Source organism: Heloderma suspectum, chromosome 7 (assembly GCF_057233095.1).
Source record: "Heloderma suspectum isolate Gila_16-S chromosome 7, 16-S_ref, whole genome shotgun sequence".
Taxonomy (NCBI): domain Eukaryota; kingdom Metazoa; phylum Chordata; class Lepidosauria; order Squamata; family Helodermatidae; genus Heloderma; species Heloderma suspectum.
In genome coordinates, this window is record NC_139464.1 from 55,544,857 (window position 1) to 55,689,035 (window position 144,179).

Genomic DNA, 144,179 nt, shown 5'->3' on the forward strand with positions numbered 1-144,179 from the left:
GAATGAGTCATTTGGCTTAAGAACTGCGGCTGCACTGAGGTTTGAGTGTTATTTGTTAGATCTTGCTGAAGGCTATAAAATTTGTTCGAGAAAACGCAATGTCTGTTTGCAATTTGTGTATTATTTCAAATTGTTTTACCCTTTTAGAATTCTGTTGTTCATGCTATAGTAGACAGTCTGAACTTTCTCAGGTTGCTTGAAGGGGTTATCTCCCTCCTGTTCCACAAGGAGAACAGATGGGTTGTCCTTTACCATTTGCAGTGTCCACCTGCACTTGATTAGACAGCAGCAGTTCTACATACCACACCACCAGAATACCATGATGACATAGCGGCTTCAGGCAACAGCGTGACTAGGAATTTTCCCCCAAGTCCTTGTATCATAGAGGATCTGGCAGCCAGTTACCTTCTGACACTGTTTATAGCATATATTGGTCGATCCAGTCCCTTACTGAATCTGCTGTGGGAATTAAAGCAAGCAGCTTCAAGTCAGAAAGGTAAGTGCTCTCGCATGCTTTAGCACTAACAACTAAGCGGCTGAACAAAGCAGTAATAAGAACATGTCAGAACTTTGCCAATTTGCAAACTGAACACGGTTGCTTTTGTGCATTTGCCTTCACAGTTTGTTTTAAAATGCTTCACATGTTTTGTGGGATATTGTTGCACTTCTTTGCAGAACATGTTGGCTTCTAGGAAAAGGGTCATTCAATATAAATGGCCAAGCCTTGGTGAGGAAAACAAGCTCCAACAAATTTATATTTCTACTCATCCAACCACTGATTAGTACACGAGTGGATATTAAATGGATGAATTATATTGGCATTACAAATTCGTTAGGTGATAAAATTCGACCCCATTATAATGACAATATTATAATGCTTTAATGAAGGCTACTGAAAGTATATTGTGTGGCATTTTTGTGTGGCAATATGCTATTTAACTCCCCTCTTCTATGGAACTTTACTAATGTCTTCATAATGACACAAAAAGGACACAAAGATTTCTTGCTTGCTTACTGCTAGTGTAAGAGAACTTTTCTATCTGGAGGAAGCTGCCAAATGACATTGTATTGCTTGCATATACAGATTTCTGCAAGAATATTTTCAAGAATTTGTGTCAGTGCCCTTAAAATACAATGTAAGTTCACTGAAGATCCAGTGAGAAATTGTATTCATAATCACACATGTCAGAGATATGTACAGGACTCATGAGCAATTGGCACCCCAATTTTAAAAAGAAAAATGTGCAAGATTACACATGGATACTATTTAAATTTCAGTAGAGCAAAGGTTAGATAAAATGTTATGCTATTCATATATTATGCCACCTAGACTAACTGAATATTCAGACAATGAACAATTGTAATATTATATATATATATATATATATATATATATATTACACCTTTTGCTTGAACAAATGCCTATTAATTTGTACACACCTTTTGTCCTTATATGTCTTTTATTATATTTTTCAGGTAAGTCTGATATGTTTCTAACTCTTTTTTAACACTGGAAAAAGACACTGCAGGCACCTATTTTCAAACATTTATATACTGATATTTTTCACATCAACCTCAAAGGAAGAGTTACAATGCTTTCCATAGTTTAGCTGAGTGAAACCAGTCCACTTCTTTTCAGAAATACAATCTGTCCCCAGAGGTATACCAAACACAGCACAAATGTCTTAGAAATCTTTACAAGGCCAAAGTGTGCCAGTCCAAATAAGGCCTTGTGTTTTTGTTTTTAAATTTTCTATGGATTTAAGGAAACAGAAAATACTTGTTTGTCTGGTTAGAAAAAGCTTATAAACTAACTCTGCACAATTAATATTAACCTATAAATGCTGCAGCTCAACATTATTATTTGCAATTGGTACAGTGTGTCCTCATGCAAACACATTTAGGATGTAGTTCAGTTCCACTAAAATCAATGGAACTACAATTGCACCCCAAAAACCAAATATCTCATTTGTTTGTTCCACACTTTCCCCATTTTGTCCTGTCAGAAGACTTGAAAGATAGCAAATGGCCTCTAGTTTGCAAGCATTCAGTGGACAAATAAATATGTTTCACAAATTTATGCCAAGACCCAGCAGATGTACCTAGGACTCAGTGACCACAATAGTTTTAACCACATTTGCAATCTCTTTGCATTAAACTATAATTTTATCCAAACCGGTCTTCATGCATACATTTTACATTAAAAGAAATTGGTACAGCTAACAAAAGGTGAATTCACATGATATGGTGCTAGAAATTTTATGATTTCTCTGTAATGGGGAGATCACAATGTCTCAGGCTAAACACTACGGGGGGGAGGGAGAGAAAGAGTTTGTGGTGCACAGGTACGTTTTTGACATTTTTCACTTGTAGGACATTAAGGGTGCAATGCTATGCATGTTTAGACAGAAAAAGACCTACAATTCCCAGCATGCCCCATACAGCCATGCTGGCTGGGGAATGCTGGGAGTTAAAGGACTTTTTTTTCCTATCTAAACATGCAAACGATTGTGCCCTAAAATAATCAGTGCTTCTTTCTTTGGGATATGTGGGGTTGCTACATACAAATCCTATTCTCCCCTTCCATTATGGTGTAGATAAGAATATATCTAGGGTGCAGAAATCAAGAGGCATAAGGATTAGTTTCCATGGATGCAGCTTCCATGGCAACTTATCCTTTCTGCCTCTGCCAGGGTATCCCTCCTGAAACAAACTCTTGTCAATAAAGAACACCACATACAGAGTTATGGGAGCCAGTATGGGTTCTATGGGCACTAAAGTTGACAGGTTAGCATGTAAAGTTTTCACAACTGGTTCTACCTTGGTTCTATGCAGATATATTAAGGCCTGAAATAATGGTAAATCATTTGCCAAAAGCTATTTAGTGGAGGGGTAGGCAACACATGGTCTAAGGGATGCATGTGGCCACCACTGCCCTTACTGCAGCTCCTCCCCCACCAAAATTTATGGTGGTAGCAAAAAAATTGCTGATTTACCACCTGAAATTGATGGCAAACAATTACAATTGACAATTTTAGCTTGAAGTTTGGCCACTGTGGCATTCCATAGCAGTTTGCCACTGAAAATCGGTGGGAAATAAGTGACTTTTTCTTTTTGCTGCTGTCAGCACACCCCCATATCAGTGGCAGGAGGGTGGCCCACAGGGTGTTTGGGGTGAGGGGGGAATGGCTCCCAGATCTCCTGAAGTTGCTCAACGCAGAATTAATACAATGAGTTATAGCTTTAGTATGGAGCGGAATATATTCAACATATTTCTAATGCTCTTATTGTAACAAATGAGGAGGTATATGAAAGTAATTTACATTTACACATTCCCATTTCATCCAATATGATAAGAAGACAAGCATATATTGTTATGCTGATTTGCAGTTCTGTGAAAGTGAACTCCTGAGTCGCATGAGGGCAGAAATTCGCATCAATACCGGGCTTTCTCTATCTGGTATCATTGGATTAGATTGAGCTCCACTACACAGTTGTTTCTATCTCATTATATTCCATTCCTTACCTTTTCACAGGGTGGCTACTTTTCCACAAAAAGCCATTACATGCACTGGGGGCATCATGAAATTTCCTCCCTGGTTCCTGTCCCTTTCCCTCCCCTCTCAGATTACTGGTGGTTTGGTTGTGATTGGCATGAAATGCAGGTGGACAGCAGCCTCCACCGAACTGCCCGAACCCCACCTCCGTAGGCATTGGTTTCCTGGCAAACTACTGGCATGCTGGCAATTCTGTGTTGTGGAGTAAGTAGCCAATGTTGGGAGCAAAAAGTCAGTGCATTGCATTTAGTCACAGCATGGCAGCCAGCCGGCAGGTCACTACACCAACACACCCACTACCCTGATGTCACTGTCATCATCATCATGACCACGCCTCCAATAAACCAAAACAACTGCCCACAGATGGACACACACAGCAATTTCTTCACTCTATGGGAGAAAAACTCGGGGAGGTCATGATGCTCCTGTTGTATGTGCTGAAAAATACTGCATTTTTTCTGTTTGGGGATAACATGGGATAGGCAAGGGGAAATGGTGGGAAAATTACTGGGGAATTATGACATCATGTAATGGACCTGCAAACTTCTGTGAGTGGCAAATCATGAATGTGCGATAAATTGTAGGTGTAGTCCAAATTCTATCCCTTAAAAATGTTACTATCAAATAGAGAAATAAACATGTGACAAAGAAAGTCACTATTAAACTTATTCTTTCCAATTCATTTTACTGAATTTACTGCAATCTGTCCATCTATTTGCTTATATTTTCTGATTACTGAAATTAATTATGGATTGGATCCAGGATCTGGATCCTGGATGAAAGGGCTCCAATCACAGAAGGTGTCTCTGCTGATTTGGGGGGATTCCTTATTGGGATCCCTCCCCTACTTGACAGCTTGCCCCGTTCGGCGGGGTCTCTCAACTCTATGTGTTTCAGAGGGCTGGCTGGAGGGGCTGCCATGGGCAGGATCTGGATCCAACTCTATAAACACAACATAAAAACCTGGCTTGTCTATTTCATCTCTCTCCCTTTTGTATAACACTTTTTGCTGATTTACAGATGCAAGTGTGAACTCCTAGAGATGGATTCCAACACTGTAGATGCTTGCTAAAATAGATATGTGTACATTCATAATACATTATGGTTATGTGAAAGTGGAATCTGTGTAGAACATTTTACTATAACAGTTGGCATACAATACATGGTTGTATCTCAACCTTTCACCAAGGATAACATACATGAGGTTATCCCAAATACATGAGGTATGTTATCCCATACCTATCCCATGGACAGGTATGTTAGCGTGATAAAGAGTGACTGGCTCAAGGTAGCCCATTCACTTCACATCAGAGTGGGAATTGAACCCAGGTGCTTTCAATCCAAGCCCAACACTCTATCGACTTGCTAATGGTGCACTAAGTTTTGCTATACTTTAATATCTTCAGTTCATTTGCTATATTGCAATTTCAAACATATACTGTATGATAGTTGTATAAAGCAAGAATATTACAGTCTAGATTATGTTCTTGTCAGCATTTATTCAAACCCACTGTTATGTCTCATCAGGGCATTATAGTTATGTTCAACAGCATTACCTACTATAATGTCATTGAAGAAAATTATATATACCTGATGTAACAGTTATATATCTGTGACATAAGAAACTACAAGTCTAAGCACAATGAAATACTATTGTAAATAAATAATCTTATGCATATAAAATACGAACTTCTGTTTTCATTCTTCAGATATTCTTCCTTGTAATGACCACTAAGGTAACTGTGTGCATTTTATCTCCCTCAACAGAAACAGCCCACACTGCAAAGATGCATCTGAATTTTCTTCCTTTCTTCCTTTTCCTGATCAGTGGCATCTTCTGTCAATACGATTATGATGGATATCCTTCAGAGGATTATGCTTATCCTTACGCAATGCTTATGCCATCAACAGCAGTCTGTGCACCAGAATGTAATTGCCCTGTAACCTATCCATCAGCTATGTATTGTGACAATCTTAAACTGAAGAGTCTCCCAATTATTCCTTCTGGAATTAAATATCTATATCTTCGCAATAATATGCTTGAAGGGATAGATGAAAAGGCTTTTGATAATGTAACAGACCTGGAGTGGCTGATTCTAGATAATAACCATCTGGAAAATTCAAAAATTAAGGGCAAAATCTTTGCCAAATTAAAGAATTTGAAAAAACTGCATATAAATTACAACAACTTAACAGAAGTTGTTGGGCCACTTCCTAATACTCTGGATGACCTGCAGCTCACTAATAACAAGATTACGAAAATCAACCCCAATACACTTGAAGGACTAGTAAATCTGACTGTAATTCACCTACAGCACAACCAACTGTCTGGAGATACACTTTCTGGGGTTTTTAAAGGCTTACATTCACTTTTGTACCTTGACTTGAGCTTCAATAAACTTTCTAAACTTCCTTCGGGATTGCCCCCTAATTTACTGATGCTGTATTTTGACAATAATCAGATTACCAGCATTCCTAATGAGTATTTCCAGGGTTTTAAAGCACTGCAGTATTTACGTCTATCTCACAATAAGTTGACAGATTCTGGAATACCAGGGAATACTTTCAATATTTCTACCCTTGTTGAGCTGGATCTCTCCTATAATCAGCTGAAGAGCATCCCAACAGTAAACGAGCATCTTGAAAACTACTACCTCCAAGTCAACCAGATTAACAGTGAGTAATGCTTACCATTTTTAAAGTTAAAAGGGGAATATCAACAAGACAATGAGACTACCACAGTAGCTAAAGGACAAGTGCATCCTTATGTTAAATCTATAGATTTTTCTTCTTCTTCACTGCTTAATAATCCAACAGGGAATACTATTTGAATAACAGGCTACAGCCCATGACATTATTGACAGGGTGCTTTCATAAATTCCTTAACTCCCCACACAGATGACTATAGTTCCATAGGAGCCAACAGAGCAATTCTGGAAATGAAAAGACTGGTTCTTGCTTAATGAAGATACTTTGGCTAACACATCTCCTTGTGTGAAATGAAGTCAAATATTTTAACATTCAAACACATCTACATATGCATGGCATACTAACAAAATAAATGTCAACATGATTTTAAATAATACAGGCACACGACTAACAATGTACAAGGGTACAACAATGTTCAAGGGCAATAAATTAAGGGCAATAAAATCTGAATTTCCCTTCATAGAAATGCTATTCATAGATGAACAAATGTCATACTAGGCCAGTGAGTGCCCCTATTAATAAGCAGGGATTTCTTCCTTTAATAAAAATATATACATCAATATAAGCACATAGTCCTCCCAAATTTCTGGAAATTCAGCCCTCCTGCATCCCACTCATACTAGGGGTGTACAAACCCCACTTACCAGTCCACTCCGGGGTCCGCTGGGGGCAGAAGGTGATCCATCGCTCCCCCCAGAATCCTCCCCAGCCGGTTCCGCTCTGCGGAGAGTCTGTGGAGCCGCCAGCTGGGGCCGCCCACAGCCGGACTTCCGTCCGCTGCCGGGCTATGGCCGCAAATGGCATCCGGCGCAGGGGACGCCATTTACGTCCCTGCCCTTTGCCGTGATTGGCTACGTAAATATTTACGTAGCCAATCACGGCAAAGGGCAGGGACGCAAATGGCGTCCGCTATGCCAGATGCCATTTGCGTCCACAGCCCAGCAGCGGACGGCTGAGGAACAAAGAGGACGGACCCAGACTGGCCGGTGCCAGGTAGGGTCCGTCCCGACCTTAGTTCGCAGGGTGGCAGGGGGGAGCAGTCCGTTCCACCACGGACTCCAGGGGGCCAGATTCTAAAGAATACGGCCTCATCGACATCCTTTGCAGATTTCTCCACCATCCCTACCTCATACACACTTCTCAAATATAACTCTTCAGCCTTGTACTGCCACACCAGAGTCCACACCTCTCAGAAGTGCACACTGCTCTGAAGATCTCTCCAACTTAAAAAAAAATACTTTAGCTCAACTGGTCTTCCCAAACAGGAGTTTGTGTTTTGTGTTTTGTTTTTTCCCATTTGCCTAGCTCAGCAATTTGCCCTTAAAAGAACCATGGAAAGTTTTGCCAAGCAGGTCCAGTCCAATATATTTTGCTGCCTCAGGCAAAGGACAAGATAGTAGCCCCCACACTCCAATTCCATGTGCATAAACTGACCAGACTGACACATTGGCAATAGGACAGCTTCTTCCACTATTCTGAAGGAAAGCAGGCTAACTTAAGAAGTGCAGGATGGGCCACATGGCACATATGGTGTCCTCTCACCATCTTGCTGTCACTTCCCACCACCACAGCATCCACTGGCTGAGGCAACTATCTCACTCCGCATAATGGTAGGGCCATCCCAGTTCATAAGCATGCCCCTTGCTTGGCAAAGTACAGCTAAGAGTGCTAGAGGAGAACATAGGTGCCAGCATGAGCCTGAAGGTGACACCTCGGAAAACACCAGACATGATAATAAAAACAGGCTTTTCCTCTTCCTGGAGAAAGTTCTGACTGTCCCAAAGAATACTGGATGGTGGGTAATAATGGATGCATGAGATGGGGAAAGCAGAAGTCTGTTGACTGGGGGGAGGGGCAACTGGTGACCCTCCAGATGTTTTGGCCTATAACTCCCATCAGCCCTAGCCAGCATAGCCAGTAGAGAGGAATCATGGGAGTTGTAGTCCCAAACATCTGGAGGGCCACAAGTTGTCCACACATGCTGTACATCCTCCTTTCACTTCATAACATGATGTGCCATCCCTTGTGGGAAGCAATGCTTTCAAACCACTGAGAGATTCTGGCTCAGAACTGGAGACCATTGGATTACATAGATTCTAGCCCTTTCAATCTTAGTTGTTCTTGTTGTTGTTGAAGACTTCTTCAACACAGTTTATTTATGATTTTATAAAGTATCGTGTGAAAACTGTCAACTCATCTGTTGTTGTTCAGTCATTATTTATTTATTTATTTATTCATTCATTTCATTTCTATACCGCCCAATAGCCGAAGCTCTCTGGGCAGTTCACAAAAATTAAAACCAAACAACACACAATAAAACAATTTAAATATATAGAACATTAAAACCACAATATAACAATACAACCACAATAAAATCTAGCAGCAGTTGTTGTTGTTGTTGTTGTTCAGTCGTTCAGTCGTGTCCGACTCTTCGTGACCCCATGGACCATAGCACGCCAGGCCTTCCTGTCCTGCGATCTCTCCCGGAGCGTGCTCAAGTTCATATTCATTGCATCCGTGATGCTATCTAGCCATCTCATCCTCTGCTGTCCCCTTCTCCTTTTGCCTTCAGTCTTTCCCAGCATCAGGGTCTTTTCCAGGGAGTTTTCTCTTCGCATTAGGTGGCCAAAATATTGGAGCTTCAGCTTCATTATCTGTCCTTCCAATGAGCAGTCAGGGTTGATTTCCTTTAGGATGGACTGATTTGACCTCCTTGCAGTCCAGGGGACTCGTAAGAGTCTTCTCCAGCACCACAGTTCGAAAGCATCAATTCTTTGGCGCTCAGCCTTCCTTATAGTCCAGCTCTCACAGCCATACATTACTACTGGGAAAACCATAGCTTTGATTAGACGGACCTTTGTCAGCAAGGTGATGTCTCTGCTTCTTACTATGCTGTCTAGGTTTGCCATAGCTTTCCTCCCAAGGAGCAAGCGTCTTTTAATTTCATGGCTACAGTCACCGTCTGCGGTGATCTTGGAGCCCAAGAAAGTAAAATCTGTCACTGCTTCCATTTCTTCCCCTTCTATATGCCAGGAAGTGATAGGGCCAGATGACATGATCTTAGTTTTTTTAATGTTGAGTTTCAAACCAGCTTTTGCACTCTCCTCTTTCACCCTCAACAAGAGGCTCTTGAGATCCTCTTCGCTTTCTGCCATTAGGGTGGTATCGTCTGCATATCGGAGGTTGTTGATAATTCTCCCGGCAATCTTAATTCCGACCTCTGATTCTTCCAACCCGGCATTTCTCATGATGTACTCTGCATATAAGTTAAATAAGCAGGGTGACAATATGCAGCCTTGTCGTACTCCTTTCCCAATTTTGAACCAATCGCTTGTTCCATCTCTGGTTCTTACTGTTGCTTCTTGACCCTCGTACAGGTTTCTCAGGAGACAGGTAAGGTGGTCTGGTACTCCCATCACTTTAAGAATTTGCCACAGTTTGTTGTGATCCACACAATCAAAGGCTTTAGCGTAGTCAATGAAGCAGAAATAGACGTTTTTCTGGAATTCTCTTGCTTTCTCCATGATGCAGCGAATGTTGGCGATTTGATCTCTAGTTCCTCTGCCTCTTCGAAACCCAGCTTGTACTTCCGGTAGTTCTCGGTTCGCATACTGCTGAAGCCTAGCTTGTAGGATTTTGAGCATCACCTTGCTGGCATGTGAAATGAGCGCAATTGTGCGGTAGTTTGAACACTCTTTGGCGTTGCCCTTCTTTGGAATTGGAATGTAAACTGACCTTTTCCAGTCTTGTGGCCACTGTTGAGTGTTCCAGATTTGTTGGCATATTGAATGCAGCACTTTAACAGCATCACCTTTTAGGATTTTAAATAGCTCGGCTGGAATACTGTCATCTCCGCTAGCTTTGTTGTTACTAATGCTTCCTAAGGCCCACTTGACTTCACTCTCTAGGATGTCCAGCTCAAGTTCAGTGACCGCACTATCATGGCTATCAGGGACATTCAGATCTTTCCTGTATAGTTCTTCTGTGTATTCTTTCCACCTCTTCTTAATCTCATCTGCTTCTGTTAGGTCCCTGCCTTCTTTGTCCTTTATCATGCCCGTCTTTGCACAAAACGTTCCCTTGAGATCTCCAATTTTCTTGAAGAGATCTCTAGTCTTTCCCATTCTGTTGTTTTCCTCGATTTCTTTGCATTGTTCATTTAAGAAGGCCTTCTTGTCTCTCCTTGCTATTCTCTGGAACTCTGCATTCAGTTGGGTATATCTTCCCCTTTCTCCTTTGCTTTTCGCTTCCCTTCTTTCGTGAGCTACTTGTAAAGCCTCATCAGACAGCCACTTGGCTTTCTTGCATTTCTTTTTCTTTGGGATGGATTTCGTTGCTGCCTCCTGAACAATGTTACGGACCTCCGTCCATAGTTCCTCAGGCACTCTGTCTATCAGGTCTAATCCCTGAAATCTATTCCTCACCTCCACTGTATATTCATCAGGGATATGATTGAGGTCATACCTGAACGGTTTAGCGGTTTTCCCTACGTTCTTCAATTTAAGCCGAAATTTTGCAAGAAGAAGCTCATGATCTGAGCCACAGTCAGCTCCAGGTCTTGTTTTTACTGACTGTATGGAGCTTCTCCATCTTTGGCTGCAAAGGACATAATCAATCTGATTTCGATATTGACCATCTGGTGACGTCCATGTGTAGAATCGCCTCTTGTGCTGTTGGAAAAGAGTGTTTGCTATGATCAGCATGTTCTCTTGGCAAAACTCTATTAGCTTTTGTCCTGCTTCATTTTGTACACCAAGGCCATGCCTGCCTGTTATCCCGGTGATTTCTTGACTTCCTACTTTAGCATTCCAATCCCCTATGATGAAGAGGACATCTTTTTTTGGTGTTAGTTCTAGAAGGTGTTGTAGGTCTTCATAGAACCGATCAACCTCAGCTTCTTCGGCCTCAGTGGTTGGGGCATAGACTTGAATTACTGTGATGTTGAATGGTTTGCCTTGGATTCGTACTGAGATCATTCTATCATTTTTAAGATTGTACCCCAGTACTGCTTTTCCCACCCTTTTGTTGACTATGAGTGCTACTCCATTTCTTCTAAGGGATTCTTGCCCACAATAGTAGATATGATGGTCACCTGAATTAAATTCGCCCATGCCTGTCCATTTTAGTTCGCTGATTCCCAAGATGTCAATGTTCAATCTTGCCATCTCATGTTTGACCACCTCCAGCTTACCTTGATTCATTGATCTGACACTCCAGGTTCCTAAACAATATTGTTCTTTACAGCATCGGATTTTCTTTTCACCGCCAGACACATCCACAGCTGAGTGTCCTTTCGGCTTTGGCCCAGCCGCTTCACTCTTTCTGGCGCTACTTGGAAATACCCTCTGCTCTTCCCCAGTAGCATATTGGACACCTTCCGACCTGAGGGGCTCATCTTCCGGCGTCATCTCTTTTAGCCTTGTGATACGTTCCATGGGGTTTTCTTGGCAAGAATACTGGAGTGGGTTGCCATTTCCTTCTCCAGTGGACCACATTTTGTCAGAACTCTCTGCCATGACCTGTCCGTCTTGGGTGGCCCTGCACGGCATAGCTTATGGCTTCACTGAGTTACGCAAGCCCCTTCGCCACAACAAGGCAGTGATCCATGAAGGGGCTAGCAGCAGTACAGGAGTTTAAAATACAGATTTTTAAAACAGCAAAGCTAAAAGTTTAGAAAGCTAAAATGCTAAAATGCCTGGGAAAATAAAAAGGTCTTCACCTGGCGCTGAAAGGAATACAATGTAGGTGCCAGGCGAACCTCACTAGGGAGCTCATTCCAGAGCCAGGGTGCCACAGCAGAAAAAGCCCTCCTCCTAGTAGCCACCTGCCTCACTTCCTTTGGCAGGGGCTCACGGAGAAGGGCCGCTGACCATGGTCTTAAGGTCCGGGCAGGCACATATGGGAGGAGGTGATCCTTCAGATAACCTGGCCCCAAGCCGTTAAGGGCTTTAAATGTTAATACCAGCACTTTGAATCAGGCCCGGAAATGGACTGGCAGCCGGTGCAGCTGAAAAAGTACTGGCGTAATATGAGCTCGCAGGCTAGTCCCTGTTAACAATCTTGCTGCCCTATTTTGGACCAGCTGAAGTTTCCGGACCGTTTTCAAAGGCAGCCCCATGTATAACGCATTGCAGTAATCCAGACGAGAAGTTATCAGAGCATGGATAACTGTAGCAAGGCTATCTCTGTCCAGATAAGGGCATAGTTGGTATACCAGCCTAAGCTGATAAAAAGTGCTCCATGCCACTGAGTTCACCTGTGCCTCAAGTGACAGTTCTGAGTTCTGGATCCAAGAGCACCCCCAAACTATGAACGTGATCCTTTAGGGGGAGTGCAACCCCCTCCAGAACAGGTTGAATATCACCTAGCTGGGCAGACAAACCACCCACTAACAGTACCTCCGTCTTGTCTGGATTGAGTCTCAGTTTATTGGCCCTCATCCAGTCCATTACTGTGCCCAGGCCCTGATTCAGAACAGCCACTGCCTCACCTGGGTTTGATGAAAAGGAGAGGTAGAGCTGGGTGTCATCTGCATATTGATGGCACCTCAGCCCACACCTCCGGATAACCTCCCCCAGCGGTTTCATGTAGATGTTAAACAGCACAGCGGATAAAATAGAGCCCTGTGGAACCCCATGGCACAATTGCCATGGCACAGAGCAATAATCCCCCAGCACCACCTTCTGGAATCGGTCATCCAAGTAGGAGCAGAACCACTGTAATGCAGTGCCCCCACTCCCAACCCAGACAACCTATCCAGAAGGATACCATGGTTGATGGTATCGAAAGCTGCTGAGAGGTCCAGAAGAATCAACAGGGTCGCACTCCCCCTGTCCCTCTCCTGGCAGAGGTCATCCCACAGGGCGACCAAGGCAGTTTCCGTTCCAAAACAAGGCCTGAAGCCCAATTGAAATGGATCTAGATAATCCGTTTCATTCAACAGTGCCTGGAGCTGTCCTACAACCACCCGCTCAAGCACCTTGCCCAGGAAGGGGCTGTTGGCCACTGGCCTATAATTATTAACATCCTCTGGGTCCAGGTTAGGCTTTTTCAGGACTGGTCTAATTACCACCTCTTTTAAAGTGGCAGACACCACTCCCTCTATCAAGGAGGAATTTACAACCTCCTGGACCCTCCTGGATCCTCCATTAAGTTGTGTCCGACTCTTCGTGACCCCATGGACCATAGCATACCAGGCCTTCCTGTCTCCTGGGGTGTGCTCAAGTTCATATTCATTGCATTGGTGATGCTATCTAGCCATCTCATCCTCTGCCGTCCCCTTCTCCTTTTGCCTTCAATCTTTCCCAGCAGCAGGGTCTTTTCCAGAGAGTTTTCTCTTCGCATTAGGTGGCCAAAATATTTGAGCTTCAGCTTCAGTATCTGTCTTTCCAATGAGCAGTCAGGGTTGATTTCCTTTAGGATGGACTGATTTGACCTCCTTGCAGTCCAGGGGACTCGTAAGAGTCTTCTCCAGCACCACAGTTCGAAAGCATCAATTCTTCGGCGCTCAGCCTTCCTTATAGTCCAGCTCTCACAGCCATACATTACTACTGGGAAAACCATAGCTTTGATTATGCGGACCTTTGTCGGCAAGGTGATGTATCTGCTTCTTACTATGCTGTCTAGGTGTGCCATAGCTTTCCTCCCAAGGAGCAAGCATCTTTTAAATTCATGGCTACAGTCACCATCTGCGGTGATCTTAGAATCATAGAATAGAAGGGTTGGAAGGGGCCTACAAGGCCATCGAGTCCAACCCCCTGCTCAATGCAGGAATCCAAGTCAGAGCATCCCTGACAGATGGCTGTCCAGCCTCAACTTGAAGGCCTCCAGTGTGGGAGAGCACACCACCTCCCCAGGTAATTGGTTCCATTGTCGTATTGCTCTAACAGTCAGGAAGTTTTTCCTGATGTTCAGCCGGAATCTGGCTTCCTGTCACTTGAGCCCATTATTTCATGTCCTGCACTCTGGGATGATCAAGAAGAGATCCTGGCCTTCTTCTCTGTGACAACCATTCAAGTACCTGAAGAGTGCTATCATATCTCCCCTCAGTCTTCTCTTCTCAAGGCTAAACATGCCCAGTTCTTGCAGTCTCTCTTCATAGGGCTTTGTTTCCAGTCCCCTGATCATCTTTGTTGCCCTCCTCTGAACCCTCCCCAGTTTGTCTGCATCCTTCTTAAAGTGTGGTGCCCAGAACTGGACACAGTACTCCAGATGAGGCCTAACCAGTGCTGAGTAGAGGGGAACTAGTACTTCCTGGGATTTGGAAGCTATGCTTCTATTAATGCAGCCCAAAATAGCATTGGCCTTTGTTGCAGCCACATCACATTGTTGGCTCATATTCAGCTTGTGATTGACAACAATTCCAAGATCCTTCTCGCTTGTCGTGTTGTTGAGCCACGTATGTAACTGTGCATTTGGTTTCTTTTTGCTAGGTGCAGAACTTGGCATTTATCCCTATTAAATGTCATTCTGTTGTTTTCTGCCCAGTGCTCCAGTCTATCCAGATCACTTTGAATTTTGTTTCTGTCTTCCAAAGTATTAGCTATCCCACCCAATTTTGTGTCATCTGCAAATTTGATCAGCATTCCCTGCACCTCCTCCAAGTCATTAATAAAAATGTTGAAGAGCACTGGGCCCAGGACTGAGCCCTACAGTACCCCACTCATTACCTCTCCCCAGTTTGAGAAGGTCCCATTGATAAGCACTCTTTGAGTCCGATTCCAATTCTGTAGCCAACTGTGGATCCACCAGATCATTGTTTCATCTAGCCCACCTTGAGCTAGTTTGGGCATCAGGATATCATGGGGCACTTTGTTGAAAGCTTTGCTGACGTCGAGGTATATGATGTCTACAGCATTCCCACAGTCTACAAGGGAGGTTACTTGATCAAAAAATGAGATCAGGTTTGTCTGGCAGGACTTGTTTTTGACAAATCCATGTTGGCTTTCAGTAATCACAGCATTGTTTTCAAGGTGCTTACAGATGGATTGCTTTATCTTCTGCTCCAGAATTTTCCCAGGGATTGATGTCAGACTGACTGGTCTGTAGCTCCCAGGTTCCTCCTTTTTACCCTTTTTGAAGATAGGGACAATATTAGCCCTCCTCCAGTCATCTGGCATGTCCCCCGTCCTCCATGTTTTCTCAAAGAGAATAGACAGCAGTTCTGAGAGTTCTTCTGCCAGTTCCTTTATTACTCTAGGATGCAGTTCATCTGGCCCTGGAGATTTGAACTCATTCAAAGTCATTAGGTGTTCCTTGACAATATGCCTATTGATCTCAAGCAGCAATCCTGCCCCTTCAGCCCGTACTTCGCCTCTGCCAGTGGGGTCATAGACCCTCTTTTGGGAGAAGATAGCCAAAGTAGGAATTGAGCAGGTCTGCCTTTTCTTTGTCATCTGTTATCGTTTTGCCATCCTTATTTAAAAGCTGAACAACCATTTCTTTCCTCTGCCTTTCACTATGCACGTAGCTGAAGAAAGCCTTTTTGTTGTTTTTAGCATCCCTCACTAACCTCAGTTCGTTCTCAGCTTTAGCCCTCCTGACGCCATCCCTGCAATTCTGTGCTACCTGCCTGTACTCTTCCTTTGTTACTTGGCCTTCTTTCCACTTCCTATATGTGTCCTTTTTTTTGTTTTCAGGTCATCCCTAAGCTTATTGTGAAGCCACATTGGCTTCTTCTGTTGTCTTCCACCTTTTCTTCTTGTTGGAATTGTTTGTGATTGTGCCTTGAGAATTTCCTTTTTTAAAAGCTCCCACCCATCTTGGACTCCTTTTCTCATTAGCGTCGCTTGCCATGGGACCTTACTGATCATTGTTCTGAGTTTATTAAAATCAGCTTTCCTAAAATCCAGGGTACGCGTTTGACTACACTCGGCTTTTGCTTCCCTTAGAACCAAGAACTGAAGTACAACATGGTCGCTTTCCCCCAGAGTTCCTGTAACTGCTACTTCATCCACTAAGTCATCTCTGTTGGTTAGGATCAAGTCAAGAATAGCTGATCCTCTAGTTCCTTCCTCTACTTTCTGTAGGAGGAAGTTATCCGCCACACAAGTCAGGAATTTCTTGGAGGGGCCATGTTTTGCAGAATTTGTCACCCAACAAATATCAGGCAAATTGAAGTCCCCCATTACTACTACATCATGCTTCCTTAAAACATTGGCTATTTGCTTTTCAAAAGTTTCATCCTCTTCTTCTCCTTGGTTGGGTGGCCGGTAGTAGACTCCGACCACCAGGTTCCTTTTATTCTTTGCTCCATTTATTTTGATCCAGATGCTCTCGATGGGGCTACCAAGCTCCTCCTCCTGTATTTCTGTGTAGAGATATGTATTTTTCACATACAGTGCAACCCCGCCTCCCTTTCTGTTCCTCCTGTTCTTTTTGAACAAGTTATATCCTTCAATTGCTGTATTCCAGTCATGAGAGTCATCCCACCAAGTCTCAGTTATACCTATCAAGTCATAATTTCCCTCCTGTATTAAGAGTTCAAGTTCATTCTGTTTCCCATACTCTGGGCATTAGTATATAGACATTGAAGACCATGTGCTTCATAGTCTGGCTTTCTTCCTACATGTGTCTGAAGACTATTATTGGGCGCTATCAGAGCTGTTCTCTCTGTTGCAGTGCATGCACCTACGTCCATTGTTACCCCCAACATTACATCTCCCTTCCCCGTAGGATTCAGTTTAAAGCCCTCCTGATGAAGTTCTTCATGCTGTGGCCAAACACATTCTTCCCATCCTTTGTGAGGTGCAACCCGTCCCTTGCCAACAGCCCATGTTCCAGGAAGTATAGCCCGTGGTCCCAGAATCCAAATCTCTCTTGACGGCACCACCTTCATAGCCAGTCATTCACCTGGAGTATTTTTTGTTCCCTTTCTTTCCCTCTTCTAACTACTGGAAGGATGGATGAGAAAACTATCTGGGCCCCAAAGTTCTTGAGTTTCCTTCCCAAAGCTTCAAAGTCTGACGTGATTTCTTCGTAGCTTTGCTTGGCGGTATCATTTGTTCCCACATGGATGAGAAGAAAGGGATACCTGTCAGTGGGCTTTATGAGTGCAGGCAACCTTTCAGTCACCTCTCTAATTCGTCCTCCCGTGAGACAACATACCTGGGGAGTCCACGGGTCTTTGCAACATACTTGGGTCTCGATCCCACGCAGCAAGGAGTCTCCCACTACTACCACTCTTCTCTTCTTGTTGTAGGCCTGGGTTTCATCGCCTCTGTTTGACTGACCTTCAGCTCCTTGCTCACTCTCATGTAGATTCCCCTGTGATTCTTCCTCTGGAAGCTGTCCTCCAGTCTCATCCACAAGTACCTGGAATCTGTTCCACAGCTGCACTGCTTCCACTGGTGCAGAGTGGCATCTAGTTCTTCTTCTCCTAACTGTCACCCTTTTCCAAGGAGTATCCTCTACTCCATTTTTCTTCACCTCAGCATTTCCCACTGCCTCATATTGCTGTTGCTAGGGGTGAACGAAAGTCACTTACCTTTTCTCGAAGCTTTTTCGCGGTGGGGGGGAGCGCTTCGCTGCTCCCCCCGCGAAGTTCAGGCCGGGGGGGGAGGCTTCCCGCCTCGCCCGGCCGAAATTCAGGCCGGGGGGGGAGGCTTCCCGCCTCGCCCGGCCGAAATTCAGGCCGGGGAGGAGGCTTCCCGCCTCGCCCGGCTGCGAACACGAAAGTAAAAAAAAAAAAAAACAACGTCCCCTGATAGGCTACGTGATGATTCACGTAGCCTATCACGGCTAGATCTGGAAAGTCAGCCGTGATAGGCTACGTGAATCGTCACGTAGCCTATCACGGGTGACTTTAAAAAAAAAAAAAAAAAGTGTGTACGCGAATGGCGGCCCCCATAGGGAGCCGCCATTCGCGTTCCTTATTTAGTTGCTGTAGTCTACGTCAATGTTTACGTAGACTACGGCGAAAATAAGGGCAACGCAAATAGCGTTGCCCTTATTTTCGCCGTAGTCTATGTAAACATTGACGTAGACTACAGCAACTACATAAGGAACGCGAATGGCGGCTCCCTATGGGGGCCGCCATTCGCGTACGCGCTTTTTTTTTTTTTTTAAAGTCACCCGTGATAGGCTACGTGACGATTCACGTAGCCTATCACGGCTGACTTTGCAAATCTTGCCGTGATAAGCTACGTGAATCGTCACGTAGCCTGTCAGGGGACGTGTTTTTTTTTTCTTTCATTGTAATGGCGGGGGCGGCAGCCGGTCGAAAGACCGGCTGCCGCTCCCGCCCCGCTCGAACACCGGACGAACCGCCAGCCGGACCCGCCGCCGGGAGGGACATTCAGGGAAGGTAAGTCCCGTCCCGGGGGGGGGCGGGGGGCGGGGGGGCGGAGGATTTCTCCCCGAAACTTGTTCGGGGGGCCGAACACGTTGGCGCTCGGCCCCCTGAAGTTTCGGGGAGAAATTCTCCGCCATCCCTAGCTGTTGCTCTTCAAGCTTCTGGTCTTCCCTTTGCTGCTGTAGTTCCCTCATTCTGTCCAAGAACTCTTCGTGTTCTCTTATTCCCCGGAGGGCCGACAGTCGCCGCTCCAGTCCACTTACTTTTTCTTCCAGCAGCGTGATCAACTTGCACTTGTTGCAGGTGTAGGCCATGTTGTTCTCAGGCAAGAAAACAAACACTGCACACACCTTGCAGGTCACCACCACTGGAGAGCCTTGTCCTTCCATTGCCTCTTTTCCCTTTTTGTGTCTAGCTTTGTGATTGTTCTAGACTAGCTTGTGCCTGCTCCTCTACTCAGTAGAGGTTAAAAGCAGAGTCCCACTGGTGTGGAAGTGTGTGTTACAAGACAAATAAATGGAAAAAAGTTAGATAAAAAATAAAATAATATAAAAAATGAAAAAATAATGTTAGGGGCCTCCCCCTTGACCTCCCCGGCCAACTCCCCTGGCCAACTCCTGTTTGCTCCCCCTGTTTGCTCGTTCTGGTCACTCGCTTTATGGGAGCTTGCTTGCTTCCATAGTCCCTGGACCAGCTGGAGCAGCTTGCTCTGCTCTTCTCTGCTCAGCTGGGAGGCGGGAAACAGACTGAAGCTTCCCACCCACTCAGCTGCTGGGAGTACTCAGGCCAGCCCCCCAATTCAGTTGGAGCTCTCAGAAGCACCTGGTGAGCTCACAGCCACTCAGAAGGATAAAGGGCAGCCCCTGGGCTTCCTGAAGCCCACTTACTCTTAGCCTCTGTCTCCTTTGTCTCCTTTGTCTCTTCAACCACTGCAACTCCCCTGGCCAACTCCTGTTTGCTCGCTCTGGTCGCTTGCTCTCTGGGAGCTTGCTTGCTTCTGTAGTTCCTGGACCAGCTAGAACAGCTTGCTGTGCTCTGCTCTGCTCAGCTGGGAGGCAGGAAACCAAGAAAGTAAAATCTGTCCCTGCTTCCATTTCTTCCCCTTCCATATGCCAGGAAGTAATGGGCCCAGATGCCATGATCTTAGTTTTTTTAATGTTGAGTTTCAAACCAGCTTTTGCACTCTCCACTTTCACCCTCAACAAGAGGCTCTTTAGATCCACTTCGCTTTCTGCCATTAGGGTGGTATCGTCTGCGTATCTGAGGTTGTTGATAATTCTCCCAGCAATCTTAATTCCGACCTGTGATTCATCCAACCCGGCGTTTCTCATGACGTACTCTGCATATAAATTAAATAAGCAGGGCGACAATATACAGCCTTGTCATACTCCTTTCCCAATTTTGAACCAATCGGTTGTTCAATGTCCAGTTCTTACTGTTGCTTCTTGACCCTCGTACAGGTTTCTCAGGAGACAGGTAAGGTGGTCTGGTGCTCCCATCTCTTTCAGAATTTGCAACAGTTTGTTGTGATCCACACAATCAAAGGCTTTAGCATAGTCAATGAAGCGGAAATAGATGTTTTTTTCTGGAATTCTCCTGCTTTCTCCATGATCCAGCGAATGTTGGCGATTTGATCTCTAGTTCCTCTGCCTCTTCGAAACCCCGCTTGTACTTCCGGTAGTTTTCAGTTCACATGCTGCTAAAGCCTAGCTTGTAGGATTTTGAGCATAACCTTGCTGGCATGTGAAATGAGTACAACTGTGCAGTAGTTTGAACACTCTTTGGCATTGCCCTTCTTTGGAATTGGAATGTAAACTGACCTTTTCCAGTCTTGTGGCCACTGTTGAGTGTTCCGAATTTGTTGGCATATTGAGTGCAGCACTTTAACAGCATCATCTTTTAGGATCTTAAATAGCTCAGCTGGAATACTGTCAACTCCGCTAGCTTTGTTGTTAGTAATGTTTCCTAAGGTCCAATTGACTTCACTCTCGAGGATGTCCGGCTCAAGTTCAGTGACCGCATTATCATGGCTGTCAGGGACATTAAGATCTTTCCTGTATAGTTCTTCTGTGTATTCTTTCCACCTCTTCTTAATCTCATCTGCTTTTGTTAGGTCCCTGCCTTCTTTGTCCTTTATCATGCCCATCTTTGCATAAAACATTCCCTTGATATCTCCGATTTTCTTGAAAAGATCTCTAGTCTTTCCCATTCTATTGTTTTCCACGATTTCTTTGCATTGTTCATTTAAGAAGGCCTTCTTGTCTCTCCTTGCTATTCTCTGGAACTCTGCATTCAGTTGGATATATCTTCCCCTTTCAACCTTGCTTTTCGCTTCCCTTCTTTCCTCAGCTACTTGTAAAGCCTAATCAGACAGCAACTTTGCTTTCTTGCATTTCCTTTTATTTGGGATGGATTGAGTTGCTGCTAGGGATGTCAGATAATTTCTCCACGAATCTCGGGGAGGCCGAATGCCAGCACATTCGGCCACCCAAAATTTGTGGAGAAACGGTCCACCCCACCGCCCGCCCCCCCCCCCAGGATGGGACTTACCTTGTTCGAATGTCCCTGGTGGCAGCGGCTCTGGCGACGGTTCGGCAGTGGTTCGGCGGTGGCGGCTGCAGTGGCCGGTCTTCCGACCGGCTGCTGCTGCCACCATTTCCAAGTAAAACAAACAAACAAACGTGATATAGGCTACGTAAAGATTTACGTAGCCTATAATGTCTAGATTTTAAAAAAAAACCGTGATAGGCTACATAAATCTTTACGTAGCCTATCATGGCTGACTTTGGAAAAAAAAAAAGCGTAAATAGTGTTCTCCTTATTTTCACCTTGGTCTACGTAAATGTTTACATAGACTACATGTGTCAAAATAAGGAACGCAAATGGCAGCGCCCATGGGCGCCGCCATTTGCGTACGAGCTTTTTTTTTTTTTAAAGTCAGCCGTGATAGGCTACGTAAACATTTACGTAGCCTATCATGGCTGACTGCAGGGATGAAAACGGCGGTGGCTACGATCGCCGCAATTTGCGTCCCGGCAGGAGAGGAGGTTTTGTGGCCGGAGGGATGGGGCGCCTTCCCCCCGGCCAGAATTTCAGGGGGGAGGGACAGGTCACCTCCCCCCCAGCCAGAATTTCGGGGGAGAGGGACGGAGCGCCTCCCCCCCACCGCGAAGCAAGCTTCGGGATGAGGTAAGGGACTTTCGTCCATCCCTAGTTGCTGCCTCCAGAAGAATGTTACAGACCTCTGTCCATAGTTCCTCAGTAGGAATGTACGAAAGTGACTTACCTTTTTGCAGATTCTGTTCAATGTGGGGGGGGAGGCGCTCCGTCCCTCCCTCTGGAATCCTTGATGGGGGGAGAAGCGATCTGGTCCTCCCCCTCCGGAATCCTCGACGACTGGCTGTGCTCTGCGGCGGCCCTGCAGAGCAGCTGGCCAGGCCAGGGCCGTCCGCAGCCGGATTTCTGGCCCCGGTGGCTGCTGGGTTAAAAAAAAAAGGTGTATGCAAATGGCGGTGGCTACGGCCGCCGCCATTTGTGTACTCGGTTTCTTTTTTTTTAACCCAGACGTGATAGGCTACGTAAGTCTTTACATAGCCTATCATGTCTCTGTAAAAATTTTTTACTCTGTAAAAAATTACAGAAAACCTGACAAGACTGCAAATGGCAGCGGTGGCAGCTGGTCGGAAGACTAGCTGCCGCCCGGAACATCCGCCCCAGGTAAGTCTCATCCCAGGGAGGGGGGATCCGCAGGGGGGTGGGGTGGTGGCAGGCCGTTCCGCCACAGATTTCGGGGGGCCAAATGCACTGGCATTCAGCCTCACCGAGATCCGTGGCGGAATTCTCTGACATCCCTAGTCTGAGCCACAGTCAGCTCCAGGTCTTGTTTTTCCTGACTGTATGGAGCTTCTCCATCTTTGGCTGCAAAGTACATAATCAATCTGATTTCGATATTGACCATCTGGTGACGTCCATGTGTAGAGTCGCCTCTTGTGCTGTTGGAAAAGAGTGTTTGGTATGATCAGCGTGTTCTCTTGGCAAAACTCTATGAGCCTTTGTCCTGCTTCATTTTGTACACCAAGGCCATGCTTGCCTGTTATCCTGGTGATTTCTTGACTTCCTACTTTAGCATTCCAATCCCCTATGATGAAGAGGACATCTTTTTTTGGTGTTAGTTCTAGAAGGTGTTGTAGGTCTTCATAGAACCAATCAACCTCAGCTTCTTCGGCCTCAGTGGTTGGGGCATAGACTTGAATTACTGTGATGTTGAATGGTTTGTCTTGGATTCGTACTGAGATCATTCTATTGTTTTTGAGATTGTACCCCAGTACTGCTTTTCCCACCCTTTTGTTGACTATGAGTGCTACTCCATGTCTTCTAAGGGATTCTTGCCCACAGTAGTAGATACAATGGTCACCAGAATTAAATTCACCCACGCCTGTCCATTTTAGTTCTCTGATTCCCAAGATGTCGATGTTCAATCTTGCCATCTCATGTTTGACCACCTCCAGCTTGCCTTGATTCATTGATCTTACATTCCAGGATCCTAAACAATATTGTTCTTTACTGCATTGAACTTTCTTTTCACCACCAGACACATCCACAGCTGAGTGTCCTTTCGGCTTTGGCCCAGCCGCTTCACTCTTTCTGGTGCTACTTGGAAATTCCCTCTACTTTTCCCCAGTAGTATATTGGACACCTTCCGACCTGAGGGGCTCATCTTCCGGCGTCATCTCTTTTAGCCTTGTGATACGTTCCATAGTGTTTTCTCGGCAAGAATACTGGAGTGGGTTGCCATTTCCTTCTCCAGTGGACCACATTTTCTCAGAACTCTCCACCATGACCTGTCCGTCTTGGGTGTACTGCAACACAAATGGACATAGTTCACCTGGAAAATCCTCTCCCTAATGGTAGAGGGTTACTTGCACACCACTTGCTCAGCTCCTAGTGATTTCAATGGGCTTCCGTACCAGCAGTTAGAATTTGATTGTGATTTCCCCCCAATACTTCACTACACTTTGTCATATAGTAATTATAATTATAATTATTTATTAATCTTAGAAGAACTATCCTTTCAAAAAGACACAAATACTATGCATTTTGACCTGGCCGGTATATCAGGCATGGGAAAGTAAATGAATGGCATATTAACCTTACTCTGACTTCATCTTAAAAAAAAACACCACACACACACAAACTTTGCAAAATGTAAATTAATAGGATGCTAAGTGATGATTCCAAACTAGTCATCAAAATAAACTTCTAGTTGGAAATTATTTGATCCATTAATATTTTTAAAATAATCATTCGAAGGAAATACTAATACTAATGTTAATAATAATATAAACATGCTATAACTGCCTTAAGAGAGCATGAGAACCCAGTTCCACGTAACTCTTGCAGTTTCATTGAAATAGTTAGTACTATCCATCCTAGGGAATTTCTGGGACATATTATTATTTGCATGATCAAACAATCATAGGGTGAAGAGGGGAGAAGAAATTTCATTTGAAGAATCAATGGAAGGGATTAGGGATGGCCATCATGAGAAAACCTGACCCTTTTTTGCCTCACTGGATTTTTCTGGAGCCCCCAGCATTTGCAAGCTGAGCCATGGGCTTTTTCCTGAAATCCAGGAAGTTTCTCGAGTCACCCCCTCTCAAATCTCCATTCATGCAAATTGCAGCTGCAGTTTGCTTAATTTGCACAAACTGCACATGCACATTGCACAAAATGAAGCATATTATGGCTGCAATTTTTGAAAATTACAGCCCAAAGTTGCATAAATTACCCAAACTGTGGCCACAATTTGCATAAATGGAGATTTAAGGGGACAGGGACCTGAACATCTGCAAGCTGGCCCAACTTGATACAGATGGAGTTGGACCAGCTCGTGGTTAAATGAGCTACAGTTGGGGGGAGGGGGAGCTGCTGAAAGCTCAGTGAATTTCACGTCCAGGACGGATTCCTCTGACATCCCTACAAGGGATATATCTATGGTCACACTGAACATTTCTTTCCAGGAGGAGCAATAGTTCACAGAAACAGGCAAGAGGAAAAGTAAGAGCAGACCTCCTGGGACTAGGCAGAGAAACAAGGGACTACTGTTGATAATAATTTCTACTCTCTTTTCCCCCAAAATACAAATATGAGATGCATGAATTCCAGATGCACCTTTCAGAGCTTCACTTAGAAATCTGTCGAAGTCTTGCTGCTGACACATTACAAATCTGTCCTCCTGTGGCCATTTTCTGCTCATCTGCTTTCAGAATGTGAGTAGGAAAAGTGCCACAAGAAGACTCCGTAGGAAAGAGTTTGAAAGTTACAGCACATAGAGACTAATGGACAAGGTAATCAGTTGCATTCTCTGCCCATAGGCACTCAACATGATTGTACAATTGTACAGTTATTACATGAACAGTCTTCTGTTTGCCCAGACCATCAAGGCAGGACACACCTTCACTCAGTCAAAGGCTCTTATTCATGACCATTAACACTGCTCATGGACAACATGTCCAGTTCTGGCCTGTGAAATTTAAGAAGGTAAAGTGGAAGGTGTCCAGAGGAGGGAGACAAAGTTGGTGAGGGGCCTGGAGACCAAGCCCTATGAAGATAAGTTGAAGGAATTAGGTATGTTTAGCCAGAAGAAGAGGCGATTATGTAGACGATGGAGTGAATTGGTTTTCTATTGCTTTGGAATGCAGCACTTGAACCAAATTTCAAGAAAGGGGATTTTGCCTAAACATTAGAAAGAACGTTCTGATGTTCCAGGCTGTTTAACAGTGGAACAGACTGCCTCAGAAGGTAGTACCCTCTCCTTTGTCAGGGTTTATGAAGCAGAGGCTGGATGGCCACCTATCAGAGATGACTTAAATAAACTGTGTGCTTGTCATGGCCAAAATAAACATTCAGTGGCAGTCCTCAATCTGAGAACCTAGGTCATCACCACACAGTAGAAAAGTCTAGGGAGGGAGGGTACAATCTGGATGGGACTCAGTTGCTATACTTTCTTTATAAACTCCTCCCCTAGTCAGACACACATGGACTGTGGCTGGGAGGAAAGAAGCTAGGGAAGGAATATGCAGAGGAAAAGCAACATGGAAGGAGAGTGGACAAACTCTTCTCCCACCCCTGTTCCTCTTCTCCAAATCACATCCTCCTTTTGCTGCTTTTCAGCTGTTTGGCAGCAACATGGGCTACCAGCAACCAACTTTACAAAGACAAAACCAGCTTTATGTCTTGAACAGAATTACCAAAAAGGAAAGAACTAAAATTTTTCTAAATACAATCATTGTCCAAGGAAAATAGTATCTAAGCATCAGTAACTAGACTACACAGATCACAGTGCAAGACTAGCAGACAATGATCCAGTACAAGATGTAATGATAAGAACTTTGGTTTATCAGGAACAAGCAAGCATGCTAGTGTACACTTCTCAGTTACTCCCGCTTGACTCCATCTACCAGCAGAAGTGGCTAAAAAAACCCAGGAAGCCTCCATCTGTAGTTTGTATTTTGTTTAGTGTCACATCTGAACTGGTATCCCAGGCTTGTTGCTTTCCAAACAAGCCAGGATCATAAGCCAAATCAATCCCCAAAAGGGGAAACAGTTTTCATCTTACAGAATAAGATATATGCATATGTAGAGCATAGAGTTGTATTGTCAGTGAATTTAGTGTAAAGCACAATTTGAGACAAGTTTAAACAGTCTTACACAAATGATACATCTGCAGGAATTCCAAAGTGAGTTTAATAAATTTGGGTCAGGTTTATTAAGTTTGGATGAGACCTTTAGTGTGAAGCAAAATCAATCCACCAAATCTCTACTCAAAGGAACCCTTTACTAAGACAGAAATCTACTCTACCCAAGATTGAGGGAACCTTTGAGACCTCAGTGGACCACAACTGAGAGATCAGAATGCAAAGTATAATATATCTTTTATGAATTTACATCACTCTCTTAAACCCAGTGAGGCCCTTTGATCCATGATAGTTATAGAGGCAGAATTCTAGAATCTTTAAAGTGGTAATAATTAAAAACCTTGTTCTATTGATTACCAAACTAAATTCATTTATGGCCAATTTGTTTCTACTGTATTTTGAAACAATCCTCCTCTTACAACTTTCTTTGTTACCTTTGCCAATGTATCTGCAAAATAAAATCATATTACAATACCACTTGGGAACTATAAGGCTTCAGAACAGCATATATTCCTCCTGGAATTTACCAAGGTTTGGTAGGAAACAACCAAGATTTGGTATAATGAAGAAAGTCAAGACTTGCAGCTGCATCACTATGGTGGCATGTGGTCATCTCATGATCCACAATCAAAGTGATGTTGCTGGGGATCTGGTAACTTTGTGTTCTAACTTTATTTACTTTTATAATGACCTATAAACCTAACCTCTGACATTAGATTAGTTTAATATCATTTCTCTATAAACTCTTAAGGCCAAAAGCAATGCAAATCATTTGATAAGCTTAAGTGTCTGGTCATTTCTATTGATGCTCACCATCTGCTGAAACATTTGGCATTAATGGACTTTACAAACAAATATGCTAAACTGAGTATTCTCCGTTATTTTCTACTAATAATAATGTGTCGTTGATATTACAGAATTTCCAGTGAGCAGCTTTTGTAAGGTTGTTGGAGTACTAGCCTATTCTAGGGTCAGACATCTCCGTCTGGATGCAAATAATCTCACAAGATCTGATCTTCCCCATGAAATGTACAACTGTCTCCGAATGGCTGCTGAAATCTCCCTGGAGTAAATTGTGCCTCACTTCATCAGAGGCCATCTCTATCTTCATGCTTTACACCACAGTCACACTTTGAAACTAGAATGTCACCTTGCATAATATCTATTACATTCGCTAATAAGCAGCATGATTTTGGCTATCATTTTTTAGAAAGTATATATTCTAGTAAATCTGTGATGATAAAGTTTTGTAAAGCTAGGAAGTCCCATAGACTGTGGACAAAGTGTTTTCATGTTTATTTCTTAGACTGTTTTAGGAAAGACAACAAAGTACAGCCTGAGTTTGAATTTTTAAAAAGCACTGGTGTATACTCATGATAAACACACACCACACTCTTTGTGAGTGTGCAGCTCTACTCAGGTTTGCAGAAGTCAGGCATATTCTAATCTAGATGAAGTATTTAGTACGTTGGGGCTGGACCATGTATGTACACTATTTCTACATGTTCAAATCAAAGTTCTCCTGTTGATTTGTTTCACTGTTGCAATTATATTACACAGGAAAGCAATAATACATTATAGCTATATAAACTGAAAACATGTATAGGAAAATATATGTTAAGACCCCAGTTAAATATGATCCATGTGAAAGACTGAGAAAACAGCATCATTTTCTAGGTTTTATTTAGTTAATGCATTTTATATTTGTTCAGTGAAAATGTTGTGGTGTAGTTTGTTCAAAGCTTTAAAAAATCATTCTTTTACAATGAAACATGTACACCATTATTGTTATTCAGTTATTTGCATGCTATATTTTAACATGATTGTAGAAAATAAAACATAGCAAATGAAAAATATTGAGTGCAAATTATTGTCAAAATAAGTTTACATTTTTTAAAAAATGGCAAAAGAAAACAAACCAAAAAAGGTATTTTATATTTTGCTGCATTATTGTAAGGTTACAACTCCATTAAATAAATTGTTTTCTGTATTTTGTAGTTTTAAAAGTTCTTAATACAAAACTTACCTTAATGATCACTACGATGGGCCTTGCCTCTAATTCCAGTGAGTTGAAGTATGGATTAGAGATTACCCTCAAAGAAGTCCCATGAAATCAGTAGAACATTTGCTTATGTGGGATATACGTGTGTGGGATTAAAGCCAATGAATTTAGATACAGGTACACAAGATCTGATGCTTTCAAACTGTGGTGCTGGAGAAGAGTCTTACGAGTCCCCTGGACTGCAAGGAGGTCAAATCAGTCCATCCTAAAGGAAATCAGCCCTGACGGCTCATTGGAAGGACAGATAATGAAGCTGAAGCTCAAATATTTTGGCCACCAAATGCGAAGAGAAAACTCCCTGGAAAAGACCCTGATGCTGGGAAGGATTGAAGGCAAAAGGAGAAGGGGACAGCAGAGGATGAGATGGCTAGATAGCATCACCGATGCAATGAATATGAACTTGAGCACACTCCAGGAGAGAGCGGAGGACAGGAAGGCCTGGCGTGCTATGGTCCATGGGGTCACGAAGAGTCGGACACGACTTAACAACTGAACAACAACAACACAAGCTGTTTATGGAGTATTTAGGAACACTAGACTCTACAGTAGAAATCTATTTCATTTCAGCACTAGATGCAAGAAATTCTGAAGCAAACTAAAGGGCAAACTCATTTTACAATGCAAGTTCTTACTGAACTGAAAACCAGAGGGTATGGTGGATACCAAGCTAACAGGAGGGGTCAGATATAGAGAAGGCTCCAGATTCACAGTTCCTGGCATTTCCAGATAGGATTGGGAAATACTTCTGTCTGAACCCTGTAAGTAAGTGTATTCAGTTCTGAGCGAGATGGCCCAAAAGTCTGTACAAGACAGCTTTCTATGGGACCCGTGCTTTCACCCTCACCACACAGGCTTCAACTAATACATGTTATTGGTATTTAGAGAAAGCAAAAAACATAGATTAAGCTAGAAGTTTCTATACTATCCTTATTGAGGAAGAATGGTGGATTAGTCCATTAGTTTAGCAAGTCTCTGGTGGGAGGGGAATGTTATTTCTACTTCTTTTGGAAGTGTATGACAACTTCCTCAGATAAACACATTGCTTGTTGGCAGATCCCAACCTGAGGAAGGCCATCAGCTAGCATTCCAACAACAGACACATACCATACCTACTTCACATGCCCATGGGACTCCGGCAGCTGCTCCTTTCCACCTATTTCACTGTCCTCAAACTATCCTTACTAAGGCCTGAAACTGTCTTACATGTGAATGCAGGGAACATGTGAATGTGCTGTAGCTGGAAAATGAAACACACATGCAGTGGCCAATGAACAGGTTACTTTTTTTTCTTGCGTTTTCACTTTGTTTCCTAACACATATCCTGAAACACAAGCTGGAAATCAAATCAGCCCTCAGTTGTACTGTAGCTTCAATTAAGCTTTGTTTTATACTTTGCAAAACTAGCTGCAATAAATCGAGAAAATATAAATTGAGAGAGGTTTCATGTTGTAGGTTGGGGATGGCTGGTTGCTGGGTCTGGAAAACTGGAGGGCCTCTGCTGTAGCAAACAATGCATCCAACGTCACATATGTATTCCTTCAACCATGAATAGTAGAAATATGCTTTATTAGAAATTTCTAGCTAGAATTGTTGTGAATAACCTAGATGTACTAGATAATGTGCTAGAAGCTAAACTGCCATGCCCCTTTGCTCATAGTTTAAAAAATACTGTCACAAATGCCATTTTTCACACATGCTACTACAACACATTTTGAAAATAGAAGCATTGGCCCAAATACTACCATTTGTTTCAACTTGGTTTTACAAACCCACAGTTTATAAACCCACAAACTGACCTAAATCTCTCTTCTTAATCTGGGATTTCCAGATTAAGGGGTCCAGCGGCTACTAACCCTCAAAGGCTAACTAGAAACCTTGCATGCATAAGATCCATAGACACAATTTCTGCCTAAAACTTGCTCTACTTAGGGTGCAATCCTATGCATGTTTAGGTGGGAAAAAGTCCTACGACTACCAGCATTCCCTAGCTAGCTATGCTGGCTAGGGAATGCTGGGAGTTGTAGGTCGTTTTTCTGTCTAAACATGCATTGGATTGCACCCTTAGGGCGTAATCCTATGGCCACTAGTCAGTAGCTAGATGGCCATAGGATAGATGGCATTGGAGCCCGAGCTCTGAGGTCAGTTCCTGGAGAACTGACCCTCACCCCCTCCTGTGCCACCTCATAGGCAGTGCGGATCGGCCCCACACCCACACTCCATGCGCATAAGAGCAGCGTGGAGCAGCGAAAACGAGGCGTTCCCAGGGGCAGGGAAGTCAGAAATCCAGTATGACACATTCTATGTGTCATCCAGCTGCCGCTTCCTGCACTCTGAGGTCCTGCAGCTAGCCATGAAAGCAGGGCTGGGGAAGCGAGGAAGATATCCTCTCCTCACCACTCCTCCTGCCCTGCACTGGATAGGTGGTCACTCCTGGGGTAGGAAGCGACCATCGATCCTGATAGGATTGCTCCCTTAAATTCTTATATTGTGTAGCCAATGAGCAAATTGAATCCTTTCCAACAAAATCAAGATGCTTAGAAAGTGAAACATGGATGTCTAGTCTGAATCTGGAAGAAATCATATTTATCTGGATCTTGTTATCAATTTGTTTGACTTCAAGAGTGGCCAAGCCACATCATCAGAAATTGCTGCCCTTTTGATTTTTGGACTCATAATAATTTTTCCCATACACAAAATATAAAGCCATTGAGCAAATTCTGTAACCATAAATGACTACTTAGCGAGGAATCATTATTCTTTCTTAAGATTCTTATTGGTCTTATTTTTTTAATCAAATAAACAACACAGATGGCTGCTCACATAACCCACCCATTCACCTTCCTCATTCTCACCCATCCAATATACATAAAAAGAAAAAAACACCAAAAGGCAGGAGGCTAAACCACCAGACAGAATAAACCTTTAATCTTATGAACACTTACTTGGAAATAAGCCCCACTGGACACAATGGAACTTACTTCTGAGTAAATGTGCTTAGGAGTGTGCTGTAGGAGATATTGAAATCTCCATTCTTAATAGCAGAAATCACACTACATTAACTCTCAGACTATACCCATATCCCAATCCTCTAGGATACAACACTGTGTTAGAGCTCCTAGGACAGGAGAAGGGAGAGGCCTCAAAAGTTTCCTAATGCCAGATCTCATTCATGATGTTGCACTAGTCGCTAGTCCAGGGATGGGCAGAAATTTGTTTCATTTCCATTTTAATATGAACTAACCTAATTCATAGTTCCTAATTCACTAATACATGAACTGGAATGCAATTCCTTTGGTCTCCCCACTTCTCTGAATTTTTTGATGCAGTTCTCTGATCAGAAAATGCATACAGAAATGCATACATTAGGGGAAGTTTTCAAAAATATGTACATTAGGGAAGATTGTGTACAAAAATGCATATGTTCGGCAAAACTGCTTGCAGAAATGTGTACATTAGAGGATACAAATAGATATAAGAATTCATACACATATTCACATTCAAAATGTGAATGAACTTTTATGCAGACTTTTAAAAACGATTTGCAAACTGATATGGGAAACTGATGGAACAAACTTGTGCTTGAAAAAAATGTGAACTTTATAGAAAGCAAAACAAATAGATTTGTCCATCCTTAAGCTAGACCAGTCATATTACCCAGTAGAAGTACATGCACAGAGGCCCCATCTACATGGGGCTTTTACTCCGGTTCTACTCCAACCCCAAATCGATAGTGTCAGATGACGCACACTGCTTTCTGTAGCTATCCCGGTGTTCCTTGCCCTAAATCCAACTTTTTTTCAAACTCATTTTGTGTCGGATTTTCCTGTCACAGTGGCTTCAGTGCTGTTTGGGAGTCCATGTGACCTCAGCTGGCTTCAGTGCAGGCTGGTGGAAACGGCGCTGACTGGCAGAAGGGAAAGTAGCATGGGGTGGGGACGTGGGGAGAGCAAAAAGGTAAACATGTCTACCTGGAAGGAACTCATTGCCTTCAGTTCCACTTTGCCAACCCTGCTGTTTTGAAGCTGTGCAGCTACAAAGGAGCAGAGCTGAGAAAGGCTGGCTCCATTGCTGCCTCTCACTTTAAATAGTCATTGGCCTTGGGGTAGATGGGGAGGGAAACCAGCCCTGCTGTTTTGAAGCTGTGCAGCTGCAAAGGAATACAGCTCAGAAACAGTGGATGCTTGTTGATTCGAAGCTGCACATCTGTCAGGGTTGTTTCTGAGCGCAGGGAGTGGGATAGCAGTTCAGATTCTGAAGAAGAACCACCAGACATGGGGGAGGTGTTTTCCCAGGCTAGTCCAGACATGACTGGGCTGGCTTCTCAGGTTTCAAACACCCAGCTGGCTAAGGATGAGGGTTCCTCTTCGCACACCCCTGTGAGGGACAGTGAACAGAAGGAGAGGGGGGGTTGGAGAGTCTGATCTAATAGACGCCAGGGGCAGACACAGAGCAAAGAGAGAGAAGGCAGGGGCAGAACGTAGTCCATCTACCCGATTGGCCTTGCGTGAGAAGCTGTGCTCAGAAGCCTCATGAGAAAGAGGGTCCTCCTAGGGATGGTGGAGAAATCTGCCGCAGACCCCAATGAGGCTGGATTCAAAGGAATCCAGCCTCCAGAGTCCGCAGCAGAGGAGCACCACTCACCTCCACCTCCCTCCGGAATCCTACGGAGCCGGCCTGTCTCTGCAGCAATTCCGTGGAGCCACAGGCTGGCTCTGTATCACTGGTTTGGTGAATGGATACAGCCGCAAGTGGCGTAGTGGATGCCATTTGCGGCCGAAAGCCCTAAGTTTAACCTAATTGCAGCCATTTACAGCTGCATTTAGGTTAAACTAAGGGGCTTTATGGCCACAAGTGGCATCCACTATGCCACTTGCAGCTGTATCCATTCGCCAGGGCAACGATATGGAGCCGGCTGCCAGCCTGCAGCTCTGTGGAATCCCCGGGGAGAGGAGCTGGCTCACGAGGATTCCGGGGGGGAGGAACGGATTGCCTCCCCCCATGGGCGGATTCCCCACGCCCATCCCTAGCTCCTCCCCCCCTTAAGTTAGGCCTCTTCAAACAGCAGGCACCTCTCTTAACATCCTTTTGAATTCCCCTGAAGGCATTCCTTTGTAGACTGAGAGTCACTGAGATTTTGCATCTGTATGACCCTGTGAAGTAATGGATTAAATGCTGTAGACTAAAGCCTCTTATCTGTGTTTGTCTTCGGCGTTGAAATAAAGTGGGGGCTAAAGGAATCCTGACAACATCTAAGAAAGGGTGATGATTGCCAGGACAGATGATTATCATGAACATCTATTCAGAAACACTTCACTGAACCTGTTTTTGCTGGGGTACAGGCAGGGGAAGCCTGTTGTGGGCAGTTAATATACATCAAAGACAACGTGCCAGTCGCCCTCCCTCCTCGCCAGCTCTATGCTCTGTACTTTCAGCACCTCTTGCACTCCCGCTCATTCTGCTCAGTCTCTGGGTGGCTGCGGCTGCCTGCTTGCCTGCCCACCTCATAAATGTGTGTGTGTGTGTGTGTGTGTGTGTGTGTGTGTGTGTAGGGGGGAATGTGGGGTTTGTCATGAATTCTACTTGTAAGCAAGTCCTCCATTGCACTTTGCTGAACACACAAGGGAGGGGGAGCAGGTTTCTGCTCATTGGCTGCCCTGCTCCTACACACTTGCTGGCATCCATTTCTACTTGTGGCGGGACTCGCTCACCCCACCCTAGCTAATGTGGCTTCAGTTCCCGTATACACCGCAAAAGTGGAGGAATACAGCACTGCGTGTACCGTGGAAAGGATTAATTCGATTCTGTGAAAATGTGGATTTTGCCCAAATCACTTCACAAAGCATTTCTGTTTAGATTGGCGCAGAGTGAAGTGATACTATGCAAGGGCACCCTTGTGGCACTAAATAAGGAGGGGCATGGATTAAAAAGAAAAAAAGATCCTTCACTGGAGTATTGCTACTAGTTCCAGGCCAGCTCACAACACAATCCTATGCATGTCTACTCAGACACAGATCCCATTGAGTTCAAAGGAAGTTATTCTCGGGTAAGTGTATATAGGATTGCAGCCTTAGGCTTACACACAGAACAGTGTGGGACTTACTTCTGAGTAAACATGCATAAACATGCATTTTTAAAATACCAATAAAACCAAAATAAAAGTGGACAGATTGAAACGGAAACAGTGACAGCATAACAGTAAAAGCACAGCAGCAGCAAACCAACACCAGTTCAGACAATATCTTAAAAGGTGTTCAGGTCAGGTGGTACTGAAAAGATCATAGGAATAGGCACCAGTAGAGCCTCCCTAGTAGGGTGGCCAAATGCAAAAGAGGACAGAGCTCCTGCACCTTTAACAGTTGTATAGAGCTACATCTACTGAAATTCCCTCTTCTACACAGCTCCTCAAGATGCAAGAACCCTACCAAGTTTTGCATCTCAGCACCCTACACTCTAGGGAAAGGCAGGGACCACAATCAAAAAGACCCTTTCTCTGGGCACCCCTCCCCCACCAAACCTCAGAGGGTAAGGATACCCGGAGAAGTCCTCCAACAATAACTATAGCGTACACATGGGTTCTTGTGGGAGAAGATAGTCCTTCAAGCACCAGGGTCTCAAGCCATAAAGGGAAACAGGAATCTGATGGAGACACAGGGCTGTGGAGATCAGCAATATACCCATGTAATACTTAGTGTGGCTTTGTTTCCTTACAGTTCTGTATTTGATGCTTAGAACATGTTTATTTAGAGAAGGGGTGGGCAACTTGTGGCCCTCCAGATGTTTTGGCCTACAGCTCTGATCAGACCTAGCCAGCATACCCAAAAGTGAGTGGATACCCAAAGGTGAGTTGTAGGCCAAAACATCTGGAGAACCACAAGTTGCCCATCCCTGATTTAGGGTGCAATCCTAACTAGATAGGTGGCCACCTCTGAACTCTGAGGCGACCGCCTCCGAACTTGGAGGTGACCACCTATCCAATGCAGGGCAGGAGAGGCATGGGGGGATCATGCCTTCTGCACATCTCCTGCCTTGCTGTTTTTCACTAGACAGCCGTTTTTGCCTGTCTAGTGGCATAGGGGCTGACCAGGAGAGGAAGCTGCTGTACGACACATTGGATGTGTCGTACACACAGCTCCACTCTCCCTGCCCCGGAATGCCCCCCAGCCCCACCCCTTTTCAGTCGCTCTGCACTCCTCTTGTGAGCCTGGAGGATGGGGCTTCTCCACGCTGCCTCTGAGGCAGCACGGATGAGAGGGGCAGTCAGTTTTCTGGGAACCGACCTCAGAGCACAGGTGAGGTCAGTTCCCGAAAAAGAGCATATCCTATGGCCCGCTAGACAGCAATCTAGGATTGCTCTCTTTGAGTCTTATCCAGTACTCTGTTATATTTTTGTTTGTGTGCCAAATGAAAGCATCTGTTTCCCAAAAATTGTACATTCCAGTCAAAGTATTTGTGTTCCTAATTCTGATTTATACAATTTTATATTCAACTATTTGCCCAGATCACAAACTGGCATACATATTTAAGTTAAATGAATAGAAATTACATAGACACTGGGGAACATTTGGTTATTCACTTGATAATGTAATCAGGATCAAACTACAGCACTGTGTACAATATAACCAGTTACTTAAGCAAATTGTATAACAGATTTATGACAAGATTCATATACCAGACTGGTTACATTGAACAGCCAAGAGAAACATCATTCTCATGCAATGGCATAGAATCATTACACCTTAAGGAATCACCATGGTAAAGCAAAGAAAGAGGAAATATAGTGGAAAGCTAAGGATTTCCATAATAAACCATGCTAAACAAAGCTGGACATTTGGTTGTAACAGCCAAGTTAACATTCCTTTACAACAGTCTGCACTACTGTATAGTAGATTGTCATATTTATATTGGGCAAATCATGTACACAGTATACTCGAAAAGTTCACCTCTGTATTCTCATTTGTTGTACCTGTGAGAGTGGTTAGTAGGTTTAGCTTACAATGACTGACGCTGCACCCCAATCCATTTACTTAAAGTCAATCATGTATATATTACCTCCAGTACTGGAGGCAGTATGCTTCTCGATATCAGCTGCTGGGGAACAGAGCAGGAGGGTGCTATTGTGCTCATGTCCTGCTTGTGAGTTTCCCATATCCGTCTGATTGGCCACTGTGGGAACAGAGAGCTAGACTAGATAGGCTTCTGGTTTGATCCAGTATGACCCATCTTATGTTCTTAAACCAAACCTGAACCAGCTTAGACATAGTTGTTTGTTTATTTTTACATTTCGTCAGTGAACCAGAACTGAACTTAAAATCTCTCCTTGAACCTTGAAGCTGAACACAGCCCCTGAGCTCAAGAAGTAGTTCGAAACAAGTAGCTCAATAATCAGAAGCCCAGGAAGATCTTTCAGTCCTAGACAGGCAGGCAAGAAAGATTACAGCGCTCTTCCGACACTCAAACATTGTAAGCATGGAGAGCAGACGGGAACACACGCACCATCCCAATACCTCCCCCCCCAATCTCCCCTCATTGGTGAGGAAAGTCTGAAGAGGAACTGTCTGTAACTGCATTTGGATGAATGTTGCTGCAGTTCTCCACAGGATCAGGAACCCTGACTACATAGGTTCCTGATCCTGTGAAGGACTGTCTGCAACCATGTTCCTTTCCAGGCCTTCCCATCAACACAGGAAAGTCGGGGGTGGAGGAGACAGGGGCAGCACACACTTTCCTGTCTGCCTTCCATGGTTACAGTTTTTGAACACCTGAAGAAGGCTGATATTTCACAGGAAATCACTGGAGAAGAACAAAAAGTGAGAGGAGCAGGGGGGAGGATTCTGAGATGAGCAATTCTCCCATCTCCTGCCTTTACATTGAGTCCAAAAACAAACTGACTGATTGACAAATAGAAAGAACAAGCACTTTTAACTAAACTATAGGTTGATCTGGAATTTCTAAACACGTATAATCCAAATTATGAAGTCTGTGACTGATTTTTCCCCCCAGAGAGAAAAGTCCGGCAAGTTCAGTTTCTAAATTTGAGCTCTTCTTCAAAGCATACAAATTCCAAGAAGCGAGAGATAACTGGTCAAAACAACCCTACCCCCAATATTTGTTCCTATCTAAATCTTACAATACAGGTAGGGGCTAACACATGTCTCAGTAAAAGTGAAAATAAGAACCTAAGAATTGCTTGGATGTAGGGTTTTTTCTACATGAGGCTTTTAACCTGCCACTTTAACAAGGCTTTGTATTCCAGATTCTTTGTGGGATTAAGATTGGCTCCTTTACAATTGGGTTTTTCAGGGGTTTTTCTTTCTCTGCCTTTCTATATGTTCCATTACACAACAACTAGGTGGTGCTGTGGCATAGTGAAACTGCGCAAATACACCAGGGTTTCATGCTGCCATTCATGGATGTACCAGATCTTCCTCATTAGAAAACAACATGCTAAAATGGTTGCAAAACACAAGAAAGGCCCTGGAGGATGACAACGCTGTGTAAAGCACCTGCAAACTAGAGTGAGTGAATAATCACGAGTGCACAAGAAATGCCTTATGGATTACATGAATACATGGATTCATGTAGAAAGGCTATTAGATCAAGGCTAAGGCCATCATTCTGTTTCCAGTGGGCATCTAGTCAGATGCCTCTGCTCATGAGGAGGACATGAAGGAGATCACTGCCCCCCTTTGTTTTATCCCATACTAGATATATTCATTGAGATCTATCAAAGGCTACTAGTAATGATAGTTAAATGGCACATCCAGCTTTGGAGACCGTAGACCTCTGAATATTAATTCAGACATATACTGCCTCTGGACACAAGAGTTTCCATTTAAATATAAAGGCTAATACTTATGGAGGATAGGTCTGTCAAGAGCTTTGAGTAATCTAAGCCATTGTTTCCATAAGTTAAATTAAATATTGGGAAATGCTGTGGGCTCAAACATATTTCCTTCTCTCATGTGAATTATCTCTTCCTTCTATGGTTTGCTGTAACTATAGTTTAACAGTTGTATTCAGCTAACTATGGTTAGAGCTAACCAGGATTGCCTCCAAACCATGAGTTGGATCTAGACTTAATCATGCTGAGGGGGTGTCAAGGGTTGGCATGATCAGGCATCTTCCAAGGTCCCGCAGGCGCAGCCCAGCAGGGGCCCATTGACAAGAGTCCCCTGGAGTTGTTTCTTCTCTTTATCATTGCAACCTTCTTGTTCACTTGCCTCTTGCTTTGGCCCAGGCAGAGAATGGTGATGAGAAGAAAGAGCAATTAATGCCACTGCCTCCTTGCTTACTGGCTCTCTGCCTCTTAAGTAAGCAAGTGGTAGCAGTGATGAGAAAGAGGAGGAGGAGGAGCAATAGCAGTTAGTGAGAAGGTAGCTTCACTGAGGGGGGCACTGAAGAAGTCTTGCGTATGGGCCCTCAAAAATGTGGAGCTAGCACTGCCTAGAGTAGACCCGCTGAAATCAATGGGACCTAAATTAGTCATGTAACTTCTCCCATTGATTGTAATGAGCCTACTGTAAGCACAACTAATTCTGGATCCAACTCCATTATTTGAAACATGGTTTTACACAATCCTACATAGTTACATAGTTAGCTCCAATACACATGCAACACTTAACAATGGTTACAAATCATAGAGGGGAGAATTTGTGCACAACAGGAGTAGAAGGAGCACATGAGGTAATGAAATGTTCCCCATCTCAAAACCATGGTTCATGGTTCACATCCTATGTGTCATATGGCAGCTTCCTCTCCCAGCCGTCCCCCGCGCCGCTAGACAGCCAAAAATGGCTGTCTAGCGAAAAAGAGCAAGGCAAGAGAGGCACAAAGGGAATGATCTCCCCATGCCTCTCCTGCCTTGCTTTGGATAGGCGGTCACCTCCGAGGTTGACGGCAGCCACCTATCTACTTAGGATTGCTCCCTTAATGTAATTAAACAATAGCCAGGAGACTGTGGCATCTGATACCTGAATTGAGCCAATGTTTCTAGCACACTACATTATAGCTGTTGTTTACAGAGCACTTATATAATTAATGTCATCTGTTTAAATATATTTAAATGTAATCTGAATCTGAGTCTACATATTAAAAAAATTACCAGTAGCTTTGTTGGCCCACTGGGAAGATTCAAAAGTAATAGCAAGCTTATGTATTTATTAGGATCAACTAGAATGTTCTAACAGCTTGCTCACTATTTTGCGACATTTTAGTTTGTCGTAATAAAAGTATTACCCTTAGGGATGTACGAAAGTCACTTACCTTTCTGCAGATTATGTTGATGGTGTGGGGGAAGGCATTCCGTCCCTCCCCCCGGAATCCTCGATGGGGGGGAGGCGATCCATTTCTCCCCCTCGGAATCCTCCATGGCCGGCTGTGCTCTGCGGCAGCTCCGCAGAGCAGCCAGCCAGGCCCAGGCCAGAGCTGTCCGCAGCCGGATTTCCGGCCACAGAGGGCTCTGGGTAAAAAAAAAAAAAGCATACACAAATGGCGGCGGCTATGGCCGCCGCCATTTGCGTTCCTTATTTTTCACCGTCTTAGTCTACGTAAATATTTACGTAGACTATGATGGCGAAAATAAAGGGGAAGGCAAATAGCGTAGCGGGCGCTATTTGCGTCCCTTTTTGATTCGCCATTTTAGCCTACGTAAATATTTACGTAGGCTAAAACGGTGAATCAAAAAGGGACGCAAATAGCACCCGCAATGCTATTTGCGTTCCCCCCCTTTTTTTTTTGTTTACCCAGTTGGTTTTTTGTTTTGTTTACCCAGCCATGATAGGCTACGTAAATCTTTACGTAGCCTATCACGTCTTGTAAAAAAAAAAAAAAAAACTCAACAAGACTGCAAATGGTGGCAGCAGCAGCCGGTCGGAAGACCAGCCGCCTCTGCCGCTGCTGCTGAAGCTGCTGCCTGAGCCGCCGCCGGAGCCGCCGCCACCCGGAACATCCGCCCCAGGTAAGTCTCGTCCCGGGGGGGATCTGCGGGGGGGTGGCAGGCCGTTCCACCACGGTGTTCGGGGGGCTGAATGCACTGGTATTCGGCCTCACTGAGATCCGTGGCAGAATTCTCTGACATCCCTAATTACCCTACTGTTATTTTGGGATATATGTAAATGCAACTGTATTAAAAGCTTCTGGTGTTTTAAACATTGGATTGCAACCTGTTTCAATTTGACATGACATGCAGCAGTGTCCCCTAAAAGTCAAGACAAAAAGACAAGACAATTGTTTCCAGGAGTAACATTGGTAGATCATTACTTATTTTATGTACACATTACATTCATAGAAGGTGTCATGTGATCAAATCACATGTTTGAAACACCACTATGTGATAAAGCTACATATCTTAAAGAAAGCACTCATAAGAAAGAGAAAATAAATATCACAACTTGCCTTCACTCTGTATCCCAAAGTGTTAGAAATTCTGGATAAGAAGGAACCAGCAGAACTCTCCTGTATGCCAGCAGCCTGGCATACAGAATTAAGCTGATGAAGCTTCCTCTAAATGGGAAAAAGAAAAACCCAATCAGCAGCCCCTCAAACTTTACCTCTTTCTTCCAGCCTGGTGCCAAGCTCCTTCCCATCTCATCTCCAAATCACTTTCCCCTCAACAACAATGTGCTCAAAGCTGAGTACTTACTAGCATGTCCCACTGAACACAGTGGACCTTGCTGCTGAATAAATATGCATAGAATTAGGCTGCCAAGAAGATAGTTATTAGTCAAATCTCTGATGTTTGTTTCTCTGAGATTTTTCACTTTTGAAAAGTACACTCAAGTGTTCCTTATTATTAGGATGGACCTTGTTTTTCAACACGTATTTCTGTATGTCTGGGTTTCCCTGCAACTGGGTTGAATGACTGTGAGACTACAGGGCTGGACAAAATAAGGATCACTTGTGACACTAAGCAAGGCTGGTGTCAAGGACAGACAAGGTCAGGTCCTTTCTGAGGGCTGACATCCCAGCAGGAGCCCCCTGACAACAGTCCCCTGGAGATGCCTCTCTTCTTCACCGCTGCAACCTGCTTTTCACCTTCCTTTTGCTCTGGCCCAGACAACAGTGATGGTAAGGCAGAGGAGCATTCATTCATTTCTATACTGCCCAATAGGCGATGTTCTCTGGGCATTTTACAAAGATTAAAGGCTCTCTGAGCAAGATTAAAGGCTCTCTGCAAACCCCAATACCTGACTCCCCATAGTATCAGGCAAATCATGCTCCTCCCTTATAAAACCCTTATTTTAAAAATAGCTAAGGGACCATCACAAACAGTAAAGGGGGGGGGGATGTAATTTGAGCACTATCAGTGAGCAATCAACTAGGGCAGCAACTTCAAAGGAAGGATTCACATGTTCAGGGCAAGCAGAAAAGAAGGTCCAAAAAACCATGCTGACAAAATAGATTCAGAGCAAGAGAACGTGGTTTGAGACAGTCCAACTGCATTGCACAAACGCTGGATCAAATTTCCAATAGTCACTTGACCTTTTTGGTTCTCTCTTCAGAGGCTGCCGGGTCCAATTACACTAAGTTAGTCAGTCATGCCAGCTCATCAGGGCAGGTTTGGAGGCTAATTCCTAAAACCCTCTGTGTTTTACATCAGATGGAAATAACTGAGTGCAGTTGTCTAAAGAATAGACTGATACCTTTTTTTTATGACATTGGCTGAAAGTTACTTATACAAGTGGCATCAGCTGCAAACCACAAATCACAGTATTTGTAAAACTGCTTAGCTTCTCTGAGGTCAGTTGGACTAACAGTGCAATCCTGCAACCACTTACCTGGGCGTGAGCACCATTGTTGAGCTCAATGAGACGTAGTTCTGAGTAGACATGTATAATAGGATTGCGCTGTAAACCAACTTAATTCCAAAAGTTCTGTTACTACTAGCTGATATATTAAACCACCTCTCTAATTATTAAAAGTTGACAGGAAAAGTTTCTAACATATTGGTGGAAAATATTCAACTTTGGAGACATCTGGGCATGATTAGTAAGCCAAGTCATCATTAGGGATGTCAGAGAATTTTGCCACGAATCTTGGGGAGGCTGAATGCCAGCGCATTCGGCCCCCCGAAATTGGTGGCGAAACGGTCTGCCCCCCCGCCCCCCCTGGGATGGGACTTACCTTGGGCGAATCCTCCTGGCGGCGGTGGCGGCTCTGCCGGCGGTGGCGGCAGCGGCGGCGGCCAGTCTTCTGACCGGCTGCCGCCGCTGCCATTTCCAGTAAAAAAAAACACAACAACAACAAAACGTGATAGGCTACGTAAAAATTTACGTAGCCTAGCACGGCTAGATTTTTAAAAAATACCATGATAGGCTACGTAAATGTTTATGTAGCCTATCACAGCTGAGAGAAAAAAAAAACCCCACACGTACGCAAATGGCGGTGCCCATGGGTGATAGGCTACGTAAACATTTACGTAGCCTATCACGGCTGACTGCAGGGACGCAAACGGCGGCAGCCCGGCCAGGATTCGGGGGTGGAGGGATGGAGCGCCTCCCCCCCCGGCCGGAATTTCAGGGGGAGGGACGGAGCGCCTCCCCCCCACCGCGAATCAAATTTCGATACAGGTAAGAGACTTTCGTACATCCCTAGATCATACTAAGGCCTCATAGGAAGAAAGGTACCAGAACCATAGAATCATAGAATCATAGAATCATAGAATCATAGAATCATAGAATCATAGAATCATAGAATCATAGAATCATAGAATCATAGAATCATAGAATCATAGAATAGTAGGGTGGGAAGGGGCCTACAAGGCCATCAAGTTCAACCCCCTGCTCAATGCAGGAATCCAAGTCAGAGCATCCCTAACAGATGGCTGTCCAGCCTCGTCTTGAACTCCTCCAGTGTGGGATAGCCCACTATCTCCCTAGGTAATTGGTTCCATTGTTGTATTGCTCTAACAGTCAGGAAGTTTTTCCTGATGTTCAGCCAGAAACTGGCTTCCTGTCACTCGAGCCCATTATTCCGTGTCCTGCGTTCTGGGATGATCGAGAAGAGATCCTGGCCTTCCTCTCTGTGACAACCTTTCAAGTACTTGAAGAGCGCTGTCATATCTCCCCTCAGTCTTCTCCTCTCAAGGCTAAACATGCCCAGTTCTTTCAGTCTCTCCTCATAGGGCTTTGTTTCCAGTTCCCTGATCATCTTCGTTGCCCTCCTCTGAACCCTCTCCAGTTTGTCTGCATCCTTCTTAAAGTGTGGTGCCCAGAACTGGACACAGTACTCCAGATGAGGCCTGACCAGTACTGAGTAGAGGGGAACTAGTACTTCCCGGGATTTGGAAGCTATGCTTCTATTAATGCAGCCCAAAATAACATTGGCCTTTTTTGCAGTCACATCACATTGTTGGCTCATATTCAGTGATGGACAACAGTTCCAAGATCCTTCTCGCTTGTAGTGTTGTTGAGCCATGTATCCCCCATCTTGTAACTGTGCATTTGGTTTCTTCTTCCTAGGTGCAGAACTTGGCATTTATCCCTATTAAAGAAGAACCAATTCTTCCCTTTTAAGAGGAGTCACACATGGTGAGGGATGGTCTAGGCATTTCCAGATACTTACCATGCTGAGGCCACTATTCCTAAAAGAGCATAAAATAATAAACATGCAAATACACAACCACACAATTGAAAACATAGGGATTTTTTTTTATATGCTGGCACCAGTGTACCAGCATGGGACCACTAAAGGGAATGGTGGGGGACGGTGCTCCTGCATGTCCCAAACAGAATTGTCGACTGCACAGTTACAGCACAGACTGGTGGATGAGGGATGATGAATCCTGGAGACAGACTGGCTCATCATGGCACACTGGAGAGTGGCTGCACAGCCCCGGGCCAGCTCCATATATGAAATTCCATGTCTTTGTTCTCCTTTAAGCTGCACGAGGCAAGAGGAGTTCTACAGCAGGCTGGAAAAAGCCAGAGCTGGAAGGTTCATGAGAAAAATGAGATGCCTTTCTTTCTTGAGGGACAGAGGGGGAAACTGGGAAGGAACGATATGGAAGGACACTGACAGAGGGAAATCTAGTGGGAAGTTTTTGGAAGGGTTTTGACTTGAGGACACCTAAGAAGGAAATAAATGTGCAGTGAATGAGCTGGAGGGGAAAGGGTTAGGGGATTTGATGTTGGGAGCTCCTCCCACCCCAGACTTGCATTAATTATACCCTTGACTTCAACTAGTCCTATGCTCTATTTCCTCCAACAGTGACCAGACAGATGCCTCTGAGGCTTACAGACAGGGCAGGGAGACGATGTTCTCTTTTCCTGCAGTATTTACCATCCATAGGTATACTGCCTATGTACATGGAAATTCTATTTAGTAATCATGACTGAATAAATGGAGTTTCTGTGCGCAGAACTGGGTAGAGGAGATAGGAGGATCTTTGTGTGGATGGAGAGGAAGAAGGGGTGTTACAGTTTGACAGGATTAGTTTGGGAAAGCACCAGCTATCAATGGGTCTAAGGAATGTCATGGAGAGCTATGTTTTGGTATACCAAGTGCTGGACGCATTTAATGGTTCTTTGGGCAACATTTTGCTCTTTGGATGAGCTAAACAATACCATCTATTTGCTAGATACAAATCCTGAATAAAACCATAAAAGTAGAAATTCAAACAAGATGTTATGCAACATTTAGAATTACAATGAAAATATTTTCCAGAAAACTGGTAAAAATCACAGCCAATTGATAAAATAGCTACAGTTTACACATAACTGTGTTTCTAATTTATTGTTCATTCCAGCCTATTGATGTCATTCATCAAATAGTCATGGAAGGGCTTTAGTTCAGTGATGGAATACAGGTTTTGCATGTAAAGGTTGCTGTTTCAGTCCTGGCATCTCTAGCTTTAAAAATAAAACCAAGCCAGGGGTGGGTGGGTGGGGTGGGGGTACTGAATGGGACCTTATAAAGCTACTGGCAGATAGTGCTGGCTAGATAACTAGATCAATGGTCTGTCTTACATAAGAAAGATTAGTATTCAAATTACTACCTTTTTTCTCCAGCAAAGAAATTGCATTAACATAGTTTGGGGTGCAATCCTATGCATTTTTAGGCAGAAAAAAAGTCCTACAATTCCCAGCATTCCCCAAACTGGCTGGGGAATGCTGGGAGTTGTAGGGCTTGTTTTCTATCCAAACATGCATAGGATTGTGCCCTTAATGTAATATTGATGGCAGAGGAGGCACTGATAGCCCATATTTACCAGGGACTTTAATTAGTAACGTGATATACTGACAGGATATGTTTCTATTTTAGAACCAGGATATTAAAGGTTTTGGCTCTCTGAAATTTATAAAATGGCATATCCATGTCTATGATTCTTTAAAGAAGTTCAGGCTGCAATCCGGTGCATGTTTAGACAGAAAAAAGTCCTACAATTCCCAGTATGCCCCACCCAGCATGGCTGACTGGGCTGACTGGGGAATGCTGGGAGTTGAGGGACTTTTCTCTGTCTAAAAGTGCATAGGATTGTACCCTCAGTGATCTGGTTCACACAACGCAACAAACCACAGTGGGTTGTCACCGTGGGTTGCTTCAGGGTAGCTTGTTGTAACATCCAAGCCTGGAGTGGATTTTTCATCATGGGTTCTTTTCCATTAATATTTCTGATCCCCCATCACTGCTCTGCCTTGACATTTGCATATCTTTACCAATCCTGGCACTCCTCTGTAACCTGTATGTATATCTGACAGCTGTCAGAATGGAGACCAATGGAAGGAAGCAAGAAGCACAAGGAAGGGGGGAGCAGCTGGTGGCTGCAAAAGAAAGAGCTCTTTGGACAAGTGTAATTCTTTTGGTAGTACGTGAAGCAGCCTTTTAAAAAAGGGTGTTCACTATCAAGGCAAACACCAAAGTGAAGGATGGAATTGACAGGGACATTGATAAGAGGGGGATATTGGTATGCTGATGCAATGAATATGAACTTGAGCACACTCCAGGAGAGAGCAGAGGACAGGAAGGCCTGGTATGCTATGGTCCATGGGGTCACAAAGAGTCGGATATGACTTAATGACTGAACAACAACAGTTGGTATGCTGGGCTAAATAGCGGAGAGGTGATCTTGAGCTCCTGTGCACTAGCACAAGACCCTGATTTTTTTTTTAAAAAAAAAAATAGTTTGCGTATGCATTACCGTATTCATAAATTATTCAGAAAATTATTTCCTTCTTGCAATCTGATGGGGGGGGGGGTTTCCTCGTGAGCCAGCAATCCCAGTGGACCAAGTGCAGAAAGGGTGTTGACGCAGGGAACAAGGAAACAAGGAGCTCTGCCGCAAATGTGTATGGGATGGGATATGTGCTGGGAACGGGTGGGAGAACTGAGGGGGAAACAAACAACCCACAGCAAGCTGCAGACAGTGTGCCTGATTGTCTGATGGGAGTAATGTGGGTTATCCATTTAAAAAAACAAACCACCATGGCTTATCTTCAGTGTGGCTTAGTGTGATGAGCAAACTCGCCCAGTGTGTTAAGGAGGTTATGTATCTAGTTCTTCTCTAAAGGTCTAGCCATATTGAATTGTGTTTAAAACTACCGCTCCACTGCTTTTCTTTACATACAGTCCCGTCCTAATCTAGGGATGCTTGAGGAATTTGATCTTCCTGAGACTGATACGAACTGAAATGATCTGTACCTCCTGGACTAATGTGCAATTATTAATATCCAATTATTCACTGGATTTGGCCTTCCCAAATGTTCTAAAAATGTATCAAATAATCTAAAAATGCATGTTTTGAAAGAAAATATGTTTTAAAATGTGTATTTTTAAGGAAAAGACATTGAAAAATAAATATTTAAATGTGAATTTTGTGTGTGGGGGTGAACAACACATGTGAAAGTGACACAGAATGGAAATAGACTGATTCATCCATCCCTACCTTACTGCAAAGACCTATGCTGCGGAAGCCACACAGATGCTAATGCACACAATATTTTATGTACATGCCTGATGCATCCACTGAACATATGCTCAGTTTTGATAGAGCCAATCACCTATGAGAGATAAAGGGGTTTTATTAATTTCTTGTGAAGAGCAGTGTTAAAGTTAATGTTTGTTAGATGATGCTCATGAGGATTTGACCCTACATATGAAAAACAATTAATCTTGAATAGTCGTGCGCCATCTCTCTCATGCACTATATCTGATGGGAACTCTATTTGTTCTAGATTAAAATGCATATAGCTTCAAAATATATATTTACACAACTTTTTTTCGAACCTCATGCTGTACCATTTTGTATGGCCAGAACCCAATCTCCAGCAACCTCAAGGGATGTAACATTAGTATGACAGTCAGGACCCAGGAACAGGGATGTTAGAGAATTCCACCACAGACTCCAATGAGGCCGGATTCTTCAGAATCCAGCCCCCCGGAATCCATGGTGGAGCAATCCCCCCCGCCACCTGCGAAACTTCCCCGGGATGGACTCTACCTGTTGTCAGCCATCCGGTCTGTCCGCTCCCCAGTCTGCGGCCATGAATGGCTGCTCTGGTCTGCAGCCACCATTCACCTCCCTACTTTAGCCGTGATAGGTTTAGGGATGTCAGACAATTCCGCCACGGATCTCGGTGAGCCGAATGCCAGTGCATTCGGCCTCCCGAAATCTGTGGCGGAACGGCCTGCCCCCCCCCGCAGATTCCCCCGGGACGAGACTCACCGGGGGCGGATCTTCCAGGCAGCGGTGGCTCCGGCGGCAGCTCCGGCCGGTCTTCCGACCAGCTGCTGCCGCCGCCATTTCCAGGCTTGTGTAAAAAAAAAAAAGACGTGATAGGCTACATAAATCTTTACGTAGCCTATCATGGTTGGTTGGGTTTAAAAAACAAACAAAACCGTGTACGCAAATGGCGGCGGCTACGGCCGCCACCATTTGCATTCCTTCTTTTTACCGTCTTAATCTACGTAAATATTTATGTAGGCTATGATGGCGAAAATAAAGGGGAACGCAAATAGCGTAGCGGGTGCTATTTGCGTCCCCTTTTGATTCACCGTTTTAGCCTACATAAAGATTTACATAGGCTAAAACGGGGAATCAAAAAGGGACTAAAATAGCACCTGCTACGCTATTTGCATTCCCCTTTATTTTCGCCGTCATAGTCTACGTCAATATTTACGTAGATTAAGACGGCCAAAAAGAAGGAATGGAAATGGCGGTGGCTGTAGCTGCCACCATTTGCGAAAGCGGTTGTTTGTTTTTACCCAGAGCCCTCCACAGCCGGAAATCCAGCTGCGGATGGCTCTGGCCTGGCCAGGCCTGGCCAGCTGCTCCGCGGAGCTGCTGCGGAGCACAGCCGACCATTCGAGGATTCTGGGGGGAGGAACAGAGCACCTCCTCCCCCGGCCAGGATTGTGGGGGAGGGATGGAATGCCTCCCCCCACCACCACCAACAAAATCTGCAAAAGGTAAGTCACTTTCATACATCCCTAGATAGGCTACGTAAGTATTTTAGGGATGGTGGAGAATTCCACCACGGATTTCAGTGAGGCCAAAATCTGTGGCGGAACGGCCTCCCACCCCCCGCCACCCCGCTGAGTCCCCCCAGAATGAAACTTACCTGGGGCTCCGGCGGCGGCGGCTGGTCTTTCGGCCGGCTGCTGCAGCTGCCATTTGCGTCCTGCAAAGCTGCCGTGATAGGCTACGTAAGTATTTATGTAGCCTATTACGGCAGCCTGGCAGGATGCAAATGGCGGCCGCTATGGTGGCCACCATTTGCGTCTGCAGCAGCTGGCCGTGGCCAGAACTCTGGCTGCAGATGGACCTGGCTGGCGGCTCCATGGAGCCGCCGCGGAGCAGAGCCGGCCCAGGGAGGATTCCGGGGGGAGGGATGGAGCACCTCCCCCCCACTGCGAATCCAAGCTGCGAAAAGATAAGTGACTTTTGTACATCCCTGAAGTATTTACATAGCCTGTCATGGCAAAGAACAGGGACGCAAATAGCGTCTGCTATGCCATTTGCATCCCTGCTCTTTGCCGTGATAGGCTATATAAATATATATATGTAGCCTATCAGGGCTTATGCAGGGATGCAAATGGCGGCTGCTATAGCGGCCGCAGCCCAGCAGTGGACAGAAGTCTGGCTGTGGGCGGGCCCGACCGGTGGCTCTGCGGGGTCGCTGCAGAGTGGAGCTGGCCGGGAGGATTCTGGTGGGGAGGGACGGATCGCCTCTCCCCCCCAGCAGATGGCCCAACCCAGAACGGGGTGAGTAATCTGTACACCCCTACCCAGGAAAGATCTAGTAAGTCCTAATGAGAAATGTAATGAACAGTGTTATGAAGATAAGGAATAGGGATGTGTGAACCCACCCCCGTCAGGTGCTCCCCCAGTTCCTGCCCCCACTTGCTGATCCTGGACTGTGCTCAAGCCCCTCCCACATTTGGCAAGAAGCCTGCACTCACCCCGGTGGCCTTCTCAAGCTCTGCAGTCACCATTTTTTGAAAAATAAAATGGCCATCACAAAAATGTACATACTTGCGCATGCATGAAAATTTGCATTTTTGTGATTGCCATTTTATTTTTCAAAAACTGGCGACTGCAGAGTTTGAAGAGGCCACCTGAGCGCAGGCCGCTTGCCAAGAGTGGGGGCATGGGCTCAGTGAGCGGGGCTCGGAGTGCGGGCAGGGGGCGTTCTGCTGGATTTCCAGATGGAATCAGGTGCCCGTGCCCACCCCAATACGGAATGTGGAATAATTTCTAAAAGTAATTTCTTTCATTCTTAGAAATATTGACATTACTCACACTGGAGGAATATATCTTTGTCCGTATGTAGTGACTTGCATGATAAAATACACTGGAGTATGTTTGTACCTATTCAGCAAAACCATTATGTTTTGCACTGTGTCTTGATACTGGAACACTGCATTTAAAATGATGCTTATGAGTAGTGACGTGCCAATATCTCCTCCATCAAGATTATGCCTAGGGGCCCAAACTAGAGTATTCCTATCAAGAGCTATGCACATTCTTCTTTACAAGGATGAAGATATGTGAACTCCTGACCAGCGGGGCCATGCTGCCAAAATATCTGGAGGGCACCAGGTTGGGGAAGGCTGTCCTAAGGCCACAAGGTGACTTTAGATCTGTAAAGAGCACTAACAAGAGTACTGCTTATTTTTCCATTTTCCCCAGAATTTCTTGTCATGCCCTCCCCCCTGTTTTTTCCCCATGGCCTCAAATTTTCAGAACTTTTTACACCCCTAGTATTAACCACCCTTGCGTTCCCTGGATCACATTCAAAGCTGGCCTATAATGTCTTGTTTCACTATATTTTTTTCTTTATTCCTGCTGTTTTTGAGGCAAGACATATGCAGTGCCATAAAACATTGTAATTAAATGTGTTATTAAACCAAAATGAGATAGAGGTAGAACTGAGCTGGTTTGTATTACAGGGGCCTTCAGAAAACGAAGCCCAACTGTTTATGTAGAAACATAGTTCTGCAAATAACCCGTCGTTAGGGTGCCAGACTGGCAACCGAGGGCATCTCTTTGTTTGCCTTAAAATCAGCTGCTGGGGCCAGTGAGGTGGGAAGGGAGGAGAGTTTGCTGTCTCCACCGAGCAACAACTAAGCGGGGGCATGTCCTTGCCAGTGGAAAGCAAGATGCTCAGCCAGGTGGAGGCTGGGTGCTGCTGTCCGAAGCACCCTGTGCCCCAACAGGACACTTTGGGCAAGTTAGCAGCAGTGGACAATTCACATTGCCAACCCAGCATCCACCTACCTCTGTTGCTGTCTCTCAACACTTGTCAGTAAGGGCATGGGGGGCCCATTCTCCTTGGTGGAGGCTCATAAGCAGCAGCAGCTGCCACGTTCTACGCCTCCCCCCAGCACCTCATCAGCACATCAATTTAAAAGCAAAAAAGAATTTCTGGGTTGCTAATCTAGCTATGCTAGTAGTAGAAACTTTTAATTTGCTTTGCTTTTGCTTTTTCTTTTAGTCTCATGTGGCATGTGCATGCTGTTGTTTGTAAAACTGGATAGAAAACAAATGCTGAAACTACTTAGGCATAAAAAGTGTAACTGGTGCAGTAATGATCAAAAAAAGCAACACAATTTAGAACAGGTGGCACAAAGTCAGTTTGATGAAAATGCCCCATTTCCTCGAAGTTATTCAAAAAGAACATGTGCAGAACAAGAATTATATCAAACTATTTGAATAGTATCAAAATACTTTTACGAATCCTTAACAGTCTTCCCTAGTTTTCCTAAATAAGAATCATATATTTAAAAGGATTCCTGCATATGTTTTTGATAAGAATCAAATCAAAGGTTTCCACAGGAACAGATGGCACTAGTTTTAATTCTTTGTTCCCTGATTTAGATAGCTTGAAAATGATTTATTAACATTTTTTGATTACAGATGCATTAATGTATGTCAACTGATTTCTAGCTCAGTCTGTCTATTCTTTTAAAACCTGAGCGTAGCGTCTCTGGGAATGCCCTTAAGGGCTGTAGCTGCCTGATGTGAAATCCAGGATTTCCTGTATTTTAGTGTGTAGGGATTCTGAGGTGCATAGCTACTTTAGGGGTTAACCGTTGTAGTCATTGATGCATATATATTAGGCTGTATTCATAAAACACTACGTGGTGCCTGAGTCAATCTCTTACAGTCTAACAACAGCGACCAATAGGAAGAACAGGAGAGAATCCAAGAAGGCTGAGGTAAGCTGGATTCTGAAGCATTGTCAAATTAGAAACAATAGAAAAATTAGGTGTCTTGGGTAATGTGTCTGGGGATTGCTGTTGTATAGTTTAGAGTTATATGCAACACATTTCAAGGGTTCAGACTACAAATAATGTTGAAAGGAAGCAAAGACTGTTGTAATTAAATGATTTCCAACAGCCTCCAGAAATCACCATCTAACCTGTACAAGGTAAAATATTTTCATTACTTTTATCAGTTTTGAGAATGAGATATATTTATGTAAGATATATTTATGATATTTATGTAAGAGAAAGATGTCAAATACATTGTGTTAAATCAAATATGACATTTCCTGGAGATCATTTAGTGTCTCTTTGTCTCTCCCTTTCTCTTTGATTACTTCCAGCAATTTTGTGGACTGTTATCCAGCAGTTTCAAAGGTTATTAGGTCTTTGAGATATTGGACTTGATGTTTTAGACCAGTAGCAGAATTATTTTTAAAATCAACAATACAAGGCATTTATTTTCCTTTTGCAATAGTGATCCTTATGATGCTTAACTTTACACACACATACACACACAAACCTCTTTTCTCTGTGGCACTTCAGTGCATGTTGTTGCAGCAGGTTTACTCTTTTATTGTCTTTGAAAAATAAAATAATATTATATAACACACTTTTATAAACCAAGTCAGATATTATAGCGGGGATGCACTACTGTTGTATTGTATAAACATTACTGTAGGAACTTGGCTTGCATATCCAATATTTTAATGTATAGTAATGGAAAATGTTAGCCCTAATGTGAACAATTTAAGAATGGATCTGGACAAAGAAGTCTGAATATGTGTGAAGCAATAAAAGTGACATTCTAGGCAGAATTTGTTTTCTAAGTAATTTACAATTTCTTTTTAGAAGAAAGGCAATAATTTGGAGCACAGGGGAGTGTCTGAAGGAGAGGAGTAGATTTTTCAAACAGATCTTTCTAGACTTCTAGGGAACATGCCCAGCAAGCAGCTGTTAAAATAGTCTTTGATCTTCCTCTTGTGTATGATGAGATCCGGGGCCTACAAAATCTGATCCAGATGCCCTTCTCAATTAGGAGTACAAAAGAACATGTGAGTTCTGCAAAGGAGTAAAGAATGATGGCTGGCGTCATATCTCACCTCTTTTTCAGATGACACAGAGGCATTTTTAAATATTTTGCCATGCTAGGGAAAAGACCAGTTTAAAATGTTAATGAAAGCACTGCTTTCAGTAAGAGAAAAAAATTCTGCTTCTAGCTTCTTTTAAACAAGGTCTGAATGTGCACACAACTTCTGATAAACTATGTATAAGGAATCCAGACTGAGGCATATACTATTTGGGGGTCATAGCTTGTTTATTAAGATACTGACCCTTCTTTCTGCCTCAGGAAAAAACTAGGGACACCATGTAAGGCAGCATTTCACCCTTATAAAGATGACAACTCTCAAACAGAGAGCACATTGTTGCTTTTAGGAAAAAAAAGATACTGTGGAGATATGCTTTCTTATAACTACCTTTTCCCCTCTTTCTAAGGTAAACTATGAATGTAAAACTATATTCCAGCCTTTTGGTAGTCTTCTTGACCAATACTGTGTGGACTCGAAATATCAGATCATTTAATGATGAGACTGACCCATACGACTGGTCTTACTACACCTTTGAGTGTCCACAAGAATGTTTTTGTCCTCCTAATTTCCCAAATGCTTTATATTGTGATAGCAAGGAACTTAAAGAAATACCTGCCATCCCAGCAAGAATCTGGTATCTCTATCTTCAAAACAATCTCATTGAAACAGTTACAGAGAAACCCTTTGTGAATGCCACACGACTAAGATGGATAAATCTGAACAACAACAAAATCACTAGCAATGGAATTGAAAAGGGTGTATTCAGCAACTTGAAAAGTCTGCTTTACTTGTTTCTTGAAGATAATGAGTTAGAAGAGGTGCCTGTTCCGCTGCCAACAAGCTTAGAGCAGCTGCGTTTGGCCAGAAACAAAATCACTACAATCCCTGGAAGAGCCTTTGACAATTTGGAAAACCTCACTATGCTAGATCTACATCAAAATAAGCTGTTGGACAGTACTCTCTCAAGTGACACCTTCCAAGGTCTTAGCAGCCTCATGCAACTCAACATTGCTCAAAATTCACTTACTAAAATGCCACCAATCCTCCCAGCTAATATAATACAGCTGTTTTTGGACAATAACTCTATTGAAGCAATACCAGCAAATTACTTTGATGCAATGCTCAAGCTGATTTTCCTTCGACTGAACAACAATAAATTAACTGATGAAGGTCTACCAACCAAAGTCTTTAATATTTCATCTCTTCTTGACCTTCAGCTCTCTTACAATGAGCTCACCAGAATTCCAGCTATCACTGTTCACCTTGAACATCTTCATCTTGATAACAACAGGATCGACAGTAAGTGCATATCAGAAACTAAGCCAGATTTCCCCCCATGAAATAACACTATCTTTCTTTTCCATTTACAGCACTAAAGTTTGCGATCCTGTGCTCAGCTGGACTGGCTTCTGAGTAACATGCATAGGATGCAGCATAAATGGGGGAGGAAAGCAAGGTTGTTAAAAATTACTCACAAGTATACAGGTGTGTTAGAATTAGAAGAATTTACAACTGGGCCCACTCTTATTTAATCAGAACCTATCACAATTCAGAAATATGAGTGCCTCTAACATAAAATGTAAATTCTATCCAATTATGACTTAGCCCTATTTTGTCTACTAGTGTGAAAGTAACACCTGTCACTATTATAGTCGGGGAGGAGTGATTAAAGTAACGTGTGTGTGTGCCTGTCCTGCTGAAAATTGTCAGTGGAGGCCAGACTGGCCAGAAGTAAGAAGTGGACTGCCTCTGTCAGTGCCATCAGATTGAAGGCCATTTACTTTCTCATATAGAAGTGAATGGCTGGTTGGCATTCATATTTATGACCAAAAGTAATGGATTGTGTGCCAAGTAGCAGGAATATATGGCAGGGAAGAAGTAGGCTTCCTAATTCCTGAAAAATAAAATTCTTGTACCTGAGTGAGAGCCTGGGGTAATGATTAGGAGGGTTAGACCGGTGCCTAGAAGGGTCACGGGTAAGGTTCAGTGCTGAAGGGTTGGGGTGTGGAGCCCACCGAAAATCCTCTATTCACCCTTGGTATGCAGCTATACCTTTATGAGTTGATAAAATTCTACCTAGATGATCCTTTGCCAGCAAGAAATCCATCCATACAGGATACCAGGCCAGGAAAGATCAGCCTTATACAAACCAGACTACAATGGTGTCACAGGCACAAAGCAACAACTAAAAGTGCACACCTCAAGCTGGTGAACCCAGCCAAAGATCACACATCAAACAACATGTAAAATATGCATAATAATATTACATAATTAGGGAGCAATCCTATGGCTGCTAGACAGCGGCTAGATGGCGATACACATGCAGAGCAGACCAGATCAGTCAGAAAGTGAGCCAACAAACATAGCCCCCTGCTTTTCATACTCACATAAAAACACTCTCTCATACACACAGCAATACTGGGCATGCAGAACGGCCCACCATTATATTGTGCCTCAGTTCGCACAGCTGCTTTTCTGCAACTACATCCGAAGTTGTTCAAGGCACTGTGTCACTTAGCGAATAGCCAAGCAAGCACATAGGGCAGAAAAGTAGAAAACTCTGCATGTTTCCATGCTAAGAGGGCTCTACCTTTATGAGTTTCACCTGATGAAATAATCTACCCAGATTATTCTTAAAGGTAACAGGCAATAAAGGAGGCAGGAATGCACAATAGATTTGAATTTAACTACTAAATATTTGGCTACAGTCCTTTAGTCCTTACATACTTGCTAAGCATCTGGAAACTCCTTCTGCTATTTCCTATTCCAATAGAAAAATACTGTGATTTAGAGCAGGGGTGAGCAGACTTCAGGGATCTACTTTGTGTGTTTGTTTTTTTACTAGAGTTGCAAGATCCACCAACTGGGGGTGTAATGCAAAAGACATGCACTTAGAAGAATTAAAGGATTCTGAGCCCAGGAATTTGCTTTGAGTACCAGAAATGAATGAAGCTCACGGTCCTTCCACTCCACAATCAAATCCACTCATGGTTACCCCAAGCTTTCGTCACTTCAGCAGTATAATTTTGGTGGTGGTGGTGGAGTGTTTGCTGCTGCTATTGTTTGGATTCAGAAATGCTTGTTGATCGACTGCAAATCACCCAGGGATCTACCAGTAAATACTTTCTGCCCTGACTTAAGAGTCCACCTCTTCAGGATATGCAAGCTAAAGCCACCTAACCTAATTCTAACATGTCAATGACTATGTAATTATCACAACAAGTAGGACCCTTTGTCTATCAGCACAAATGTAATTAAGCAGATCTTTGCACACCTGACAATTTGATCTTTTCGAGGAATAAACCTTCATGGGACATTTGAATTACCCAACCTGCCATATTTAATTACTATAAGGGAGCAATCCTATCTGGATCGATGGTTGCCTCTGACCCCAGGGGCAACCGCCTATCCAATGCAGGGTGGGAGGAGTGGTGAGGAGCGGATCTCCTCCTTCCTCCCGCCACCCTGCTTTCATGGCTAGACGGCCAATTTCGGCTGTCTAGCAATGAGACCTCGGTGAGTGGGAAGCAGCGGGTGGACAACGCACCGGATGTGTCATAGCAGCATTTCCGACCGCCCCGTCCCATCCCTGGGAACACCCTGTTTTTGCCACTCCATACTGCTCTTCCAAGCACAGAGGCTTCGGAGGGGGTGGGGGTTGTTTCTCCAGGACTCAACCTATCCTATGGCTGTCCAGCCACTGACTAGTGGCCATAGGATTGCGCCCTAAGGCTTATAAATATGTCAGTTTTAGATTCCCCCCCCCACCCTATCCATATGACTCAAGGCAGCTTACAGTATATCCTTATCTCAATTTATCCTCATAATAGATTGGGATGCCACCCACGGCTGAGGCAGTCATCTTAAAAATTGAGCAAGGATTTATACTTTGGTCTCACACATCCAGGGCAGTTATACAATTAAGTCGATTATTACTCATTCTTACAAAATGTGTGCGAGATGAGGCATACACTCCCATATTGGTATTGGAAATGTAAGCATCATGAAGCAAGATTCGGTTCCAGTGAAGAAGAGGGGAAAAACCCCTGCGGTTTAATAAGTAGTTAGTTTTTATGGCATTTGTCACTTTTGACCAGATTTCACTGACAGCATGGTACTAAAGCAATCCTTTTAGTTTAATACAAGCTTGAACTGCACATACTTTGCCACCGTCAATTTTACATTTTTCTGGAATCAGTGAAATGTGAGTTATTCAGATGCATCTGGCTCCTTTGGTAACAAAGTTAATTTGTGTAAAATTACCAAATAACTTTCATTAAGACCTTCAAAGGTGAGACATATGTTAATGAAAATAAGCCCAGAGATGAACTGGAGAACTGATGAATGCAAACTCACTTAAACATTTGGGAGACTGCTGGAAAGTTGTTAGGTCCCCTTGGCAGCAGCACCCCTTCAGAGATTTCAGGGATAGGAAGAAATGAGCAAGTTTCTCACTAGCTTGGCAGTGGCCAGGAATGCATTTGCACAGCCGGTGCTAGTGTGCCAACTGCACCAGTTTCTAGAGATATCTGATCTAGCTAGAGGTACCCATGCCTTAGTCATATCCTGTTTGGACTACTGTAACACACTCAACATTGGGTTGCCTTCAAAAACTGTTCAGAAACTTCAGCCGGTACAGAATCCTGTGGCCAGATTGTTGACCGGGGCCAGTTACGGGGAGCATGTGACTCCCTTGTTACAGTAGCTTCACTGTTGACGGGCACTGGTTATAGGGAGCGTGTGACTCCTTTGTTACAGCAGCTTCTATGCCTACCGATCTGTTTCCGAGCGGAACTCAAAGTGCTGGTCATGACCTATAAAGACCTATATGGCTTGGGACCAGGCTACATGAAACACTACCTTCTCCCATACAAGCCTGGTTCTTAAGATCTTCTGGAGAGACCTTTCTTTTGGGACTGCTGCCTTCAGACCGCCATTTGGTGGTGACCCAAGAGAAGGCCTTTTTGGTGGTCACTCCCAGGCTTTGGTACTCCCTCCCATGGTAGGTTAGGTTTGTTCCCTCTCTGCCATCCTTTAGCCAGCAAGCAATGGTTAACCAAAAGCAGGCTCTTGATTTACTTTCTTGCCTTTCTCACCTTCCATGAGAGACAGGAAGAAACAGATGCTGAACTGTGACCTTACTGGCTCTCTAAGAAAGTCTAAATTTAGAAGAACATATTTGAAACATTTACCCTGTGTAGATAACTTATTAGAAACTTTTCTCCCAATACTTTTATTCACATATTTGTTTGTTTTTTGTAGGTGTTAATGGCACTCAAATGTGTCCAATTCCTATCCCAGGAGATCATGCTTATGAGAGAAATTTGCCACGCCTCCGCTATCTCCGCCTCGATGGCAATGAAATCAAACCTCCAATTCCATTTGACCTCATGCTCTGCTTCCGACTCCTTCAGGCTGTTGTTATTTAAGGACAGCTCAGTGTCACAGTTGTTGTGTTGCTGACTTAATGAGCAAGTTTTGCTGGCATTAAACTTGTTAGACTTTCCACATGTCTCCCACTTATACTTTCATTTTTCCGCAGAGTTTGATTTTTATTTTTAGGGTTGTGTTACTTCCTATTCTTTCTCAGAAGAACTTACTTAGTGCTTTCTTTACTTTAAATGACAAGAGGATGCTTTGGCTACTCTAATGTATTTCCTCATTTGGGTTCCACCCAGAACAGCTAGTAAAATCAATAAAAGTGTTGCCATTGTTGTACATTGTATGTATCTTGGCCTGTACATTCTCAAACAGTGCATTCAAAATATTATATATTAAGCAAAGGTAGAATATGTAATTTTGCCTTTTACTACCTTTATGAATATAAACATTGCTGTAAATGTCAGGTACTATGTTCCATTATGTAGCAAGAATCTCTTCCCCTACCTTCAATTCACTGATGAGAGATGTTATATGTAAGGCATTAACAGCTGCAAAACTGCATTATACGTAAAATTGCTTTATATGAGAGATGTTATACATAAGGCATTAATAGCTGCAAAACACCAAGACTGGAGCCAAATATCTATATTTTTGAAAAGAAATGAGCATGTACAAGCACACAAAATTAGAAATCTCCAGGCATTTAGAGCACGGCATTCTATTAACAGTGTTTTAAAACATGTCCTTTTATTCTTGTAGAGTTTACAACACCAGCAGAGTATATTTAAAGCAAATTTGAAGGCTGACGCTGCAAAACACCTGTGGAATCTTGAGGGAAGTTAAAGCATTATAATAAGATTTGTGATATTTCTCAATGGAGTTTGCACATCCCTATGATACTAGTACTGGTACAACCTCATTTTGTCCAGTATTATCTATGGAAAGCAGAAGAAGCAGTGCCCATCTATTCCAAAGGGTTCCCAGTTTTTTCCCTGCAATGTGCTCTATGTAGCTTGTATCTGAAAGTTTATTTTGCTGTTTTGTGAAATCTGTGGTCTATTGAGCTGAATGGCAGCTGAAACACTAACTACAATGGAGCCAGGATTTCACCTGTGTCTAATGGACAATAAGTGCGACATATTGGAAAATGCACTCCAACTGCAATATTCTATTTTTTGTTTGTTTTCAGTTTATAGATTATAAAAAGTTTATATTTGCTGGATCGTGTCTATTCCAAATGGTTTTAAAGACTATCACTAAAATATACAGATAAGCAAAATATAATAAATGTTCATTTCTTTTAAAGTAATCTATCCCCACAAAGTATATAGGGGGTGGGCAACATGGTGCCCATGGGCACCAGTGTACCCCCAGACATGTTTCTTGGCACTCACTGAGGTCCCCTACCCCTCCCACTTTAAAAAAGGAATAACACATTTTCTTACCAGCAGCTGGGATCACTTCAGAGAGTGTGTTCAATTGCTGCCATCTTTATTTCCCCTGAATACCTCTGAGCCCCACATGGGCTCAGACATATTCTTAGGAAATGAAGGTGGTGGTGGCTGCAGGCCATTGCTCTCCTCTGCAGCACACCCAGCCACCAAGAAAAAGATGGGGGAGGGAGAAAAAGGGACTTGTATCACTTGTCTGGTAAGCTGTGAGGGATAGGAAGGGCAGTGGTAAGCTAGCTGGGGGGTCAGGGAAGCCAGAAGGGAGGGGAGAGTAGCAAGAAGCCCACAGGGGCTTGGGGAGTCAGGTGGGAGCAACAGGGCGGGGGGGGCTGGGTTGGAGAGAGTTGTGCTTGTATGGCTGAATGAATGGGGGTTCCATGTTTGTGAGAAAGAGAGAGAGAGAGAGAGAGAGAGAGAGAGAAAGGATTAAAGGGGGATTTTGGAAGGGTCCTGAAAAAAGAGTATGATTTTTCATGTGCTTGCAACGAGGACGAGAAGGGAAGGATATGTGTGTGTATGCATGTATGCATTCATGATGGGTGCATGGGGTGCTTGCTTGCACATGTGAGTGTGTGTGTGGCTGGATGATGGATGGATGGAGGCATGTAGTGTGACACTGCGTGGTGAGCTGGGTGAGAGAAAGTGTGTATGAGTGGTGATCCACAGTGAGGGAGAAAAAGAGATGGGGGAATGAGTGGCTGGCAGAAGGGGCTGAGAGAAAAAGTTTGCATTCTGTGAAATAGGTTTCTGTTGGTGCTGAAAACCGTGGGATCAAAGGAGTTGTTTAATATGCTGGGGCTCAGACCCTGTCTCTGCTTTGTACTTAGCCTTTTGGGCAGGTTACTTGTCTGTTGTGACTCGCCACATCTTCCATGGCAGCCATTTTGTGCTGGTGCCCACAATAGTTTCTGAAATTGCCATATGTGCCCATAGGCCCCAAAAGGTTACCTACTCCTGGTATATAGGGTTCAATGTAATCTCAAATATTAAATTGTGTGGCTGTTTTGAAAATAATAATGCTATTCATCAAGATCTAGAAAAATATCTTCATAGACACTAGTAGCATGCCTATTCAATTCAAAATTAATTTCGATATGAAAAATTGTATCTAATTTAAAAAGTGTCCTCTGCATTAGAATGGAAATCAGAGTCTGATACTGCAATCCTTTGCTTGTCTACTCAGAAGAATGCCCAACTGAGTACAATGGTAATTACTCCCAGGTAAGCATGAATAGGATTGTAGCCAGAACTACTGAACCATAGCAGAAAACAAATAATGCAACTTATGCTTGCATAATGTTATCACTCAAAGTTCTTACTTTTAGAGTTAAATTCAGATCAATTGATGGCAACCAACATAGCTTCTACACAAACATATATTGCTACATTTATTCTATAATGGTGAATGTCATATTTACACACACACACACACACACACACACGTAGATTTGCATGTTAAACTGTGCATAGCTAGATTAATAGTAGCCATACTAATTTATTTGTAGAAAAGCAATTTTATATCATGGTGATGATGTTACTAAATAAATGTGAATCTGCAGTTTTGTTTTGTCATATACCCGATTTTGAATACAGAGCCATGCTCTTTTCTTCCTGACTGCAAGGCTTAAATATATTCCTTATCCCCATACTGTGAAGCCAGGAGTTATCCTGGCTGAGATTGTAAGGCCATCTCAGAAGCAACAAAGGACTTTGCCACTTGCCAGCCAAAGCTAATCCTGGGTCATAGAATACATAAAAACCTAAAATCTTCCACAATAACGTTACTTGTCGTCTGACCTTGTTTACACAGTAGTACTATTGTGTCAGGCAACTGGGGTGCAGATTTCAAACAGGTTTATTTATAAAAGTAAAAACAAACAAATCCTGCTGCATAGCTTTGTGACCCAAACTAAGCCTGTGAATATTTTCCTTCCTTCCTGCATCCTATTTTCCCTCTTTTCTGTCCTGTAGGACTGCATATCCCACAAGCTTCCAACTCACTTGAATACAGACAGTGCTGCATCTCTGAGCCAAAACAGGCATTATTTAAAATGCATGTCTAGCAGTTATATCTTCTTTTCATTTTTACTCTAAAATAGGTGCGGGGACCCCAATCCAGATCTTCAAAGTTTCTTTATCCCCTGCCCCCCGCTACGGTCCCAAACCAGATCAGAACACAAATTTAAAGTAATGTCTGTTTTGGTCCTCTGAACACCCCAATAACCCCTTTTGTGGGTTTGAATATGTTTCCTGCCTCCTAGTTTCTGTTTCTGTCTTGCACTCATACAACAAACCATTTGTATATTATATACTGACATTTTGGAGAGATAGCTACGTTCATCTGTTGTAGCAAAAAGTAACAACACCTCCAGTACCTTAAAGACAAACACATTTAGGTTTTTATAGGCCAGAGCATTGTACATTTGACAATGCAGGATCCTTCAATGCCAAAAGATGAATAGCCATTTTGCCGAGCAGATTACAGAGGTCATTTGAACTATAATGCATCTGGATCAGATGAGTTTTATCCACGGGTAACAGGAAGAAGTCACTTTCCAATTATTTATTGATTTAATAATTCTGAATAGTAATAAGTTGTTTCCTTAGAGCACAATCCTATGGGAACAGGCGGCCGCCTCTAAACTCGGAGGTGATCACCTATCCAATGCAGGGCAGGAGAAGCATGGAGGGGATTGTCTCCTCTGTGCTTCTCCTGCCCTGCATTCATGGCTAGACAGCTGATTTTGGCTGTCTAGCTGTGAGAAGTCGGAGCGAGGGCAGCAGCAGCTGGATAACACATGGGATGTGTTGTACTGGCATTTCCACCTTCTCCGCCCCAGCCTGCCCCCAGGAACGTTCCTTTTACACTGCTGCGCACTGGTCTTATGAGAGTGGAGCTCAGGGCCATTCTGTGCTGCCTACAAGGCAGCGCAGGAGGGTGGGAAGGTTGGTTCTCAAGGAACTGACCTTGAAGCGTGGGGTCCAGGGTTGGTTCCTGGAAACCGATGTATCCTATGGCTGCTGACTAGTGGCCATAGGGTTGCTCCCTTAGACACTGAAAAAGCGTTTGATAAAGTCCAGTGGAAATGTTTATTTACTAGGTCATCTCAATTAGGTATTCCGCAACCATTTTAAAAATGGATTGATGTATTGTATGCTTCTCCAAAGTAACACATCAGTAATGGGATCCTTTCACAACCCTTACTATTACAAAGAGACTCTAGTCGGAGATGTCATCTGTCACCCCTTTTATTTGACTTACGTCTGGAACCATTGGTTTACACCCTAAGACAAAATGAACCTATAAAAAGGTTTACAGACAGAGAGGCAGAATATATAAGGCTGTTTCTAACACCCTTCATTTTTTAGACAAGTCGAAGCAATGCTGATAGCATTAATCAAAGAAACTGCCCCACTCTCTGGGTACTCCATACATTGGACAAGTCAGAACTGCTGATTGAGGCTAATCCCTCACAGGCTTTTTATTCAAAATGGCAATTTAAATGGTGCCTGGAATCTATTATGCATTTAGGACATAAGAACATTAGAAGAGCCATGCTGGATCAGACCAAAGGCCCATCTAGTCCAGCATTTTGTTCAGACAGTGGCCAACAGGGGCTTAAAATATTTAAAGATATTTCAATTGAGCTATCTTCTTTGGGGTTATTTTTAAAGAGGAGAGTAGCAGAAAGAGAAAAACTGAGAAAGGATGTCTAGAAGCAAATGAATTCCTTTTTTTCTTTAATAGTTGTGTAGAATATATTTGATATGTGTAGATTTTTCACTCCTGCATAAGAAGCTGCACCTGCCAACATTCCCTCTTCTATAAAGCTTTTAAAATGCAGATGTCCTTCCTTTTCATATAGACAGAGAGAAAGAAAAAATTGTCATCTGTGGTAGAAAACAAACAAACCCAGAAGTGGGTCCCATATTGGAGTTTGAGATTAAACATAAATCCTGAAAGGGCTGAAAACTACTGCTTTCATGCACATGAACTACCTCTCAGTTGCAATTTAATCATCTTTCATACTGACTTGTCAATGTAGCTAAAAACTAGTAGAAAGAATGGATTATTTAACATCTTCCAAAGTCCACTTATGATGGGTGGATGATATGAGGAGGGCTCTGGACAGGGGTGAATGCTCCTTCCTTGTTCTCCTCAACCTCTCAGCGGCTTTTGATATCATTGACCACGGTATCCTCCTGGACCGCCTGGAGGGGTTGGGCATTGGAGACACCATATTGCGGTGGTTCCGGTCCTTCCTCTCCGGCAGGTACCAGAGGGTAGCACTGGGAGAGGAGGTTTCGGACCCATAGCCACTCACTTGTGGAGTGCCACAGGGTTCCATCCTCTCCCCAATGCTATTTAACATCTATGTGAAGCCCAAACCATCAGGAGGTTTGGGGTGCAGTGTCATCAATATGCGGATGACATGCAGCTCTAGCTCTCGTTCAAATCTTCACCAAGGTTGCCCATAGAATCCCTGTCCAAATGTCTGGAGATGGGGAGTGGCTGGATGGGGAGGAATAAGCTGAAGCTGAACCCTGACAAGACCGAGGTACTTTTGGTGGGAGACAAGAGGAGGCTGGGGGATGTTGACCTGGTGTTGAATGGGGTATGGCTACCCTTGAAAGACCAGGTCCGCAGCCTGGGGGTCATTTTGGACTCCCAGCTGTTCATGGAGGCTCAGGTGTCAGCTGTGAGACGGACAGCACTGTATCAACTCCATCTGATATGGCGGCTGCACCCTTCCTTCCCCACCATCTGCTCCCATTGTTAGTACATGCCCTGGTCTCCTCTCGTTTAGACTACTGTAGTGTGCTCTACATGGGGTTACCCTTGAAGATGGTTCGGAAGCTGCAGCTGATACAGAACGCAGCGGCTCGCCTGGTTAAAGGCAGCTGCCAGCAAGATCACATCACTCCAGTGCTGAAGGAGTTGCACTGGTTACCAGCTGTTTTCCGGGCCAAGTTCACGGTGTTGGTTTTGACCTTTAAAACCCTATATGGTTCTGGCCCAGCCTATCTTAAGGAGCGCCTCCAGCAACGCCAGACAGGCTGCTTAACAAGATCAGCCTCGGATGGCCTTCTCTCTGTCCCATCAGCCAGGACAGCTAGACTGGTGGGGATGAGGGAGAGAGCCTTTTCTGTGGTGGCCCCCACTCTGTGGAACTCCCTCCCTAAGGAACTCCATCATGCCCCCGCTTTAATGAGCTTCCGCCGTGCATTAAAAACGTGGTTGTTCAGGCAGGCATTTGGGGTGGGTTAGGGTATTTTAGAAAATGTTTTTATTGTAGAATGTTATTGTTTTAAACTGTTTTATTATATGTTGTACATCGCCCAGAGTGGCTGGGTGACCAGCCAGATGGGCGATTAATAAATTTAATAAATAAATAAATGGGGAACAATAACTAATTAGGAGGGTGCAATCGTATAACTTCAGCAGCATTTAACTAATTGCAAGACTGCTTTTTGTATTAGCTGTATGAATGAAGAAAACTCAGATAAGGACTGCTTTTTCCTTTTAAAAAGGAATACCATTCTTTTCCCATTTCTTTTGGGTCCAAGGACCACTTCACATATATGAGCACTTCCTAACATGTGTACTTGTGGCAAAATAGTTACTTGTATATTTTTTGCTCATAAGAGGATGAAGGTTTTGAACAGTTTTTCTTGTGCAAAGATGATGATTATATTGTAGAGGTGTGGAAGTCGTTTCTGAAGTGGCACTAAGCTGATGTCTTGGTTGATTTTACCTCTAGCTCAAAGCCTCAAACTTTTCAACAAGTCCTGTTGCCACAAAATCACCACTTTTCAGATAAATCATGAATCCTGATAGCTGGCTTCCCAACACTACAACATATGTTTGTTATTTAATGTTCAGCTTTCCTCCCTACCCCCTTCCAAATATAAGTAAATCAAAATGGTGATCATGTAAGTGAGGGAAGAAATGTTATAAATACCCAACTTGAGGAGTTATTGGATCAAAAAAGCATGCATGAAGCATTATGCCACCAGTGGAATTATGCAAAAGACAAGTCAGACTAAAATGGCCTTAGAACAGAAACAGCTGATGAACCCCCCCCCACACACACACACACACACAAGCTTAATCTGGAGTTATTCAACATACTAACGAAGCTTTTACCCTCAAGCTGTTCTTGAAACAATCCAATAAAAAATAAATGGCAATGGGGCCATGGCAAAGTGTCTCATTGCGAGCGGAGATGGGTTAAAGAAGACGCAGACAACAAGCTTGGATTGAAAATTGGGCCACATTTTATTGAAATATTTGCAAAGGGGTAACTAGGACGGGCATCTAACTGTGTCAGCGGCTAGCTGACACTTCATGGGTGAAAACACACCCAGCCTGAGGGGTGGCGGTGATCTCGCCATCCCTCTGGACTGCCCCTTGTGGGGGAGGTAGACCTTCCAGTGTCACCCCCAACCCGGTGCCGCACAACACCTGGGTGAGTGAGTAGGGTTAGTCTCCCAGGCAATCCTTATCCCCCCGCCGAGCCGCACAACCCGTTTGGGGGGCCCTCAGGCGTCACCTGTCACCATAAGGTACCTCTGCGTGCACACCATCCCTACCCCCTTTCCAGTTTTGCCCATCCTAGCCACCACAGGAGTCACAGGCCTATTGCCTGTGAAACTCCCCCCACCTGCGCAGAAGAACTTCCCGCAGGCCCCTTTGCAGATCGGCCAAAAATAAATCATTGCCTATGTCTGACAGGTGGACACTGTCCTGCCTGTAAAGCTCCCTCCTAGTCCAATGAATTCCTTGGTGGTTGATGCAACCGTCGCCATGCTCTGACAACCCACGTGCCAGTTCTCTATTCACCTTGCGCCGGGCCCTTTCCATGGCCGCATTGCTCTGAGCCCTCCACATGATTCTCGGGAGCATTGAGGACCATAATATGGTCACCCCCGGCCAGCGATGTCGGATCATCTGCAGATCGGCCAACGCCTGCTCAATCAAGTCCTTTCCAGGCTTGTAGCCCAGGTCGTTCCCTCCAAGATGTAACACCAGGACCTGTGGAGGGAAACTGACCAAACCTCGTTGAAAGAGTGTGGGGAGAAGACCGTCCCATTGCATACCCTGTCGGCTGAGCCATTGTATCGCCACCTGTTGGGGAAACTGCGGCTGGGATCCGAAGGCTGACGTAGAAGCTCTGCGGGCAGCCCAAAAAACCATACTGTGCCCACAAATGAGCACCCGTACTGGCATCGGTCGAATCCCATCTAAATAAAACATTGGGGAAGGCGAAGAGAATCATCAAGAAGCATCAGGCAACTTGCGAATGTAAGAGCGGAAGGCCCTGGAGCGCCATCTCCCTACCGCTTTCACTTGCTTGGATGAAAAACCTATGGCAGCTGCCGTAGAGGCCGCCCCAATACGAAATGAGTGAGTCCCAAAATGGTAATGCCCCAGACCCAGTGTGGACAAGGCTACCTTAGTGACTGCCCAAAATTGGAACTTTGTCAGTGGTGAACCATCCGCATGGCAAAATAGGGGACCCTCACTTGCCCCACGGTGCTCAATGAAAGCCCGCAAGGCCCTGACCGGGCACAACTCGTCGGCCTGGGCCTGGTTAAGGGTAACCAATGCTCCCTTGCCTGCCTGATCGGTTTTTGAACGTCGAATATGGAGCTGAATCAGGCTAAGCTGGATCTGGATATCTGAATACCTCAAGGCCCTCCCGGAGGTGTCAGATTTGGAGGCCCAGACCAGTTCTGAAATCCTGAGGGCCCCGAAAAAGGCTGTTAAAGCTGCAGCATGAAAGAGGGATGCTTCGTATGGAGAAGAGCAAAGGGAGGGCCACAATGCCTGAAGCCCTGTGAGAATAACTGGCGACAAAGGGTGCCTGGAGTCTGGCAGGGCAGGAAACATCTGTGCCCAGCCTTGCACAGCTCTCCTAATTTGGAAATCTGAGGTGGAGTTCTCTACCCCTCACACTTTGGCCCAAAAGGCCAAAGAGGCGAGCTTCCCTGAAATGGTCCTAGCAGATAGTCCCTTGTTATGCAGATGTACGCAAAATTGTAACAAGTGGTCCACAGGTAAGGGCCACACATCCTGCAACTGAAGCCCGCACCTGAAGGCGCCAAACTCCCTACCTGCTCTCTCATAGGCAGCTCCAGTGCTGGGGGCTATAGAATTCAGGATCACGTGTTCGACTTGAGAGCGCCAATCTCCCACAGTTCGTCTGGTACGGGGTCTGGCAGCGGATGGGCCCACGGAGCCAACGCACGGAACCTGTCGATCTGGTTTCATAACAAAGCATCGGCTACAGGGTTCCCCAGACCCGGCACATGGCGGGCGTGGAACCATATGTTGTGGCGTAGCCATTGGAGGGTAAATGCTCTAACTAAATCCATGACCCTTTGGTTTCTAGAGGATAATGTATTAATGACATGCACTACGGCCAAGTTGTCGCACCAAAAAAGGGCGACAGAGTTGGCCATCAAGTCTGCCAAAATATGTACAGTCACGTACATTGGGAAGAATTCCAGAAAGGTGGGGTCCCGATTGATACCGCCAGCGGCCCAGGTCTCCGGCCACTGGCCCAGGCACCAACGGTCTCGCCAAATTAGCCCAAAACCAAAGGTGCCAGCCGCGTCCGAATGGATCTGCATGTCGGCTCGTAGAAGTAATTCGCCTCTCCAAAAGGAGATGCCATTAAAGTCCCTCAGGAATTTAAGCCATACCCGCAGGTCCATGTGCATAGCAGAGGTGACTCTGGTGCAATGATGCAGGAGTTGAATACCCCGCATTGCCCAGCAGAGCCGTCGCAGGAATGCGCGGCCGGGGGCAACCACTCTACAAGCGAAGTTCAGATGGCCAACCATTTCCTGTAGTTCTCTAAGGGAGACTTTACGAAGGTGCAAGATGGACTGGAGCTTATTTTTAAGTATCACCAATTTATCGTGGAGGAGACGAGAACACTGTGCGCGGGTATCAAGCTCGATCCCCAAGAACGTCAAAGTAACAGTTGGGCCCTCTGTCTTCTCATGTGCCAAAGGGACACCCAAGTCTGAGGAAAGGGATATGAATGCCCTAATCAGGTCAGAGCATTGACTGCCGTCCCTGGGTCCAGCAAACAGGAAGTCATCCAAATAATGGACCATATCGCTGCAGCCCATCTTGTCCCGTATGGCCCATTCCAGAAAGGTACTAAATGTCTCAAACATGGCGCAAGAGATGGAGCATCCCATAGGGAGGGTGCGATCAATGTAAAATTTGTTCTGGAAGGAAAATCCCAGCAAATCAAAATCCAGAGGATTGATAGGCAAAATGTAGGGGTGGACGAAAGTCACTTACCTGTCGTCGAAGGCCGTTCGTGGTGGGGGGGAGGCGCTTCGCTGGTCCCCCCGCGAAGTTCAGGCCGGGGGGGGAGGCTTCCCGCCTCGCCCGGCCGAAATTCAGGGCGGGGGGGAGGCTTCCCGCCTTGCCCGGACGAAATTCAGGCCGGGGAGGAGGCGCCTCGCCTCGCCTGGCCGCGAACGCGAAAGTAAAACAAACAAACAAACAACGCCCCCTGATACGCTACGTGACGATTCACGTAGCCTATCACGGCTAGATCTGCAAAGTCAGCCGTGATAGGCTACGTGAATCATCACGTAGCCTATCACGGGTGACTTTAAAAAAAAAAAAAGCGTACGCGAATGGCGGCCCCCATAGGGAGCCGCCATTCGCATTCCTTATTTAGTCGCTGTAGTCTACGTAAATGTTTACGTAGACTACGGCGAAAATAAGGGCAACACAAATAGCGTTGCCCTTATTTTCGCCGTAGTCTACGTAAACATTTACGTAGACTACAGCGACCAAATAAGGAACGGGAATGGCGGCTCCCTATGGGGGCCACCATTATCCGTACACTCTTTTTTTTTTAAAGTCACCCGTGATAGGCTACGTGACGATTCACGTAGCCTATCACGGCTGACTTTGCAAATCTAGCCGTGATAGGCTACGTGAATCGTCACGTAGCCTATCAGGGGGCGTTTTTTTTTTTTCCTTTCATTGCAATGGCGGCGGCGGCAGCCGGTCAAAAGACCGGCTGCCGCTCCTACCTCACTCGAACACCCGCCGAACTGCCGGCCAGACCAGCCACCGGGAGGGACATTCGGTGAAGGTAAGTCCCGTCCCTGGGGGGGGGCAGGGGGCAGGGGGGGAGGAGGATTTCTCCCCAAAACTTGTTCGGGGGGCCGAACACGTTGGCGCTCGGCCGCCCGAAGTTTCGGGGAGAAATTCTCCGCCATCCCTAGCAAAATGCGAAAAGCGGATTTGATATCATACTTGCCCATCAATGCCCCGCGGACCAGAGCTCTTATCATGGCTACCGCAGCGTCAAAGGATGTATAACGCACAGAACATAAGTAATCTGGAATTTCATCATTAACCGACTGGCCCTTGGGGAAAGAGAGGTCATGAATTAACCTGAATTCACTGGGCGATTTCTTGGGTATAATTCCCAAAGGGGAAATCCTCAGGTTGGGTAGCAGGGGCGAGGAAAAGGGGCCGATGACTCGACCTGACTGAACTTCTTTGTTAATCTTATCTTGCACCAGGCGCCGCATGCTAAGAACAGACCGGTGGTTACCGGTCAAATACGGCCTGCGCAGGCCCATAAAGGGAATCCCGAAACCAAATGTAAAGCCGCGTTCCAAGTAGGAGTGGACGAAAGTCCCTTACCTTTCACCGAAGCTTGTTCGCGGTGGGGGGGAGGCGCTTCGCTGCTCCCCCCGCGAAGTTCAGGCCGGGGGGGAGGCTTCCCGCCTCGCCCCGGCCAAAATTCAGGCCGGAGGGGAGGCTTCCCGCCTTGCCCCGGCCAAAATTCAGGCCGGGGAGGAGGCTTCCCGCCTCGCCTGGCCGCGAACTCGAAAGTTTTTTTTTAAAAAAACGCCCCCGTGATAGGCTACGTGACGATTAACGTAGCCTATCACAGCTAGATCTGCAAAGTCAGCCATGATAGGCTACGTCAATCGTCACGTAGCCTATCACGGATGACTTAAAAAAAAAAAAAAAAAGCGTGTACGGATAATGGCGGCCCCCATAGGGAGCAGCCATTCCCGTTCCTTATTTGGTCGCTGTAGTCTACGTAAATCTTTACGTTTTTTTTTTTCTTTTGTTGGAATGGCGGCGGTGGCAGCCGGTCAAAAGTCCGGCTGCCGCTCCCGCCCCGCACGAACAGCTGCCGAACCGCCGGCCGGACCCGCCGCCGGGAGGGCCATTCGGTGAAGGTGAGTCCCGTCCCGGGGCGGGGTGCGGGGGGTGGGGGGGTGCGGAGGATTTCTCCCCAAAACTTGTTCGGGGGGCTGAACACGTTGGCGCTCAGCCCCCCGAAGTTTCGGGGAGAAATTCTCCGCCATCCCTAGTTCCAAGTAGATCGCTGCCCGCCGATTTGGGTAACGACGTAGAAGTTGAAGGAGTGGAACAATCTTAATTGGCCTGGGGCCCTTTGGGAGGGGGAGGATACCCACCGCCCTGTTTTCTGCCACCCCGGCCATCCTTTGGGGGACCTCTCCAACCTCTGGCTCTCGGGCAAGAGGAGCAGGAGTGTTGACCGCCACAAAGGGAGCACTCGTACCGGAAGCGGCATGGGTTATGGGAGCAGGAACCTTTGGAGTTGAACTCCCAGCACAGCCAGCGGTGTTGAACCCCTGGACTCGCAATAGTCTTGGTAGCTATTGCGGGCGACAGCTTGGCCAGGATATGGCTGCTGTCAGACCTGTCGCCGAAGCCTGGCCTAGAAGGGGTCATGAATTGGAGCCAAAGGTCCTGGTCCTTCAGATCCCAGTGCATGGAGGGGTCGATGGCGGCCCTCCTTCGGAAGGCCTCGTCGTAAGCCAGCCATGCGCTCCCCTCATATTGGGAGTAAGCCCTGAATATTATGTTGAGGTACTTGGTGAGAACCCAAGCCCTCTCAGGGAACCTCTGCTGGAGAATGCCAGCGTAAATTAAAAAGCCTGGCAACCAGTTAGCTCAGGTGCGAGGCACCTTGCGAGCTTTGCTCCACTCAAGATCCCGGTCACGGGTCCTATCTTTGTCGCTGGGTTCGGGCTCACGAAAGAGCAGGGCATCGATAAATTCACCCCACAATATCTTTTCTCTAGTAGCAATGGTTAAGTGAAAACCAATAGGGGAGGATGTCGCACCAGTGGGCATAGATCCACGACTTAGGTTGGTGCATGGGTCAATTGAGGACAACTGTGGGACTAGCAGGGAAGGAGATAGGGAAGCTAGGGGGTCACTAACCGAACCAGCGGGCCCCTGCCAAACACTGGCGGAGGCAACGTTAAGCGGATGAGGCTGGACTAATGGCGGGGCAGGCGCAGTGGCATCTCCTGCTGGTAGTATTAAGGGGAATGATGAAGTGCCAGGCCCCAAAGAACTGTGAGGGCTGGCTGATGAAGCAGCTGAACTAGGAGTTGAGGCCGAGGCAACGGGCTGAGGAGTACTAGCTGCGGGGCCTGAAATAACTGAAGGAAATGTACGAGGGGGGACTGGGCCGCCTTGAAAGGTAACCCACGGCACCCAACCCAAGGGATTAATTTGCCTCATACCTGGCCAGGCGAATTGAGGTGCCAAAGCGGTCTCACCTGTACCAATCGTGGACATGCTCTGATCCCCAGCTGGAAAAACCGAGGTTGTTGCTTGTGCGCCCAGGGAAAATGAGGCAGCAGAGGAGCTCCGCTGAAGGCAGTGAGCCTTCTGGAAGAGCCGAGGAAGAGGAGGTGGATGCCTCAATAGCGTCCAGGCGATCTGAAATAGAAAGGAGCAACGAGCGTTGGGTCTGTTGTCGCGTTCGCTTGTGCTGGACCACTGAGGATTTTTTGTGCCTGGCCCGGGGAGGAGGAGGGATCCCCGAGGAACGCTCAGCAGGTTCCAAATGAGAAAGAATTGATGCCAGTACCGGGTCTGCGTCCTCATCAGAGTCAGAATCGGGCCTTGGCAGCAATCTTTTGGGGAGGGGGGGTGGGGCCCTCCCCTTCCCTTTCTTACCACCCTGGCCCTTCTTGGGAGGCATGCTGCAGGAGGTGAATTAACCTAGTTGATATCAAAGAGTTAAGAAAGCCGCTGAGCACCCCAGACAATAGGCAGCCACCCCGCAGTCTTAAGATCTGCAGGTATGAGTTCCAGACCAAGACAGAGAGGCCTGGGGATGAAGATGGGAGCGCTGCACTACCGTTTAGATAGAAAATCAGATGCGCAGCCAGGGGCCCAAGGTGATGGAGCTGCGTTTGAGCGTGGGCGCCCTCAGCCGAGGGCACCCTGTCTCGGGAGGCGCCAAACAGGCAGCCGCCGCTGTTACTCAATTTTATTAATTAAATATTTATAATCGTGATTTAAGTAATTATTTATTTATTTATTTTGGGGGGTTGGGGGGAGACATCCCAAGCCCTTGGGAGGCGACCAATCGGGGCTGTGATATACACGCTCCTACTCGGCTCAGCAGCCAGGCGCCCCTCCCAACAGGCAGACTCGGCTGACGAGTGGGGGGGGCAGGCAGACCGCTGCTTGAAGCACTGCCGCCGGCAAACACCGGTGCCATGCACACCCACCCGCTGGCGCTTCCCACCGGGACAACACCTCAGGCCGAGGTGGCACCGGCAGGAGGCCGGCAAGGTGAGGGAGAGGCCGGCAAGGCCGGCGGCAGGGTAGACAAGCCGGCTGGCAGGTGGGCCGAGAGCTGGCCCGGTGGCCGGCGGACCGGTCAGGCAGGCGGGCAGGTGGGCGGGCAAGCGAGCGAGCGAGCAGGCAGGAGAGCGAGGAGAACGAACGGACAGGCGGGGGAAAGGAGCCGGCGAGGGAGGGAGGGAGGCGGAACGATATCACCAATAACTGCCCTGGAGGCAGCAACGTTGGCTCTCCTGATGGCCAGCAGCAAGTCAATAGCTGTAGAGCGAATATTTTGGCGCGCAGAAGCATGCTGGGTCCAGGCGGCTGGAACGAGGATGAAGCCGTTCTCCAGCAGGCCAAGGTCCCTCGTCATGTCTTTAGCTGCGTCGCGCCAAAGAGCTGAGATAAGGAGGGGGTCGAGTTTAAGACAACTCGGCCTGCTCCTCCCCGAATGGTGGTGCGACTGGGGTGCACCAATCAGAGGCCCATACGTCTTATCACCCCACCCACCTGCAATGGCCCCCCCCCTTTCAGCCAGACAAGCTGGCACCGGGTAGGGCATATTTTACAATTTTTGGAAACATTAATGGCTGTGTGTAGAACTTGAAGATGGGGAATGGCCATTCAATCACATCTAAAAAAGAAAATGAACTAGAGATCAAGGCAGCATACATTAATATCTAGCAAAGCAAATTACAAGCAAACATTTACAATTGGCATATTAAAAGTTAAAGCACATTTTAAAAGTTAAATTGATGAAGGGAATCCTTGAAATTCTATTAAAAATTAGCCATAGGACTCATAAAAGGGAACAAATACTCTAGGACCACATCCATGTGACCCCTTTATGCACCAGATGCAAGAAATTTGTACAGAACCAACTGTGTATCTGGAAAGAATTAAATCATCTGTCACTGGCAAGTCTAAAGGAAAAGTTTGCAAGCACTATGTTTTATATAATAAAAAGTCTCAGATTTCATGGCTGAAGGAAAAAAAGAAACCTGCTAAAGATAAAATCCAACATCATATGGTTATGCTTTTTTTATTCAGTGGATCCCAGATATAATTAATGTCTACTTCATATTAATCCATTTAGTTATAATTAAAAGAAATATCTATAGAGATGACTCCATTATAGCACAATCATATGATGTTTACTTAGAAGTGAGTCCTACTGTGTTCAGTGGGGCTTAGTCTCTAGTAATTGTGTTTAGGATTGTAGCTTAATAGTGAGCATCTCTACACCAGCCTAAAATCCCACATTTAAAATAGGGCTTTCTGTTTCATTTTAAATGCAGGGTCACAATGGACTCCCTTTACATGTGCTTCCTCCCCCCGCTTTCCTCCTCCTTTCCTGTCCTATATAAGTCTTCTATATGTTTCATTATACAGCCGCTAGATGGCACTGAGGTCTAGCTCCTCTTATTGTGGTTGTCCTTTTTCATGAGGGAACTCAAGCAGAACTCAAGCACTGTAATTTGATAGCTCAATATCTCCGATCTTTTAAAAAATGGAATAGGGGTCATTAGTTTTATAAGTTTATTAATTTATAAGATTATTAGTTTATAAAAAGAAGAGCAAACAATATGGCCCCATCCCTGAAATCATGTGTTTATGAATCATTCAAAGCTGTTAGTGGGATCACACAAGTAAATACTTCAGGGTTTTGACTGCAGTTACAAAGTAAGTCCTTAGAACTCAGTTCTTCTAAGCATATATGTTCATGATCAAACAATTACTCTCACAATTCCAAAATGCAATAATTTTTACTCTAGTGACTGGATTATCCTCATACGACTACATCTATGGAAATCTAATTTATCTTCTTATAGCCCAAAATCAGAATCGGAAACAAATATAGACTGTAACCCTGGAGGTTAATAAAAAGCATTGCGAGTGGAGATGGGTTAAAGAAGACGCAGACAACAAGCTTGGGTTGAAAACTGGGCCACATTTATTGAAATAGCTGCAAAGGGGTAACTAGGACGGGCATCTAACTGTGTCAGTGACTAGCTGGCACTTCTTGGGCGAAAACATACCCAGCCTGAGGGGTGGTGGTGATCTCGCCATCCCTCCGGACTGCCCCTTCTGGGGGAGGTAGACCTTCCGGTGTCACCCCCAACCCGGTGCCACAAAACACCTGGGTGAGTGAGTAGGGTTGGTCTCCCAGGCAACCCTTATCCCCCCGCCGAGCCGCACAACCCGTTCGGGGGCCCCTCAGGCGTCACCTGTCACCATAAGGTGTCTCTCCATGCACACCATCCCTACTTTCCTGTTTTGCCCGTCCTAGCCGCCAACTGGAATGTGACCGATGATAAAGACCATATTCCCTTACAGGACACACTCGACCCGCAAAACAGTGTGACGTAGGCAAAAAAGATGCACAGTAATAGGCCAATCGAACTGTGAGCCAAAAAATTCCTACATGATTCCCAAAGGGCAACCGGTAATAAACCCACACTGCTTAGGGGAGGGTGGGAGGGAGCTGCATTGAGCCAGAGAGCTGAGTTTGAGAAGGGGGCTGAGTTTAAGGCAACTCAGCCTGCCCCTCCTTGCATGGTGGTGCCACTGGGGTGCACCAATCAAAGGCCCCTGCGTCATGTCACCCCACCCGCCCGCAATGCCCCCCCCCTTTTAGCCAGACAAGCTGGCGCCGGGTGAGGGCATTTGCGAGCGGAGATGGGTTAAAGAAGACGCAGACAACAAGCTTGGGTTGAAAATTGGGCCACATTTATTGAAATAGCTGCAAAGGGGTAACTAGGACGGGCATCTAACTGTGTCAGTGGCTAGCTGGCACTTCTTGGGCGAAAACATACCCAGCCTGAGGGGTGGCAGTGATCTCGCCATCCCTCCGGACTGCCCCTTCTGGGGGAGGTAGACCTTCCGGTGTCACCCCCAACCCGGTGCCGCAAAACACCTGGGTGAGTGAGTAGGTTGGTCTCCCAGGCAACCCTTATCCCCCCGCCAAGCCGCACAACCCGTTTGGGGGGCCCTCAGGCGTCACCTGTCACCATAAGGTGCCTCTGCATGCACACCATCCCTATTTTCTTGTTTTGCCCGTCCTAGCTGCCACAGGAGTCACAAGCCTAGAGCTTGTGAAACTCCCCCCACCTGCACAGAAGAACTTCCCGCAGGCCCCTTTGCAGATCAGACAGACATATGTTATTCACTAAATGAGACAGGCGGACACTGTCCTACCTGTAACGCTCCCTCCATGTCCACAGAATTCCCTGGCAGGTGGTGCATCCATCACCTCATTCACCTGGCAATAAGCCATTTCTCTGTGCACTTTCCAACGTGCCCTGCCACTGGCAACGTCATTCCATTCCTTCCCATTGATCCATGGGAGCATTGAGGGCTGCAATAGGCTACTTCCAGCCAGGTATGCCGGACCACCTGTATCTCAACCAAGGCCTGTTCCATCAGGTCCTCGCCTGGCTTACAGCCAAAGTCATTCCCTCCAATGTGCAGCACCTGGACCTGCGGAGGAAGACTGACAAACTTGGTGGGACAGAGTGAGGAGGGGACTCCCACTGTATGCCACGTCTATGGAGCCACTGGAGCTGAATTCTGAAGAAGACATACAAGCTCTTCATGCAGCTCCAGACATCAAAACGTGCCCATGTAAGAGCACCCGTACCGGCGTACAATGAGTCTGCTGGTCTAAGGAAGAAGCACATTAAGGGAAACTACACAATTGCCCTTAAGTCAACAGCAAACCGTTGAAGTGATAAAAATGGAGGCCCCTCCTCAGACCCGTGGCATGCCATAAAACCCATAAGGTGCCACCAGAGCATAATCCGTTGACTTGCATTTGGCTGTGGGCCACTGCCGTGCCCTTGCCATGCCGATCAATTTGATCACCAAATATGTAAATGGATTACTTTGGGCCAGACCTGTACCTTGCAGCAAATCAAGGCCCTCCGGGACAAGTCGGCCTTGTGAGCCCAGACCAACCCTGCATTCCGTTAGGGCTGCTACTTGGAACAGGGAAACGTCTTATTGGAAAACTCAAATGGAGGGCCATTACCCCCGGAGCCTGAAAGGGGTATCCGGAGAGAGAGGGTGGTTAATTTACTAATGCAGGCAAACATCTGTGCCCAACGCTAACTTGCACGCCGAAACCTAAATTCTGACATGGAGTCAGTGAAACCCACCTTTGTGGGCTGGAAGGCTAAATGGCCAGCTTGCGACTTATGGTCCCAAATAGTCTGTTGTTCCTTATGGAGGCGTGAAATTGTGGCCAATGATCTATAGATAAGGGCCATGAATCCTATCGCTGAGGTTTTGCCTAATGCGCGGCACACACACCCTGCTCTGTCGCAGGCGGCTCCTGTACGGAGAGCCATGGAACGCAGGCTGGCATGCCTGGCTTCAGTATCCCGATCTCCCATAGTACTGCAAGGATGGGATCTGGGAATGGAGCACCCACGGGGCTAAGGCCCGGAAGATGTTGACCTAATTTCATGACAAGGCATCGACAACTGGGTTTGCCTAACCCAGCACATGGTGGACCCAGAACCAGATGTTGTAATACTGACTCTGGAGCGCGAACACACTGACACATGACATGGCCCTCCAATTTCGGGAGGACGGAGAATGAATAACGTGGTCATGTTGTCATAGCGAAGGGGGGGGTTACTGACTTGGCTATAAGGTTATCTCTCAATGTGCTTGGCGGGGGCGGCAGCCTCCACTCTACAGGCCTTTATCAACTGCACGATTGGACCTGCCCTAAGAATCTGAAATCCCTTGGGGTAGGGGCGGAACCATGTGAGTCCACAGTCCGGCTTTGAGGAGAGGCTCACGCTTCTGAAAGGAGGTGCCATTAAAGCCCTACTAAGTTGAAGCCATGCCTGATGTATAACTACTTGGAGCTGTGCCTAATGGACCTGAAAATTGTCCTGAGGGAGATGAGAATAACACCTAAGGGTATCGGATTGGCTTCACCGAATGTTGCTGTGGGAGACAGGCCCTCAGCCTTTGTGAGCTAAGGGGCACCAAAGTAACAGAAAAGGGGAAGCAATACTTGCATTAGGTCAGAACAATGACCACCACCTTTGGACTCCATGTAGCACATGCCCATCAGGGACCCGTGGCCGGGATCCCAGACAAACACAGCTGCCTCATCGAAGAGGTGTGACACACTGAGCAGAGATGATCAGGGATCTCGTGATAACTGACTGGCCCTCAGGAAAGAGAGGTTACGAATCAGGATAAACTCCCTAGAGGATTTCCTGGGCACCATTTCGAGAAGGGAGATCCCTAGAATAGCTAACGGGGTGTGGAAAAAAGGGGGGGCTAAAACCCTTCTGCCAGTACTGCATTGTTAACCTCTCCTGAACCTGTCGAAGCCTAGCGAGTAGAAATGTTGCTTACGAGGTAGGGATGGTCTATGTTGACCTAAAGAAAAAATGCTAGGGGGCCCTAGAACCTAGCATAAACTGTGTTCCAAGTTAAGACGCGTTCCCCCAGTTGGGTAGTGTCTTAAAGCCGGAGTATCAGCGCCAACCTTACTTGGCATTGGCCATCCAGAGCTTCCTACTGCCTCAGCTTTTCCAAGGGGACCCTCCCCTCCCCGAGCATTGGACAAGAGGTGCAAGAGTGCTGACTGCTACAAGGGAGCATTCATGATGAAAACTGCACGTGTCCTGGGAGCATGTGCCCATTGGGGCTTTACTCCCAGCACAGATAGCAGTGCTGAAGCAGCGGACCCGCCATCGGCCGAGGGCCAGTGCGGGAGACCACCTGGTGAATGTGGCCACTGCCAGATCTGTTGCCGACCCCAGCTGGGAAGGAGTCAACATTGGAGTGAAAGGTCCTGGTCAAACAGGTCCTTACGCAGAGAAGGGCAATGGCGGCCCTCCTGCGAGAGGCCTAAACAAGCCATTCACACACCTCCTCGGGCGAAAGACATTACGAGAAGGAGTAGCCCTGGTGACAATACAACTCGCCAGATTAGCATAAGGATCTGATATGCCCCTTACATGGATGTCCAAAACGGGCGGGGGCAGGCGAGGGATCCTACTTTATCCAGGAAAAAACCCTGTAAGATGATGCATTAAGCGGCTGGGGTTACTGGGGTGTGACTGACGGAGCTGCAGGCGGCCCGAGCATCATATAGGGAGATGACATTGGGAGGGACAGCCGCCCCCAGGTAGGTAAGCTAGGGCAGCAACCCCACAGCCCTAAGGGTCACCCATCTGAACAACTGGGGTGAGGTGCAGTCATCTCACCCATATCCAGGGCAGCCGTGTCTGGGTCCCCTGGAGCAAGGAAGGCGATACCACTTGCATTGCTCCTGATGGAGATGCCTCATGAGGGCGGACTGCCTTCAGGTGTGCTGTGCCGCCTGGGCGAAACCCCAAGGAGGAGGATGTTGCTTGGATCACTGCTGACGGAGATGCCGCAGGAAGGTGGACTGCCTACAGTGGTGGGGTGCTGCCATGGTGAACCTGCAAAGGCGAGATGGAGGCCTCAATGGTGTCCGGGTGCCCTGAACCCAGAGACGAGCTGTACCAATCGTGGGCACACTCTGATCCCCAGCTGGAAAAAACCGAGGTTGTTGCTTGTGCGCCCAGGGAAGATGAGGCAGCAGAAGGGAGGAGCTCCGCTGAAGGCGGTGAGCCTTCTGGAAGAGCCGAGGAAGAGGAGGTGGATGCCTCAATAGCGTCCAGGCGATCTGAAATAGAAAGGAGCAACGAGCGTTGGGTCTGCTGTCATGTTCACTTGTGCTGGACCACTGAGGATTTTTTGTGCCTGGCCCGGGGAGGAGGAGGGATCCCCGGGGAACGCTCAGCAGCTTCCAAACGAGAAAAAATTGATGCCAGTACCGGGTCTGCGTCCACATCAGAGTCAGAATCAGGCCTTGGCAGCGGACTTTGGGGAGGGGGGGGCGGGGCCCTCCCATTCCCTTTCTTACCACCCTGGCCCTTCTTAGGAGGCATGATGCAGGAGGTGAATTAAGCAAGCTGTCAGGGTGGACACTGAGCCCATAGAATCCCAGAGTAGTTCTAATGCTGAGGAAGAGCAGTCGCTCCTGGGAGAGGAGCGCGCTCCTCTTTCCCAGGACCAACAGCTGACGGAGTTTCCTCCCCCCCACATTCCTAGTTTTAGTTAGCAGTCAAGGGAGTGACTGAGCACAGATAGCAGACTTAGTGAAGGCGCGCACTCAACGGCTGCGCCCCGAGGATCCAAGGGAAAAGGGGAGGGATTCTCCCTAGTCCTTATATTCAGGGGTCTGCCAGTAATTGCTTTTCAAACGGGGACCAACTGTTCCAACTTAGGGCATAGGGATGCTGCTGCTCAGATCTAGTTGATACCTGTAGAGTTGTTAAGTTGCAAAGGAAGAATAAATCTTTGAAAAGAATCCCTTTGTCTATGTCTGGACTTGGCTACTAGATTAGACTGAGAGAGCCCTCTAAGGAGCTCTTGACACCATCAAAGAGTTAATAAAGCCGCTGGGCCCCCCAGACAATAGGCAGCCACCCCACAGTCTTAAGATCTGTGGGTATGAGTTCCAGACTGAGACAGAGAGGCCTGGAGATGAAGATGGGAGCGCTGCGCTACCGTTTAGATAGAAAATCAGATTTTCAAGAGGCGCAGCCAGGTGCCAAAGGTGATGGAGCTGCGTTTGAGCGTGGGCGCCCACAGCCGAGGGCACCCTGTCACGGGAGGCGCCAAACAGGCAGTCGCCGCTGTTACGCAATTTTATTAATTAAATATTTAATAATCGTAATTTAATTTTTTATTTTTATTATTATTAATATTAATATTATTATTAATTTAATTGAAGCTTTCTTTTCATACAAACATAGGAAGCTGCCTTATACTGATTCAGACCCTGGGTCCATCTAGCACAGAATTGTTGACACTGACTGGCAGCAGCAGATCTCCAAAGTTTCAGGCAGGATTCTTTCGTAGCCCTACCTGGAGACGCTGGGGATTAAACCTGGGGCCTTCCGCATGCCAAGCATGTGCTCTACCACTGAGCCGCAGCGCTTCCTATTTTTTTATTTTATTATAATTATTATTTATTTTATTTATTTATTTATTTATTTATTGGGTGGGAGGGGGAGACGTCCCAAGCCCATGGGAGGCGACCAATCGGGCTGTGATATACACGCCCCGACTCGGCTCAGCAGCCAGGCGCCCCTCCAACAGGCAGGCTCGGCTGACCAGTGGGGGGGGCAGTCAGACCGTCGCTTGGAGCGCTGCCGCTGGCAAACACCGGCGCCGCGCTCACCTGCCCGCCGACGCCTCCCGCCGGGAGCAACACCTCAGGGAGGCCAGCAAGGCAAGGAGGGAGAGGCCGGTAAGGCCGGCAGCTGGGTAAACAGGCCGGCAGGCGGGCCGTGAGCCAGCCCGGCGGCCAGCAGGCCCGTCAGGCAAGCGTGCGGGCGTGCGGGCAGGGTGAGCGAGTGAGCGAGCAGGCAGGCGTGCGTGCGGGCAGGGCGAGCGAGCGGGCGGGCAGGCGATCAGGCGGGCGGGCGGGTTGAGCGAGCGCGCGGGCGGGCGGGCGAGCAGGCAGGAGAGCGAGTACATGAGGAGAACGAGCGGATGGGCGGGCGAGAGGAAAGGAGCCGGCGAAGGAGGGAGGGAGGCGAACAATATCACCAAGCGAAGATTTTGGCGCGCAGAAGCACGCTGGGTCCAGGCGGCTGGAACGAGGACGAAGCCGTTCTCCAGCAGGCCAAAGTCCCTCGTCATGACCAAGAAGAAAGGAGGGGGCAGGCGCACTGCAGCCTCAAGAGCCGGGGCCCTCAGCGTGCGCGACCACACCGGTCTCCAGCAGGCAGGTGTCCTTCGTTGTTTCTGGCGGAGCTGTAGTTCTCTCTAGCTGCGTTGAGCCAGAGAGCTGAGTTTGAGAAGGGGGCTGAGTTTAAGGCAACTCAGCCTGCCCCTCCTTGCATGGTGGTGCCACTGGGATGCACCAATCAAAGGCCCCTGCGTCATGTCACCCCACCAGCCCGCAATGCCCCCCCCTTTTAGCCAGACAAGCTGGCGCCAGGTGAGGGCATTTCTGAACACACCATGGGTATTGATCTGCAACTATACCTCATCTTCAGCAATGATTATACAACGGTAGGGATGAACCCACCCTTGTCCGGGTCCTCCGGGTGCCTGCCCAGCCCCTGCCCCCACTTGCTGGTCCCCAAACTGCTCTCCAGCCCCTCCTGTGCTCAGTGAGGAGCTCGCACTCACCCCAGCGGCCTCGTTGAGCTTCACGGTTGCCATCTTTTGAGAAATAAAATGGTAATCTCAAAAATGCACATATTTGCATATGTGCGAAAATGAGCATTTTATAAAAATGTGCATTTTCGCACATATACAAATATGCGCATTTGCAAAAATGCACATTTTTGTGCAAATGCAAATATGCACATTTTTGAGATTGCCATTTTATTTCTCAAAAAATGGCAACCGGAGAGCTCGACGAGCCTGCCAGGGTGAATGCAGGCCATTCACCAAACATAGGTAGGGGGCAAGCAGGGGCAGAGGCAATTCTGCTGGATTCCCAAATGGAATCAGGCGCCCGCACCATCCCTATACAATAGCACATTTTATATTTCACTGCCCCTATCTTATACATACATGTCTCAGATATGCATATAATACCGTTTTACTATTGTAAACATGCTTAGGAGGGCAATTTATCCTGAAATACAGTTTTAAAATTCATTAAATAATTTTATATATGCATACATTCTCTCTCTCTCTCTCTCCCCCTCTCTCTGCTGGACAGTTCAACGTTCTTCCTATTTGTAGACCTGTATCTCTCAGAAAAATCAGTGGGAGCTATTAATGCATGCTGCAGCAGCTCCTCCAGTCTTTTCAGAATGCTGAATGACAAGTGGTAAACTGAGGAGGTTGGAGAGGTAAGGATCATAATGGCAATTGTGAACTATGGAGAATGCTGCAGAATGCAGCAACAATGGGCATCTGTATGCTTCATTCACCTTGCTTCTCTCCTGTTGGAGGATCCCTGTTACGCTAGTTTTCTAGTGTGCAGGAAAGAATGACATCACACCTCATCAGTGTCCAGCATGGCAAAGAGGCATGCATAGAACTGACAATAGTGATTATGTGTTTCTCCCAGCCATCATCAATTGTTGGATTAAGAGATGGAAAAAGCTAGTGTGCTTTGTACTCCAACCTTTTTAGCCTTTTCTGAGAATAAAGACCTTTGACCATCATTTTGAGTTCTCTTTATTCACATGCCTTTCAAATTAACTTCCAACTTGTAAGCATAAACTTCAGACTCAGACTTTCAAGATGACAACATTTTCTATTGGACAGAATATTATGAGACACTGGTTGTCAATTGGGATTTCGTAATTTTAATCCCTAGTTCCCCTCCTCCCTGCCTCAATTTCTCATGACACATTTTGGACATGATGTTTATGAGACTCAAAAGCAAACCACCACCACCACTCAATATAACAGATACTGACAGCTGGAAACAGAAGATAAATATTCCCCATATGAAGCTTTTAGAATAACAAAGGCAGAGTGATATTGGGTCTTTCAGACTGGAGTCAGATTCATATCCCAAGTATTTTAATATCTGGGGTGGGAGGTGGGGAAAGTAAAATAAAACCTTACCCAGAACAACAAATTAAATTAACCCAACTAATTTTCTCAACTACTGGACTGCACAACCAAAACCAAAAACAGAACTTAAACCATTCTACTATGACTTCAGGTTAACCTCAAATCATAGTACTCTGATTTAAATTGCCCAGGCCAGCATAACATTTTTCATGTACCTGCATTTGATGTGAGTGTGTATATAACACTCCCCTAATGAACAGTTATATACCCTGAAATCCATTAGGACCATAGCAACAAAACAAAAAGGAGCATGCCAATGTGTTTTTCCTATTCAAAATTATCAAACTTTATTTACAGATAAGCGTGTGAATGCATCACTGATCTAGTAATAAAGGCAGCCAGATAGTTAGTTTAAACAAAGTACTATTTTCTATAATGATAGTGATGTTTCACGTGACTACAGGAAAAAGCCATAATGAGTTGGATCCAGGCTTGCCCTGCGGTGAACAGAAAGGCTCTTTTTTGTGGAAGGGGACAAGATCCAGGGGAGGGGAAGCTTCCTGCTGGAGGAAGAGTGGAAGGTGATTTTCTCCAGTTCCACCTTCTCCCTGCAGCTTCCATCACCTCCTCCCATGTTGTTCCTAAGGGTCCCCCAACCGGACCCTCTGAAGCATCTTTAAGGGGAGGGGGCACAGGGGGCTGCGGAAATTGGAGAAAATTGTCTTCCCCACTTCCTCGGGTGAGGTGTCCCATGAGTGGAATTCCACTTACACTCTGGATCCAACCCATAAATCTAAAAGATAAGTTAGTCCTTACTCCTACAGAAACTAAACTTGAGTTCATGTATTTGTGGATATTCTTTCTGCCTCTGTGTCACCTCTCTTCCCCTTTCTGTTGTCTTCCCTTTTGTCAAAAATTTAGATTGGAAACCCCTTGAAGCAGGGATATGTAAGGCTATGAATGGAAGCAAGTAAATTTCTTACCTGTAACCAATACCCTTTCAGATGTTCTGCATTTGTTAACTTCCTTTTTTGAGACTGGATGACTGTGCACCTATCCTTTCAGAACCTTCTTTCCATTTAACTAGGCCCTGGTTTGGGCATCAGAGCACAAGCTGTTTGTGTAACTCAAGGACATATGAAGAGAAAGTCTGTAGATCTTGAGGGAACAGGGAACAGTTAGTTCCCTGGTTTCCAAAGTCAAACATTATTCAGGCGGGCCTAATTAAGTAGGCCTGCATAATCCTTTATGTATCACCCCTGGTTAGAGCTCTGATATCCCCAGGAGAGGATAACAAGGACTCCTTTTTATACACATAGGAGTAGGGATGCCATTTACATGAGCCCTCACCCCCTGGAATTTCAGACCACATGTGATTATTCCTAAGAAACACCTATATCTCTAGCTGTTAGTATGAAATGTAGCCACAACAAATGCTCTCAAAATTCACCACTTTTTGCAATTTAACCTCAAATATATGGACACTTGGAGTTGTGAGGGAAAAGGTCTGACCTGTAGTTCTGTAGTTGAGAGAAGAGAAGGGAGTAAGCCTGAGGTAATTAGTGAGTAGGACTGTGAAGAAAAGAGATTGAGGGGAGGCAGGAGAGGCCTAGCTGCCCACTAGCTTCCAGCCAAGATTCCACACCAGTGTAAGCTCTCTATATTCAAGCCAGGATGTAGCCTGAGTTCAACAACTGGTCTAAATCAGGCCTGAGGAAACATAGCTTGGTCTAGTAATAACTGTAGACAGGGTTGGTGGTCAGATGTGGCAATTGCTCCAGGCCTCACACAAGGAGAAGGTCACGACAGTATTGACAAATAATTCACCCCAGCTGAGAAAAGAAAGATGTGAAACTTCAAATAAACATGCAGACCCTGGCGTCTCAGAGTCTTAAGTTAATGTAGAGAGCGCTGGTTTAATTAGGGCCAGATTTGGACTCAAAGGGTGTTGTTTACTAGAATTCCAAGCTCTGCTAATCCTGTTGTCTTTGTACAGGGTGCACCTGTATGATTTTATATTGTTTACCCTGAGCCCTTTTTTTCTTTGTGTTCTTTGCTTGAATTGAATTGCTTCAACCATATATAACATTTTTACAAACTGACAGGGCCATCTAGGGTGAAGGGGAGACAGATGGGGGGTGTGTTAAGTGTCTCTGTGAGTTTTTGCCTTGCAAAAGGAAAATAGGAGAGATAGGAAAATAGGAGAGATAGCTGGTTCTCTCTGGAAGGGAGGGACGACATTGAGAAAGTTGTTCCTTGAGAGAGCTGAAAAGGTGTCTGCAGAGATGCTGCATTTCAACCTGAACTGAGTTGTGGCTGGGTGGAGAGAAGCTACGCCATGTGAGTGGTTGTGAGTGGAAGAGTGGCTCACTCATATGAGTGGAAGAGTGGCTACTCTTCTCCAGGTGCTGCTGCCCACAATGGTGAGAAGGGTGGCTACCAGAGAAAGAATCTTCTCCATAGCAGTCCCATCTGAAATGCCTTTCCCAAGGAGATCTTCCTAGCATCTTCATTGTATATATTTAGATGCCAGGTTAACACCTTCTTCTTCTGGCAGGCATTTTTTTTTTAATTTGCTGTCTTTATTATTGGTTTTACTGCTGGTCTTTAATATATTTTTTAATGATTTTACTGTCTTAGTTTTTTTATATTTTCATCGGCTGCATTATTGTGTTGGTTATTTTACTGCTGCTTTGCGGTTTTTTGACTGTAAACTGCTCCAAGGGCATTTGTCAGTTGGGCAGTATATAAATCTAATAAACAAGAGCACGATCCTACAGGGTTGACACTCTTTAGACAGAGGGCTCCGTAAATAAATTACACCTGTGGAAGGATGGTCAGCATTCTGGTTTGGGCTTCTTTTCCCAGCTTCTACAGAATCCAATATTACTAGGAAGGAAGGCTGGTCCCTAGAATTACTGAGGGGAAAAGTCCTAAATGTGCACACCAACAGTAACTGCTGAGACAAAAATTTCTACTTGTCCCTAGAAGGACCTCTCATGGTTCTGTATGTGGGGCCCTAAGACTAAAGAGAACTATTTTTCCTTCACGTCTTGACCACACCATTATGGTTTTCCACTGTGCTCCATTATGGTTTTCCACCCTCCTTGTCTTGTGCCCTTCCTTCCCTAACGCGTTCAACTGGTTTCTTTTTCACAGAAATTGCAAACTGTGGTTTGTTCTTGTCCTGCAAGATTATTTTACCCTTTGAAAATAATCTAAATAGTTTATGGATTCTTTGCCTATGGATTCAATAGTCTATGGCGCAACAACCAATGGTGTTTAACAACTCTGGGTGAAATCTAACAGAATGGTTTTGCCTCTGCCAATTCCCTTACACCCCACCAATTCCTGTTGACCTGTCCACAAGCTGGACCCACCGCTTGCAGAAGGAAGATTTAGTACTTCCAGGGCAACCAGAAATGAGCAAAAATGCTCATTTCTGGAATGGGGCAGGTCAGCGGAGCTCAGATAAGGGAGCTCTGCTGACCTGTCCCAATTGAGAAATGAGCTTTCCTACTCATTTCAGGGCTTCCTTTGGGAGTGCTAAATAGCTGTTGCATGAGTGGTGCGTCCTGCTCACACAGTGGGAACCACCACTTCCGCAACAGAATCAGCAGGGTGTAAGAGAATTGGTGGAGGCATAAGCATCGCATTAGATTCTGCCCTCTATCAAGCCAGAGGATTCATCAGAATTCTATTTTGAGGTCCTCTTTGATATATCTGAAGTTTACTCCCCCTCCCCTATCATTCTATTTAACAGTTCCTTGTTTGCTTCTGGGTTGCCCAAAGCTCTTGTCAAGCCAAAATGTTTTTCTCAGATTCTTGAACCATATTACTCTTGATAAGAAACAGGGAAAACATAGGTTGTATGGTGACAGCAGCTACTTACATTAACAAAGGAAGGGGTGTGTATATCTATGGGCTCCTTCACACTGAGTTTTTATCCTGCTATTGAGATTGCTCACCCACAGAAGTTTGCGGGTCCATTTCATTATGTCGTTAACCTCCAGGGCACATCCAGAGTATTTCCTGGTTATTTCGCTCCGAAAAGATTCAGAACTAATGAACCATCTTTTAAAGTTGGATTGTTATGCTATTAAAACAGCCACTAGATGGTGATGTTTCATTGTGTTCTATGGAACCTTGAAAATAGGGTTGGCGGAGAATTTCTCCCCGAAACTTCGGGGGGCCGAGCGCCAACGTGTTCGGCCCCCCGAACAAATTTCGGGGAGAAATTCTCTGCCCCCCCCCCCGGGACGGGACTTACCTTTCCCGAATGTCCCTCCTGGCGGCGGGTCCCGGCGGCGGTTCGTCAGGTCTTCGTCAGGGGTGGGGGCGGCAGCCGATCTTTCGACCGGCTGCCACCGCCGCCATTCCAATAAAACTAAAACTAAAAAAAAAGGCTACGTAAATCGTCACGTAGCCTATCACGGGTGACTTTAAAAAAAAAAAAGCACGTACGGATAATGGCGGCCCCCATAGGGAGCCGCCATTCCCATTCCTTATTTGGTCGCTGTAATCTATGTAAAGATTACGTAGACTACGGCGAAAATAAGGGCAACGCTATTTGCGTTGCCCTTATTTTCGCCATAGTCTACGTAAAGATTTACGTAGACTACAGGGACCAAATAAGGAACGCGAATGGCGGCTCCCTATGGGGGCCGCCATTTGCGTACGCGCTTTTTTTTTTTTAAAGTCACCCATGATAGGCTATGTGACGATTTACGTAGCCTATCATGGCTGACTTTGCAGATCTAGCCGTGATAGGCTATGTTAATCGTCACGTAGCCTATCACGGGGGCTTTTTTTTTTAACTTTTAATTTCGCGGCCTGGCGAGGCAAGGCGCCTCCTCCCCGGCCTGAATTTCAGCCAGGCGAGGCGGGAAGCCTCTCCCCCGGCCTGAATTTTGGGGGGAGAGCAGCGAAGCGCCTCCCTCCCACTGCGAAAAGCTGCGAGACCAGGTAAGTGGGTTCCGTGCACCCCTACTTGAAAATTAAAAGCTTCCCCTCTCAGCAATCCCTCTTAGTGGTTGCTGTCTGGGAGCCCACAATAAATGCGGAAAGGATCCAGAATGGGAGGACTGTGGGGTTTTCTTTAGTGTAAAGGCAGTCTTTGTCAGCTAGAGACTGAATATATATATATGGGTCTCCAAGCTCTGGTTGTAAAGAAAAGAGATGGGGAACAGGCTGCTAGCTACCAAAGTTGGGCTATAGAGTGAAATGTGTCTGGCTTGTTCTCATTCATCCATTTCTGACCATGACAAGCGGTTCTTTGTGAACAAGAATATTGCAAAGAGGAATTGATCAGCTAAAATGTGGTAAAAGAATGTGTGAAACCCCACTAAATGATTTACATTTGTGATTTTTGCTATTAAAATAGTATTCCATATAAGACTCATATTATGTGGAATGCATTGTATCAGGATTAATTTTTCATAATAATCAGTGAAAGGGAAAATCCTTTTGGTCATTAGGCAAAACTTGTTGCAATGTTTTCAGTTGGAGAGAGTTGTGTCAAATGACATAGCAGTGAGCTCTTTGGATGGCCTTGAGCAAGTCATTTTCTCTTAGCCTCAGTTCTTCATATGTTTAATCAGAATATTAACCTGTCTCTCAAGTTCCTTGCAAAGATGGTGAGATAATTATTGTAAAGCACTTTGCACAGTAAAAGTCCAGTTGGTATGATAAAATACAAATAAATAATGTTGTAAAGAATAAAATAAGTATCTTTGTACACAATACAGGCAATGAGTTTAATTTTTCCTCTTTACTTTGCTGTTATACTTATAACACAGAGACTTCAATATTCAAAACTTTATGTTTATTCTTGGAAATGCTGAGAATGAGGAATTAGCTGATGCAGTAATGAATTTTAAAGTACATCCTCTTCCTTCAGAAATGTTTTTCTCCCTGTTACAGCATTACCTTTTGCATTCAGGGTTCTTTCAGAAGATGTGATGTGAAGGTGTTTAAGCATCAAGACATTTCTGAGGATTAGAGCTTACTGTACCACCCTCCCACAATCCCGGCACCCCTCTGCCATTGGATAGGGTCAAATACCACAGGCTCTGTATTCATAGCAGCTCTGTGCCATTTGAGAAAGCAGGAGCCAAAGGTAAGTTTTCTGTTTCTTTCTTCACTGATTAGTAAACTAGATTTTTTGAAACAGAACTTACATTTAAAGTTATGTATTTTTTAATATTTTGAGAAGAATCATAATTACAAATATGTACTTTTTGTTATTTGCTTTTTACTTGACTATTTCTTAGTGCCTTCCTGTGAGAAGTACATAATTTTCATCAAAATATTTGACAGCTCTTGTAGATGCCAATATAATTACTGTACGTTCCAATATTTTGCTTATAAAAGAAGTACAGACTACAGAGGCACACAGATTTCACAAGCAGGTTTAAGCAGACCAGGCAGATTTGCAGGTGTGTGTGTAATGAGGCATATAATAACATTTATATATTGATACATAGGAATTATATAGTTAACTTACTTAAGATGAAGACTTCACCAGTCAGATATGCTACTAAACTATCAGGTAATTTTCAGAATTACACTTGTGAATAATTTTCAAAATTATCAGTGTAGTAATACAATAATAACTGGAAAATTAATGGTACTTCATAATGTTCTTTTTTACCACCTAGGTCCATACCCTTCTAGAAAAAAAGGCAGTATATTTCAATGGGTAGTTCAATGGATGTTGATATGGAAGAGACCTGGATTCAGATGTATCTCCAGTCATGTGTTCCAAACACAATCTCTCAGTCTCAGCTGTCCATTGTTACATTTAGATCAAGGATTTACTTCAGAGGGTGTTTCTGAGAATGTCAAGAAAAAGGTTGTTCGAACACTTTTCAGATTAAAAGTTCTAGACAACATGAACAGTACTAATAATAGTAATAATACAATAAGAACTAGTAAGAATCAATACACATTTTGAAATGATAAGTGAATAGAGAAAAAATGGCCAAGGTAGACTCTCCTTACTTATTAAAAAAATTAGCAAATCTGTCAAGCACTGAGAGGGTCATAAAGCAGAGAATATCAACATTATATATCAGTAGAGATGTTTTTGGCAAAACCAGAACATTGTAAATAAATCAGTGCTAGTGTGTAATACAATTAACCCTTGGTTAAGGGAAAAGAAACTCAGCTGCCTGTAAGTTCTGTCTACTAGCTAGTTAAAAAAAAATTAAAAGCTCACAAGAGAAAAATGAGTGCCTTGTGCTGTTCACCATTCCCATTGGAATTTCATGCCTTCATGTGTAAACCTGCTTCACAAAGGCCTTCTTTCAAGAGGTGTAATATCAGTTTGCTCAAGTCTAGGCAACCTCAAAAGAAAAAGGGTCTCATGAATTTCTAATATACACTGTGTGCTACTCTTTAAGCACAGCTTATCAATGAATAAGAAAGAAGTCATGGGTGAAATCCCCAGTTTTTAATACAATAGATCTACATACATATTTATACTCTTTTCTCCCCTGAGCAGTAACTCTGCTTTTCAATGTATGCTGTATGTGAATAATGGGATTTTATGGGGAATATTTAAAATTTAAAATGGGTTGCTTTAAAATTAGGAGGGGAGACTGTTAATGTTCAGACCACATGGCTCCAATCCAACAAAAGTTATTTCTCCTTAAGTTGCATTAACATCAGCTAACACCTGAGACTTGCAACTAACAAACCATTTTGACATCAGTTTGGGTGATTAAGTTTAGTTATATTGTGGCCAATGTTTTTCATAAAATTCAAAACCAATGGTCTAATTCTGCTTTAGATTTCAAGGAAAGAAGGTAAAAATTATAGACACAACCCAGCCCAACCCTGCATGTGAAGGTCAGGGTGCAGAGGCTGTGTAAGCCCAAAAGAACATCCTTCATGGGCATTCACATTGCCACTGGCACCTACATCCAGCCCATTGAAACAGCAAGCACATTAGAGTCCACTGTGGACTCAGCCACTACTATGAACATGCTAGATGAGTTCTTGGTGTTTGGGCAGCATACCTCCAGCCAGGCATCCAATGGCCTGAGCCCAAATGGCCTGAGTACAAACTTGCACAGGTTACTCCTGTTCGAATCATGGCGTGCTCCAGTCATGCCTCACAGCCAAACTGTATCCGTGTGCGTGTGCTGTGGGGATCCCATGTCAGGGGACCATCTGATTCTGTGGGGAAGCATCCCTTACCAGGAGTGGCTACATTATTAAACAAGAGTCCAGTGTCTTGCACAAAGCTGAGAGGGAAGTGGACACAGCAACCATACAGTGGCCTTTCGATTCCAGCAGCAAAGTGCTGATTGCTGGATCCAGGTGATCACTCCCACTGCTCTACCCAAACTACTCTTCCAAGGCCCCAAAACATATCTTGGTGATGTGACCACTCCAGGAAGAGCTGCAATCTTTCCCTCCATCGTGGATGCTCCCTACAAGGTGCAACTGGCACAAAGGTGGAGCACAGCTATGCACCTGGACTTCCCACTGCCAACACAGATATGCATTGAAGCAGAATATATAAACAGAAGTAGCATTGTTTGAAAGAGCTACCACACGTAGTGAAAATAAAGGGGGAAATTATTCTGAAGTGCTGCCCTTCTACTTTTCAGCTCAGTTTAATTGACTGAATATGCACATAGAATTATCTTAATTGCATCAGAATGCTACGAATATTGTTCAATATAGCATAAATCTAGTATTTCATAGGATATCTATAATTTGAATTTTAATCATCAGTTTTCTGCTTTCCTCCTCTAGGAAGAGCTTGAAGAATGAAGGTCTTTGCAAATATTTTCATGGGATTATTTATCTTTGATGCTATTGTGGCTGCTCCTACAATGAGTTCTGTAATTTATGATTCTGAAACATATGATGTTGCATTGGAAGATCTGGATAACCTATATGACTATGATGAAAATCTATCTGTTGATCAGGCACAGGTAAGTCCAAATTTTGCATTTTGCCTTCTTGCTATATAAGATTTCCATATTTTTGTAGGGAGGGGAGAGGAAGATATAGGTTGCCTGCTAAGTTCTTGCATTTTCTTTTACCTTTAATGGAATCAAAACACGATTCAGACCACAGTCAGCCATTTCTATGGTTCTGTTGGAGGATCTCATTAGAGAATCACTGGGATATGACATGCTGGGTTAAAATTTAATAAAGCAAACATCGGTTGCTTCACCTGTTAGCACAGAGCCAGTTGGCATTAACTTATCTGCTGATACAACATCACTGTAATGATGGCATAATACCACGTATTTTAACAGCACACCAGAATATCAATCAGGCTATCGATGGCTACTAGTCTTGATGGCTATGTGCTACCTCCAGTACCAGAGGCAGTGAGCCTATGTATGCCAGTTGTTGGGGAACATGGGTGGGAGGGTGCTGTTGTGCTCATGCCCTGCTTGTGGATCTCTGGTCGATAGCTGGTTGGCTGCTGTGTGAATGGAATGCTGGACTAGATGAACCCTTGGTCTGATCCAGCATGGCTCTCCTTATGTTCTTATGTAATAGTCAGTGGTCCAGTCCATCTTATGCTTTTATGAATAAGTTGGGACAGAGCCATCAGGGACTCAAATGTGTTTCCTGATTTTACATTAAATGAGTATGGAAAGATTATTTCAGATTTCAGACATGAGCAATGTTTCAGTACTGCCAAAACACCACAAGAAGAAAAGCAAAAACGATAACTTTCCCGCACTCATCTTTTCTTTCTGTTAATTATCTATACGTTTTCCAAATGAAAAGATTAAGTAATCTCTTGGTACTCTGATTCTTCTTGGCAATATACACAAGGAGAAAAAATACATATTTTCGTTAGATGTAGCTTTCTAGTTTTCAGTATCTCCCTTCTAACAAAAGTATATACTTTTTTGTGTGTGCAATATTTCACAGTTCAGGATATCTACCTGTTAAATCATCATCTGTATATCACTGTCCTGAATGTTTTGATGAATTGTATATATTTTTGTTCTTGAGGGGCTGTTACAGCCTTTGGTGCAAGCTTTTTTCTGTCAAAGGCCACATTCGCTCATGGGTAATCTGTTGGGGTCGGGGCCCACATCAGTGGTGAGTGGTGCCAAAGCCTGTGATGGGAAGGGTCGGAATCAAAAGTAGGTGGATACCACTTTTATTTCTGTCTTCCTCTTTCTGCTACTCTCTTTTCTCTTCCTTTTTGCCTCCCCCTTTGCTCTCTCTCCCTTTGCTCTCCTTCACACACAGGCTGCCAGAGAAGGGAAAGACTGTTCTTGCCAGAGGTCTGAACTGATCTCATGTAGAGGAGTTTGAAAAGCTGAGGACTGTATGAAATTAGGCTGAGGGCCTCATCGGCCTAGGGCTACAGGTTGATCAACCCAGTTATATACAGTGTATAACAGTATGAACATCCGCAGAATCAGCTCCATGCCAGTTGAAGTGAAGAAAAGATTGTACCTGAGCCAGTGTGGTAGTAATTACAGTGTCCGTCTAGGATTGTGAAGACCCCTACTAAGTAATGACTTTCACTGGTTCACTTTGGCCCAGTGACTATCTTTCAGCCTAACCTGCCACACAGGGTTATTTAATGATAAACGGAGGGGAAAGCCATGTATGCTGCATGTGGTTCCTTGAAGGAAGGATGCAATGGAAGTGTAATAAATAATTCCACCCCTTCTTTGTAAGAAAGAAGACAAAGTATGCTTGTCAGCTCATGTGAAGCAACTGGTATGTGTATGAATTTGATACCCCCTATGAAAGTACCCCCTGAAATAATTTCAAGCAAGACTAGGCATTCCTTTTGATGGAAATGGGGTTTTCAAGCTTTGAAAGGGACTACGCTGGAGTGCCTACCAGTCATATTGGCAGCAAGTGGTGGCGTTACAGAGAATACATAAAGGGCATCTTCCTAAGGTCATTTGGGTCAAAGACCAGAGCTTGGTCACTCAAGCTCAGGGATTACACAGCTTCCTTACAACCTAGCCTTTGGAGCTCCCCTGAGCTGTGCTCTGTATGATTACCTCAGGGACTTCACACAGCTTCCTAAATTTTTAAATGCCAGCCTCTGGAATGGCTTTTTCAGAGAACAGTCTATTTGAGCTGTGAATAGTGTCCAGGGATTGTACCAAAAATAGATGAAATTTTGCAGGACAATTGAAAACTCATTGATCATGTGTGTGCAAATCTTGTTTTATATTCTGAACTGCAGAAAAAACGTCTTGGAGAGATGGCACTCAATTCATAATACATCTGAGCCTTATGTGCTAGATTATATTTTGAACCAGGTAATTATGAAATTTAGCAACATCTTTACTTTCAAGATAGTCTCTGTGGGGAAATAAACAGAGATGTGTGAAGGTAGACAACAATAATATAATGGTGGAAAAATGCTGAGGAAGAGCTACATAGTTTAATCTTGGACAGTTTGGGGCAATAGACTCTTTCTATGCACGATAAGTCAGAGAAGAAAGTCTGGCTAAGTGGCTATATTACACAAGATGCCTATGACAGTAAAATACAATTCTAAAAGAGCCTGAATGTTTGCTTTTCTCATATTATGAGGAAATTGTTTTTCTCTCTGTGATTTTTGCTTGAGGTAGATTTCTAGGATTTTTGCCATAGTGTCAGCGGGGGGTCTTTTTTCCATGTTGGAATGCTTCTTATGAATGAAAAGAAATTAAATAAATCTGACATTTTATACACATCAGGAATTTTCTGTGAACTCTCTGTACTATGTTTCTTTTCCTGCAGATGATGTATGTTGGTATCATCCTCCAGGTGCTAAGGGAAATTTGCAGCTTGTGCAGTTTTGCAACTGTAGGATGATGATGCTTCTGACATCTCCCCTTTTATGTTGCTCTCTCTTGTATCTTTGTGATCCTTCCAGATAGGAAGCTGACAGATGGAAACAAAAGTCTGGGTTTACTTTAATATTCCTGTTGCAAGAGCTACAAATAATACTAGAGTGGAAAGTACTAGAAGTTTACTATTCTGCAGAAATGTGCAGATGAGGTGAAATGTTGGCTTTAATTTCTCCTTTACTTTCCAAATTTTAGGAACTTGGACTGCTTCTTTTTTAAAGTTTTCATCCTAAGGGAGCTTATTGTTCAAGAGAGACTTAAGGCAAGAAAAGCTGTCATTCAAGTAGATAATTTATGTGGCTGTTTCTAAGCAGAGACAACAGGAAAAAGGAAATGTTAAAAGAAAATAAACATGGGAACAAGGAAGAGACGGTTAGGTCCAGCAGGAGAAAGAGACTAGGAAGGAGTGCAGTTTAAGGGGTAGTTTATATTCATTTTAACTTTTGAGAAGAGCTTCAAAATGTTCTTCAAAACTTACAAAATGTAGGGGGGGTTGTTATCATAAATATTTCTCATTAAGGTTGGTACATCAGATTTATCCTGAGCATGTAGCCATGTTAGTCTGTAGCAGATAGAAGATCCTGCTTTCTATAGAAATGCCAATGTGGACACATTTTTAATGCCTCTCACTCAGCACGTGACACCTGATATGAGAGCTACCATAATAGTGTTCCAGTAGGCTTAGTGGTTAAGACACTGAACTGCAGACTGGAAGGTCAGCAGGTCAGCAGTTCGAGACCTGAGTGCTGTGTGACGGAGTGAGCTCCCGTCTTCAGTCCCAGCTTCTGCCAACCTAGCAGTTCGAAAGCAAGAAATTGCAAGTAGATAAATAGGTACCGCCTCGGCGGGAAAGGTAACAGTGTTCCGTGCACCTCGGTGTTCAGTCATGCCGGCCACATGACCACGGAAGCATCTTCGGATAGCGCTGGCTCTTCGGCTTAGAAACGGGGATGAGCACCGCACCCTAGAGTCGGACACGACTGGTTGGGGACACCTTTACCTTTTTAGAAAATATAAGCTCAGCTACATACCCAAGAATGAAAGGGTGTAGGACTTCCCCTTTTACACACTTTAACTAGCCTTAGAATAGTGGAGAAAGGATTTGCAGTGTCAGGCAGGCAAGTATGTGTGAAAGCAAGGCAGGCCACTTACAGGACAGAATAGGATACCTTCCGTTTCAGTCAAGCTTCAAATTTATAATATAAAAACCATGCATATAATTTATGAATAACAGAAGAAGACTATTTGGCGTATAATTATTGGGATCTGGTCTAAGTCCTGTCTTATAAATGAGAATAATTATTGTGCTACTCTATTTCATCAGAACTTCACCCATTCTTATTATGTATGAAAACAGAGTATCTGGGATAGGAGCCCACAAGGATTTATTAGCCTATAAGGACTTTCAGAATAGAGTGATGTGAGACTTCCTCCTTTGTACTCTCAAACAACACACAGATGTGAGGAGGGGTGTTTCCAGTGGCAACCACAAATCTGTCTATGTTTATAAGGATGTGAGTTTCACTTACTGCTATGTATTATTCTCTCATGCATACATAGGCTGAGATGTATTCATGAATACTTGTCTTACTTTATTAAGATCAGAGCCCTCCATCTATCCAAAGCTGCTGGCAAGAGCCAGGCAGAGCAGAAGTAATGATGGAAGCAATTTCAGCTCCTGTTCCTCCTTAAAAAAAAAAAAAAAAAAGCTATTTCAGTTACATGGGCCTCTGATCCTGTCTAGCTGACTTACAGGCAGTGGGCAGGGATGGCGATGAAAAGCCTGTATGATCCTGTGGAGCCATACCTCTCCCCTCCCCTCCCTGCCCACCAGCCCGCCCCCCTTTTACCTTTTCTGAGATCTTCTGGGGTTGCTCAGCCGCTTTCCACAGTGACCGCACGGGGGTGGTTGTAGCATTATCTACAGCCTCAGGAGTTGGTATCCACCAGTTGGAATCCTAGGGACCATAGGATTTCCCTGCCCGTTGTTCCTTCACTACACGTCATTGTTATCTCTTTTTATATGTCTTCTTTGTGCATCTGATAAAGTGTGTCTTGCCTACAAAAACATAAGTGCCCGTAAGATAGTTTTGAAGGAACCACAGGACTCTTTGTATTTATATCAGTTTCAGTCTAGCTTAGACCCAACCAGTATTTCCAATACTTTCCCATTATCTCATAGAAACAACCCTTAGACCGGTGTGATAAAATGAAAGAACAAGGACATCAAAGGAGCTATCCTAGAGAAAATGGCTAATCAGTAAGGGAACCACTAGGCACTAGCTCTCTTTCATAGAACCTTTGAAATTAAATTAGACCTCTTAGATTTTGCATTTTAAATTATTTAAAAGAATGAAAATTCTAGTGTAATCACACTGATTAAAGGGCACATTTAAACATGATCATTTTCTCTTCCTCAAAATTGTACAAGATAAATAATAGCAGAAGGGATAAAAATAAAAAGCTGACTAAATGAGAGAAAAATGTTTTCAGCTGTGGTAGTACATGAGATTGATTTAAGCAGAAAAACAAAACTATAGGGAGACTTAAGACTGTGTCATGCAATACCAAACATTACAAAACATCATATTGAAGTAATATGTAGTGATTCTACACATATACAGAAGCTGGGAAGCAACAATTGGATGTGGATTGTTCACACTGTGAACAATCACTTCAGAAAAGGTGTTTAAAATTCTGATTATGATTATGATTATGATTATGATTATTTTAAATCACTAATTCTACAATAGAAAATATCAGATCAGACATATATGTTGTGCAAATTCAACAACTATACACAAGCTAAGTAGCTGAAAGTTTTGTATTTGAGGAATGAGAATTAGGATTTGGATCATGGTGGGACGTTAGAATAGGTGTGCAGAAGTTAATGGAGCCTCATACTGCTATCAATCCCCCCCCCCCAGCTGTCTCCCTTTCTCTGTGTTAGGGTCCAGGGAAGATAAGAACAGTGCAAGGGAAGAAAGGGCAAATCCTTCAAATCTTTTATGGGGCTACGAAACCAACCAGCTCAGGTCTAACACAGATTCAGCAAAGCAATTACATTTACAGCAGCACCTCTAGCAGCCATGCAGTTTTCCAAGCCCAGTTATGATAGGTGATTGCCAAATCTGTTCTACAATTAGAGCTTGACCTGACAGAGAAAATTGTGTGACTCTGAGCTACATGGGCCTCAGTGAAGAATTTTTGACCAGGTGATTTTCATGTTACTTTCAGGTCTTCACATATACATTGTGCCCTCTGGCAGGAGTGGAGTAAGGGCAGAGTGGGGGGAACATATGGTTCACAGAACCTGGATAAAAAGCAGGCTCCAACTTCACTGCATACAGCTCCACAGTGGCAAGGCATGGCATATGAGCAAGGATCCTGTTTATGACAACCTGAATGCTGACAGAATTGCTTGCCCTGGCCCATCTGCTCAGTCATGTTGGGAAGGTGGATAAGGCCTACGTTGTTCCCATGATTGGTACCCAGCCACCTAGGGGCATGGTTATGGTGTCAGCCCTGAACTAGGCTGGCTCATCTCCCATATTCCTGAAGCCTCCTGTGTGAGTGAGCAAGGAGCCCCTCTCCCGCACTTTTTCTCAACTAGAATCATAGAATAGTAGGGTTGGAAGGGGCACACAAGGCCATTGAGTCCAACCCCCTGCTCAGTGCAGGAATCCAAGTAAGAGCATCCCTGACAGATGGCTGTCCAGCCTCGTCTTGAATGTCTCCAGCGTGGGAGAGCCCACTACCTCCCTAGGTAATTAGTTCCATTGTCGTATTGCTCTTACAGTAGGGATGTCAGAGCATTCAGCCACGGATCTCAGATTTCAGCCCCCCGAAATCTGTGGCGGAACAAAGCCCCCCACCCCCCAAAAGGCGCGTGAAACAGAGAACTTACCTGGTGCCGTTTGCGCTGCTTTGTGAATAGAGGCCACATGTGTGGCTGGTATTCACTTCCCCATTAAGGCCGTGATAGGCTACGTAAATAATTAGGTAGCCTATCATGGCAAAAAAAGGAACACAAATGGCAGCCACCGTAGCAGCCGCCATTTGTGCCCCTGTCTTTCACCGTGATAGGCTACGCACATATTTACGTAGCCTATCACAGCCAAAAACATGAAGGCAAATGGCGGCTGCCGTAGCCGCCGCCATTTGCATCCACAGGCTTCACACGCCTACGAATACACCCAGCTAGTGGCTCCACAGAGTTGCTGCAGAGCGGAGCTGGCCAGTTTAGGACTTCAGGGGGAGATGCAGAGCGCCTTCCCCCCACCGCGAATCACCCCTGTGAAAAGGTAAGTGACTTTCATACATCCCTATCTAACAGTCTGGAAGTTTTTCCTAATGTTCAGCCGGAATCTGGCTTCCTGTAACTTGAGCCCATTATTCCATGTCCTGCACTCTGGGATGATCGAGAGGAGATCCTGGCCTTCCTCTCTGTGACAGCCTTTCAAGTACTTGAAGAGCGCTATCATATATCCCCTCAGTCTTCTCAAGGCTAAACATGCCCAGTTTTTTCAGTCTCTCTTTTAGGGATGTACGAAACCCCTACCTGGCTCTGCGCTGGGCAATCTGCGGAGGGGGGGAGGCGCTCCGTCCCTCCCCCTGGAATCCTCGACAGGGGGGGGAGGTGCTCCATCCCTCCCCCTGGAATCCTGCCCAGCCGGCTCTGCTCCGCGGCCAAGCTGCAGAGCCACTGGCCACCTCCGGCCGTCCGCAGCCGGACATCCGGCCGCTGGGCAGCCCTGCAGGGATGCAAATGGCGGCTGTCATAGCCGTCGCCATTTGCGTCCCTGTAGTGAACCGTGATAGGCTACGTAAATATTTACGTAGCCTATCACGGCAGGGGGGAAAACCCCATGCCGTGATAGGCTACATAAGTATTTATATAGCCTATCATGGCACGGGGGAAAAAAACCCAGCATACGCAAATGGCGGTAAAAAGTAAAAAGGTAAAGGTGTCCCCAACCAGTCGTGTCTGACTCTAGGGTAAGATGCTCATCCCCGTTTCTAAGCCGAAGAGCCAGCGCTGTCCGAAGACGCTTCCGTGGTCATGTGGCCGGCATGACTGAACACCGAGGTGCACGGAATGCTGTTACCTTTCCCGCCGAGGCAGTACCTATTTATCTACTTGCAATTTCTTGCTTTCGAACTGCTAGGTTGGCAGAAGCTGGGACTGAAGACGGGAGCTCACTCCGTCACGCAGCACTCGGGTCTCGAACTGCTGACCTGCTGACCTTCCAGTCTGCAGTTCAGCATCTTAACCTAAGCCATGGTAGCCGCCGCCATTTGCGTACACTAAGTTTCCCCCCCCCCCGCCATGATAGGCTACGTAAATACTTACGTAGCCTATCACGGCCTCCGCAGGGATGCAAATGGCATGCCTGCATTAGCCGTGATAGGCTGCATAAGTATTTATGTATTTATGTAGCCTATCACGGCTATTGAGCAGAGGAAGCGAATGGCGGCCGCAGGACAGCTGCCATTCGTAAAGCAGGGCGGACAGGAACAGGTAAGTGCTCCATTTTGCGCGCCTTTCGTGGGGTGGGGGCGGAGGAGACTTTGTCCGAGGCGCCTTTCATGGGTTGGGAGGGTGGGGGCTTCATGCACTGGCATTCGGCCTCACCGAGATCCCTCGCGGAATTCTCTGACATCCGTACTCTTCATAGGGCTTTGTTTCCAGTCCCCTGATCATCTTTGTTGCCCTCCTCTGAACCCTCTCCAGTTTGTCTGCATCCTTCTTAAAGTTTGGTGCCCAGAACTGGACACAGTACTCCAGATGAGGCCTGACCAGTGCTGAGTAGAGGGCAACTAGTACTAAGGATGTCAGAGAATTTCTCCACGAATCTCAGGGAGGCCGAATGCCAGCGCATTTGGCTCCCCAAAATTGGTGGAGAAATGGTCTGCCCCCCCCGCCCCCCCCGGGACGGGACTTACCTTGTGCGAATGTCCCTGGCGGTGGCGGCTCCGGCGGCGGTTCAGCGGCGGTGGCTGCAGCGGCCAGTCTTCCGACCGGCTGCTGCTGCTGCCATTTCCAAGTTAAAAAAAAAAAAAAAGTGATAGGCTACGTAAAGATTTACGTAGCCTATCACGGCTAGATTTTTAAAAAACACCGTGATAGGCTACGTAAATGTTTATGTAGCCTATCACAGCTGAGTGGGGAGGAAAAAAAAAACCGCATGTACGCAAATGGCGGCGCCCATGGGCGCATTCCTTATTTTGGCATGTCTAGTCTATGTAAACATTTACGTAAACATAAACATAAACATTTACGTAGACTATGGCGAAAATAAGGGGAACGCAAATAGGGTTCAGCTAAGTGACTTTCGTACATCCCTAATTAGTACTTCCTGGGATTATGGATGTACGAAAATTTCGCCACAGATCTCTGGGAGGCCGAATGCCAGCGCATTCAGCCCGCCGAAATCGGTGGCGGAACGGCCTGCCCCCCCGCCTCCCCTGGGATGAGACTTACCTTGGGCGGATCTTCCTGGCGGCAGCGGCTCCGGTGGCTGCGGTGGCTGCGGCAGCCGGTCTTCCAACCGGCCGCCACCGCCGCCATTTCCAGTTTTTTTAAAAAAAAACATGATTGGCTACGTAAAGATTTACGTAGCCTATCACGGCTAGGTTTTTTAAAAAAACTGTGATAGGCTATGTAAATGTTTACATAGCGTTCCTTATTTTGGCACGTCTTAGTCTACGTAAACATTTACGTAGACTAAGACAGCGAAAATAAGGGGAACGCAAATAGCGTCTGCTATGCTATTTGCGTTCCCCTTATTTTCACCGTCTTAGTCTACATAAATGTTTACGTAGACTAAGACGTGCCAAAATAAGGAATGCAAATGGTGGCGGCCATGACCGCCGCCATTTGCATACGCACATTTTTTGTTTTTTTTTCAGTCAGCCATGATAGGCTACGTAAACATTTACTTAGCCTATCACGGCTGACTGCAGGGACGCAAATGGTGGCGGCTACGGCCGCCGCCATTTGCGTCCCTGCTAGCCAGCGGCCGGATGTCCGGCTGCTGGCAGAGCCGGCCGGCAGCTCTGCAGAGTCCCTGCAGAGCACAGCCGGCCAGCCAGGATTCTGGGGGGGAGGAACAGAGCGCCTCCCCCCCCAGCAAGGATTCCGGGGGGAGGGATGGAACACCTCCCCCCCAACCATAAACATAATCCGCGAAAGGTAAGTGCCTTTCGTACATCCCTACCTGGGATTTGGAAGCTATGCTTCTATTAATGCAGCCCAAAATAGCATTTGCCTTTTTTGCAGCCACATCACATTGTTGGCTCATATTCAGCTTGTGATCGACAACAATTCCAAGGTCTTTCTCGCTTATAGTGTTGTTGAGCCATGTATCCCCCATCTTATAACTGTGCATTTGGTTTCTTTTTCCTGGGTGCAGAACTTGGCATTTATCCCTATTAAATTTCATTCTGTTGTTTTCTCCCCAGCGCTCCAGTTTATCCAGATCACTTTGAATTTTGTTTCTTTCTTCCAAAGTATAAGCTATCCCGCCCAATTTTGTATCATCTGCAAATTTGATCAGCATTCCCTGCACCTCCTCCTCCAGGTCATTCATAAAAATGTTGAAGAGCACTGGGCCCAGGACTAAGCCCTGTGGTACCCCATTCATTACCTCTCCCCAGTTTGAGAAGGTCCCATTGATAAGCACTCTTTGAGTCCAATTCTGTAGCCAACTGTGGATCCACCTGATCGTTGTTTCATTTCATCTATCGCACTTTGAGCTAGTTTGCTCATCAGGATATCATGGGGCACTTTGTCGAAAGCTTTGCTGAAGTTGAGGTATATGATGTCTACAGCATTCCCACGGTCCATAGGGGAGGTTACTTGATCAAAAAATGAGATTAGATTCGTCTGGCAGGATTTGTTCTTGACAAATCCATGTTGGCTTTGAGTAATCACTGCATTGTTTTCAAGGTGCTTACAGATGGATTGCTTTATCATCTGCTCCAGAATTTTCCCAGGGATGGATGTCAGACTGACTGGTCTGTAGTTCCCAGGTTCCTCCTTTTTACCCTTTTTGAAGATAGGGACAACATTAGCCCTTCTCCAGTCATCTGGCCCTTCCCCCGTCCTCCATGATTTCTCAAAGAGAATAGACAGCGGTTCTGAGAGTTCTTCTGCCAGTTCCTTTATTACTCTAGGATGCAGTTCATCTGGCCCTGGAGATTTGAACTCATTCAAAGTAATTAGGTGTTCCTTGACTATATGCCTATCGATCTCAAGCTGCAATCCTGCCCCTTCAGCCTGTACTTCACCTTTGCCAGGGGGGTCATAGACCCTCTTTTGGGAGAAGACTGAGCCAAAGTAGGAATTGAGCACCTCTGCCTTTTCTTTGTCATCTGTTATCATTTTGCCATCCTTATTTAATAGCTGAACAACCATTTTTTCCCTCTGTCTTTCACTATGCACGTAGCTGAAGAAAGCCTTTTTGTTGCTTTTAGCATCCCTCGTTAACTTCAGCTCATTCTCAGCTTTAGCCTTCCTGACACCATCCCTGCAATTCTGTGCTACCTGCCTGTACTCTTCCTTTGTTGCTTGGCCTTCCTTCCACTTCCTATATGTGTCCTTTTTTGTTTTTAGGTCATCTCTAAGCTTTTTGTGAAGCCACATTGGCTTCTTCTGTTGTCTTCCACCTTTTCTTCTTGTTGGAATTGTTTGTGATTGTGCCTTGAGAATTTCCTTTTTTTAAAGCTCCCACCCATCTTGGACTCCTTTTTTCATTAGCGTCGCTTGCCATGGGACCTTACTGATCATTTTCCTGAGTTTATTAAAATCAGATTTCCTAAAATACAGGTTACACGTTTGACTACAATCAGCTTCAGCTTCCCTTAGAACCAAGAACTGAAGTACAACATGGTCGCTTTCCCCCAGAGTTCCTGTAATTGCTGCTTTATCCACTAAGTCATCTCTGTTGGTTAGGATCAAGTCAAGGATAGCCGATCCTCTAGTTCCTTCCTCTACTTTCTGTAGGAGGAAGTTATCTGCCACACAAGTCAGGAATTTCCTGGAGGGGCCATGTTTTGCAGAATTTGTCTCCCAACAAATATCGGGGAAATTGAAGTCCCCCATTACTACTACATCATGCTTCCTTAAAACATTGGCTATTTGCTTTTCAAAAGTTTCATCCTCATCTTCTCCTTTATTGGGTGGCCAGTAGTAGACTCCGACCACCAGGTTCCTTTTATTCTTTGCTCCATTCATTTTGATCCAGATGGTCTCGATGGGGCTACCAAGCTGGAAACTAAGGATCCCACTTGATGTTCTAGTAGTTGTGAGATGCTTCAGTACTTGTGACAAAGACTTAAATGGCCTCATAGGAGCAACAGAGCAAATATATACACCAAAGAAATAGTTATGAGGAAGGCAAAAAAAAACCAGGACCAGGATAGTCAGTTATGATCCTGGATAAAATTCCTCCCCAAGACCTGTCAAATGGTGGCTAACACTGGGTTCATAGCAATGTGCAACATAGCTTACTCTGCTGTTGTAACACAATTTAAAAGAGGAGTTGGGTGGGCCAAGAATGCAGTGGCTGGTTCCATGGAATCCCACCCCTGTATTTGCAGACCAAAGGGAAGATGTTCTCTTTCTGGTCTGCCCAGATCAATCCGAGTTCTCTCCTGATGCTTTCTGATTGGCTGGGGGTCATGGTAGCTCAGACCACACCACAGCAGCAGCAAGCTGCCCATTGTTGGTGGCTGCTAGGCATATAGCGTATTTCCTCCTTCCCACCCCAACCCTCAACATGGGCTCAAAGAGGGGACCCAGCACCAGCAGGGACTGTGGCTTGTAATGAATCTATGAAACATTTGAAACTACTTTAGCAATCAATAACTAGGGATGTACGAAAGTCACGTACCTTTGCGGAGCTTGGATTTGTGGTGGGGGGGAGGAGCTCCGTCCCTCCCCCCAGAATCCTCCCTGGGCCAGCTCCGCTCCAGAAGCGGCTGCCATTCGCAAGTCAGCGCGGACAGCAGCAGGTAAGTGCTCCATTTTGCATGCCTTTCGTGGGTTGGGGGGGCAGGGGCTTCGTTCCGCCATGGATTTTGGGGGGCCGAATGCACTGGCAATCGCCCTCACCGAGATCCATGGCGGAATTCTCTGACATCCCTATCAATAACATGACTCAGAGCTGCTACCAAAATGTGTAATATTAGAAAGCTTGTTTCATAATTTGCTTTCGGAAGGTATAGCTCCAAATATAGGTAATGGTGAAATTCTGATTACCAAAGGAAGGAAAATGAGCTTCCAGGGCCATCAGCCACAGAAGGTGATTTCTGCATTCGGCTGTTTATATGGAGCCATGTACACAAGCAGATGTGCTTGGCCTGAAGAATTTGCATTCTCAACACATATTACATAAATATGTCATTTTCTGAGGGTTTGGGGACCTCAGGTTGTCTGGGGATTTTGCCAGGGTAAGCCAATAGACACTTAGTAGAAACCACTCAGGAAACCATTTTAAAATGTAGTTCCTTTTCACTAGAAAAAAATAGAAAAGCTGTCTCTTTTGAAAGAAACTGTAAAATATCTGATATGTTAAGGGAAAATATTTGAATGGAAAGCAGATACTTGACATGCTCATACTGATAAATAACTTTTATTTAATATTTTATTTTCCCAGCCATTCTAGTCACAGTTTGCAACTGAGCCTTGATTAAACATTACATAGAAATTCTAGGTAGTAATAGCAATATCCCCCTTCATGGATCACTGCCTTGTTGTGGCGAAGGGGCTTGCGTAACTCAGTGAAGCCATAAGCTATGCCGTGCAGGGCCACCCAAGACAGACAGGTCATGGCAGAGAGTTCTGACAAAATGTGGTCCACTGGAGAAGGAAATGGCAACCCACTCCAGTATTCTTGCCAAGAAAACCCCATGGAACGTATCACAAGGCTAAAAGAGATGACGCCGGAAGATGAGCCCCTCAGGTCGGAAGGTGTCCAATATGCTACTGGGGAAGAGCAGAGGGTATTTCCAAGTAGCGCCAGAAAGAGTGAAGCGGCTGGGCCAAAGCCGAAAGGACACTCAGCTGTGGATGTGTCTGGTGGTGAAAAGAAAATCCGATGCTGTAAAGAACAATATTGTTTAGGAACCTGGAATGTCAGATCAATGAATCAAGGTAAGCTGGAGGTGGTCAAACATGAGATGGCAAGATTGAACATCGACATCTTGGGAATCAGCGAACTAAAATGGACAGGCATGGGCGAATTTAATTCAGGTGACCATCATATCTACTATTGTGGGCAAGAATCCCTTAGAAGAAATGGAGTAGCACTCATAGTCAACAAAAGGGTGGGAAAAGCAGTACTGGGGTACAATCTTAAAAATGATAGAATGATCTCAGTACGAATCCAAGGCAAACCATTCAACATCACAGTAATTCAAGTCTATGCCCCAACCACTGAGGCCGAAGAAGCTGAGGTTGATCGGTTCTATGAAGACCTACAACACCTTCTAGAACTAACACCAAAAAAAGATGTCCTCTTCATCATAGGGGATTGGAATGCTAAAGTAGGAAGTCAAGAAATCACCGGGATAACAGGCAGGCATGGCCTTGGTGTACAAAATGAAGCAGGACAAAAGCTAATAGAGTTTTGCCAAGAGAACACGCTGATCATAGCAAACACTCTTTTCCAACAGCACAAGAGGCGATTCTACACATGGACGTCACCAGATGGTCAATATCGAAATCAGATTGATTATGTCCTTTGCAGCCAAAGATGGAGAAGCTCCATACAGTCAGTAAAAACAAGACCTGGAGCTGACTGTGGCTCAGATCATGAGCTGCTTCTTGCAAAATTTCGGCTTAAATTGAAGAACGTTGGGAAAACCACTAAACCGTTCAGGTATGACCTCAATCATATCCCTGATGAATATACAGTGGAGGTGAGGAATAGATTTCAGGGATTAGACCTGATAGACAGAGTGCCTGAGGAACTATGGACGGAGGTCCGTAACATTGTTCAGGAGGCAGCAACGAAATCCATCCCAAAGAAAAAGAAATGCAAGAAAGCAAAGTGGCTGTCTGATGAGGCTTTACAAGTAGCTCACGAAAGAAGGGAAGCGAAAAGCAAGGGAGAAAGGGGAAGATATACCTGACTAAATGCAGAGTTCCAGAGAATAGCAAGGAGAGACAAGAAGGCCTTCTTAAATGAACAATGCAAAGAAATCGAGGAAAACAACAGAATGGGAAAGACTAGAGATCTCTTCAAGAAAATTGGAGATCTCAAGGGAACGTTTTGTGCAAAGACGGGCATGATAAAGGACAAAGAAGGCAGGGACCTAACAGAAGCAGATGAGATTAAGAAGAGGTGGCAAGAATACACAGAAGAACTATACAGGAAAGATCTGAATGTCCCTGATAGCCCTGATAGCCATGATAGTGCGGTCACTGAACTTGAGCCGGACATCCTAGAGAGTGAAGTCAAGTGGGCCTTAGGAAGCATTAGTAACAACAAAGCTAGCGGAGATGACAGTATTCCAGCCGAGCTATTTAAAATCCTAAAAGATGATGCTGTTAAAGTGCTGCATTCAATATGCCAACAAATCTGGAACACTCAACAGTGGCCGCAAGACTGGAAAAGGTCAGTTTACATTCCAATTCCAAAGAAGGGCAACGCCAAAGAGTGTTCAAACTACCGCACAATTGCACTCATTTCACATGCCAGCAAGGTGATGCTCAAAATCCTACAAGCTAGGCTTCAGCAGTATGCGAACCGAGAACTACCGGAAGTACAAGCTGGGTTTCGAAGAGGCAGAGGAACTAGAGATCAAATCGAATTCCAGAAAAACGTCTATTTATGCTTCATTGACTACGCTAAAGCCTTTGATTGTGTGGATCACAACAAACTGTGGCAAATTCTTAAAGTGATGGGAGTACCAGACCACCTTACCTGTCTCCTGAGAAACCTGTACGAAGGTCAAGAAGCAACAGTAAGAACCAGACATGGAACAACCGATTGGTTCAAAATTGGGAAAGGAGTACGACAAGGCTGCATATTGTCACCCTGCTTATTTAACTTATATGCAGAGTACATCATGAGAAATGCCGGGTTGGATGAATCAGAGGTCGGAATTAAGATTGCTGGGAGAATTATCAACAACCTCCGATATGCAGATGATACCACCCTAATGGCAGAAAGCGAAGAGGATCTCAAGAGCCTCTTGTTGAGGGTGAAAGAGGAGAGTGCAAAAGCTGGTTTGAAACTCAACATTAAAAAAACGAAGATCATGGCATCTGGCCCCATCACTTCCTGGCATATAGAAGGGGAAGAAATGGAAGCAGTGACAGATTTTACTTTCTTGGGCTCCAAGATCACCGCAGACGGTGACTGTAGCCATGAAATTAAAAGACGCTTGCTCCTTGGGAGGAAAGCTATGGCCAACCTAGACAGCATAGTAAGAAGCAGAGACATCACCTTGCCGACAAAGGTCCGTCTAATCAAAGCTATGGTTTTCCCAGTAGTAATGTATGGCTGTGAGAGCTGCACTATAAGGAAGGCTGAGCGCCGAAGAATTGATGCTTTCGAACTGTGGTGCTGGAGAAGACTGTTACGAGTCCCCTGGACTGCAAGGAGGTCAAATCAGTCCATCCTAAAGGAAATCAACCCTGAGTGCTCATTGGAAGGACAGATAATGAAGCTGAAGCTCCAATAATTTGGCCACCTAATGCGAAGAGAAAACTGCCTGGAAAAGACCCTGATGCTGGGAAAGACTGAAGGCAAAAGGAGAAGGGGACGGCAGAGGATGAGATGGCTAGATAGCATCACCAATGCAATGAATATGAACTTGAGCACGCTCCGGGAGAGAGCGCAGGACAGGAAGGCCTGGCGTGCTATGGTCCATGGGGTCACGAAGAGTCGGACACGACTGAACGACTGAACAACAACAATAGCAATATCATCATACACATCTTGAGAAGCATAACCAGTAGTACCCAATCAAATATAAAAGACCCCTAAAGCCTATCAAATAAATTCCTCAATTCTATTTGAGAATCTATAAGAACATGAGAAGTGCCCTGCTGGATCAGACCAAGGGCCCATCTAGCCCAGCGTTCTGTTCACACAGTGGCCAACCAGCTGCCCATGGAAAACCCGCAAGCAGGACATGAGTGTAACAGCACCCTCCCACCCATGTTTCCCAGAAACTGGTATATATAGGCATACTGTCTCTGGTACTGGAGGTAGCATATAGCCAACAGGACTAGTAGTCGCTGATAGCCTTCTCCTCCAGGAACTTGTTCAACTCCCTTTTAAAGCCATCAAAATTGGTGGGCATCACACAACGTCTTGTGGTAGTGAATTCCATAATTTAACTGTGCTGTGTGAAGAAGTGCTTCCTTTTATCTGTCCTGATTCTTCCACCAGTCAGCTTCATGGGATGACCCTGGGCTCTAGTATTACGAGAGAGGGAGAAAAATGTCTCCCTATCACATTCTCCACACCATGAATTTTTTGTACACCTCTATCATGTCTCCCCTTACTCACTTTTTTTCCAAGCTAAACAATATCAGCTGTTGACTGTTGTATCCTTCCCTCATAGGGGAGTTACTACAGTCCCTTGATGATTTTAGTTGCCCTTTTCAACACAATAAGACCACAGTAAAGTTCAACTTACTTAGAAAGTGCTTAAATCCCATTTATTTCAGTAGAAAGAGTTTAAAATGAGCTTAACCCTTTTATTGACATTACTGGAACTGAAATGTAGTTAACTTTATGTCTGCAACACAACATGCCAGGGCCCATAGGAAGAAAAGGATGACAGGGCATATATGGCAGGTTCACCCAGGCCTGACACTGAAAATAATGACCATTGCATAAGGTCAAGGTCCATCTGGGGAAGGGGAGGGAGAAAAGAGCTCTGCATCAATCCCATGCATACAGCTGTAGCCATGATGCTATGCTCTGTGTGTGTCCCTAAAACAAGGAGGTGTTCCATGGTGTAGTGGTGGGGGAATGCAAGGGAGTGAAGCTCTGGGACTTTTTCCAGAGTAGGAGCAATGTCATCATCTGCAGCAGTGCCAAGGTAATTGACGGAGTCTCCTTGCTCGGACAAGTGAACGAGATGATAATAAGGGTTTACTATTGTTTATGACAGATTAGGAGGACAGAGGAAATCAGAGAACGAGGTAAATAGCCAAGATTGCTTGCAGTTCTAATGAGAAGTTAAAGGTTTTATTTCCAGTGGCTGAAGCCCTTTTGTTAAAGCTCAGTGTGTTCTACAAGTAGGGATGGCAGAGAAATCCGCCACGGACTCCAGTGTGGCCGGATTCTTTAGAATCCAGCCCCCAGAAGTCCGTGGCAGAATGGACTGCCCCCCCGCCACCCCGCGAAGTCCAGTAGGGACGGAACCTACGTGGTGCCAGCCGGTCTGGGTCCGTCCACTGCCGTCCGCAGCCATCCACTGCTGGGCTGTGGATGCAAATGGCATCCAGCATAGTGGACGCCATTTGCGTCCCTGCCAAGGACAGGGACGCAAATGGCGTCCGCTACACTAGTCGCCATTTGTGTGGCAGCAGCCGGAAGGCCAGTTGCGGACAGGCCTGGGCGGCGGCTCCGTGGACTTGCCATGGAGCGGAGCCAGCCGGGAAGGATTCTGGGGGGAGGGATGGATCACCCCCCCCCCCAGCGGATGCCCCGGACCAGATGGGTGAGTGGAGTTCATACACCCCTATCTACAAGTCAAGCCTCTGAAGTCAGAAGTCAGCACTACTGAGTTCAGCAGAGCTTATGCCCAGGTAATGATGCAAAGGACTGAAGCCATGCCCTGTAAGCTTAACTGTGACTGGTTTGTTTTTATTAGTGGTTTGTTTTGGATGTCTGTGCTTTCTGATGAAGTTTTTAACCAGAGTCTTAGTTCCTTTGAGTATAACTAATAGAAAAGCTGTGTGTGTGTGTGTGTGTAGATAGATTTCATAGATTTCATTGAATCATAGGGTTGGAAGGGGCCTACAAGACCATTGCATCCAACCCCCTGCTCAGTGCAGGAAGCCTGATTCCCAGGCAGTCTCCCATCAAAGTACTAACCAGGGCTGACCCTGCTTAGCTACTAAGATCAGACTAGATCAGGCACATCCAGCCCTCTACTCTAAGATAGATAGATAGATAGATAGATAGATAGATAGACAGACAGACAGACAGACAGACAGACAGAGGCATGGCTATGGATTCTCCTTGGGGGTGTGGCTTGTCAGCTAATCAAATTTCCACTTCATTTTTGTAAACTTTTGTTATAACGAAGTGTAACAACTTTTTCATCATAGTTCAGATCCAGATATACAAATGGTTCCTAACATTTGTACCCATGGTTTGTTGTTGGGTTGTGAACTGTGGGTTGTTTGTGGTTAACAAACCATGTTTTGTTAGCGTGGCTGGGTTCAGACAACATGATAACACATGTTTCAATGACAACCCACAGTTCAACGACAACCCACATTCAACCCATACTCAGCCCTTGAGTGTGGGTTATCATGTTGTGTGAACTCAGGCAACATGTTAAACAACAGTTCTCCCCCCATTCCAACTTTATACTCCCTTTACATATGAAAAATAATTTCTACTGTATGTTTATTTGGGGGGAGGGGAATGATTTCTTAGAATAGCAGAAGAAATTCACAAAGAGGGGAGAAAACAATACATGTACTGCTTTTGTCCCTACAGTATCAAATTTCTGATCATTTTCAAAAACAAATAAACATTTGGAAGACAAAAAGCTATTTTGTACGTTATCAAACCTAGAAACATCTTTGCCTTGTTAAGCTCTTGTTTGATCTATCAAATATATAAAACACAGAATAGTGTATGGCTCAGGATAATGGTAATAAGAAACAGACCCTTTTTTTTTAACCTCTGGGGCACATTTTCACATTGTGTATTATGGCACAGTAACATACGTATCAGTGTTTTTAACAGTTGCTTTAATACAGTTGTTATTAGATTGATGTCAACAAGACAAAGGCAGAATACAATTTTCTTGACAATCATGTGATGCTTAAGATGTAATTGGTCAAGAAGAATGTCCTTGATTTCATTGTCTGGAGTGGCTTCTGCGGTGTTTACTTTTGAAGAGATCACTTTGCAAATTTGGGAATCCCAGTAGCTCCTAGTTGAAGAACAAGTGATGAGCAGCATGAGTTCTTGCCTTGCCAAGATACAGCCATATAGAGGGTTCACAGGTGATGGACCTGGTAAACTCAGTGTAAACCGTTCACACTACACCCGTGAGCGATTGTTAGTTACATTCTAGTTTCCTTCAGCAGAATCTTGTTCCTCTTTAAAGGCTGCAGGTATGATATTTCATCCTGGATCAACTTAGATATTGTTTCATCAGTGTTTCCTTGTCTTGTCTGGTTGCTTTCATTCTGGGATGAATTTGCACCCAGAAGCCCATGCACCTAGCAAATAATCATTATTATTATTTTGAGGGGGAGAAACCCTTCCATTGCAATGAATATGGACTTGAGCACGGTCCAGGAGAGAGCACAGGACAGGAAGGCCTGGAGTGCTATGGTCCATGGGGTCACGAAGGGTCGGACACGACGGAACAACTGAACAACAACAACAACAAACCCTTCCATATGTAGTGTCAGGGATGGGGGGGGGCAATATGTGTAAACACAGTCGTTGTGAAAGGAAGTGGCAGGACCAGGGAGTAAGAAATTAGTAAATAAAAATAGTAAAATGAGATGAAGAATGAAAGAGTGTTGCTGCTGTCATGAAACAATATGAGCTTCGGCTATTGAGCAATATAGAAGTGGAGTGGAGTGAATGAATGAATGAATGAATGAAATATTTCAGAAGGAGCAAGGAGCAGGTCTAGGTTTTTGGTCACATTTTTGGTCACATTATCCAAGAGGTGCAAAGGCTTACTATATGTGTAGATGTTTCCCACAAATAAAGAACAAAGCAAATAAAATTAATAATGGTTGCACCCTGATGAGATGGAAGCCTCCAAGGTTGGAGACTTCCACATATCCAATGTCCTGCCAGGCCGAAGCTGGCAGGGCAGGAAGAGCAGCAGAGGTGATCTTTGCCTCCCCATCCTCTGATTGCTGAATTTTTTGCTAAATGGGTTTTCCCCCCAAGGGCCCCAACCCCATCTAGCAACAGTGCTTGAGAGAGGAGGGAAGGAGGCTCATATCCTGGCCTCTCTGGTCTCCTCCCTTCCCTGCCTACCAGCATTCCCCCTTTTCTCCCTCTCTGAGGTCTATTTTCTGATCTCAGAGGCCAGCCAGCAGGTTTCTTTCCACACCGGCTGTGAGTGAGCAGAAGAAGGGAGCAGATCTCCAACTCGTACTTCCAAGGTCAAAGTTGCTGTCTCCAACCTCAGAGGGGGGACTCCCCACTATCCTATGGCCCCCTAGACAATGTCTGTGAGCCATAGGATTGCTCCCTCCTATGCAATTTTAATTAATTTTCTGCATACACTTGAAACACTTGTACAAAATGTACAAAGGTTAGAAATATGACATTCCTGTATTTCAACACCTGTCAACCTGTATGGATTTCCCCCCATAAACTTGGTACAATTAATGTTGAAAATTCATTTTTGAAAAGGTGATATTGTTTAGTACTGCAAGTAAAATGTTAACAATATCTGCCACTGCAGTGAATCCATTTCCATGTAGAAGTTGCATATGTTAACACTTTTGCATGATGCTAGTGCTGGGTCAAGATGTCTGGAATGCATCCCTCCCTCTAGGCTTCCTCCTGCCAGAAAACATCTGCCTTGATTTCCTGTGTTCTTTTGGTCTTCTTTTATTTGTCCCAAGTCAATTCCTTTGTAAGCTGTCTCCCTTTCAAAATGACAGATGGAAACAGTGTGCTTTAGTAACACACATATGACAGTCTTCACAGTCTTACATAATGTCACCCTGGAGGGACAAGAACTCACATATCTTCAAGATACTGATATTCCATGCACGATATTGCTTCAGTAGCTTCAACAAAAGAATGTCTAATTCTTCCGGTTCGACACATCCTATGTGTCATCTATCTGCTGCTTCCCGCACTTCGAGGTCCCATGGCTAGAAAGCCAAAATCATAGGGATGGCGGAGAATTTCTCCCCGAAACTTCGGGGGGCCGAGCGCCAACGTGTTCGGCCCCCCGAACAAGTTTCGGGGAGAAATTCTCCGCCCCCCCGCCCCCCCCCCCGGGACGGGACTTACCTTTGCCGAATGTCCCTCCCGGCGGCGGGTCCGGCCGGCGGTTCAGCGGGTGTTCGTCCGGGGCAGGAGCGCTCCATTCCTCCCCCCAAAATTCTGGGCGGGGTGGGAGGCGCCCCGTCCCTCCGGCTTCGAATCTCTTCTCCTGCCGGGACGCAAATGGCGTCCCTGCAGTCAGTCATGATAGGCTACGTAAATGTTTACGTACCCTATCACGGCTGACTTTGGAAAAAAAAAAAGCGCGTACGCAAATGGTGGCGCCCATGGGTGCCGCCATTTGCATTCCTTATTTGGGCACGTGTAGTCTATGTAAACATTTACATAGACTACGGCGAAAATAAGGGCAACACAAATAGCGTTGCCCTTATTTTCGCCATAGTCTACGTAAATGTTTACGTAGACTACACGTGCCCAAATAGGGAACGCAAATGGCGGCGCCCATGGGCGCCGCCATTTGCGTACACGTTTTTTTTTTCAAAGTCAGCCATGATAGGCTACGTAAACATTTATGTAGCCTATCACGTTTGTTGTTTGTTTGGTTTTTTTACTTGGAAATGGCGGCGGCAGCAGCTGGTCAGAAGATCGGCCGCCACAGCCGCCAACGCCGAACCGCCGCCGGGAGACGCTGCCGCCAGGGACATTCGCACAAGGTAAGTCCCATCCCGGGGGGGCGGGGGGGCGGACCGTTTCTCCACCAATTTCAGGGGGCCGAATGCGTTGGCATTCGGCCTCCCGGAGATTCTTGGAGAAATTCTCCGACATCCCTACCCAGAGCCGGCGCTGCCGCTGGAGCTGCTGCCGGAGCCAGGTAGGCTATGTCCCGGGGGGATTCCACAGGGTGGCGGTGGTGATCTCACTAAAGAATCCGGCCTCATTGGAGTCCATGGCGGAATTCTCCAACATCCCTACCAGGAAGCCACCAAACATTCAGTGCTTGGGGGAAAGAGAATGGAGTCAGGGGAAGGGGGCATAGCCTTCTGGGAAACCCTGGAGGGCCATATTGGGACTCTAGGAGGTCCAGATGTGGCCCCTAGGCCTGAAGTGTTTGCTAGATGGCAGTGGTGGCTGGTGACTCCAGTTCAGGAGGAGCAGTGACTCCATTCTGGGTTTTAGTTACCACCAGCCAAAACTCTAAAGGTGCTATCCAGGGTGCTGAACCTGATCCTCCAAATGGGTTCAGCACCTTGGATAACACCTTTAGACTTTTGGCTAGTGGTAACTAAAACCCTGAATGGAATTGCCACCACTGGAGTCACTAGCTGCCACTGTTAGTTGGCAGCTACTTTCGTCATCTATTTTTAAATGCTGAAAAACAGACATGTTCCATAGTTAAAAAATTTCAGCATCTCATGTAGCTATTAAAAGCCTCTATAATAAAATGGTGGCTGCCCAAAATTAATCTGAAATTACAGACATGCAAACGTTATTGAAATAATTCATTAATTGTACTGGGAAACAATGAAATTCTTTTAATCGATATTGAAAGTCCTACAGACGTTTCACCTGAGCAGAACACTCCAATTTCTGCCTTTTTTTTTTTTCTTTAGTTAGGTGAAATGCAATGGCTACTCTACAAGTTATGTCATTTGCAAACATCTAACCTCCCCTACATGTGCCCTTGAAGCCCACCAATGGGAGGGTCCTGATGGAAGAGGGGTGCTAGTAGAAAGGATGTCCTTCCTTGCAAAAGCAAATGGAGGAGCAGGAGAAGGATGTGGCAGAGGACTGCATTATCCCTAGAATATCATTTAGACGAGCTTCTTAGGCACTGAATGGAACAGGATGATAAATTTGCAGGAGTTAACTATTAAACTATTTTTAAACAAATATTTGATCAATATGGCCAGAATATTGCCAGAATGTGTTACAAATCAGAATGACCAGGCTTAACACTGCACATAATGTTAGAATACATTTTAGTACTGTTTTAGGCAAGCCCTGCTACATTTCCAAAATAACTAATATTTTATGCTTCTCACTTGCTGCAAATTACTTCAGGTACTTTAGTACTTGTGAAGATAGTACTTCATTACTTATGAAGAATACAAGCCAGTTCATAGACTCACATAGCAGGGAAGGGATTGTGTCCTCATAGTAAAGCAGTATGTATACCCAGCTTGTGTGTGCACAGTAACATGTGACAAGGATGATATGCCCAGTTATCTCAACCTCTCTGTTTTGAGGGAGAAGGGCCACACAAATAAATTCAGCTTATGTGCCCAGATTCACATCTCATGTTATATTGGAGAGTACTTCTTCACTCTTTGGTAGTACATACCTAGATGAGCACTACTCATATGAATTATTATTATTATTATTATTATTATTATTATTATTATTATTTCTAGTCCACCTTTCCTCAAGTGTTAAAGAATGGTTAGGGTGAGAGAAAGTGACATGCCCACAGTTACTTATTGGGATTGGGATTCATGGCTACAATTTAACCAAGCCTTTAGGTCCAAATTTGCAGCTTCTTTTCAAGCAATGTTTTAAGTTTCTGTAGAAATTACTTCTGAATAATAATGCATTAATAATATGTGTGCCGTATAAATATATGTATAAAATAAATATTTTCTTTCATTTAGACGATTTAAAAAAAAATCTGACAAACCCAGCAAACAATTTATTAAATTCTCTCACTTATTTCTATACATTAAGAATACCGAATATTTTGAAAATCTATATTTAAAAATAAAAAACCTCAGTTTTTGCAGTAACTTACTAACTTTTTATAGGTTCTGTTGCCAGCTTTCTCCATCTGGCATGTATGAGAAAGAATCCTTTTCGTATGTATGAGGAAGAAAACTTACTAATAAAAGTTCCAGTGAATACATAATGCTTGTTAAGAAAAGAAAAGAAATTAAAGTGACTGTTTAAAAGGGATATGATGGTGATACTGTTTTATCAGTCGTGATTGGTACAGAACAGGCAATAAATTAACTGGTAGCCTTGTGTTCCAGGGCTTATGTGCCATCTAGTGTTAGAAAGGGACTATGAAACTTCTTTTTTCAGCCTGCACTGGATATTTATTTAGTAATCCAAAGAGCTACTCTTGGTGCCCCCCAAAGCTTAGGCATGCCCAGTGGACACAGTACCACAATACAAACTGCTTTAAAAAGTCCCCTCCATTTCAAAAAAATCATCAAGGAGAGCTGCAGTTCAACCAGGAACACAAGACTAAAGCCCATTCGGACCTGCAGAACTAATGGAAAAGTTCTTTATATCCTGGCCTAATTATTTTAGCCCTAGGCAATAAGAATATTTATAACAATAACTTGGAATCCCATTAGAAAAAGGCCACAGAATTAAGATACCCCTTACACTTGTCAGAAACTGCATGGTTAATCTCGGAGGGAAGCTTCTGCCCAGCCTCTTAAGAATGCGAGCCTTGTGAGAGATGCAGATTCCTGCTCAGCTTCGGTTGCAAAGAAACATGGATTTCTTCAAGCATGTGACTGCAACCTTGCAGAAGGAAGGTTTGGGTAGGAAGATGAAGAATGATGCTGTAACATGCAATTGTTTCATCCATATTAAGGATCCTAATTAAGGATAAGGATGAAAATCCATACGTGAAACAGATGCCACAATCTTACTTATGCAATCTTGCTCCAACCTCATCAGAGACCCATGACTCTATATATAAGTCATTTGAATATATGGCACATTTTTATTAAAAATGAGCACCAGCACTTAACTCCCATAATGTATGTGTATTTCTGTCTAGGTAGAGATTGGAACAGTCTTACCATCCATAACTCGAGAGATTTATTTACCTTCAGCATTGCTAGAAGAACCTGAAGAAGAAGCATCCACACCCAAACTTGTTGATGGTTCTTCACCTCATGGGCCAGGAGTTCTTGGTCCCCATACACATGAAGGTATGTACGAGAAAATTGTGGGAGGCGGGGGGCATGAATGTGGCCTTCCACCTATTGTAGTAGGTTTGAAGCTCTAATTCCACTCATCCTTTATCCCTGGAGGGCCTTCATATATTCCCTGCATTTTTACTTTATTTATACCTCATGCTAAAGAGGAGTAGTTCTGGCGTTCCTTATTTTTGACCGTCTTAGTCTACGTAAATATTTACGTAGACTAAGATGGCGAAAATAAGGGGAACGCAAATAGCGTAGACTTACCTGGGGCGGATCTCCTGGGCTTTGGCGGCTGCGGCGGCTGGTCTTCCAACCAGCTGCCGCCACTGCCACCGCCATTTGCAGTCTTGTCACTTTTTTTTTTTTACAAGACGTGATAGGCTACGTAAAGACCTTCTGAAAGGATTTCATGCCTGGAGACACCTCTATGAAGTGTGCCATTTTCATACAAATTGCTCAAAAAAAACACAGTGGGAGGAAAGAGAGAGCAAATCACTCACCCACCCAAATTTGAGGATTCCCCTTCCACATGAACTTCTGCAACTATCCTTCTGAAGCCTTGAAGTTTTCTTACTTTGAGTCACTTCTATGCTGACTGTCATTTTCACAGAATGGTCCACCAGGAACATGGGGGGATAAGTGTGTCCTTTTGTGTATATGTGTGTGTGTGGGGGGTATAGTGTCAAAATGTAAAGGCTGCTCTTGTACAAAAATGTCTCTGCCTATTCTGAAAGTTGGAAGGCTCAGTCCTCTCAAAATGGGCAACTATCCCGGCACATTTCATAACATTTTGCCAAGAAATAAAAAAGTTATCAGCAAAGATACAAAGCTACGAAGGTGTGTAGCACAAAAACCACAGCACCTATTTTCTGGAGTTTGGCAGGTATAATCCCCTCCTCAGGGGCTACCATGCCTGCAAATTTCATCCCCTTCTTACAAAAAGTAAATATATATATAATGTTCTTGATTATAGTCAATGGAAGCATGAAGGCTTGGATTTCCAAATCTTGACTTGGGTTCGGTACCCAAGTCAAAGAAAATGGCCTCCAAATTGGTCTGAGCAGAATCAGGCTGTTTTTTAAAGTACTGAATTGGGGTCCAAGTTGAATCTTACGGTCCGTGTACCTCTACTGGAGGTACACCTCTACTGGAAAGCAATTGACATATGTAACATTACTGGTTAAAGCCCATGAAATTTTATTAGTGGGATTGGAGGTGTTTTGAGAGGTGGAAGGCCTTCTCACCATCACACATGCTTCTTTCCTCTTTGCTCTTTCCAGTCTGAACCCCCACCCCCCATTTACCCCCCATTTATATTTTGTCTGTCTCTTCCCACTCTTTATTCCATTCTCACTGTCCCATTATCTTATCACCCTCACTCTACCCCTTCAGCTTCTACTTGAACAAGGCAGCAGCAGTGTGGGGCTGCTGACATGATGAATCCAGGCAATATGAGAAGCATTGGCTAGAGTATCCCTCCATCCAGATCTAGGAACTGGATCTTAAAATGCTTAGATATTGCACAAGAGGAAATGGTTAGAGCATGCCTAGACAAGTCAGAATAGAAAATCCACATTATCAAAAATAATGATTTTGCCCTTCATAGAAAGTGGGTATTAGGATTCTCTAATAGGCAATATCAGGTCCTGATGTTTCAAGCTAAGGTGCTCTACATCAGGCTTAAAGCGTGGCAATATGAAAAATCAATACAATCTGAATAAATGCAAATATTAAAACGTACTCTGGTTGAATTACCTTTGCTTTCATACGAGTGCAGTGGGGATAAGATGGCATTAACCCCCCCCACACACACACTCTGTGCCTACACCCCGGCTTTGGATTTTCATAAATTGGCAGCTTTGAGTTTCAGGTGTTTCAAGAGGCATACTATAAGGTGATGCTTCAATGGTGCAATGACATTGTCTGTTCTGGCAGAGAACAAACCAAACACATTCTCGTATGTGTTTGGGGTTTTTTTTAAGCCAGACATGATAGGCTACATAAGTATTTATGTAGTCTATCATGTCTTGTAAAAAAAAAAAAGCGACAAGACTGCAAATGGTGGTGGCGGTGGCAGCAGCCGGTTGCAAGACCAGCCGCTGCCGCCACCGAAGCCGCCGCTGGAGCCGCCGCCACCCGGAAGATCCGCCCCAGGTAAGTCTCATCCCGGGGGGGATCCGGGGGGGCAGAGGGGTCGCAGGCTGTTCCGCCACAGATTTCGGGGGGCTGAATGCACTGGCATTCAGCCTCACCGAGATCCATGGTGGAATTCTCTGCCATCCCTAACTCAGACCCTAATTCAGCATTTTGGAAAACATCCCACTTCTACTCTGGCCAATTTGTAGTCAGACCACTCAGCTGAGATCCGTGGTGGAACTTTCGTACATCAGCACCAAACCTGAGTCAATGTTTAGAAAAAATGAGTTGTTATGCTTCCTGTTGACTACCATGGGAAATTAGAAAAAAACTGTAACTTTTCTCTCTTGGTCAGAACTAGGGATGTACGAAAGTTCCGCCACGGATCTCGGGGAGGATGAATACCAGCGCATTCGGCCCCCCGAAATCAGTGGCAGAACGGCCCACCACCATCCCAGGACGAGACTTACCTTGGGTGGATATTCCTGGCAGCGGCGGCTCTGGCGGCGGCTCCGGTGGCAGTGCAGCAGCGGCCGGTCTTCCGACTGGCTGCCGCCGCCACCATTTCCAAGTTAAAAAACAAACAAACGTGATAGGCTACATAAAAATTTACGTAGCCTATCATGGCTAGATTTTAAAAACACACCGTGATAAGCTACATAAATCTTTACGTAGCCTATCATGGCTGACTTAAAAAAAAACAAAAAATGCGTGTATGCAAATGGTGGCGGCCATGGCCGCCGCCATTTGCGTTCCTTATTTTGGCACGTCTTAGTCTACGTAAACATTTACATAGACTAAGACGGCGAAAATAAGGGGAACACAAATAGCATAGATAATAAGGGGGACGCAAATAGAGTAGTTGGCCACTGTGTGAACAGAATGCTGGACTAGGTGGACCTTGATCTGATCGACTCTGATGCAGCATGGCTCTTCTTATGTTCTTAAATAGAGAGTGCCTCTGAGCATGTGCAGAATGTTTTTCTTTCACCACTGAGCACCATGCAACCATCCCTCCTCATCCTATCATCCTCCAGCAACTCTTCATAAAACAGATGTCTTGTTTTGTGCAACTCTCCTCTACCTCCTCCTTGTTATGCACAACCTCTCATTGTATCTTCCTCCCCATAACTTCATTTGCTCCAAGACTTCACCAGGATTCAGCCAATGAGTCTGTTTTCAAAATTAGTACTAAATTATGGAGAATGTCTGAGCCTGTACTAAGTGCTTTTCCCTCACCACTGAAGCTAGAGTTCATGCAAAACAAAAACAACCCCCCCCCCAACATACAAATGACAAAACATGCATAGGACTGAGCTGAAAGGGTAGGCAATTCATTAGCCGGAACTGGGTAGGCACTGTATTAAGCCTGCAGTACCATGTTCACAGTTGAGGACTTATTTTTGAGTAAACATGCCAGAACATCAAGGTGCAAACCTCCCTGCAAAAGTAACTTGTGCTGGAATCCTAGGCACACTTTCTTGAGGGTAAGCCTCATTAAACATAATGGGGCTTCTCAGTAGGCATACATAGGATTACATAAATCAGCAATATTTATCTCCCCTCCACTTAAAAAACAAACCCAAAACTCCTATTTTTTTTTAATTAAGGCTTTCTGTTCATAGGAACATAGGAAGCTGCCTTATACTGAGTCAGACCCTGGGTTCATCTAGCGCAGTATTGTTGGCACTGACTGGCAGCAGCGGCTCTCCAGGGTTTCAGGCAGGATTCTTTCATAGCCCTACCTGGAGATGCTGGGGATTGAACCCGGGACCTTCTGCATGCCAAGCAGGTGCTCTGCCACTGAGCTACAGCTAGGCATGTCAGAGAATTCCACCACGGACTCCAGTGAGGCCAGATTCTTTAGAATTTAGCCATTTGCGTGGCTGCCTTTACCGTGATAGGCTATGTAAATACTTACTTAGCCTATCACGGCAAAGAGCAGGCACGCAAATGGCGTAGTGGCCGCCATTTGCGTCCCTGCTCTTTGCTGTAATAGACTGTGTAAATACTTACATAGCCTATCACGGCTGACTGCAAGGACGCAAATGGCAGCCGCTACAACAGCCGCCATTTGCAGCCGCAGCAGCCTGGCCACGGCTGGAACTCTGGCTGTGGCTGGCCCCGGCTGGTGGCTCCGTGGAGCCGCCACGGAGCGGAGCCAGCTGGGGAGGATTCCAGGGGGAGGGATGGAGTGCCTCCCCCCCCCCACCGTGGATTCCCCGGCACGGAGCCAGGTAAGACTTTCGTACATCCCTAGCTACAGCCCTTCCTGTTGCTGGATAATGGCAGCTGACAAACAAAACAGCCCCAGATTTGTTTCTCTGCAACCATGTGAACCCACTCTTCTCAAAGGCTTGAGTGAGGAGAAGGAGAAAAACCAACCCTCTTGTCTGTTTGTATAAAGTCAAATACAGTTCAGAACTTCTCTTGCCCACCAAAGAGAATTGTTTTTAAGAATTCCCCAAGATATGCTCTGGGTGGAATAAAGAAGAGAAAGAAAGAACAGGATAGGGGAGGGGAGGGAAGAAGAAAAGAAGAATGGTGATTGGAAATGTGTGTGGGGGTGGGGGGTAGAGAGAATTCCCTAAGCCAAGTGGCTCTTTTCAGAGAGGTAGTACTTCAGAGGAATTTAGGAGGATGTGCAGGGTTTGCAATGATTGCACATATTTAAATGAGCTTTATGAGGTGAGGTGGCTGAGGGCTTTTTCTAGTTTTTTTAAAAAACTGTAGAACCTATTTAAAAGCCCCAGCAGTTTCTTGATCATGACGCCACATAGTCCTAACGCTCCCTTTTGGATTATTTGAGTCCTACAGCTATTTAGGAGAAATTAAAGTGGAGAGGAAGAAAGAAGTTTAGGGAGGCTGATTGGATCCTTTGCTGTACTGAAGCTACTAAACTTCTCCAGAATCCAAAGGTTCCAGTTTGGGGCAGTAAAATCAGATGCTGTGTGAAATACCAGTATTTCACATGGAGGTCTTTCTTCCCTTCCTTCTCTCTCTTCAAAATTTCATTGCAGGCAAGCTCCCAACAGTGGACATGTAAGAGCAGAAAAGAAAAGTAGGGGGAGATAGGTTTTTTTGCACCTCAAAAAAACCCTACACCAGAGATTTTTTGTTTTAGACGTTGAGAAAAGGAAACTTTACGCATGGCTAGTGTAAAAAACACTGGACATAACTGCCTGAAATTTGGCAGGTTGAGTCAGCTCTATAGGGGCTGCCAGGTCCCCAACTACCATAAACTTATGAGGAAGCACACAAAAAAATATAGCTCTTTGACAGATTTTGTTGAAAAAAGCAGATTTTACCTGTGGCTATCACAAAAGCCCCTAGGCTTAATTGTCTGAAATTTGGCAGGCTCAGTCAGCGCTATGGGGGCTGCCAGGTCCCCAAATTCCATGCATATGTGGAAGTACAAAAAAAATATAGCTCTTTGCTTTGACATATTTTCTTGAAAGTAGCAAATTTTACCTGTGACTAGCACAAAAGCCACTGGAACTAACTGCCTGAAATTTGGCAGGCTCAGGCAGCTCCATGGGGGCTTCCAAGTCTCCACACTTCATGAATTTAACTTGCAAACTAAGAAAGTTATGGCCATTTTCATTTTCCAATGCAAGTCAATGGGAATATGTAAAAAAAAAAAAGGAATTAGGACAGCTCAAAAGATACGGGGCATAGGTCAAAAATGATCTGGGGCCAGTGTGCAGGTGGATCCTCCCATAATGATGCCCCCCCTAGCTGCTTTTCTGAAGCAGAATTGGGAATGAAGCTTCCTGCAGGGTCAAGATTCAGCAATCTGAAGGGGAAAATTTGGATTGGGCTTGAGCTGAATCCAATGCGTATCCCTACCTTCTAGGAATCGCAAAGGCCCATGTTGGGTGCAATCCTATTAATTCCACCCTTGATGAGGCTTACTTGGAGGCTTATGATCATCCAGTACAGGGTGGGAGGCATGGCAGAAGTGATCTTCACCTCTCCATCCTCCCACTCCACATTTTTGCTAGATGGGCTTTTTTGCCCATCTAACTGAGGCATTTTGGAGAAGGAGAGAAGGAGGCTGGAGAGGCCTTGTGATAGCTCATGTCCTGGCCTGTCCAGTCTCCTCCCTTCCCCATCCACTGGAATGCCTCCTTTACCTCCTCTCCGTGGTCGCGTTCCCAATCACAGAGAGGCAACCGGCATGATTCTCTCTGTGCCACCTGTAAGATAGAGCAGGGGTCATAGCGCAGATTGTATCCTCCAAGGTTGGAGCACTGACCTTGGATCCAGGAATCCAAAATATCCTATGCCCTCCCCCCCCCCCCAACCCCGATGCTTATGGGCCATAGGATTGCGGCCACATAATACTTACACCACAACAGTTATCCAAAATTGAACATATAAACAAGGGAACTTTTTCCAACACTACATTTTCCATAGATGTTCATAATATTTCTCAATTCCCCCGCCGCAAACTCTTTTCAAAATATCCGATACAGTCTGAAAAAAGAAATTATTTTCAAATTCATTAATTTTTAATTTTAAAATTAATTTTCAAATTCATTAATCATCATTGAGCAGGGGGTTGGACTCGATGGCCTTGTAGGCCCCTTCCAACCCTACTATTCTATGATTCTATGATTCTATGATCTAGAGATATCACTGTTAACCCTTATTGTGGTTCCTAAGGCAATGTGAAAAAGGAGAGCTCTTACCAATTATATTTACACACCTGTTGCTAAACATCTTTCATAAATTGGATTAAATGCTTCAGATCTTTTCTTTACATTCGTTCTCAGTAGTTGGATGTTTTGTTTATAATCCACAGCTTGCAAGCAGCTTTAGCTCAAGGGATGATTGAAACCTTTCATGATGTCACTGTTCTGCATCAGAAATGCTAATTAAAAGCAATTCTAAGGAAATTGAGTTCTCAATGAAAAAAAATTCAATTTCCTCAAATATCATCAAAAAAAGGGATGCTGGTTACCATACTAAATGTAAACAGCTTTATGAAGTTTTAAAGGAAGAGCACACAGATCTTCAATATGCAATACAATCTGAAGAGGTCATCATAGCTGTGAGCTGCAGAATCTAGTACAGACAAAAAGTTTCATTATTCATAAGAATCTTGCTTATAAAAAACAACAGATGTAGTGAGTATTAATCTTTTGATTAATTGATCAGCAATTTATATGTTCCAAGCAATCCAATAAAGAAAGTCTATTGATTTTATTATACTTCCAAAATTGTTTGTTTTAAACAGCCATATTGTGCCTTATTCCTAGATTAATTAGTTAAGTGCAGAAGATACAAAATAATTAAATAATTACACATATAGATGTAGTAAGTTAAGAATGACTAATAAGTGACTATACTCAAATCATAGAAATAAAAGATATAGTGCTATAAACAACTTAGGCTGCATGGGAGTATGTTGTATTGAACTCAAAGGCGCTTACCTCTGAGTACACTTGCATAGGAGCATACTGTAAGGCTGCAATCCTATACCCACTTACCTGGTAATAAGCCCTGCTGAACTTAGTGGGACTTACTTTGGAGTAGGGATGTACAGATTGTGTAAAATCCGTTCTATGTTTTGCAGATTGTCAGGTGCCTTCCATTCCATCGTCTTCCCATTGTTGGAACTGGGGGGGGGGGTCTGAATTTTCGCAAATGCGCAGCTGTGCAAATTCACACACACACAAATGTGCAAATTCCCACAAAATGCACATTTTCATGCTTCGGCCTATGGGAGAAATGTACCTTTTGGGCTGTTGTTTTTTTTTTAGTTTGCATACTATTCTATGATGGAATTTGCACAAAACTCAGGAAAGTTAGAAAAACAGTGTGTAATTCCACAGAATCCACCCGATAGGGGGAAAGCTGGTCCACTGTGGGGTCCATGGGCTGGATTCATGAAAAACTGAACTCATTTGGTTCTGTTGTGGATTACTCCAACATCTCTACTTCTGAGTAGAAATGTATAGGATTGCACTGTTAGAAACCTTTTGTGACAAAAATTCTAACGTTGGTACCTGCTACAATCCTATACTCTAATAGCACAAACCAGAAACTTTCTAGAGATACAAGGAGAGAATATTTTCAGTTTTCTGTTTTCAAAACAATAAATGGCTGTTTGCAGCTGCGAATAAGTAGTTCAGATAAAACAGCAGTTTTATAAGCAGTTGTACCCGATCCACAAGAAAAGACATTTCTTGTAGGCAAGAGGTTGTGCAGCTAAGCCAATTTCACAAAACGGGAAAGGATGAGCAATAGTTCACATGCAATGGGGCACAGTCATAAGCAGTAGTCAGGGACCATATTCAAATAGTACGCCTGTCAGCACTGTCATTGGGGTGACAATGTTAGAATGAGAACTGGCACGCAGACTAACAGTTTGGTAAATCACACATCCAATTTGGCAGATAAATGTTTCAAATATTCAAGGCCAGTGACCAGCAAGGTGGGCAGTATCTATGAAAATAATGGGAAGGTTTCACAGATTGCTACTTCCAAGGGGATTACACACGTGTGCTACTTCCAAGGGGATTACACACGTGAGCCTGTGCATTGACTTCACTACTCCCATCTGTGCGCACAGAGCTGCATTGACACTGAGACAAATGAAGAAGCTCCACAGATAGTTCTGTGTGTATACTGGAGTGCATATGAAACTTTGGGTTTCAATCAATCAGTATTCAACAAAAATAATCTCTTTCTCCCTCATTAACCCCATGCTAGTGAAACCTTCAGGTTTTGAAATGAATCTATTACAACAGAATAAAATAAACCAATGCTTTTAAAATTCCTAACTGGGGCAGTCAAGTGGTTCAAAAAGGTACTTACGATGATGTCACTCTGTAGGTTGCAGCACATCTGCACACATACATGCATTTGCAAAAATGTAGAGTTGACAGTAAAAGGTTGAGCTGTGTAGACAGATCTCATTCCGTGCTTCTCTGAATATGCCCATTATCGGGGTTATTTCAGTGCTCCGCAGTAAATTGTTTTTCATTTCATGTTTTAGGGCTCCCAACTTGTCTTCTGTGTACTTGCCTGGGTACCTCTGTGTACTGTGATGACCGTGAACTCGAAGCTCTCCCACCCTTGCCCAAGCCAACCACCCATTTCTACTCCCGCTACAACAGAATCAAAAAGGTCAACAGGGATGACTTTGCTAACTTAAGTACGGATGACTATGCTTATAATATTGGTTAACATGTTTTATGTTATTGCATATGATATAAAGTACTTGCTCATATTGAAAGTTAAGCACAAGGTAACATGTATCTTTTTGACTGAAGATAAATAATAATATATTTAATAATAGAACTAATAATTTAGAACTATTTCTATCCACCCAGAAAGCAATAGGTTTTTTTCAGTGTTGGTTTTAAAGCAGACAAAAATATATTCTAAGAATGCTCTAAGTGTTTTCCCTGCTTAATTTTTCTGGCTAGGCAACTTAAAAAGGATTGACTTGACATCTAATTTCATATCTGAAATCAATGAAGATGCCTTCAGGAATTTACCACAACTTCTGGAGCTGATACTTCGAGATAACAAGATAAGGCAGCTTCCAGAATTACCACCAACCTTGATACTCATTGATATTAGTAACAACAGACTTGGTCGTGAAGGAATAAAACAAGAAGCATTTAAAGTAAATTTTTAGTTTGATTGCTTATTATTTTGAAAATTTTCCCCCACCTGACAAAATGATTTCTGATAAACATAATAAGAAATGGAGGTAGCCTTCCCCTGAGGTTTCTCCAAGCAGTGGCTTGTGTCGTGTGCACTATTGAGAGCAAACAAATGGAAACCAGCCAGATCCAAACCATGTGGCATAGTCTACCAGAATGTTCTCTAGTGTTTTTAAGCAGCTCCTGTTAATTTCAATTAGGCTTGTGCAGGAAAATATACCGGTGGGTTGTTGTCCATATTGCCCAAAATGAGGTGTCAAATAGTTTGACTCCAAAACAACCCATGAAGGAGTGTTAAATGAAAAAGATATCTTCCAGTCATTGGTACCAGACAACAGATAAGCCTTGGGATATAAACCAAGATCTGGGAAATTAAATCCTCCTTCCCCAATTGGCAACTGCATCCTCTTAAGCAAAAACTAGGGAGGAGACACCCCCACCAATAAACTTCCAAAATGCCACATAGAATTTTTGAAAATACGTTTGGGGAATGTATAGAGAAATATTATGCAATATATAAATTAAGAATATGGTAAGACATTCATCTTGCTCCAAATACTTAAATTAAGTGATGCCCATCTTTCCAAATCCACTAATCCAGAAATATTTCTGCCAACAATCCATTTATCTGCTCCTAAGGCAAGAGCTAGGAAGCAATGTCTTGTCCCAGCGGCTTTACTTGGGTGACTCCAGCCTGGTTTAAAGCATTAGACCACGGGAAGGCAACTTCTGGCTCACAGGCCTAATGTATCCCATGGAGGTTGTCTATCCAGCCCACAGAGGCTTGGACTCCCTCTGCAGGCCCCACCCACTCCCTTCCTCAAACCCCTCCCCTCTCTAAACTCCTAGAGGCTACTGGGAGCTTTGTGAAGAAGCAGGGAAGGGAATCCCCTTTTTATCAGAGGTAACTAGGGGATTCCCATTGCACTGCTCCTCCTTCCAATGGAGATAGAGTGGGGCACAGGGGAATCCCCTTGGCCTGTATATTAAAATCATCTGTATTTAAGGTTTTGTTTTTATTTTTTTAAAAAAAACCTTGTTTAGCTCCAAGTGAGACCAAAGGAAATAACTTCTATATTTTTGGAAATACGTTTTGTTTTCTTCAGGATATGTTTGAATTGCACCACCTTTACATCACTGATAACAACTTGGATCATATCCCACTTCCACTCCCTGAAAGTCTCCAATCGCTTCATCTGCAGGTGGGCTACAACTGTCAATAAAATCTAAATTCTAGATACAGTGTTTTCTGGGAAGAGGACATAGTAGAAGCATCCCAGAGACAGTAGGTTTACTTGTAATCCACATGCATTTGGGACTGCGAATGGTTTGGCACATATTCAAATCCAGGTATGACATTCTAGGTTCTTGTTGTTGAAGAATATGGAGTGATTGGCATATATGTGGGTGAGAAAATGAAGGGGGATTTGGGTTGGGAATGAGGAGATTTGCATATCAAAAGCTAGAAATCTGAGAGTCACAAATAACATCCACCTCTGAGATTCTACTTTAGGGCCACAATCTATCACTAAGTAAGTACACTTAAACGTACCTCTGTAGCACTTAATCCTGTAAGTCTGTAGTGCTTAACCCTGTTAGAATGTAGTGTTTAGGTGTTTTTAACTAAAGTAAACTCACAAATATCCTATTTCTCACATAGTGAGGATCCTCCTGAGATAGAGATCATTCTGCTAACAGATTATTGAATGAATAAAAATGTGTTGTTAAATGTATAAATTCATGAAGCATTGCATTTCCGTCTATATATTATGCATGTATATATTATTCATTAGTTTCACTAACCAGGTTGTCAGACCTAACAATACTTTTTATTCCTTTTTCACACTGCTTGGGATGGGATGATATCTGGATTCAAGGAAACTTTAGCATAAGCTCTTGCAGAAAAATACCAGAAAAATACAGAAAGTCCACCCGCCCCCTCATGGCCTCTGTGCAGTTCCACATATAGATTCTGCACCTAAGCAGAGCCAAGTGCAGGAGCATTCTAGGACAAGGATGGGGAACCTTCAGCCTGCAGGCTATATTTGGCCCAGATAACTTCCCAGTTCAGCCCTTGGAGGTCCTCTCCCAAGCCTTACCCCCTCTCACAGCGATAGAAGAGGGCAGTCTTCCTCTACCGCTGGGAGACGAAATACCCGCTCTTATCTCCAGTCACTAATGAGAGATAAGAGTGGGGGTTTCCTCTCTCAGTGGCAGAGAAGGGGACATTTCTCACACAGTTGTGCTGATGCCTGCTGCACCAGCAATATGCAGAATGTAAAGAGAGGAGCAAAAAAATGCGGGAAAGCATCCAACTACTCTGAGAATGTATTTTAAAAGACTTTCTAGCTACAAAAAAGAAAGTAAAGAGAATAAGAATGGTTAAAGCTCATTGTATAGGGCAATCTCCAGAAAATGTTCCCCAGCAATTGTGATAGACCTGGACTGAGCAGAAATGTATTTGCTCCACATTTCAGGGTATGCATGGGTTCCACAATGTTCTTCATGTGGAGGGGAAGGGCACAAGAGACTTGTTCTTTGAACTCTGGCCAGTGTTCTAGAACTGGGATGGGGAATTGCTTCACCCTGAGGATGGACTGCTTTCTGACTCACCCTCCGGGGGCCAGATGACATCAGGGGACCCTCCCTCATTATGCCTCTCCCTTTCCCTGAAGCCTCTCCCTTTTTACTCCATGCAGAGAGAGGCATGGAGTGATCATTCTGCCTCTGTCTTTATAGAGGAACGGCATTTCTCTGTGCAGAGAGAGGCAGAAGGAATCACTCCTTGCCTCTCTCTGCATGGAGTAAAGGAGTTTCTCAGTGGTTCAGAAAGGCAGCCTTCCATCGACGGCCATGACCATTGCTGAACTCAGCATACTTGGATCTTATGAAAAGGTTTACACCATGAAAATGAAGGATAGGGCAACGTTCCCTGTCCCTCCTTGGTATCATAAAATAATGAGAATACAATCCCAGATGACAGTGGGCTTCTGGAACCTGGTCGATGGCTCCTTTATATAGGAGAGTGTCAATCTCCTGTGGAGGCAATGGAGTTAGGAAGATGGATGGAAGGTGAGAAAGTGGAGGATAGATTTGTCTCTCAGTGCCCAGATAAGCCTTTCATAATGACCACTGAATATTGAACATGACAGCATGGAGGATTCAACTTCATAGGAACGTCTCAGGTACTTGGGGAGCTTCTGCGAAATGCTAGGAAAGTATCTACTTTCATAATTTGCAACTATCTATTAAGCCTCCCACCTCTGCATGGAGTCTTTCTGTAGTATTGTCAAACAGTGCATAATCCATTTGAGCCCGTGGGCATCATATGACTTATCCCACTTGTCTTTGAAGATGGCTTTTTAGTAATGGTTTCATCTCCCAAGTGTACATGTGTGTGCTTTACATCATAATACTTTTTTTTTGTCTTTGCATGCCTGAACACAAGAATATGTGCCTGGGATGTTGTTTTTCCTGTTTGCTTCCCTAATCCACAGAGTGATTGCAAGTGGACACTGCACAGTTGAAATTAAATAAATAAATAAATAAATAAAAATAGTTAAGATGAATGTAGGGCGCTAGCCATTTCCCTAACTAGAACAGCATCTTTGTGAAAAGACAGCCATCTTTTCTGTCTGTTATTATGGTGCTCTAAAGGCTGGCCTGTGTCATTTCACAGACTCTCCCTTTTGGCTCTACAATAACCCTTTGCTATGAACTCACCAAACACCCTGTTCACGATGGCACAAAAGGCAAGTGTTGCCTTTGGTAGGGCAGTGTTGCAAACTTTATTCTCCTGAGGACACCGCTGCCATCCTCTGGGTACTGGTCAGCTAGGATTGCAGAGAAATCTCAAAGAAGAAAATAGTTTGCTTACCTATAATTAGTATTCCTCACACGATCACCCATGAACACAATCGGCATTCCTTCCCTGTTACAACTGTCTCTTCCTAGTGATGATGGCATTTGTTGTCGGTGGTCAGATTAGTATAATTATTATGTTACTGACACTATTGGGAATTCAGATATTGACTATCATAAATTTTCATAGATGTCTCTGTTTTCTTTTTAGAACAATAATATACAAGAAATGCATGAAGATACTTTCTGCAAAATGAAAGATTATTCTTATATCCGTAAATCTCTTGAAGACATCAGGCTAGATGGCAATCCCATTAATCTGAGCAAAACCCCTTATGCTTATATGTGTCTACCTCGTTTGCCTGTTGGAAGCCTTTTTTAAGGCTTGGGCAGTTATCAAAATGTCATGGATGTAATGTATCTTCTTTTGCAAGTAAGCATATAATTGCTTTCAAAAGCATAGTGCATAGTATTTCAAAAGCTTAAAGCATTAAAATATGGCTTCATTAAGGTAAGATAATGAGTAAATAGCCACAATTAGTAACACACAATGCTGAATTCTCTATTGAAGTATGCCATGCTTATATATGGTATTGTAACCAATGCAGAGTAGCTGACATAACTATGGTGAAAGGAGAAGAGATAAACAGAAACATTGGAAATGCTGGAAATTAATGATTGCTAGTTCATAATGTTATCTGCATTAAAATTGTAATAGTAATTCTATAAGAATTGTATGTAAATAGTAAATGATTATTGCTACATTATTTTTATGATATTTTATATTCCTGATACATGCAAGCCTTTTCCATATCTTTTTATATATATATATAAGAACATAAGAAGAGCTCTGCTAGATTAAACCAATGGTTCATACAGTCCAACCTCCTGCTTCCCACAGGTGCCGATCAGATGCTGGATCAGGTTATTTTCTGAAATATTAATATTAAAAATAAATATACTCTTTTGTAAAATATTGAAAATTGCCTTGCACTAAAGAGGAAATATGGAAACTGTACTTATACAAATAAAAAATGTACCCTATGTTTAGTGTTTTTGTAGTAATTGTTGGACTAGTTAACAGTGAAGTAATAAAAAAAAAACCCTCTGGTTCTTATGTCACTCTACACTCAACATCTGTTTAAGAGCAACAATGAAACACTTCTGTGAAAATGGTATGTTTTTTTAAAAAAAAGTCGAATATTTCCTGATACTATGGAAATAAGTGAACAGAAATGCCAAGTACACTGTAGAAACTATATAGGATGTTGCTGTCCATATATTTTAATAATTTCATGCGGGGAAACACTATACTATGAAGCACTATTTCTTAAGATATGCTTAAATGAGCATCCACAAAGATACTCTGTCCCCATCACTCAGTCAGTATTTCTACAATGTAAAATGCACATGCTTAAAATGCACAGAAAGAATGCATACATTAATGCGTAAATTACAAAAAAAATGTGCAAAAAAATGAGGAATTTCCATACCAATTTTTGATAGAAGATCAATCGATAGGTAGACAGACAGACGGACGGACGGACGGACGGACAAGCTCATGCAGAAAAGGGATGGATCAAGCTTGACCTCAAAAGCTGACCATCCATCCATCCATCCATCCATCCTAATCCAGACTTAGGTACATACAGCTGGGCTGTTGGAAGCAGACTTCCCCACTTCCTCTTCTAGTCCATCCCCTCCCCTCCCCTAAAAATGCTACAGAGAGGACTGGGGGACCCTGCTGAATGAGGTGAGCTAGGTGCACTGGGGAGGGAGGAATCCTTGAAAATTAGGCAAAGGTGCTGTCTGTGAATTCAGCCCTTCCATTCATGGAAGGAAAATCCTGGCTCTAAACCCTGGTTTCCCAACCCCCTACTTCCAATGCTGCCATGTAGTGCTTTTGTTAACTTTTGTAAACCACTCAGAGAGCTTCGGCTCTGGGGTAGTATAGAACTGTTGTTGCTGTTGTTGTTGTTATTATTATTGCTGCTGATGATGATGTAATGTCCATCATTAAGAGCATGGGGACCCTTCACAGTTGCAGTTGGTTACTGTCCACTTGACCTACTGACTATTCACTGCTGCTTCCACAATCCCAATTATCAAGTCTGCCTTTTTACACAGAAAAGAACGGAGAGCCCATGCCTTCCAGGAGAAAGCCTGCACACACAAATGCACACACACACACAACATGAAAGACTGGATAGTAATCCAACAGGCTTTTCTGGTTGCAGGAGCAGGACCAAGTTCCCCAAGGCTAAAGGAGAGGTTGCAATATGGCAGCTCATAGCTGAGCTGCTACCATTCCCCCACAGATTTCCTCAGTGCTGGGATTAGAGCTGTGCTGTGTTTTCACTCAAAAACTTCAAAGGCAAAAATGTGCTTTCAAGCACCCCCAAAATCCCTTTTTTATTTTGGAAGGCTGAGTTGAAATGCCTCTGCCAACTTTCCACCAACTTTTTTGCATGCTGTGATGATTTAGCATCCTCATAAAGCCAGAGTGATGGCAATGCTTTCGCTCTAGGGCAGCCTTCCCAAACCTCGTACTGTTGAAATGTTTTGGACTTACAGCTCCCATCATTTTTGATGATTGACCACAGTGGCTGAGTCTCATGGGCATCAAGTTGGGGAAGGCTGCTTTAGGGACTTCTGGGATGAAGAAATGGCACACAGGAGCACTATCACCGCTACTGACTGAACAATGAAACGCCTAGTGGTGGCTGCATAGCAAAAGTGGTGGAAAAACTGAAGCAGTGCTGTTTTGTGAACCCTTTCTTTCCCTCCAATTCCCCATTTTGTACCAAAATAATCATATGGCAATTCTTTTACCCTTATTCACAACCTTTAGTGGTCCAATCTGCTGCTCCTTCAGCACCATTAAAAAAAAAAAAAACTTAAACAGGGCTTATATTTCTTCCACACTGCATAGGACTAGCCATGAATGCAATGATGCCACAGAGGCATGGAAATACCATGTCGCTAAATGGTGACATCAGAAAAGGCCAACAAAACCACATTTCCCTAATTCAGAAGTGCCAGTTCACCACCGGTCATACTAGAATGTGCATTCAGGTATGTTAAGTATGTTATTGGGTAGATTAAAAATATACATAAGCAGGAACCACTGCTAGCACAATGGGGAGCTAGAGGTTCATAGAATCATAGAATAGTAGGGTTGGAAGGGGCCTATAAGACCATCGAGTCCAACCCCCTGCTCAGTGCAGGAATCCAAGTCAAAGCAAAAGCAAGGTTGAAAAACCAATCAGAAATGAGCAGAAATGGACGTTTCTGGGACGGGCAGGTCAGCAGAATGTGCAGACGGAAACTCCACTGACTTGTCCCAATCCAGGAACAAGTGTTTCCTCTTGTTTCTGGAGTTGCTTTTTGAACCACTAGCTTTCTATTACATGAGTGGTGAGTCCCACTTGGAAAACAGATTGCGTGGGAGTGCAGCACCAGTACTGGATACTGCCCATAATAAATAAATATAAATTCCACGAAGAGCAACGTGATGCGTGCTTGAACGTACATTGTGATATGTATCCAAATGTTAATTCCAGTGCTGATCCAGCAAATACTCCCCATTTTGCTATTCCACTTTCACTGCCATGGTGTAGTGCAAGGATCAGTGTTCCTTCTCCTCTGTGAAAATGTTTGTGTCCTTTCCAGAGCCCTCTGAAAAATTGCCAAAACTATGGGCTACTTTTCAAGGGGAAAATATTTGCTTATCTTTAGTTAGGATAGTGTATGTATGGTTCTTAGCTTCTCATTAGACAACATCGCATGATCAGATGTGCACCTTTAGGCATAGTGGCGATGAAAACTGAAGTCACACTCACACTCATGTGTACAGGAGGAAATGATGACATTTAGACCCGAAGCACGTTTCTTCCTCTCTTTTTTACTCTAGAGTAAGTGCAGGGGTCTCAATATGGATCCCTATTTGGCAGTGTAGAGGGCTCCTGATGTGCTCCAATCTGGATTGGGTTCTCTGTTTATATCAATATTGCCAAATAGTGATCCATTAAAGCAAATGAATCACTATTTGTCAGTATATATTGTAAAGGGGGAGGTGACACAGATTGGGGCTGCAGTGAGAGGAGAATGGGCAAAAGGCCCCCTACACACTACAATAGGGTCTTGATCTGGAGTAGGACCCCTGCACTTACTCTAGAGTAAAAAAAAGAGAAAGACATAGGTGCTAGCTGCTCTTTGGAGTAATGTGCTTTGGTGCTTTAGTTGATACATGAGCGAGCATGTGCATCTGTTTTTAGGCTTCTCCTTAGTCTGTCTTTTTTAGTGGCTGCAGTAAACTTTGTCCTAATTTGGGCCAGTGGTGGCAGAGGGGTAGGGATGGGTGAGAAATCTGTTGGATTCACATTAATGAGAGAATACCCAATCTGCACCTCCCAAGATTAAACATAGAACAGCACACATCTCACTGACAAAATCTATTTCCAAGGCTTGCAATGAGTTTTTGGGGGAAATGCATCCCCCCCCCAAGATCATAGACATGAAATATGTACACAAAGAATGCATACATTTGAAATGTGCACAGAAGCGCTTTTCTCAGTGGAAAACTGTGTATTAAAATATGTACATTTAAGAAATGCATACAAATAATGTCTACATTTTGAAGAATGCACACAGAAATATATACGAATTTCCATGCAGGAAAAAAAATAGGTGCGAACCCAATCTGAGGCGAACCGAACTCAGAGCAAAATTGGCAGTGGAAAACAAGAACTTCAACAAGCTGTAACTTGATTCGCACATCACTAGAGTGGGGTTAGGGGCAGCAGGATTTGAGAGTTCAGCCAATCTCAAAAATAGTATGCAAATAATATAGAGTGCTTAGACTGTTGATAATGTACTCACATTTATTTCATAAATTACAGACTACTACTGCCATCATGTGTTGAGATTAGTGCTGTGCTGAACATTTCTCCCACATTTTTTGACCATTTGTATTCAATTTGATAGAAAAGAAACTGCTTTTGAAAACAAATTCAAAGGAAGTGAAATTTCAGAGAAATGCTCATGGGTTGGGGTTGGGGTTCTTGGGCTTGCCTTACTTATGAGGTGGCTGAGGAGTGTGTATGAGTGTCCAGTCTGTTATTATACAATACTTTCTATGTCAACCTGTAGCCTCCTCGGCTTCCTGCACTTCAGTTAAAGCCATCATGAGGAAGACATCATGCAGCAATTGCTCCCATGGGGCTTTTTCAGTTCGGAAAGTGCAGGGGGCCTGAGAAGCTGCAGAGCAATGGAAAAACGTATAACACAGAGAGAGAAAACACATAGCACCCTCAGCCACCTTGCAGTGATTAGGTAAACTCAAAAATACCATGAAAAGAAATTCAAAATTCTGCCTCAGAAAAGTGGAAGCGTCAACATGCTGTTGCCACTTGCAAAAGCAGTGCAATAAACCAAAAACCCTTAGGAAAAAAGAAAGACGCTGTGCCAGTAGTGAGCCCTCTCTGTGAAAAACTGTTGGAGAATTTCTCCTCTCCTTGGAGAATTGTCCCCCCAATTTCTCTGCCCACAAATAGGCAGGAGAATTTTGAGAGGCCATTTGCGCACCACCCTAGTTGAGATAAGATAAAATATCTTGCCAAAGCCTTATGTTTATTTTTTTTAAAAAGCTGTGTGTGTGCTTTTAAAAACAGGATTGATAAGCTAGCACGGTACACTCTTGATTCTGAATGAAATTCTAGCTGAAGTTCCACTATATCAACATGACAGAACTTTCATCCCTTTAGTTTCCTTAAATTGTCTAGAGAATAAAACTAGGCATGGTGGAAATAGCTGCCTGTATCCAAATATGTGACAGTTCCTGTACTGAAAGAGAATGAGAAAAGAGAATTCATTATATTCCAAATGATCATTCTTTTCAGCCTTGATGATAAGAATCAGTGCAGGGATATACTAGAGCCTTGCTTTTAATTAATTGCCAAGCTTCTGAAGCTTATGTTCAAGCATTGTTGTGAATGATACTTTTGTCTCTTTCCAAGATGTAGAATGGAATATAGTCCAGTGACCAGATGCAAAAGGGTGTTATGCTTTATGCCCATAGGAGTGAATGACAACCTTTCATTTTTATTTGAGAAAGTAAACTGTTTGAGAGACCCAGGGCAGTATCCAATGTTGACCACTGCCGAGCAGCCAGCCCTGCTGCTTCAGTTGCACAAGCAGGACCCACTGCTTGTGCAACAGGGATTTAGTACTTTTTTCTGAAGCCAACCTGAAATGAGCAGAAATGCTTGTTCTGGAATGAGGACAGGTCAGTGGAGCTCACATAACTCTGCCAACCTGTTCCATTCCAGAAATGAGCATTTCTACTTGTTTCAGGGCTTGCTACCAGAACAGAAGTGGTGGTGGGCCCCACTCGCAGATGGGCAGCATTGGATACTGCCCCCAGCATCCCAGGTCTGCCACCTGTGCCTGGTGACTCACAGAGTAGGTTCGGTACATTAAGAATGCAATCCTATAGCTACTTTCCTGGGAGTAAGTCCCATTGAACTCAATGGCATTTACTTCTGAGTAGACATATATAGGATTGTACTTTAAAGATAATAAGCTAAATATCACATATACATGCTGGCTGGATATGGAAGGAGCTGTAGTCCAACACATCTGAAGGGCATCAGGCAGGGTAAAGTTGCTATAAAATGTGCTCCAGCAACTCAAAATAAAATATTGTCTATGGCTAAACACAAACATTCATAAGAATCAGGATATCTAGCCATAAAGCAATATAAGTTTAGTGTTTAGATATTTTGGGGAACAAGAAGACATACAGATTGTTAAATGTTAGGACATTCATACTTTTAGGGCGCAATCCCATGGCCACTAGACAGTGGCTGGACACCCATAGGATTGTTCGGTTTGAGGGAACTGACCTTGGAGCCCGTGCTCCAAGGTCAGTTCCCAGAAAAACACCTCCCTGCCCCCCCCCTTCTCGGCAGCATGGATCGTCTTGGACTCTGTGCTCGTAAGAGCAGCAAGGAGCGGGAGGAAAGGTGGTGTTCCCAGGGGTAGGGCAGGGACCTTGGAAGGGCCAGCACAATGCTTCTGATGCATCATCCAACCTCATGACCCCTGCTCCAAAGCACTGTGGCTAGACAGCTGAAATCAGCCATCTAGTTGCAAATGCGGGGCAGCCAGAGCATGGAAGTGAAGATCCCTTCCATGGTCTGCCCACTCTGCATTGGATAAGTGAAGATCCCTGCCATGCTCTGCCTGCTCTGCATTAGATAAGTGAGGATCCCCTCCATGCTCCGCCTGCTCTGCATTGGATAAGTGAAGATCCCCTCCATGCTCCGCCTGCTCTGCATTGGATAAGTGAAGATCCCCTCCATGCTCCGCCTGCTCTGCATTGGATAAGCGAAGATCCCCTCCATGCTCCGCCTGCTCTGTATTGGATAAGCAAAGATCCCCGCCATGCTCCGCCTGCTCTGTATTGGATAAGCGAAGATCCCCGCCATGCTCCGCCTGCTCTGCATTAGATAAGTGAGGATCCCCTCCATGCTCCGCCTGCTCTGCATTGGATAAGTGAAGATCCCCGCCATGCTCCGCCTGCTCTGTATTGGATAAGCGAAGATCCCCGCCATGCTCCACCTGCTCTGTTTTGGATAAGCGAAGATCCCCGCCATGCTCCGCCTGCTCTGTTTTGGATAAGCGGTCACCTCCAAATTAGGAGGCAGCCACCTTTCCTTATAGGATTGCTCCCTCCATAGTTGTAGGCAAGCACTTTCACTGTTGACCAAGCATCATATGTGTGTGTGTGTGTGTGTGTGTGTGTGTGGCATACGTGTGTGATTTGGAAAGGAACACCACTAGATGGGTTTGTTCTTCAGCCTTCCCATTCTGAAACCTAGAACTCATAATGCTCAACAACATTTAGGGAGTGTTTTGAAAGCCCAATATGAAGTGCAGTATAACCAGCAAGGGTAAGGATGACCATTGGCCTGGAGCGTGGATGTCACAAAGACCACTGCAGGCCAATCGTCATCATTACTTATTATCATGACCTCATTACTTAGATCTTGGCAACGGCTTGCATTGAAGTCATAAAAGTGTCATTTGGCATAGGTCAGTGTGCATTATTACTGTTATACTGTGTTGAGGCATCTGAAAATAGTATTTGGCTTAAGCGATCTCTGGTGAACCTGTACGCGGACATGACTACCATAGTAGGTGTGTGGTGTCAATTGCCCTGGAGCCTCAGGCAGACGAGTGCCTTTGATTCTAAAAAGCCTCTCACAAAAGAACACCTAGCACAGCCCCACTCCGCATTTAAAAGCTAGTGGAATGTCCAGTCACAGCCCCGCCCATTGCTTTATGATTGGTTCCCTGTCGCCCAGGGTGATGGGGATGCTTTATTCAAAGGGATCCCAAGAAGAAAGGAAGTCACCACCCCTAGTGGTATGACACTCTTGGCGTACTGAATCTGGGTTCAAGCAGCATCTCTCAGCAGGGTCCCATTGTACTACAAGCAGTATCAGGGGACAGGCACTAGGGCCACAAAGGAGGAGTGAGCAACAGAAAAAGACCAGGAAAAAAGCTGTTCAAAAATTGAGAGTGGGTGCCCAGCTGGTTAAGGGCAGCAGCAAACTACACAACACACAGGAAACACAGTAGACACTGTGGAAGCTGAAACCCCTGGGAAGGCAGCAATTACAAAAGGCAGAGAGGTCTTTTTTTGGAAAAGAGTTCCCACTTATCTCTCACTAAGATGTGGAGACAGGGACGGCGGTGTTATCAGCAGTTGTCTATGCAACAAGGGTACAACAATCAGTGGCCTGCAATGACAGGGAGGGTCCTAAATGTTGGAAGAAACAATCCACGAGTGTCTCACCAAAGCCATTATAATACCAAAAGGCAGCCCAACAGCCATCCCTCTTCAGAAGGGAAGAACGGTAGGTTCTCCAGGAATAGCAGACCATGGAAGAAAAAGGGAGGCTACTGGAAGAGGACAAGATCACACAAGAAGAAGCAAGCAAAGCACTGCCGTATTGCAGGTCACCCATGGAATTACAGGTTCTGTAGGATCTGTCAAAGCCAGGGCCGCTCCTTTAGTCGGAAGCGTTTCTTCAGGAGACAGCGTTTCTTCAGGAGGCAGCATTTGCTGGCTTTTATGCATGCAGCTGTAAAGGGACGACTGCGCCCCATGAATCTATGTGGATGGAGAGCACCAGGAATGCGTGCCCCGAGGAACACAACACAGTTTATCATGCATCAAGTGTATCAAGACATGCGCCAGGAGGAGAAGAAAGCAGCAGCAGCTGCTGCTGCTGCTGCTGCAGGCAAAAGAAAGAAAGAAAAGTCAGAATTACAGCTATCCATAGGAGATAATGATTGCAGCATGGTATCAGCAAGTCCCAGTGGCATGGCCACCGTTTCACCTATGAGCCCAGAGAGAAACATTTTCTCAGAAGACGAGGAGGTTGGAGAAGATGAGAGCAGCCGGAAAAGCCAAACATGTGAGAATATTGATCTGGAATCTCACTTTAGCATTTCATGTGAGCCATAAAAATACAGTAAAGTGTCTTGAGTTTGGGTTCATCAGTAGTTCAGGATAGATCTTGATGTCCAGAGACCCTTAAACAAATGTGTATTCTGCTCTCTCAGATCTGTTTTGTGGTTGCCAAGTGTGATTCACAATTATGGAGACATTATTCAAGTCCATGTTTCCGAGTTCAAAATTGATTCGGGAAATCACTTAAGCCAGTTAAGTTCAATGGGATATAAAGTGATTCTGATGCAACTAAAGTTAGTTATGCTGAAGTCTCATTGAAAGTAATGTGAGGCTTAATGTGGCCAAATTTTGTTAGATTGGGGGTACTGATTTGGGGTGTAATCTGGAGAAAGTTGAGCAGGCTCAAGCTTCACTGAGATCAATGACACATAAAAGCTTCCCTTGACCTGGAAGTCCCACTGTGTTCAGTGGGGCTGCTTACTCCTGAGCCAGCAGGTTAGTTCTCTCTCTAGGTAGCTCCTTTAAAACAAACCCATTCTTCTCTCTCCCACCCACAACCCATACATACATATGGCATGAAACCAGTGCTGTCACTTCTTGGGGCATTCCATGTCATTATCAACACAGATGGTGGGACTCTGAATGAGGCTATAATGCTCAAACAATCTAGGGAGCATTCTCGTTCTCTCTCTGCTTTGGGATATTTAGTCTAGGGCTGGGCTGAAGTTTCAAAGTGTTTGAGGTTTGGCCCAAATAGTGTGTATGTGTGTGTGTGTTAGGGGGTGAGTTGTCAGGAATGAAAGAGGAGGTGAAACCTCCTCCTATCTTTTGCATTTGAGGCTGCAAGGGTGGGCCTACCAGAGCTCCCTCTATATCCATTTGGCTGGTGCCTACCATTTCCTTTTCCCCAAAATCCCCTGTTCCAAGGGGCATTCAAGGGGCAGGGGGGAATGGCAGCTGCCAGTGCAAGCTGTCATTTTTTCGCAGAATGCTCTTTGGAATGGGGAATTCTGGGAAAATGAAAATGGTAGCTACCAGCCAATGTGTAAGAGAGCTCAGGGGAGCACCCCCTACCCCCCAAGGAATTGCATCCACAAATCACTGAAATCCACCCCAGAAAGGTCTGCAAATTGGGGGAAGGGATTTTGGCCCAGCTCTAAAAATTCAAGCTAAGCAGGGCTAGGTCTATGCATTCCTCACTATTCTGGCATATTCAAGGAAGTTCAGAAGCCCCAGCTACAAGAATAGTGTGTAGTGTGCACCCCTTACTGCTCTTCTAGTAAGTGTGTTAGGAATATAGTCCTGGACTATTCTACATGATACAGTTAATGTACTGTATCTGCTTTTGGTTTTGTCACAGAATTGAAATCTGAGCATTACAGGAAGAGAGTTTCCTTTACTGTGTTTCCACTACATAAACCCTAGGTGGCACTGCCGTATAGCGGAATAGTGCAAATACACAAGTGAAAAGAGCTTTTTCTTTCACAAATAATACCACATTTTCCCTGCTCAAAAAAATCTCACTGAAAGTGCCCTTTAGACACAGAAGCAAAACCAGAGGGTCATGACTTCATCTTAAAAAACCTGTAAACAACCATGAGTAGGGAATGACAAGTGTACAAGAAATGCCTCGTTTAGAAAGACTCGCTCTGCACACTACCCACACTGGACATTCCTGTGTCAATAGCTCTCATGGGTATGGCCCAGTGCAGGCTACAGGGTCATGCCAATGAGTCTGGTCTTGCTGCTTGCATGAGTTTCCAATATGAAAGGAATATTTAGGGTGCAGTCCTATGCATGTTGAGACAGAAAAAAGTCCTTCAGCTCCCAGCATTCCCCCGCCAGACCTTTTTCTGTCTAAACATGCATAGGATTTCACCCTTAAGTAGGAAGAAGGTGGGGCCTGGATTCTAAGAAACACCCCATAGTGTGAGAGAAAGCAACAACCAAGACAAGAGCCTGTAAGTGCTATAG

General features: G+C 44.7%; 3 protein-coding genes and 1 pseudogene across 5 annotated transcripts; 3 read left to right on the plus strand and 1 right to left on the minus strand.

Moving 5' to 3' along the window:
• Nucleotides 1-376: 376 nt before the first annotated feature.
• On the plus strand, nucleotides 377-29,730 carry LUM (lumican). Its single transcript, XM_084810298.1, has 3 exons — nucleotides 377-496; nucleotides 5,325-6,233; nucleotides 27,173-29,730. Exons 2-3 carry the CDS (start codon nucleotides 5,345-5,347, stop codon nucleotides 27,325-27,327), a joined length of 1,044 nt encoding a protein of 347 aa, XP_084666424.1. The 5' UTR covers nucleotides 377-496; nucleotides 5,325-5,344; the 3' UTR covers nucleotides 27,328-29,730.
• Nucleotides 29,731-51,911: 22,181 nt separating this feature from the next.
• On the plus strand, nucleotides 51,912-61,498 carry KERA (keratocan). Of its 2 annotated transcripts, none has more exons than XM_084811776.1 (3): nucleotides 51,912-51,972; nucleotides 53,515-54,407; nucleotides 58,371-59,765. In XM_084811776.1, exons 2-3 carry the CDS (start codon nucleotides 53,522-53,524, stop codon nucleotides 58,535-58,537), a joined length of 1,053 nt encoding a protein of 350 aa, XP_084667902.1. In that variant the 5' UTR covers nucleotides 51,912-51,972; nucleotides 53,515-53,521; the 3' UTR covers nucleotides 58,538-59,765. The 2 variants fall into 2 exon arrangements, with proteins under 2 accessions (XP_084667902.1, XP_084667903.1); XM_084811777.1 differs by lacking the exon at nucleotides 51,912-51,972 and adding an exon at nucleotides 51,992-52,184 and having other exon boundaries at nucleotides 58,371-61,498.
• A 5,722-nt stretch (nucleotides 61,499-67,220) lies between these two features.
• On the minus strand, nucleotides 67,221-70,570 carry LOC146339826 (uncharacterized; annotated as a pseudogene).
• A 19,487-nt stretch (nucleotides 70,571-90,057) lies between these two features.
• Nucleotides 90,058-133,764, plus strand: EPYC (epiphycan). Of its 2 annotated transcripts, XM_084811780.1 has the most exons (7): nucleotides 90,058-90,234; nucleotides 92,883-93,064; nucleotides 118,895-119,048; nucleotides 128,185-128,343; nucleotides 128,618-128,820; nucleotides 129,967-130,062; nucleotides 132,933-133,764. In XM_084811780.1, exons 2-7 carry the CDS (start codon nucleotides 92,897-92,899, stop codon nucleotides 133,101-133,103), a joined length of 951 nt encoding a protein of 316 aa, XP_084667906.1. In that variant the 5' UTR covers nucleotides 90,058-90,234; nucleotides 92,883-92,896; the 3' UTR covers nucleotides 133,104-133,764. The 2 variants fall into 2 exon arrangements, with proteins under 2 accessions (XP_084667906.1, XP_084667904.1); XM_084811778.1 differs by lacking the exon at nucleotides 90,058-90,234 and having other exon boundaries at nucleotides 92,838-93,064; nucleotides 132,933-133,103.
• The last annotated feature ends 10,415 nt before the right edge of the window (nucleotides 133,765-144,179 follow it).

Excerpts from the sequence above, each read along its gene's own strand:
- LUM (XM_084810298.1), top strand. The coding sequence starts at position 5,345 with ATGCATCTGAATTTTCTTCCTTTCTTCCTTTTCCTGATCAGTGGCATC. Across the intron at positions 6,234-27,172 it reads CCAAGTCAACCAGATTAACA|AATTTCCAGTGAGCAGCTTT; the intron begins GTGAGTAATGCT and ends TTGATATTACAG.
- KERA (XM_084811776.1), top strand. The coding sequence starts at position 53,522 with ATGAATGTAAAACTATATTCCAGCCTTTTGGTAGTCTTCTTGACCAAT. Across the intron at positions 54,408-58,370 it reads TGATAACAACAGGATCGACA|GTGTTAATGGCACTCAAATG; the intron begins GTAAGTGCATAT and ends TGTTTTTTGTAG.
- EPYC (XM_084811780.1), top strand. The coding sequence starts at position 92,897 with ATGAAGGTCTTTGCAAATATTTTCATGGGATTATTTATCTTTGATGCT. Across the intron at positions 128,821-129,966 it reads TAAAACAAGAAGCATTTAAA|GATATGTTTGAATTGCACCA; the intron begins GTAAATTTTTAG and ends TGTTTTCTTCAG. Across the intron at positions 130,063-132,932 it reads TCCAATCGCTTCATCTGCAG|AACAATAATATACAAGAAAT; the intron begins GTGGGCTACAAC and ends TTTTCTTTTTAG.